This window comes from Nyctereutes procyonoides, unplaced genomic scaffold (genome assembly GCF_905146905.1).
Source record: "Nyctereutes procyonoides isolate TBG_1078 unplaced genomic scaffold, NYPRO_anot_genome, whole genome shotgun sequence".
NCBI classification, from domain to species: Eukaryota; Metazoa; Chordata; class Mammalia; order Carnivora; family Canidae; genus Nyctereutes; species Nyctereutes procyonoides.
In genome coordinates this window covers 12,542,553-12,686,731 of record NW_026575021.1, presented here as the reverse complement: position 1 = coordinate 12,686,731, position 144,179 = coordinate 12,542,553, and the positions used below count along the sequence as shown (strand labels likewise).

The following is a 144,179-nucleotide window of genomic DNA, read 5'->3' as shown; positions in this document are numbered from 1 at the left end:
AAACAGAGGTATGCAACGTACAACAGCAAAATAAAGAGATGATAATGAACACGATCCAAATAGGACTCTATTCTGATCATTCTAACAATTCAAACTTCTTTCATAATGAACCAGTGCTCTTAATGCTTTATGCCTTAAGCTGACAAACGTAACAGTTTTCAGTTTTTAAGCTTTAATTCTGAGCCAGGCATTGCATTGATGTATATAAAAATGTGACAGAAAAAAAAAAGAAAAAGAAAAAGAAAAAAATCCAACAAAACTAAGCCAAGGAGTTTTCCAAACCCACCTTGTTTATATTCACCACCCCACCTCACTTCCTAACAGACTTGATTATTTCCTTGTATTTGACCATGTAATCTCTTCTCCTAAAGCAGTGGATGGAGAGAATAAGGCAGGGGAGGCAAACGATGGTCCCTGAGTCAAACCTAGCTAGGGCCTATTTGGGTGTGGCCCACAGAGCTCAGAATGGTTTTTACACTTAAAAGATGATAAAAAGGGCAGCCCCAGTGGCCCAGGGGTTTGGCGCTGCCTTCAACCCGGGATGTGATCCTGGAGTCCTGGGATCGAGTCCCACATGGAGCTCCCTGCATGAAGCCTGCTTCTCCCTCTGCCTGTGTCTCTGCCAATCCCTCTCTCTGTGTCTGTCATGAATAAATGAATGAAATCTTTAAAAAAAATTTTTAAAAGATGATGAAAATAAACAAAAAGGAATATGAAACAGTGATTTTTGTGATCCACAGAGCCTGAAATATTTATTTTGTGGCACTTCACAAGAAAAAGTGTCAACCTCCAGAACAGTAACACACTGGATTCGTTTCCTAGGCCTATTGTAGCAAATTACAACAAACTGGGTAGTTTAAAACAACAAATTTATTCTCTCATGGTTCAGAAATCTGGAATCCAGATGTCAACAGGATCGGTTCCTTTGGAGGCTCTGAGGGAGAATCCAGATTCCATGCATCTCTCCTAGCTGCTGGTGGTTGCCAGCTATCCTTGTTCCCTGGATTTTAGATGCTTCACTCCAATCTCATACAGGGCATTCTTTCTCCCTCTGTTTTGAAGTCTCCTGTTTTCTCTTCTGATAAAGACACCTGTCATTGGATTAGGACCCACCCTAATCCAGTACGGCTTCCTGTTGACTAATAACTGAAGACTATTTCCCTAAAAGGTTCTGAGGTTCCAGGTGTACACGAATTTGAGGGAGACACTTCACTTCGATCATACCGTCATTTTTAATGTCTTCTAGGCTTGAGAATATAACACACATTCTCCACCAACAATCTAAGAAAATCAAAGAAGTGCTCTTCACTCTGACTTATCCAATAATAACTTCACCTTCATGTTCACTTCCACGGAGAGGCGTTCCTGACCACTGAGTGCAAAGTAGCTACAGGTTCCCTGAACAATGACGAGTAAGGCGGGTGACAATCTCTTGATTCAACTGTCGGTTCCTCTTAGCCCCGTGGACTTTTTTACACTGGTCATCCAATTAATTTGAAAATGGTAGATTGATTAGAAAGTGTGTTGTAGATTTACTTTAAAGATTCCAAAAGCAGGTACATAGTTAAAAATAGAGCCAAACAGATAAAGATTAAATCCGAACTCTGACATCTACTAGCTTTGTTAACTAGGAAGAGTTACTCAACGTCTCTCATCGGTTTCCTCATCAGTAAAAGGAGAACAATACTAGCTCTTTCAAAAAGGCTGCAGCGAGGATATGATGAGACAAATTATTTTAAAAAGTCTTATACAATAACTGGTACACTTAGGTTTTTTGCTAATGGCTATGTATTGTTTATGGCCATTTCCTATTGGGCAGAAAGGGCTTCTAGGACAACCCCCTAGGGACTGTTGATTTCCTCTTCTGTTAGATGCCTACAAGGGAGGACTATAGTTATGCATTCACGATGCAAATGACTCTATCGGATATTGGCATTATCAAGAAAGAAAATTTAAGAGAACTTTCTACTCCGTTTTACTTGAACAACGAGGTAAAATTTATCTATGTCATGGTGAATTCTGTACTTCACATTTTTAAGAGGACCGTGGGAAATTTCTCCTTATCTCCATCTAATTGCAGGCATTGTTATTAATCCCATCATAAAATAGTTGTTGTGGTTGGTATCCAAAGCGGCCTCCCGATGAACCATGTTTCTGATGACAATGCTTTGGTTTAGTCCCCTCTGGAGTTGAAGTTGGGCTGATCCCATGGAACAAATAGAATGTTTGATGGTAAGTTCTAAGACAAGGTCAGAAGAAGGCTTGCAGTGTCTACCTGGACATCTTGGAAAGCATATGGGTGAAGCTGGTGACCTTCTATGAAGTTGGACTATCGTGAACTGCCATCCTGTGGGAGAGCCAAAGCTAGTCGTGTGGAGAGACAATATGGAGAGAAAGAGATGCCAGCCAGTCTCCAGCCATTCCTGCTTAGGTGCCAGGCATGTGAGTGAAGAAGCCATCTGGACACCCAGCCCAGTTACACATTCAGATGACTAGTGCAAGCCTGTGATTTCTGACAAAAGCCACATTTGAACCCTGAATGAGAACGGCTTAGGTAAATCCAATCAACCTACAGACCTGTAAAAGATTGTCATATATCTTTAAGCCATTTTTTAAGGTGATCTATTATACAGCAATATGAATAGAAATCACTTTTTATACTTAATTTGAAAAACTGCATGAAAAAATTAACCTTTCTTGGTTACAATAGATGATTGTAATTTATAGATACTTTAGACTGACTTCTCAAAAAACACTTAAGAATATAACCAAACTTGACACAAGCTAAAATCAGTCAATCAATCAATCAATCAGTCAGTCAGTCAGTCAATCCACACATGGGTTAAACATCCTGCCCCCAGGACTTTGGATCTTATGACAGTGTTTGCACCGAAACATAGCTCTCCAAACGCATATGCTGAAGTGCTAATCCTCATGCCTCAGAATGTGAGGGCTTTTGAAAGAGATGACTAAGTTAAAATGAGGTCCTTTGGGTGGGTCCTAACCAAACCTGATTGGTATCTTCATCAAGAAGAGAGGTGGACCAAAAAAAGAGAGAGAGAGAGAGAGATGTGGACCAACAGAGGCACGGAGGAGAGACACGTGAGGGCAGAGCCAGAAGGTAGCCATCTGCAAGCCAAGAAGAAGTAGTCTTATGAGAAACCAACTCTCCTAATGGCATGATCTTGGACTTCCAGCCTCAGAAGAGTGAAAAAAATAAATTTCTGTTGTTTCAGTGCCCCAACCCAAGGCATTGTATTATAACAGTCTTCGCCGACTAATACAGATGTGAAATAATGATTGGGAGTCAGAGTATTTCCACAGCTGATTAGAGGGGTGGGTGCCCTTAGCTAAAGTATCCAGAGTTGGCTAGTGTCCTACGCCTGACCTGTATCTACCTATATGGTTATTGTGCCTTTCCTCTGGTGGTTCTGGTCTGACACTTTCTATCCATTCTGCAAACCTTTGCACATATTTTAAATAAATGCCTTTTACTATTTAAGTCAATATGATTTGGTTTCTGTAGTTTTCAACCAAGAAAAATAACCATGAAAGATCTCTGGTTGGATACTGATACTTAAATGAGTTACAGTAAACCATGTAGGGTAAGGGAGTTCTCCACGTAATGCCTGTGGGCGCCCTTAGAGCAAAAAATGCACACCGTTACCCAAATTCACTGTTGGAAGAAGAAAAGCATCACATTTAGTGAGAATACGAGGATTGAAATTTTGCTCAGTGAAATATGTAGATAGTGTTACAAAATAATAATCATAGCAATAATAACAATTATTATTATGTTAAGCAAGAAGGGGCTGCCAAATGCTTATGAATGGCTCCTTGAATAATAAACCACATGAGATCATGATTAGTTTATTGCTTTAGGAGCAAACCAGTGGGTCATGACATTTATAAGGGCTGCTTTTAGGGAAAAGCAATCTGTGTTTGAAATCTGACTACCCTATCTAATAGATTTGGCCTTTACTATGCTATTTGCCTCATCTCCAAAATAGGAATATATCTTTTATACACAATTACTCTAGATATTTATTTTTTTAAGATTTTATTTATTGATTTGAGAAAGAGAGAGAACATGAGCTGAGGGAAGAGCAGAGGAAGAAACACTCTTCTCATTGGGCAGGGAACCTGATGTGGGGCAGGATCCCAGGCAGGACCCCGAGATCATGACCTGAGCCTAAGGCAGACACTTAATTGACTGAGCCACCCAGGTCCTCCTACTCTAAAAGTTTTAAGGGGTAATTTATTTCAACATTAGTAATGGGATACAAGAGTCCATCTGTTTATTATTATTATTATTATTATTATTATTATTATTATTTTCAAGTCCATGTCCCTTTTAGAGGTGGGAAGAGAATGTAGTTACTTGCCAAGAAAACTGAATTTAGTCCTTCTAATGTAAGCAATCTCTTTCAATGTAAAATGATCTCTTTGGGGCAAATATTCAGTCAATTCAAGGTTAACTACGTAGCAGGGGATAATCGTCTCCGCTCAACTGATAACTTTTCTTCTATCCTTTTACCTAGAAAGACTCCTGGATGTCAGCAAGCACACAGGTGGCCTTAGGGCAGGAGGGATGGGGCAATTGGTTCTTGTGCTGGCCCTTGTGCTACCTGGCCTGCTGTCCTCAAACTTGGATTCCTCAAGAAATGTATCTTCCTCTGTGCAGTCGCTGAGCAAACTCACTACTGCTGCTCTTTGTAGAGAGTTTCCCCTTGATGGAACTGCAAAGAACAGTTCTCTGGGAACTCTCAGGGCCTTGTCATCTGCCCCCACATCACTGCTGGGACTCCCAGCACAGCAATCACTGGCGCTCTCTTGTGTACTCATAACATTCTTGGCTGGGCTCTCATCTTCCAGACATCCCCTTCCCTTCATTACAACTCTTCCAGCCCATTTTTCTGGTTCCTCTGCAAAGAGAATGAGATAAAACCCTACACCTTGTATTCCACAAGGAATCAAGGGGAAGGATCAGTAGAGCCAAGCCATGGTGGAGTGCCACGTAGACCCTCCTTGCAATTGGAGCATGTTCTCCTTCCTCCTCCATAATGGCCGTGATGGAGTGAAGGAACATTCAGAACTGGTCTACACATCTTGAGTTCAAAGTAGGTGAACTCAAGTAGGTTAAAAATTTTTCTTCTTTCGACTTTCTTTCACCTCCATCTTATCTGTGTTCTTTCCATTGTTCTTCATGAAGTTCAATCCCAAGTGGAGAGTAGAGGAAGAATCAAGGATTTGTCATCGGCCTTCCTATCCTCTCCTTTCTTTGTCTTTTCTTCTTTCTCTCAAGGTCTTGGAAGTGCTCATTCTTTTCCTTTAGTGGCTGAGAATTCTCCTTTGTCTCATTTTGAGACTTATATGGTCTTTAAAGGCCTGACATTTTTTATGTAAAATGGAATTTAGGGGCACCTGGGTGGTTCAGTCAGGTAAGCGGCCGACTCTTGATTTCAGCTCAGGTCATGATCTCAGGGTCCCAAAATGGAGCCCAAGTGGGTTCTGTGCTTAGCATGGAGTCTGTTTGGGATCCTCTCCCTTCACCCACCCCCCACCGCCCTACCCCCGCTTTCTCTCTCAGAAGCACTCAAGCTCTCTTTCTGAAATAAACAAATAAAAATAAATCTTTTAAAAAATTAAATTTGAAAAATCCTTTGTCTCTACACAAAGTCTGATTGTTGAGGTTATTATCTTGCTCTACACACAAATACACACATGCACACACACTATATGTTTTACAAGTTAACAGCTGATCACTCTTCTCCCCCTCTGTGCATTCTGACTATGACAATTCTAATTCTCCCTCAGGAATTGGGTGCCTCTGGTGAAATATAAACAAGATCCTTATGCAGAAAAATAGAAGAGGAAAGCATATTAATTTTTTTAAAATGCCATTCTGTTTAATGAATAGAAATATTTATAGTTGAAACTGTATCTTCCATTCAATCATTGAAAAATATGTATTGAGCGCCTACCAAATGCAGCCATTATGTTAGAAAGTTGGAGGATATAGTAAGAAACAAAATAGAAATAGTCTCTGGCCTGATGGGTAAGGCAATAATAGAACAGGTAATTAAAATTGTGATAAGGATCATATAAGGAGACATACAGGGTTCTATAGAATACCTTTTAAATAATTGAACATTTCTCTTAGGATTCTTTTGAAATGTAGACATTTTAATTTACTTATTTTATTAGCAGAGTCAATTATAAAAATGATACCAAGTGCACCTTTCCCCCCAAAACTAGCAAGTGTCTCTCTATTAATGAAAAATATTTCATAACCTGAAGAAAAATATAAAATAGAATATATATTTTTAAAATTCACCTGGATATAAATAAAGGACGTGAACATATTTAAGGAGTGACTCCTATGAATTAAACAAGAAACACATTAAAACAGCTTGAACAAGTTTGTTGAGGTGAATGTCTATATTTGCATTTTTATTAACACTGTCATTTAGAGCAGTGATAATTAGCCTATACCCATTAAGGAAAACCTGACTTACAGATTTATAACCCATAAACTGTACAATTTTTAATGTTTAGACAAAAACCAAAACAAAAACCTGGTTGCATGGCAAAAGTGTTTTCTAAAGACAAAAAGAAGTTGAAAATGAAAGAGCCAACGAATCTTTCACCATCCGGAACAAACACGCACTTGCGTTCCAGGCTGTCCTTTGTCTAGCACTACACAAATGGAACAAGTGTGCAATGATGAGACAGATTATAAGACCATAATCTGCCATGTTTCATCACCTCTACCTGACTGAGAAGGCAGCAGCACAATAAATAATATCAAAGGATAGAAATAATTTTATGCACCATTGCTTTGATTTAGGATTCTGAGTCCCAAAGATGCCATACCTCTCCAACATACAGAAGGCATTCCTGTTCAACTTTGACATAATATTTAAAATATATGGGGCTTTAGTCGTATCAAAAGTCATTTCCATCAAGGTGAAATATGTACACCTTTCTCTAGAAGAAGAAAGACACCAGCTGCCATTTACCAAGTGCTTACGCTACGCCAGGCTTTATGCTAAGAATATTATATACATTACGTCATGGAAACATCATAAACATCCTTTGAGGAATAATTATCCTCATTTTTCTAATGAGGAAAGCGAGTTTTAAACGGTTAAAGAAATTGCTGACTGGCACAGATAAGTCAATAAGCAGCAGAATCTGATTTCCAAGTACATGCACTTAACTACTAATTTTCCTACACACTTTATTATGGCCATACTTGATGGGAAATGCAATTTGTTTTTTTTTTTTCAGATATCAATAATGTTCACCATCTTATTGAATTTCCATAGAAATCAGGTGAGCGTAGAAAAACAGATATTTTACTCCCATTTTATAAATGAGAAACTTCAGCATAAAAAAACTGCATATATTTTGTTATGTTTATATCTATACAACTTATTAAGTGGTAGTAGCTAGACTGGTCTTTGGTCTCAAACTCACTTTTTGTTTGTTCATTGATATGACTTTGCCTCACACATGTTTTCTCTGGTTAGAGGAGAGAACTTCCCCAGTCGAAAGGCAGTCCCTGAGACAGAGGAGTTCCAAATTCTGAGCCAGGGGACATGGGCTCTCATATTCTGAACAAATTCAAAGGAGGGTAATAAACACAAACACATGTAAATGGGAGAGAAAAAATAACTTTTCACATTCATACTCCCTATCTGAACATCTTCTACTCTCCTTTCCCCCAAATGATAACCCTATTTCTTGATGCGTGATCTAAATTTTCTCAAATACTTGGAATTTAAACATTATTGAGAGCTTATATCATTGATATTTTTATAGGTAACAATGCCACAGATTTCCCTCTTTTCTTCTTCTTTGGTAGGATAGGCCTCTTAACTATTCCCAATGTATGTTAAGCTCTTGAGATATACTAAAAAAGGTGGGGGGCATTTTAAAGGAGTTATAGAAACTCCTTGCATTGGCCTGCAGGAGCCTCTACAGAACTTTGGCTACATAGGATATAGGCACAGCGGTGAGATGGGAGGACCTACTTGCCTTTATCTGAACAAAAAGGGTCTGTGGGTCTGTGGGTAGGTGAGATCTCTGACTGCAGCATTCAAAAAATAATCTAAGATCTTCTGAGCACCAGGACACACCTAGTTCTTCACAGTTTCTGGCACAGAGCAGGAGCTTGACTGAGTGACAAGCAGCAAAATTGGTAACAGCGCTGAGACCAGGATGAGGAGCAAACTTGAGTGAGTTCAGTCCATCGTAAGATGGCTAAGCACTGAAGCTTCACACTGGTGGTCATCGTCAAGAGGTCTTCTCCACTCAACAGGTTTACCGAGCATGTCACACCCACCCCACCCCCACAGCCCATGATTTTCTTTTTGCTCAAAAATCCCTGGAAGGAATTTTCAGGAACCTTAATACCAGAATAAGGGAAGATGCTCCTGACTCGGGGAACACACTCTCACTTTTTAGCTAGAGCTATTTATTGGAATAAGAATATCAGGTTGTGTGGAAACAAATGGCCTAAGATCTTTCACCACTTAATATTGGCTGAACGAGGTCTTAACCTCCCTCTTCCAGGAAGGAGCAACGAGAGTGAGAAACGCCCATAAAGTTTGGATGAGTGAGGACCCTATTCTGGATAAATATGAAGATAGACAAACAGACACCACACAAGCTACACCAGTTAATGAAGTCCTGAGGAGGTCTTAGTGGGGCTGCTAAATCGTTGATATTGAAAAGGTTTCAGGGATGCGAGGAACATCTATTACTTTTACTCCAAGTGGAGTAAGCCAGCCATTCTCTTTAGCAGACGGATGATGATGGTGATGGTGACAACAACGATGATAATAATAGAAAAAAATTAAAATCTCCTTACTGTTAATCTTTCCTATTAATATTTTGCTCTTTCATTTCTAGATCAAATATGAGCGTTACAACTGCCCGTGGATACCTGTATCACACCAATACTGTCAGCGGTCACAGCGCAATATTGTGATTTCGCCCCAATTACGCACCCAATTTTATTTCAGTGGCCAAACATAAAATGTGTAAGTGTGTCGAATTTTCCTTCTTAATTTAAAATTGTTTACACTTACAATAAAAGCAAATGAATAAAGGGTTAACATTTAGTAAGTTGGCTTTCAACCTTGTTTGTGAAATACTAGCTGTCACTTTTGGTAAATCTTTAAACTATAAATATATATTTAATGTAAAAGTCTGAAACAAAGAGTAAAATTTGGCATCTCTTGACTAAAGAGAGTTTTCATTCCCACTGGAATGGTTCTGTATGTGTGAGCTGTCACGGAGAGACCAAGCTCTGCAGTTACCAACTGGCTCACACCATTTTTGACTAAAATATATTGAGTTTGACCAAATATAGCTTTGTTGATCTATAGTAGCCATAAATATAGCCTTGTCAATCTATAGTAGCCATAAAAGCAAAAACTGATTCAATTAAACCCAAACCTCACATTCACATCCTGTGTTCAAATATGACTTCATTTTAAATTACGTGGTACACCTACCGATCCCATTTATGTTACTCAAATCAGCGAGATGCCACGGGCTTCAATGCAGTTGGTGAAATGTTTGCTTTTATTTTAATGCTATGAATGATTTATCAGGAATTACAGTCTGCTTTCTGTAACAGGCTTGTGTAATGTTTTAAAAATTCCTGTTTGTTTTCTGGTTATGATCACACACACACACACATACACACACAAGATATTTAACTTGGCACTTCAACACACTTTTAAGTCTTTAAAACAGATATATTTAATTTGGGAAAAAACACAGGAGGTACGAATTTCCAGTTATAAACTAAATAAGCCCTGGGGTTGTAGAGTACAGGATAGTGACGTGGCTGGTGTTACTACGTTGTGTATTTGCAGGTTGTTGGAAGAGCAGATCCTGCAAGCTTTATCACGATAAAAAACCTCTGTGATTATGTGTTGTGATGAAAGTTAACAAGAGTCGCCGTGATCATTTCTCGGCCTATGCATTTATGGAATTACAGTGTTGTACACCTGACACCAATACAATGTTCACGTCAGTTATTTCACTTAAAATGTTTTTTAAAAGACTGTTAAAGAATTTAGCAAAATTTTGATTTATAGCTTCGAAGTTTTGACATCTGCTGATGTGAGCATCCAGGGGACATCAAGAGATAGACACTTATTTGTGAATAGATATACTGAAGAAATGTTCTCCTTTTCTGTTATTTAGGAGGGCGCTAGGCCAGCGTGAATGCGGGAAATTTATGAGAGTTGGATGTGGATGTGCATAAACAGAATCATCCGCTTTGGAAAAGCAAAAGAACGTCCCTTACTGTCTTAGCTGAAAATCAGTGCTGTTAAGAAAATATCCTCTGGAGCAAAAAGGCAAGGATTTGAATTTTGATTTTTCTTTTAATAGTTTTTTGTAGCGAAGAATATACTTACCCTTCCTATGCCCATTTCCTCATATGTAAAACAGAAATGCTTACCTTCTTTGACTGTTCTGAGAACTAAATGAACGAATATGAGACCAGGGAGAAGCAGATGTTGGATTTGGTTGAAATACATGAAACTGTTCATTTTTATAACTGAAAAAAAAGTGTATATCAGCAATTCCATACATCCTAACCTAACATTACTATTATTATCTGCCTACTATTCAGTATTTAGGATTCAGAGCAATGAGCACTTCCTCCTGGAGACTCTCTAACCCTTTACTCTCCTGTGACTAAATCCAGTTCCACGTCTCTGCTTTTTGCCACCAGGGTGCAGGGTGTAGGTCTCTATTAAACCTTAATTAACCACGTGTGTTCTCTTGTTTCTCAGTCTTGAAGCACCTATTTCAAGACCATGCTTTTTATTTCCGTAGCTCTAGCGCTTATCATATATTTCCCATGTTAACAATATGAAAATCATATTAGAAGTGACAGTAGCAATAGTTCTTCCTCCCAGCCCGTGAGCCCACCCAGAAATGAGCCCCTGGCCCAGTTCGCAGGCTGCTCTCGGAACAGCAGTCCCTGCCTGCCTAGCCACTTGGGATGCAGGGGCACGGCTGAGAGCAACACAGGGCACCTTTGCTGAGCGCAGAGAAAGGGACAATAAAAAGGAGATTGATCCCACTCTTAGAACTGGCGGCACGACCATCCTCCAGAATGAATTCGCTATTTTCAAAAAGTAATTTCCTGGATATGAAATTATGGCTACAGGGAGTCATGGGAGATCTCATGCAAGCAGAGGGAGCTCATGATTTCTCATACGGATTTATTGTCATACAGTGAAAGGCAAACCCAGCAATCCTGCAGACCTCTAATCTTGAATACAAGGTGCACCCCATGCTTAAAAGAAGGAAAAATGAAAGAAAGCTCAAAAGGACACAAGAATACAAGAAGGTGAAGGAAAGGGAGGAGAAGGAGGGAGAGAGGGGAGGGAAGGAAGGAAAGCAGGGGGAGAAGGAAAAGAAGAAGGAAGAGGGAAGAAATAATGTAAAATTAACAACAGAGAAAAGGATTTTATTCAAACCGTGCAAAGAATTTTATTTAAAGCGTGTGTGTAGGTCGGGCTCCCTGCAGGGAGCCTGCTTTTCTCCCTCTGCCTCTGTCTCTGTGTCTCTCATGAATAAATAAATAAAATCTTAAAAAATAAAAATAAAGATAAAAATAAAATAAAATAATATAAAATAATAAACCATGTGTGTATGTATCTCACCATGAACATGAAAAAGGTACCATGAACATAAATACCGATTAGGTTCTAGAAGCATTACGAACCTGGTTTGAATCTTGCCTTGGCCAGTTCCTGTCCGTGTGATTTTCGACCCGTATTCTCCTCCCCACACCTCCACACTATATATGATGATCATAACCAGAGTATCCACCTGAGAGCCTGTGAAGAGTAAGAAAGTCATGTGCATGAATCACTTCCCGCCATTCCTGGAATGCAGTTGGAGTTCAGTAGAAGTCCAGCGCTTCGTGGAAGAGGCAAAACAAGGTCAAAATTAGATATTTTAAAATATAGCAATCTTGCATTGGGAGTGTTTTCAGAGACTGTTATTCAAAGCAGATTTCAAAATGGTTTTTAAAAGCCCTGACAGTTATGATCTCATCATGTACAATTATAAGTCTTGAATAAGTCTCATTTTAGAAAAAAGAAGTGCACATAAGGGAATTGAAATTCATGTTCGGTGGAGGACTCTTGGGAGGGCGCGGACCTGTCTGTAAGGCCAGGGCAGGAGCTTCCAGGAGGCAGACGTCGACTTCTCTGTTCCCCAAGTATTTATCTAAGAACCAAGCCCATGGTGGAAGCTTGGGGCGCTGCAGACCTGCAGACTCTCTCAGCTTTGTGCTCGGCCCTTCCCAGGACAGGGCCTCTCCGGTACAGATGCACCCCGAATCCCAGAGGCCTACATGTAGCATATCAGCTGCAGAGGGATCTGCTCCAAAAAGTCACTCAGAGACACGGGCTGATGGCAGTTCCCCCTTCTGAGAGCACCAGCAGGTGGAGAAGGAGGCGTCCCTGGCCACCCTGGCAGACAAGAGCATGCCCATTGTCCCCGGGGTTAGTGAGAGGTCACTTGCACTCAGACTTTATTGAACGGAAGCAGTCATTTGCTCTGACCCGACTATATGGGCGTGGGATATGTTGGGAAGGCACAAAATGCTTTGTGAGCATTGCTACCTCCACTGTAATTGGATTTTCCAAAAGGGCCTGCCACCGTTCAGCCAGAGGCAAGACATAAAAAGGGAAGTGGAAGGTATTCTCGCCATTTCTTCAAGAACACGATGGAGAAGGTGAGCACCTACTTCTATCCCCAAGTCATGAGCCAAACGTAATGAGGTGGCTCTACCTACCTGCAAAGAAGACCACGGAATATGGTGTTGACTCTGATGACCATGCATCTTGCTAATATTTAAGGGTTGTCTTACTTTAAAAAAGGGAGAGAAGGTGTATTGAAATAAGAATTGCAGTCCCAGCCACCACACTTGTGGGCAAAATTACATAGTAAGTTCAGTTCATCGTTAGGAAATATTTTAATATCTAGATTTTATTAGAAATAAACATTCACAATAAGAAGCAGTCTTAGAGTACTTCTCATGTGTCACCAAAATAATTATTTTAAAATCAATAAGCAGCCTATCGATCTATTGAAATATCATCTTTCTTCCCTACTCCTAAGAAATTTCTTCTGAATCAACTAGGCAATGTGCAGGCTTCTAATGACAAGAAATCTTTTGGATGTCAGGGAACTAACATTGAATACCGATTAAAGAAAAATGAAACACAGATTTATGGTTCATGGTTTATCTTGCTTTGCAGTTACACAAGGAAAAACCAGTCATCCATAAACACTGCTCAGCGGAGTTTTGATGGCTTCTTTTCTCTCTCAAGTAAAGCTCAATTCTTTAAAAGACACACGTTTGACAGTTCCAAGAACTAATGTTCCAGTCCTGTAATTATATCAAAATCAATTTAAGAGAGACAGTTGCTGGTTGTTTTTTCTCTCTTTTTTTTTTTTTTTTGACATTTTTTAAAAGACGAGACAACCATTGCCAAAAGCCCTTTGTCTGGTTGAAATTCATCCATGGCATGGATATCATTTAGAAAAAAAAAAAAAACTATCATTGACCACCTAAGGACTGCATAAAAGCTAATCAGTGGAAATTTTATTCATATGCTTACCCTTACACCCTGAAAGAGTATTTCAGGTAGTGACTAATTCCTAAAGGAAATCCACCCGACTATCAAGGAGACCTGTTCTTTCCTACAGCTCTTCTTCCTACAGGTCTCTTTCTTTTCCTACAGATAATCTCCCTGCCTACTGATTTGCAGTGGACCGGCTTCCTCCAGAATGCCACCTGTCTTTAGAGAATGAATAGATTAGAAATGTGTTCTAGTTAACCCGAAAGTCATAATTCTAAGGCAATATATTGCTACCCTAAGAGTGAAACTCAGTTTATGTAACCCAGCCATGACTTTCTGCTCTATGCTTATGAGGAACCTCCAAGGTTGTCTGGAATTACCTTCATTCCGATAGGTCTAATAGTGGTGAGACCCGTGTCCTCTACCCGCTGGGTAGCTAGACCCTCAAGTGGTGGTGCTTGGTTCACCATGTTGTTCATTGACGTGAATGGACAGCATCTCACCACACACCTTTAGCGTCACCATTTGGTTTTGACCATGTGTTGTCCTATGAGTACCGTCGGAGACGGCCTCTGGGATCGGCTTCCCCGAGAGTTGCCCAGTAACACTGGATGACAAAACCCAGAACTCTAAGTATAAAGAACTCCATGGGGTAGACTTGGCCACTAGGAGGTAGGAAACAGAGGACCTCTGCACACGGTGGTTGTCTCAGAGCCCTCGCACTGAACGCCTGGCTGTGCTTGTTTCTGGCTGGATAGCCAGCTCAAAAATAAAGCCCCTCATGTGGGTCTTCTTACATACTCAGATCATTTTCTCTCACTCCAGTGTCCCCTCGATTTCACTCACCCAGGAAATGTTAGCATTTTCGTTTCCACTTTTTTTTTTTTTCAGGGAATCTAAACTGAGACACCCGTAACTTAAATATTCTTGATGGAATTAAGAACAACTAGATTTCCCTTTCTCCCATGTTCATACATCCCTTTTCTCCAATCTCCCTTCCTTCTTTCTCTGATTTTTATCTCTCATTTAAATTTTATAACTCATATTTAGGCTATTCTACAAACTTTAGAAAGAGCCTAAACAAGTTTACAAATCCTTGAGGAAATAGAAGTCATGCTGCTTTCTCCTTAAAATGGAATTAATATCTTAAAAAACCTCCAGATAAAGATACATATTGTTGCTCTCAATAGAAAAGGCAGCAAAATATCACTTAGGAGAGTTACTGTCAAGCTATGGAGCATTGCTTGTAAGAAAACTTGTTTATGTGGTCTCAGCAGACATGAGAATTTATAGTAAAAATAGTTGACACACTAATTTGTATTGATTTTTTTTGTATTTTTTGGTAGATTTATGGTTTTATGAACACAAATATGATGTGCACAGAAACTGTGTGTCTATTTATTTTCTTCGCTGCATAGCCCGGCATTGGGATTGGTGACTCTGATGGCCAGCGACTCTCTCCACAGTGGCTTTGCGGTCCTCGGAGGAGACACTGTGAGCAATCTCTGTCCAGTAAGGTCTGTTGCACATCAGCTGCACTTCAAGCTCCTCGACATTATGGACCGGGCACTAGTGGAAGCCCCTGGACAGCATGTGCTTTGTTTCCTTGTTGCTCCCGTAACCCATGCTGGGCATCAAGGTCTGGCCCTTGAATCTTCTGCACACCCTATTGTGAATAACTCTCGGTTCCCCCCAGTTGCAGCTCCTTTTGCCATATCAATCTGACTGGTGCTGGATTAATTTCTTGTTTATTTTTGGCCATAGGCATTTAGCAATAAATGTATAAAATGTCATATTAGGAGCTGAAAAGCCCTTTGCATTCGCCTAATCCTAACTGCAATTACTATATAAGGCAATTGTATGACTTCTGAAGACCTATAGCACCCCAAGTTCAGATTTAACTGAGACCCAGGTCTTCTGAATCACAGACCAAAGCTCAGAAGTCACTTGTAGTCGTTTTGCTACATGCCTCAGCTTTAATGTTCTCTATACTCTGAATTCTTGAAACTAGAACTAGAAGAGGGAAATGAAAAAAATAAAACGATAACAAAACTGAGGAACTGAACGTGAGACTTTGAAAATCTTGTTCGAGAGACAGATTTTATTTATTTCTCCCTCTAGAGAAATGGCCCATGAACTGTTTCTCAACTATGTACTGCAAAACAGAAGGTTGTGGATTCTAAATTATTTAAACTCATGTCTTTCCAGAAAGCGTGCTTTAAACCATAGAAAATAAGGCTATTGGCAGTACTTGAGGTTTTCTGACCCAGGCTCCTTTAGAATATTTGGGAAAGTGTTCTTTTTAACCCATCCTCATACAGTGAGAGATAGATGGCTTTCAGAAAAATCTGCCATGCAAAGATAATGAAGGACAGCACTTAGGGAAACGTAAGAAGTTTCTACTTCCCTATGCGTGTTCTCTAGCGATGATGAGCACGTGCAAGATTAGCCATGTTTTTTATTTTGCTTATTTTTTTCTTTATAAAACCAAATTTTGTTTTTTATTTGAAATGTGAAACCTAGTAATGATATGAAAAATCGACATGATTAAGATAAAAGGTTGAAGTGATACTAGCATCTTGCAGTCCAGGACTGGCCAATATTAAAATTTTGAAGTTCATTTTTCCAGATATTTTTCTATCCACATACATTATTCATTTCTATGAGATCTTTCTATAAATATAACTTTATCTTGATTCTTTGATTTAAAATATATAAAGTACATATTGACAGGTCTGACCATTCTTCCATAAATTCATGCTAAATGTCACAAAAATATTCCATTGTGTAGACTACATCAAAACAGAAAGGAAAATATATATATATATAATTTTTAAAAATTAGGAACTAAGCACTAGATTTTGAAAATTCTTATTCAACTGGTAGATTTTATTTCTTTCCATTCGCGTGGAGGAAAAAAAGCACAAAATTTTAACTGATTTTCTTTCTTTCATGATATGCCAGTCAAAAGATGTATATATTTATAAGACTTGTAATGCTTTTTTTTTTAAAAAGACTTTATTCATTTATTCATGAAAGACACAGAGAGAGAGAGAGAGGCAGAGACACAGGCAGAGGGAGAAGCAGGCTCCATGCGGGGAGCCCGATGCGGAACTCGATCCCAGGACCCCAGGATCAGGCCCTGGGCTGAAGGCAGGTGCTAAACCATTGAGCCACGCAGGGATCCCCACTTGTAATGTATCTATCTCTTATAAAAATAATGACAATAGGGATCCCTGGGTGGCGCAGCAGTTTAGCGCCTGCCTTTGGCCCAGGGCGCGATCCTGGAGACCCGGGATCGAATCCCACGTCGGGCTCCCAGTGCATGGAGCCTGCTTCTCCCTCTGCCTGTGTCTCTGCCTCTTTCTCTTTCTCTCTCTCTCTGTGACTATCATAAATAAATAAAAATTAAAAAAAATTAAAATAAAAAAATAATAATGACAATAAAAGTAGCTAATATCAATTTCATGCTTATTAAAGACTAGACCTATAACACTGATCAAAGCTACATATTTTTATTATCTTCACTTTACAGAAAAAAAGCAGAGACTCTTGAGTAGAAGTAACTTGCTACCTAGTACAAAGGTTCAGATGATTTTTTTTTAACCTTAAAAATTGTATCTAAAGTCAGGTTTAGTATACGTGTTTGTATATGCATCACAATAGCCCACTTCTTTCAAGTAGGTAGTTTGAGAGACTTTTTAGTAATGCACATGTCATGTAAACATTACCACATTAATACAGAGAGCATTTCCATCACCCCAACATGTTTCTCTGTCTCATTTTAAGGTGAATCCAAGCTCCAGGCAACAACTGATAGGCTGTCTCTATAGTTTTGCATTTTCAGATGCCATATAAATGGAACAATACACCATGTAGTTTTTGTGTCTGACTTCTTTACTCAGCATGATGCAACCGACATCAGCCATGTCGTTGCACAAATCGGTACCTCACCCCTTCCCATTACATAGCATTCCGCTGTATGGATGTCCCAGGCTTTACTTATCCACCTAACATTTGATGAAGAGTTTCTTTACAGCCTTTTGTGATTATTAATAGAGTAGCTTTTTTGTGTACCTAAAAAAAATTAATTACAAAAAGACGTATGTTGAAAACTCCAACTGTAATTGTGAAATTATTTCTTCTTTCAATTTTTGCTTTGTATGTTTTAAAGCTCTGTTATGTGATGCATTCATGTGAAAATTATTTTGTCTTCTGGATGAATTGACTCTTTTATTACTATATCTTTATCATTGGAATATTTTTTGTTCTAAAGTCAACTTTATCTGATAACACTAGAACTTTCTTTATTTTGCCTGGTATAAATTTTCTTTGATGTTTTCATTTAAGCTCCAATTAGTTAACTAGTAGTATGATGTCAGTTTCAGGAGTACAATATAGTGATTCAACACCTCCATACAACACCAGGTGCTCGTCACAAGTGCACACCTTAACCCCCATCACCTATTTTCTAAATAAATTTATTTTGTATTGGTGTTCAATTTGCCAACATACAGAATAATACCCTGTGCTTATCCCATCAAGTGACCCCCTCAGTGCTCATCACCCAGTCACCCCCACCCCCCTCCCTCCTCCCCTTCCACCACCCCTTGTTCGTTTCCCAGAGTTAGGAGTCTTCATGTTCTGTCTCCCTTTCTGATATTTCCTACCCATTTCTTCTCCCTTCCCCTCTACTCCCTTTCACTATTATTTATATTCCCCAAATGAATGAGAACATATAATGTTTGTCCTTCTCCAATTGACTTATTTCACTCAGCATAATACCCTCCAGTTCCAACCACATCGAAGCAAATGGTGGGTATTTAATCCATCCCCCACCTACCTCCCCTCTGGTAACCATCAGTTTGTTCTCTATAGTAAAAGTAAGGTACACTGTGTGTTGAGAAAGCAAGTCTTCTAACTTCCCTTTTTAAAGCAATGATTGTTCTTCGTTACAACCAAGAAAACCTTAAGCATTTTATTTTAAGCGAAATATTATAAATTCTAAAATAGTAACATATACATGAACTTTGAAAATTCATAGAAGTGTTTTGGAAAAATAAGAAAATATGACAAAGCAAGATAACAAAGTGTACTTACTTCATTATTATTTACATATATGCACAAGGAATTTTTTCGAATTTCAAAATAACAATGTATTGGACAATAAGGATATTTCAGAGTATACAGCAGATATAACCACAGATATCCTAGGAAGAACACAATAAAACAAACTGAGGTAATATTTAAATATGTACATATTTAATTATTTCCAAATGTGTTGACTGGAAATTCTGGAAAACACGACACACAGTGTTGATCATCAGTGATGATGTCATCACATACATATTCTCTAGAAAAACTCCACTCATGGGGACAAGTGTGAAGGTAAAATAAATCATACCTTGGTATTATTATATGTATTATAATATATATATATTTATATCTCATAGACCTCCTGAAACAGTCTTAGTGATCTTCAGGACCGTACTTTAATACCCACTGCCATAGAGTTCCATTTCTGCTTTTTTACAATTTTATGATTTTTAAAAACCAATTCCTGGTTATCATTTCTTATATTAAATTTTCTCAGCTAAAATAACCAGCAGGAATCTGCCTAATTTATACCAGTCCAGTGACTGCCTCCCAGGAGAGCACTGTGAAAGGTCAGAATGCTTTTTACCGTGCTTCCTGAGAATAAAGGCATTGTTTGGGGCTCTAGCCATTGTTTGGGGCTATCTAGCATATAGCTTAGATATACTATATATTAGGTTTGGTTGGATTTAAATAATGCAGAGATTCCCCTGCACTTGCTTGTCAAAAGTTTAATCACCAAATTTCCCTTCATCAGCTTTTCTCTTAGACCCCATGAGTAACTCAAAATGGCAAAATTTGTTCTGAAAAAAATGAGTTTTAGAGTCAAGTGGCAGACTCAGTATCTCAAGTCCATAGCTTCGTTCAATTTATTTTATTTCTATAAGCCACAGTTTATTATTTGTGCTGTGGGGATAGTATTACTACCTCTCAACCACTGGTATTTTATTATTTTATTTTATTTTATTATTATATTTTTTACAACACATATAATATGTGTGTGTTTTTTTTTAACAAATTTTATTTATTCATGAGAGACATAGAGACACAGAGAGAGAGAGGCAGAGACACAGGCAGAGGGAGAAGCAGGCTCCATGCAGGGAGCCGGACGTGGGACTCCATCCCGGGTCTCCAGGATCGCGCCCTGGGCCAAAGGCAGGAGCTAAACCGCTGAGCCACGCAGGGATCCCCAACCACTGGTATTTTAAGTTAAATGGCTGATATATTTAAAATTCATTATTTTCAAAACTGTAACACTTGAATGGTTAGTTACGATTTTTGCCCAATTTTATTATTATTAATGATTGCATATATTGATCAATAATGTAAAACCAATGAAAACATTCATTGAAAGTTAATTATACTTTCTGTTCAAATGTGTCATGTAAAAAAAAGCAAATGGTTCATTGGATAAAATAGAATTTTCATGCTTTTTTGATGTCACAAAAGGATAACTTGACAGTGAAGAGGCATTCATTAACTCAATAAACACTTCTTATGCACCTCCTAAAAGCTTATCACACATTTTCTCTTAATTTGACCTCTGTACATATGGCAAGGAGAACCTCTCCAGAGATATGAGATGAAGTAAAATATTTTACTTTCAGCTATGTGAGCTTTTAACTAAGTATGAAAATTTGTGTGTGTGAAAGAAAAATATTTTTATAAAAACTATATATAAGCAAATGTGAATAAATGATTTCCCCCACAGAAACAATGACAATTGCTAATTTTACATTTTTACTACATGGCCAACATTGTGCTACGAATTTGAACATCCATTATCTCCCTATTCTTCAGACAACTTGTATATATATATATAAACCATCATAATTCTCATTTTACAGTTAAGGCTATTCAGTCTCAGTATAGTTATGCTTCCTCAAAATTGAACAAGTGGATAGCGAGAAGTTGTCAGAATTTTCATACCATTCCAGAACCCATATAACTTCAGAACCTATATTCTCAGTTATGTATTGCTTCAGTAATAATAATAATAATAATAATAATAATAATAATAGCATCATCCTTTCTGGTGAGGATGTACTACCTTTGGAATTATTCAAACCACCCCCTTGTCTTTTAACATCTTAAATAGTAATTGCTAGAGTAATTCTTTAAAAAATTGTATATAAAGTATGTAAAGCCTTGGGTCAATTTAGTGAAAAATTACTAAAATCATTTGTACTGCATTAACTTTCCAACTGGTTTTACTGCCAAAGATGGAATTTTTATAGGCACAAAAACAATATTTCAGAGACAGACTTTTATTTTTCCTGGAAAACATTTGCACCTAATAGCTAAAAAAGACAGTGACCTGTTCCCTACCTCTTAAATATGTGGACCTAAAATTTGAGCATATAAAGAATAGTCTTGATATTTTTATTTTTTTTTATTTCCAAATAAAAGAGGAGTCAACACTATTTTATCTCAATTGGAAAAAAAAAACCGTACCTCAGTTTTTTCTATTAAGAAGGAGCTGGAATTTAAATAAAAACCTTTAAAAAATAAAGAGTATTTAGAACCTCTGCCTTAAAAAAAAATAAAAAAATGTTCTTTATTCTTCAGAGAATTTGTGCCAATCTGGCAGAAACAAAAAGGGAAATATTTTGGCTGATGTAACTGAGAAGTCCAGAGGTAGGGCTTCCTTCAGGCACAGCTTGATGTACTGGCATAAATGACATCCTTAAGCATCTGCTTTCTCCTCACCAGTTGGCTTAACTTGACTCTTCACGCTTTGGCTCTGCTCTCTAACAGGCTTAGAAAAACTAACGGTAGGAGGTCAAGGTTTTATATTCTTTCAGCTTCAATTTCCTTAGGAAGAGGCAGTGTTCTTTCCAATACAGTTACCAGGGAAATCTTACTGCATCTCATTGGTTTAAATTGGACACCAAAAATAAATTAAATAAAAAATAAAATAAATAAAATAAATAAAATAAAAAAAAAAAAATAAAATAAAAAAAAAAAATAAAATAAATAAAATAAAATAAAAATAAAATAAAATAAAATAAAATAAAAAAAAAAATAAAGAAGACACCAAGCCCTAAACACATCGTATGGCAGGAGAATATTAGTCACTGCTTGTCTTAGGGCCAGGTCACACGATGCTGTAGAAGCTGACCCTGAAGACAGGGATCCCTCTGTAGGTGATGAAGCCAATACCCCTATGAGAAATCAGAAAGAAGGATGAGGATGGGAATATACCAAGCAAGCGATTTTAGACAGAATTCAGAAAATGGGTGCGTTTCAGGGACTGTCCAGAAAGAGATGTTTTCAACCTTTCTTGCAACTGACTCCTACGCTCTTCAATTCTTGGACATAAATAAACATCAACTCCAGACCTCCAGGGTGTGTGACTGCAGCGCTGCCCGGGGTCCTGAGCTCAGTCTTGGAAAGAGAAGTCTTCAACTCAGGGAAACACAAAGGGAAGGGAGCAACAGTGTTTGCTACAAACCCAAAGTCAAGGAGCAGCTAGGGATTTCGCCCTCATGAAAACCGGAGGTGGCTACCAGACTATGGGTTAAAGGAGTGCCACGTGGTACAGAGCAAGACATGTACACTACATTCTCTAAATTAAATTTTAGAGACAAATCAAAATATCTCTTAGTAAAATGTTAGTTAATTGCCTAATTTTAGAAATCTTGGTTTTATATTTTTAAAGGGCAGTCTTTTGAAAATTAAGCAACTGTTGTAGAATGGAATGAGCATAAGCGAGGGAAAAGTTCTGGTTTTAGCCTCTCTTTGAGAGTGAGTGTAAATTTGAACAAATTAATTAACCTTTTCAAGCTTCAATTCCCTTACCTACAAAGTGAAAATTAAAAGAAGACCTCTATCACTAGTTACAATGAAGATCAAGTGAGATAATGAATGCAAAAGAGGTTTTGTCACAGTCGTATTGCTTGGAACATTAATGGATCCACCTTGCCTACTAGTGTGTAAATGTCTAAAAGCCAGGACCTCATCCTGCTCAACTGTTTTCAGTATTGAGCCCAATACTTTCACTTAATTTACCTTGGAGATTCGATAAGGTCACATATACCTGGCAGGCAAGATCTTTGCTTTGGTAGCTATACACTCATAGGCATGACTGTCTTATTTAAAAATTCACTTTAATAGAAATATAATAAACTATTACAGATTTCTTTGAACCCATTCTACATATACATTATATATATATATATATTTTATTATTTTATTATTTTATTATTTTTTTGAGAGAGAGAGAAAGAAAGAAAGAAAGCATGTGAGCAGGGAGGGACAGAAAGAGAAGGGGAGAGAGAACCTCAAGCAGGCTCCACACCCAGCATAGGGCCTGAGGCAAGGCTTGATTCCAGGACCCGGAGATCATGACCTGAGCTGAAATCACGAGCCCCATGCTTAACTGACTGAGCCACTCGGGTGCCCCATTGAAGCCATCCAATACACTTTTTTCAGGAGAAGAAACAAAGACTATGAGGCAAGCACCTTCTTAAGTCTTTATACATTTTTGTTTTATTGAGCAGGGATTAACAAGGCATACATTTCAAACTTTCAAAATAACCAGCGGTCATTTGCTAGCAGAGCAGTTGTCAGGTTCCTTCAGAAAATTAAGCTTGTGTGTGTCTAGAAGGAAACCATTAGCATTTTTCGCAGTGAAAATGTCATCAAAGTTGTCTTAAGGAAAGGTATAAGATATAAAGGGGTGGGGAGAGAAAGAGAAGATTATAGGTGAAAGAGAGTCTAGGATATTAGTTGGCTGGTTACCCTGACTTCAGAACCAGTCTAGCTGGAGTTATTATTTCAGCTTTGTGCCTCTACTTGCTCATCTATAAAAGGGCATAGTAATAGTATTGCTGTCCTACACGCAAAATGCTTATCAAAGCATTGGCCTTGTTTTACCCTAGTACCTTCATCATTAGGCTAAAATTACTGTTGGATGAAAGATACTCAGCACATTGTAGACTGTCTATGAGTATTAACTGTACAATACATCAGTTCCTGTAAAAGCAAATACGAATTAAAGATAAGAGGCTCAATTCTCCCCTTAAAAATAAGGGGAAATATTTCCCTTCCCTTCTACTCCCTTTTATTTTTTGATAATTTGCTCTAGAAAATCTGTGGTTCTAAATTCTTTCTCTCTCTCTTGAAAATGTCATTTTCAAAGCCAGAGAAATGTTCTGTTAGCCTTATGAATACTCAGAAATGCATTTCTCAAGGACCTGGGAATGTAAATATGCAAGGAAGATAGAATCCAGGTCTCCCAGCGGCTGTGGGAGGAGAGACAACTAATTTGAGCTGGCTTCAAGTTACAAAACTATCTTCGGGCACAAGGATATGAAAAGTTTACTTTTCTTTGAGTAAAGCCAACCTACCGGCATAGACGATCACCCCAGTTGCCAGATGATCACACTAAGTGTGATCTCAATGCTGTCAAGCCCCTTTACTTGAAGACTAGTTATTGATTATGTTGAGAACATGTATCTGCGTGGCTTCATGACTGAACAACAATTCTTTTTTTGTCTTTGCAACTCCAGCACATCACCTCTGAGGCACATCACATTCGACTGAATACTTACTCAACAATAAGCTGTTTGCTTTCTCTACTGTGTTCATAGACAGGTTTTCTGGATTGACAAAGATATTGCTTTAGTTATATTCTACCAAAATAACTCTCTCTTTCTATGTGGACTAAGAGATACTTGGGCACGTATAGCTCTAAAAAGAGACTGATGAAAAAATAAAATAAAATAAAATAAAATAAAATAAAATAAAATAAAATAATTAAATTAAATTAAATTAAATTAAAAAATAAAAAGAGACTGATGACAACTGGCAAAAAAGCTATGGATTTCTCCCTTCTTTATGCTTTGATAATTTTTTTCCCCTGTACGTAAAGCCATAGGGGGCAAAATCGGACAAATACAGGATTTAGATAGACAGTCTTTCTTAAGTGTTAGCAAAGAGCTAATCCATCAGAATCACTTGCTCTGTTGATAAAAAGGAAGATACAGGAGACACCGCATCATACTTTGCCCGAGTAATATTGGCCTTCAGTTACCAACCCTATGGATAAGAAACCAGAGTTTCCATTTGATCATCAAGGAAATGAGTATTTTTTTTTAAAAAGAAAGCATCTTTCATAGGTTTATTGGTCCATTACTTTAAGTTAATTGAGTAAAAGAAACCTTTTAAATTTACAAGCTAACAGTTTGTCAAGCAATACAAATTCTTTTGTTTACCTCAAAATGTAATACTAATTTCACAGTAAACAATGGACAGAATTCTTTAATACACAGATATACGGAAAAAAGTGGACAAAAACCTCGTGCCAGCATCAAAAATGCAACAAAAACTTTTTTTTTTTTTTTTTTTTTTTTTACAATTTCTGGATTCTGTAACAAAGAAAAAGAAAAAAGAAAAAGTGACATTCTTTTTTTTAAAGTTTGGTAGCTTCATGAAACAGAGACTTTGACCTGGAAATAAATCCCTTTTTTTTTTTATCTACACACATTCTTGAGCACATTTTAATTTTTTTTCACAGCTTTTAATTTGGCTTATTGGCAGCATGGAGAGAAGAGAACACATCTACACGGAGGACTAACAGCACCTACTTCCCTGAGTTGTTCTGCATGGTAAATAATCTGAGGCAGGATGCTAGCATGTTTCCACTGACACTGCGTTGTGGGTTTGTTGTCCTTGTCATTATTCTTTTTGTTTCAGTCATGATAACCTGTGATTATCACTGAATTTCTTGGTTCTAACTAAGGACATCTGTTTGCAATTTGTGATTGCTAACACCAAAAACTGCCAGGAAAAAACAAAACAAAACAAAACAAAAAAATCAAATGGAATTTAAAAGTCTTTAAAAGATTTCTACAGTAATGTAAAAAATGTCACGAAACTACTTCAAATCAACGAGAAAATGCAGCTAAACACAGTAGAACAAAGGATAAAAGACAGAATTAACTGGGATCCCTGGGTAGCTCGGTGGTTGAGCATCTGCCTTCGGCCCAGGGCATGACCCTGGGGTCCCAGGATCAAGTCCCACATCAGGCTTCCCACGGGGAACCTGCTTCTCCCTCTGCCTCTGTCTCTGCCTCTCTCTGTGTGTCTCTCATGAATAAATAAATAAAATCTTAAAAAAAAAGAACACAATTAATTTACAGAACAAAAAACCCAATAGCTAAAGCTATATGGAAAAACAACTCCTCTAGTAAAGAGAAATGGCAAAGTAAGCCCACACTATATACTTTCAAACTGACAAACTCTATGATAAGCATCAAGGACTGTGTATTAGGTAACAAGATAGTGATGTGGATGCTCTCCTCTTGGGGTGAAAGCTAGTGTGGCTATTTTGGAGAGTAACTTTAGTAGGACGTGGTGAAATTTAACATGCATACGTCCTATGACCCAGCGATCCCACTCCACATCCAAATATACAAACGGGCCTCAAAAGAGAGAATTTTGCAGAATGTTTGCAGTATTGTTCGTAGAAGCAGAGAGTTGGAATTAATCCGGATGTCTCTAACAAGAAGTTGAATAAAACGTAGTAAATACGTGCTCTAGAAGGGTATGCAGCAGTCGTGGTTGGAAGCCATGAATGACATTTTTACTCTCTTGTGGACAGATCATAAAAATGTGGTGTCAAGTGGAAAATCAAGATATGGAAAGTAGGTCTACAGCACAATGCAACATACACAGAGGCAGCATTCACGGAGGCAGGCTGAAACTTCCAGAGGCCGGAGCCACAGTACCGGGGTACAACTTCTTGTTAACTGTATGAGCCTGAGGAACTCTTGCTAGCTCTGTTCCTGTTTCCTTATCTGTAAATGATAGAAAAAAAATGATGATATTTACACAATAAAATCGTCGGAAGAATTGAATAAGTCAGTATATGAAAATGCCCTTCAAGAACTGAATAATTCTTAAAACTTTATTTTTAATTTTTTTTATAATTTTTTTTAATTTCTATTTATTTATGATAGTCACAGAGAGAGAGAGAGAGGCAGAGACACAGGCAGAGGGAGAAGCAGGCTCCATGCACCGGGAGCCCGATGTGGGATTCGATCCCGGGTCTCCAGGATCGCGCCCTGGGCCAAAGGCAGGCGCCAAACCGCTGCGCCACCCAGGGATCCCTATTTTTAAATTTTTTTTAAAGATTTTATATGTTTATTCATGAGAGAGACACAGAGAGAGGCAGACACAGGCAGAGGGAGAAGCAGGCTCCATGCGGGGAGCCAGACGTGGGACTCAATCCCAGGACCTTGGGGTCACGCCCTGAGCCCAAGGCAGACGCTCAACCACTGAGCCCCCCAGTCACCCCCTAAACCTTTATTATTTGCTTTAAAAGGTTTTTAAAACATGTATGTACACCCAACCATACTGCCTGCTTTTCAAAAGATCTATGCATTTCCCTGATGATATAGGAACATGAGACTCTAAGGGTAGGGTGATAATACAATAAAATGCAGCAAATAAATAAAATATAACATATAATATAAGAGACAACTTGTAAAGATGGATGATGATCGAGCCCCATGAATGGAAGGGCATGACGAACTAAACTATTCTTAACTGAGACCTAAATAGAACTACTCTGCTATTTTAATGACTTGGGCTGTATCCAGGCTTTTTCAGGACAACTTCTCACAGTTAGTTAGAGTACTATTTTGGCACAGGTCCTCAACGGAACGTACATTTGCTCATGTATCTGGAGACTGATACCCTAAAACCTAAAGGAAACCGGATAAAGACAATCAAAATCCGATGTTCCTCAGCCTTAGCACAGTGATCCATACATGCACAACTGCTGATTGTACGACAAGTTATTGCTTTTTGGCGTGTGGAAAGGGAAAGGGAAATGGAGTGTGCCCTGCAGGAGTGTAAGCAAGTAGTATTTTTGAATGGCTTTATTTAAGCTTTACTTAAGCCAGTACCTGGACACCTGACACTTAGATTGTCGGGCCTGTCGGTGGGACTCACGCACAGGGGTTCCCAGTGGGGCTCTCAGTGCTCTCGGGCTGGTGCAGTGCCCTCCTGCACGCATTTTGTCCTGGGCCATCACAACTTGCTAACACCCTCCTCGCCAGGTTCCCCACGGCTGAGAAGATGCTAGTCCCTATGATCTCGAGGAGACTTACCGCCCCGTTCGGACTTAGAGATGCCCAGGAGGCATGGGTGCACCTGCCACACCAGGAGCCCAGACACCTAGTGGGTGTCAATCAGACCAAAGTTCACCCATCCCGCGTCTCTTGGTGCCCTATTCTGGGGGCTTCTGTACTCAGGTCTCAAGTCTTGGCCATATCCACCCCAAGCCACTTCCCGCCTCCTCCTGCCTGATTCCCATGCCCACCTGTGACTGGGTGTCCACGGGGGAACGTGATCGGCTTCCTGGGTAAATGTGCTTGCTGTTTGCTTCTCGATTATCAAAGATTAGCAGCCCCAACAGAACTCAGTTAATTAAACCAGAACATATGACGATGAATATGTTTACCTCTTGAGTTGTAACTACCCTAAGCAGAGTACCCCCTCCCCTTCCCTGGTGAGAAGGATTCTTTGTGTTTGTTTGTTTGTTTTTTGTTTTATTTTTTTTATTTTTTTTATTGGAGTTCAATTTGCCAGTGCTCATCCCATCAAGTGCCCCCTCAGTGCCCGTCACCCAGTCAACCCCCCCACCTCCCCTTCCACCACCCCTTGTTCATTACCCAGAGTTAGGAGTCTCTCATGTTCTGTCTCCCTCTCTGATATTTCCCACTCATTTTCTCTCCTTTCCCCTTTTTCCCCTTTCGCTATTTTTTATATTCCCCAAATGAATGAGACCATATAATGTTTGTCCTGGTGAGGATTCTTGTCCTTAGTATTTGAAGGACATAAAACTTCAGATTCTTCCCTTTAAGTCACTTCAACAACAAACATATAATAAAATGTTTTGCACTGCATAAAATATGTCATCATTAACAGTACCTTTGTCTCCTCTTATTCTTCATATTTATTAAGAATTTAGAACAGGGTCTTGCAATTTCCTCCCTGCAGAGATCTGGTTTACTAATTACATTTATCAGATGTGCCCTCAATATGTTTCGATGACTAATTATGGAATGATAGTGATGATGAAAATAAATACAGCGGTGATTATGAGTTTTAAAGTTGAAATATTATGTTTTGAGATCAACAAAAAAGTGTTATGGGCCTGTCTTAATTTCTCTCCAAGTAGATATTAGTGTCGCCTATCACTGAGGATTGTTGTAGAGAATGAAATCTGGTCCCTACTGAGTGCTCAGTACATCTTATATGTGGTACCAATATATCCTATGGTGCCACCTGATATGTAAGAGAAAACAATCAGCGCGATTTCATATTAAAATATAACAGGGAAGCAAGTGCAATGTGTGCTGATTGTGTGCATTCAGGAATGACATTATTGACAATAGTAGAGAGAGGAACATTTACCATTTCCTGCGGGTTTTCCTTGAAGTTAGCCAATCTAAGCCCTTCATTCCATCTATGAAGACACTAACCAGGGCTTTGGAGATTGATTGATTGATTGATTGATTGATTTTAAGGGGCTTGGGGGAGGAGAGAAAGAGAGAGAGAGAGATTGAGAATCTCAAGCAGCCTCCCTGCTGAGTGAGGCCTGAACTCATGGGCTTGAACTCTGGATCCTGAGACTGTGACATGAGCCAAAGCTAAGAGTCAGTTGGTCACTTCCCTGACTGGGCCACCCAGGCGCCCCACTAACCAGGGCTTTAGGGCCTAAATCTCATAACAAAATCTCCTGACGTCCCCTGGACGTGGCCACTGGTCGTGAAACCCGATGCCCATCTCATCACACTCTGGAGAAAAATAACATGACAGATGCTTTCCCATATTGAATTGCTTAATGCAGCTTGTCCTTTTTTATTCAAAACCAAGGTCAGACTTTGCAGTGACCAGGAGGGATTTGTGGTTATTTTCCTTCTCAGTTAGAGAGCCGTAGGTAGTATCTCTTCTATTGACGTTAGTTATATAGCTTCTGTTTCATGTACAAAAATTCAAGCTGGAAGGTTTATTTTATGCACTCGCTTGTTTGTTTAATGTGCACTGTAAATTACTCTGCCACTATATTATCTAATAAATCAAATTGTTTGACGTGCACATAGTACTTGCTATCTCAAGATTGCAAATGATTTCTCAGGCAACTCATGGGAAGTCAGAGAAACTCTATGAAATAGTAAATCCAATATTTATGAATAATGATTTTTCCAAAAATAAATACATAGTTATTTTTGAATTCCACTCCTGAGAAAATAAAAGTCAAACAAGATTTCAGGAGGTCGTTTTGGGCAGGTACAGCTTCACTTTGCCAAAGCCAGAGCCGTATATCAAGTTGCAGTGCGTGGTGAATTTAGAAGAGGTTCCTTATTCCATGTTCCCCAAATCTGAAGAAAATTCTTGCTTTGCTACAGTCTTTTAAGTGATTGCAGGTATGTGAATTCTTAGCAATTTTATACGGACATCAGGTATGTTAATTCTTAGCAATTTTATGTGGACATCTGGGACTAGTAGAGTTCAGAATTTGGAATTTAAATATTATTTGTTACGAATCAACATGTAACAATCCAAACTGAAGGAACCACGTAGTTTAATACTAAGAAAAAAGAAAGAAAGAAAGAAAGAAAGAAAGAAAGAAAGAAAGAAAGAAAGAAAGAAAGAAAGAAAGAAAGAAAATTAACAGTTTTCAGACTAACATCAAGAATGGTAGCAAATTGTAAGATAAAAAGTCTCCCTTTTAATTTTTTTGCAAATAAATCACTTTTTTTTTTCTTGGATCTTGAGACAGGATGACCACCATCTCAGGGTCATAAAATGGAGCTCTGTGTCAGGCTCCATGCCCAGCATTCCAGGTAAGATTCTCTGTCGCCCCCTCCTTCTTCACATCCACCTCCTTCCGGCTCATGACCTCTTTTGCTCTTTAAAAAAAAAAAAAAAGCAACAGATTTCTGTAGGTTGATTTTGTATCCTGTGACTTGACTGCAATTGAGGTATGAGTTCTAGCAATTTTTTGGTGGAGTCTCTCAGATGTTTTATAGAGAGTATCCCGTCATCCGCTAATAGTGACAGTTTGACTTCTTTCTTGCAATTTAGATGCAATTTTATGCTTTTTGTTGTCTGGTTGCTGAGGCTGGGACTCCCAGGGCTATGCTAAACAACAGGGGCTAGAGTGGACGTCCACGTCCCGTTCCTGACCACACAGGAGAAGCTCTCAGTCTTTCCCCACTGAGAATGATATTAGCTGTGGGGTTTTCGAGTATGTCTTTTATTATGTTGAGGCATGTTCCCTCTAAACTTACTTTGTTGAGTTTTTTTGTTTGTTTGTTTGTTTTATCCTGGATAGATGTTGTACTTGATCAAATGCTCTTCCTGGTTCTATTGAAAGATTCATATGGTTTTTATTCTTCTTTTTTTATTCAAGTGGCGATTACATTGATCGATCTGCAAATATCAAACCACCCAGGAATATATCTCACTTGATTCTGGTGAATGATTCTTTGAAGACACTCTTAGATTCAATTTGCTAGTATTTTGTTGAGAATTTTTGCATCCATGTTCATCAGGGATATTGGCCAGTAGTTTTGTTGTTTAGTGGATTCTGGTTTTAGAATCAAGGTAATACTGACCTTATTGAGTGACTTTGGAAGTTTTCTTTCTATTCCTATTTTTTGGAATAGTTTGAGAAGAAGAGATATTAACTTTTCTTTAAATGTTTCATAGACTTCCTCTGAAACCATCTGGCCCAGGACTTTTGTTTGCTGGGATATTTTTGTTTGTTTGTTTGCTGAGACATTTTTTTGTTTGTTTATTTGTTTTCTGGGACATTTTTTTGTTACTGATTCAATTTCTTTGCTTGTTATCATTTTGTTCAAGTTTTCTATTTCTTCTTGTTTCAGTTTTGGTAGTTTATATGTTTCTATGAATTTTTTTTTCCAGATTGCCCAGCTTGTTAACATATAATCTTTCATATAATTTCTTATAATTTTCATACAATTTCTTATAATTATTTATATTTCTATGGAGTTAGCAGTTATTTCTCCTTTCTCATTTGTGATTTTATTTACTTTTTCTTTCCTTTTTGATAAGTCTGGCCAGAGGTTTACCCTTTTTATGAATTTTTTTCAAAGAACCAGTTCCTGGTTTCATTGACCTGTTTTACTGTTTTGTTTTGCTTTTTTGTTTTTTGTTTTATTTTCCATATCACTTATTTCTGCTCTAATCTTTATTATTTCCTTCTTCTGCTGGCTTTAGGTTTTTTGTTTTGTTTCTTGTTGTTGTTTTTAAAGATTTTACTTATTTATTCATGAGACACACACAGAGAGAGGCAGAGACATAGGCAGAGGGAGAAGCAGGCTCCTGGCAGGGGAGCCCAGCGCTGGACTCAAACCTAGGATCCCAGGATCATGCCTTGAGCTGAAGGCAGACACTCAACCACTGAGCCACCCAGGTGTCCCTAGGGTTTTTTTTGTTGTTCATTTTCTGGTTGCTTTAGTTGTATGGTTAGGTTGCCTATTTGAGATTTTTCTTGTTTCTTGAAGCAGATCTGTATTGCTGTATATTTCCCTCTTATGACCACTCTTTCTGTATCCCAAAGGTTTTGAGCCATTGTGTTTTCATTTCCATTTCTTTCCATGTATTTTTTAAATTTCTTCTTTAATTTTCTGGTTGACCCATTCATTATTTAGTAGGATGTTCTTTAACCTCCGTGTATTTGTGGTCTCTCCAAAGTTTTTCTTGTGATGACTACAAGTTTCATAGCGTTGTGATCAGAAAAGATGCATGGTATGATCTCAATCTTTTTGTACTTGTGGTGGCCTGATTTGTGACCTAGTATTTAATCTATTCTGGAGAATGTCCCATGTGCACTTGAAAAGAATCTGTATTCTGCTGCTTTATAATGAAATGTTCTGAATATATCTATTAAGTCCATCTGGTCCAGTGTGTCATTCAAAACCAGTGTTTCCTTGTTGATTTTCTGCTTAGATGATCTGACCACTGATGCAAGTGGGGTGGTGAAGTTTCCTACCATTATTGTATTATTCGATGAGTTCCTTTATGTTTTTTATTGTTTTACATATTTGGGTGCTCCCAAATTAGGGGCAAAAGTATTTATAGTTGTTAGATATTCTTGTTGGATAGAACCTTTTATTATGATATAGGGCCTGTCTTCATCTCTTGCTACAGTCTTTGGTTTAAAATCTAAAAAAAAAAAAATTAAAAAATAAAAATAAAAAAATAATAAAATAAATTTAAAAATCTAATTTGCTTGATATAAGGATTGCTACCCCAGCTTTCTTTTGAAGTCCGTTAACACGGTAAATACGCTCCATTTTCTCACTTTCAATCTACAAGTGTCTTTGTGTCTATAATGAGTCTCCTGTAGGCAGCATATAGATGGATCTTGTTTTATTTTATCCATTCTGGTACTGTCTGTCTTTTGATTGGAGCATTGAGCCCACTTACATTCAAAGCAATTATTGATAGGTATATATGTATTGATAGGTATGTATTACGTGTTTTGTCACTGTTTCTGAAGGTTTTCTCTGTCCTTTCTAGTCTTTGTCACTTTGGTCTTCCCTTCCCACCCAAAGGGTCCCATTTAATATTTCTTGCAGGGCTGGTTTAGTGGTCATGAACTCCCCAGTTTTTGTTTGTCTGAGAAACAACACAGGTTTCTATGGAGATATCTGCTGCTGGTCTCATGGGTCTTCTTCCGTAAGTTAGGGACTACTTTTGCTTTTAGGATTTTTTCCCTACCACTATATTTTCAAATTTAAGTACAATATGTCATGGTGTTGGCCTGCTTTTGCTGACTTTGATGGGAGTACTCTGTGCCTCCTGGGTATGAATGTCTGTTCCTTACCCAGATTAGGTAAAGTTTTTAGTTATTATTTCCTCAAATAAACCTTCTGCCCCCTTTTTTCTCTCATCTTCTTCTGGGACTCCTATGATAGGAATGGTATTACACTTCATGGAGTCACTGAGTTTCCTAAGTCTACTCTCAAGATCCACAATTTTTCTTTATTTCTTTTGTTCAACTTCATATTTTCCATAATTCTATCTTCTATATCACTTATTCATTCCTGGGCTGTTTCTATTTTTGTGGTCATTACGTCCAGCCAGTTTCAAATCTTAGTTATGGCATTTTTCATTTCTGACTGGTTGTTTTGTAGCTCTTTTATCTCTGAGGTAAGGGTCTTCCTGAAGTCTTCCATGCTTTTCTCAAGCCCAGTGAGTAACCTTATGATTATTTCTTTAAATTCTGCAACAGGCAGAATTTCTTATATCTTTTTCAATTAGATCCCTGGCCATGACCTTTTCTTGTTATTTCTTTTGAGATAAATTCCTCCATCTTGGCATTTTGTTTAGGTCTCTGTCTTCTTCTGTGTGCTAGGAAATCCTGTTACGGCTTTTGCTCCTGAGAGTAATGGCTTTATGAAGAAGAGGTCATGTAATGTTCAGGGCCTGGTGCTTCAGGAAATATCCTTGATGTGCTGTGTGCGCTCTGCTGCTGTGTTTTGGCTGCTCCGTGCCTCGGGTCAGTCCTCTGCAGACGTTCTCCTTCCTTGCAATGGGCAGTTTTGGACTTTGGCCAGAGTATGCAGAGTTCTAACTAGATGTGCTCTGGTTTGCTGGTTAAATGAGACCTGATTCTATTTCCACTAGAACTGAAGCTTTGCAGAACTCTATGGTCAGTAAACATGGTTCATACGGGTTTTCTGCTGGTCTACTGGGGAAGGAGCCCTTTGTCCTGGTCCTTAGCTACACTTGCCCAAGAGAAACAGGACCAGTAGAGCCTGGGGGAGGTGGGGGGAGGGGGAGCCGGGCTTGGTGTAAGGAGATTAGGTGCCCCTGTTGGTGCTATGCTCTTTACAAACTTGGTTTATGGTGGGGGTTGGGGAGAGAAATGGTGCCAGCAGCTCCTGTGTCCCTGGGCAGGGGAGTCTGTGCTTGCTGTCCTCAGGAAAGCTCTCCCAAAAAAGTAAATAATTTTTCCTCATGCCTCCTAGGCCTTTATCAGATCACTGCTTTCACTCTGTCTACCTCCAGGTTGCTTGCCTGCCTGGAGCAGCGCAGTGCACTTTGGGATCATGCCAGCCAAGCCAGCAGACTTTTAAAGCTTCAAACTTTGGGGACCTGTGCTGGTCCTCTGGGGAGGGTCTCATTGTGCTGGGACCGATGCAGGTTTGACCCCGAAGAGCCGTCACACCAGAGGGCAGAGCGTGGGACCTGGAGCAAAGCAGGCTAAGTAGCCAGGGTCCAGGTTAGCCACGTTCAGCAGGTGTCTGGGTGCCTATGCTGAGGGGTGGGGGAAGGAATGCCACCTCTCACAGATGTGCTTCAAGATCTGTGGGCCTTAGACAATCTTCACATCTCGCCATCTGCCCAGGCACTGCTCCCATGCCTTCTGTCCAGGGTAGGGCAGTGCCCTCAGCTCTCCATCCCAGTCAAACCCATGGACCTCTAAAACCCCAGTCTCTGGGGTTTACAAAAATTCATGAAAATCAGCCCCACTCATTTTCCCAGCCAGTAGCTTTAAGAAGGTGTCCTCCTGGTGCATATCCTCGTGTGCTGCACTCTTGCCTTTCTACACGACCAGGGCTCCCTCTCCTCTGCAGCATCCAGGATCTATTTCTCCCCCAAACCATGTCTCCACACTTCCTACCTTCCTTTCTGTGACTTCCTCTCTTCCTCTAGGTGTAAACTTTGTTCCAGCAGTCCTCAGGTCTGTTTCTTGAGTATTCAGAATGATGTGATAGATTTCCAGCTACATTCGAGGGACAAGGCAAACCTAGGGTCCTCCTACTACATACCATCTCAGTTTCTCCTTCCGATCTCATTTTTAATCTGTATGTTTCTAACAATAACATCAGAATATCATGTCACTGGTTAAACATTTCTTTCGTATTTTCATAATGGTCATTATAGATTCCCTATAAAGATCTTAATTTTGAACCTCATGTATTTATCTGATCATTTATTTTTAAGTCATTTTATTAATCATGAAGTTGAAATTCAGAAAAGTAAGATGAGTGGTCTCAGGTAACTGAGCATAAATGGTAAACCTGGAACCCTGGGGTATCCTTATAATAAATGTATATGTCTCGCTCTACTATGTGGGTGCTTCTCCTCTCTTATTTGTAAGAATTAAAGGGACAAAGAACAAGTAAAGTATTATACCACCTTTGTTATTTTTTTCCACCTTTGTTATTTATTCAACAAGTATTCAATGAGTGTATCTAGCATCAGATCATGTTATAAACATTGACATTAAAAAGTAAATCATAATCCAAAATACATAAACGTTGAAGGTTTTTTTTTTTTTTAGAGTGACAAGCATATAAAAAATATAGAAAATGTCATTGTGGAAGTATGTACCAGCTATGTGTAGGAAATACCACCATGGAAGTATGTGCCAACTGCAATGAAAGTATAGTGGATGCATAAGCATGTCAACCTGGGGAGTCAGGGAAGGGTTCATAGAAGTGGTGATCTATGAAGAAGATTTCACTAGATTGAAGAAGAAGAAGAGGAACAAAGTCACAAATCAGGTGGCACTGGAGAGGAATAGTAGGCAAGCCTCTAAGCAGCAACCACAGTGCTCTGAAGAGGTAATCCCTAAAGCTGGGACACAAGCTTATTGCGGAATTATAGGTGATTCAAATGAGATTAAAACATATGGAGTAGTGAAAAGAACATTAGACTGAAAAAGAGAAAACTTAGTTTCCAGTACTGACTTTCCTTTATAAGCAGTTATCATGAGTCTTTTCTGTGCTAGACCCTGTACTATTTGCAGAGCTTATGGTGATTAGCCGAGACAGATAAAAACCCGGCCCCAATGGAGCTCGTAGTCTAGCAGATAAAGATATGTCTTTAAAAATATTTTAAAAATAAAAATAAAAATATCCTAGTTGCTGCGTGGTGTCTGGGAAGGGGGTGGGCATGTGCAGGGACCTACGGCAGCAGGCGGGAGACTTCAGCGACATTCAAGTTCTGACCTCTAATCTGTAGGAGTCAGATTGAAGGGGAAGCTGGACGCCCCTTGAGAGCAGGAGGGCAGCACTTCCAAAGCCCAGAGGCGCGCAAGAGCATGCTGAGGTCAGAACAGGTGCATAATAGCCCTTGAGGAGAGATGAGAAGAGTTCAAGCAGAAAATCAGAAGGGTCAGATGAGTCACAGATTTGTAATGGGATTAAAGGTTATTTTAAGGCGATGGTAAAGCCTAGAGATTGGATGACATGACTGTGAAGAATGTATTTTGGAATGATCACTCATTTATCAGCGTGGAGAGTGGGTTGAAAAAGGCAAATCTAGAGACAATGATGCACTTCAACGGGTGTTGGAGTGGACAAGGGAAGCCATGGCGACAGTTTCAGGTCACTAGGGTCACAGAAGCAGAGAAGCCAATTTCATGTAAGCTCCCTGAGCCTCAGATTCACCCTCCAGCAAATAGAAATGTTGGAGTGGATGGGCTCCCGTTAGCTTTCCAATGGAAAAAAATCACCCCGGAGTGGTCAGCTCATGCACTGCAATGAAAGGAGGAGCATCTCACCCCCACCAGGGGCATTCAGGGAGCCGTGCGGGGGAAATTGGACTTCCCACCCAGTTGCGAGGGATGAGGCTGTGTTTGAAAGAAAGAGAAAAAGCAGCCACAAGAGAGAGGAAAGCTAATAAAGTGGGATGTCTGCTGGGAGCTGCTTCACACAGGCTCATTTGTGAAGATTCCTAGGGGAGATGGACAAACTAGAACAGTGTGAAGTTTTTATCAGGAAACCCCAAACCACATGAAACCCGCTTCTTCCAGTTCATGCACCAATCTCACACCCAAGTGCATTCATTCCGATTTGGGGAATGTCCTCCCCTTAGCCCAGGTAACCTTTCATCCAAGCAAAAAGAGGCCTGTTAGCCTGTCCTGAGAGGGTGCTCTCTCTCCAGGATGGTTGTCCAAGTCCCCACTCCGTGCACTTGCAGGCAACAAGAAGTGGACACATAATGCTTTTCTGTGTCCCCACATGGAAAATCAGAGCCAGCTTTAATAATTCCTGGAGGACTAACCAGGTTCTTGCCATTCATCGTAGGAATGAAGAACTGGGTGAGAGTCCTCGCCTAGCCTTCCCGTTCTTACCCAGTACCCCCCAGCTCTGTCGCTGACCTCCCCATAACTTAGGGCCTTTCCCACCAGGGGCCCCATACGCTTTTCTTTCCACCTGGTTGTCAGAATTACTTCAGTCTGGTCATCGCCTGGCCCACCTCTTGCTCTGAGGTGTCCCCTCTGCATTTTGCCCTAGTCCTCCTGAGCGGTGTTATGACCAGCTATGTAAAACCTTACCCTTCAAAGGCCCTTTAAGAATGGATAAGAAAGATGTGGTCTGTGTATACAATGGAATATTCCTCAGCCATTAGAAATGACAAATACCCACCATTTGCTTCGACATGGATGGAACTGGAGGGTATTAGGCTGAGTGAAATAAGTCAATCGGAGAAGGACAAGCATTATATGGTCTCATTCATTTGGGGAATATAAAAAATAGTGAAAGGGAATAAAGGGGAAAGGAGAAAAAATGAGTGGGGAATATCAGAAAGGGAGACAGAACATGGAAGACTCCTAACTCTGGGAAACGAACTAGGGGTGGTGGAAGGGGAGGTGGGCAGGGGGTTGGGGTGACTGGGTGACAGGCACTGAGGGGAGGCACTGGATGGGATGAGCACTGGGTGTTATTCTATATGTTGGCAAATTGAACACCAATAAAAAATAAATTTATAAAAAAATAAAAATAAAAATAGGTTACAGCTACCAAAAAAAAAAAAAAAAAGAATCGGATAATCCAACAGCTTCATCTTCTGCTCTACCAGATGCATTGGAAGGCCACGGCATCCTCTGCTTTCTAACCCTCTTCTGAACCAGGACTGAATACATAGAGAAAGGATGCTACGTGCTGAGTCATGCAGCTGAATGAGGCTCCTTCCTTCTGTTGCCACAGGGGCATCCTCTTTGCCATCATTCTGAATTTAATATAAGAAAATAAAATGGTATTTCTGTTCCTGGAATTTTCCAATTCACACATTAGTGTTTTTTCCTGAATGTTATTCTTGCCCCTATCTTCACAGAATTTTAGCCTGGTGGTTAAGGCGAAGTTCTTGATGAAAATTAATTCAGAAAACCATTAGTGTTTATAGATACTAGAGGTAGTATTGATCTATTTATTCCCTACATCCCATAAAGCTTCGTTCATTATATATTTTTCATTCATTATTTTTTTAGGGATCGTCTGTATCTCATTACATGCCTCTCTTCTTTTTATACTGTAAGCATCTTGATGGCAGAACCCATGTATTCTTCATTTTTGTATTCTAAACCTCTGCAATTGTATCCAGGAAATAGGGCTGAGTGAACATCTGCAGAGTGAATAAAAAATTTGATTTTGAACTGAAGAGCGAGTGTCACCTATATTAGATAAAGGCAGTATAAAAATCTTGCAAAAACACAGCCGTCAGTGAATTTCATTAAGATATCTTAACTTTAGGGCTTTGGTGCTTATTGAGGCTTGAGAGAAATTTGAAAAAATAATTTATGCATCTTTCGCAGGTTTCCAATTTCTTTATATAAAACCAGGAGAGAAAGAGCAAAAGAAGCTAGATCATCTACATTGTGAATTCTCTCATTTATTAAAATTGTTATGCAGTTTTAAGAAATAGTGGCTTGAACTGATGCATTATTTCTACCAAAAGAAATGACATGTCTATTTAGGGTGTGCAAAGAATTTCTTTGAGTTTTAATTCATATAAAATAACTGTGAGCATAGTCTTTAGCAAAAAATTGTATAACATAAATAAACTTCAATTTCTACAATTCCAACTACTCCATATTCATTCAAGGCTGACATAAATTTTTCAACACCAGGGGTAGATGTGCAGTGAATGGAGCTCTCATACCCAGGGTAACATTTCTCGTACTGTAATTGCAAGTCATTTTACTCTTAAATCATTGCTGTTACGTAAGAAAAGGCAAGTTCTGGAGGACTGAGGAGGCTCAATTTATCTGTTTCCTGGATTTGGTGTTAAAAAGAGGCCTCGTATTAATGATCATTAAGTCACTGACTAGGACAGCCTAACGCATTCTGAACCATCTCACCAATAAGCTGTAATCCAGCGGTGGTAAAGTGCCTCAGCAGCACACTCTGGATAAATTTGCCTTTGGGTCTTTCCCGAAAAATCTATCCTTGGATGTCTCCTTTCTCAAGGCAATACAGAATCCTTGTGAACTGATCGCACGTGTGAAAATAGTATGTTCCCTCTCGCTTTGTTACTGCCTAAGGACCCCCCATTGACAAACTGGGGAAACTCTTTCTGTAGAAGTGATCTAGAAGAGCGTTCTTAAAATGTTTTCTATATAATGCTCGTCTGATTAGATTTTCCATTTTCAAAAGGGGAAAAGGATTCTGTGATCAAATAGTTTAGGGAACCTGATTAGACAAGGTTCCTCTACTGATGGATTTCTTAGGAGTTTAAAATGCTGTTAGGCATTAGCCATCTCACGAAAGGAGATAGAGAACACAGTGTTTTCCAAACTTAATGACTATAAAATCTTTATTCAACTTTTAAGCATCTTGTGGGAATAGTGTTCTGTTCAAAACACTTGCGGAAGTTGAATTCGTGTCAATGGGAATGGAAATGAAAAGAACAGTCCATTAGTTGAGAAAACCGAAATGAGTTCAAAGCTAAAGGCTTCTTGAGAGAAATAAAATTCATTCAAGTGACAAAAAAAAAAAAACACATCACTTTATGCAATAATGCCAACCCAATAGAGTAAGATTTTTTTTCTTTCTCCGTTCTGTATTTGCCTTTTCTTCCATAGTAAGAATCTCAGCTCCCAACAATACCATCGTATTTGCTCTTTTGCTCAGTCCTGTAATAATACAACATGGTTTGATTCCTATTTTTATATTCTGAAAAGATATAGTAGCAATGGAAGTAGTCACAGTGAGCACACCTCCCAGCTTGTCTCGTAAATACCGTTCCTCATTGAAAGCAAAACAGGAGTCCTTAGAGTAATGGCTGATTACATGATGATTCCGGAATATCTTACTGATCCAGAGAGTATGCAATCACCCAAAAATGAGGGTTACAAATGACATAAGAACCAACTTGACAAATTTCCCACTGACCAAAGCCGGGAAAGTAAATTTTCAAAATAAATAGTGACTGCTATGGATTAAAATACAATGAGTATTTTTTTTAAGTATTGCAAAGTGCAGAGATGTACAGCAGGACAAGCTATATATACATTATATATATACATTATACATATATATATATATAAAATCCACACACATATAGTTGACCCTTGAACCTTTGAACTGGACAGTGCACTTATGCACAGATTTTTAAAAATATAAATATAGTACAGTACTTGTTTAGATAGCAAGCTCAGAGGCATGCTCACTGTGACTGTAATTCCATTGCTTCTGTATCCTTTCATAATACAGAAGTGGGACAGGATGCCTGGCTGGCTCAGTCTGTAGAGCATGTGACTCTTGATCTCAGGGTCATGAGTTCAAATCCCATGCTGGGCATGGAGCCTACTTTAGAAAAAAAAGAGAAGACGGAGTATAGAAATAAGAATTATGTCACGTGTATTGTAGGACTGAGCAAATGAGTAAAAACATTGTTATTGTTGGGAGCCAGAGTTCTCTGTATGCAAGAAAAGACAAATAAATACAGAATGGGGAAAAGAAAAACCTTATTACTATATTTCCTTGGCACTATGAGAATAAAGAAATAATTTTTGTCATTGTAATATATTTTCTCTTTGTATGATTTTCTTAATAATATTTTTCCCCAGCTTCCTTTCTTGTAGCAACACATATAACATACAGAAGATGGGTTAATTCAATTTGCTATTAGCAAAGCTTCAGGTCGACAGTAGGCTAGTAGTAAGTAAGGTTTTGGGGAGTCAAAAGTCTTATGCAAATTTTTTACTTCATGGGTGGACGGGTGGCTTGGCATCCCTAATTCCTGTGCTGCTAAGGGATCAGATATAACTCAAGTTACACAAGGAATATTTTCTTATAAAATTAAAAATAATTGAGAAGAATTCCATTTATATTATATACTGTATGCAAAATATTTTGAGTAAGTGACTCACTCCTTTATAGTTTTCTAAATGATTAGTTTGCCACTACCCAAGGATGCTGTGAAAATAAATGAGATTTGGTCAATGAAAACAAAGGCCACAACAAGCACAAAAGAATTCACGAATCACATATTAACACTAAAGACCTACCAAACAAATAAATTCAGGAAGAAGGGAAAGCTTTTTATAGTAGAATGCCGACTAATCATTGCCAAAAGAATGATGCAGTCAGAACAATCACTATTGTGCACCCAATATAGTAAGAATAAATTCACGGGGTGCCTGGGAGGCTTAGTCAGTTAAGTGTCTGACTCTGGATTTTGGGTCAGGTCATGATCCCAGGGTAGCAAGCTCCAGCTGGCATCAGGTCCCCTGATGGGCATGGAGCTTAAGATTCTCTCTCCCCTTCATCTCCCTCCCTGACTCATTCTCTCTCTCTCTCTCTCTCTCTCTCTCTCAAAAAGGGGAAAAAAATGCATTCAGGGCAGGACAGGATGATTTTTCATACAGTGTTTTTCTACATTACCTTTGGCTTAATTCTTTGCAAGTGAAAGCGATATGAGCGATGGTGGCCAAGTGTAGTCCACACAAATATAAAAGAACGAGGTCTTATGGAAAAGGTACATTAAAAGTCTGGATGCAATTCTGATGACTTTCTTTTTTTTTCCAAAACTATTCTGAATTTCATGGTGAAACTTAGAATTCTTAGCAATATTTTGACCAATTACCTAAATCAAATCGTTTACTCTACACGTCTGTCTCTAATCTTAAGAATCATTAACTCTTTTCTTGATGAATTCTGATATACTACATGTTCTTTCTCAATTTTTGTTTTTGATACAAATTTTTGTTTTTTTAATATTTACTAACAGTAAAGTATGAGATTGAGTATTTTACCTATAGATTCTATTTTTATTTCTCTATAGTTATTTTGTTTAGATATTTCCTTGCTAACCACCTGATGTATAGTACCTTTCCTCTACATTAAAAAAAATTGTTATATTTGTTAAGTTGGTAAAAATTAAGGAAACAGTAAGGAAGCAATAAGGAAACCTATCAGAAATAATATTAATCTTATAAGAAAAATTTTAACAGCTTTCTGAATTTATCGATCACTCTTCCCAAGTTGAACATATTTTTATAATACTAACTAAAAGCATCATAATAATTTTCACATTCTAAAGTAATTAATGACATGTCCTCTGACTTGATCATAATAACTAACAAAATTGTAAATTTTTATGATTAAGGGGCATTGTTTTATTCTTTTTTATATCTCCTGTTTCCTTCTTAGTTTCTGGGAAGGTGCAAATATGCACCATGGGCTTAGGAGATAATTTTCTGTTGTTGTTGTTCATTAATATTTTATTTATTTACTTGAGAGAGAAAGAATGAGCAGGGGGAACAGCAGAGAAAGAAAGAGGAGCAGGCGACTTCCTGAGCAGGGAGCTGGATGCAGGGCTTGATCCCAGGACCATGGGATCATGATCTGAGCTGAAGACAGACGCTTAACGATTGAGCCACCCGGGAGCCCCAAGGGCATAATTTTAACTTGAGATTAAAAGATAAAAGTTAGTTATAGAAACAGAAAGTCACTTGGTAATTTTTTTATATAATTCAAATGTTGGTGTAGGCAGGTATCCTGTCATAATGAACATCTGTTTCATCACTACTTAAAAATCTAATTTGAGATATCTTTCTATGCTACAGTCATAAACTGACAAGTAGGGAAAAAAAAACCCTTATTTCAGTATGGATAGTTTATTAAAATTGCTAGATCATTCTTTGATTTACTAGATCTTTTTCTTCCCTGGACTTGGGAAGTCAGACATCGAGGTATTTAAAAATAGATCTCTATAACTATAACTAGAACACGTGTTATAAAAAAAAAATCTAACCTAGATGTTCTAACATCTAACTTCATATTCTTGGATCATAATTCATTGGATCATAATAACCAATACCATGTGACAATCATTGGTAAAACTCATCACTGCTTTGAAGAATGGAAAATCTGGCTATTGTAGAAAACACAAACATTTTCTATTAGTATATGCATATTCAAAGTCAACTGGATATAAATTTAGTCCTCCTTGGGAAAAATAAATAAATAAGTGTAAGTAGCTCTGCTCTGTCCTTCATGATTTAAGAATTACAGCAGATACTGTATAAGTTTAGTTTCTTGAAATATGAATGTATCCATCTTGCAAAAGATGTAGGTAGAAGAAAATTATGTCAATTAGGTTGGCAAGAGATTGCAGGAACAAATTAGTCTTCTTTTAAATGGCCCCAAAGCAATTTCTTGCAAGGGAGACATAAATGTTAATATCAAATTTTCACTGATGTGGAATTAAGAAATGCTATCTGAATTGCTGAAGAATCAGAATCTTTGGAAAATTGGTTAAAGACAATCAACTTCTACAAAAATCATAAAATATGAAGTCATTCTAAATGGTGTTGACACAAAAGGATAGTTTATCAGGGCCTGCATTTTTGATTAGATCACAATTATGATTAGATTGAACATTTCACATTCTGAAAGAAGACAAGGGCAGGAGCTATGCTTTATTTTTCTTGGCATATAGGTGGCTAACCTAGATCCTGATATATCTAGAGGGAACAAAGTAAAAGTTTTCTGACTATATAAATGGTTAAATGAATGGCAAAATGAATGACAATGTTTGAGTTTGTTTCGATTGAACACAATATCTCACAAATTACTTTATCCCCTATAATAATTTTTTTTTTACATAATGGTAAACTCTAGCCCCATAGATTGACTTGTTAAGAATATTAGAAAGGGCTTCACCTTCATTAAAACGAGTACTGAAAGAACATACCTTTGAAAGGATTTGTGGAACACCCGTTCTGGTTTGTAACACAATAGTTTTGCCCATTAAAAATCCTATGTGTAAAAAAAAAAAAAAAAAAACATAGCCTTGGTAACACTTTAATAGAATATTTAGAGAAAACAATCAGAGAATTATCATTTGATTTACTCCACAGTTGTCACCAAAAGTCATGGAAAAAAGTCAAGCAGAGTGAGGCATAATCAACTGCAGTGGGGAGGGGAAAGAGAGGCTGTTATATGGGTTAGGGAAGACCTCTTTGATCAGGTGATATTTGAACAGAGACCTGAAGAACAGGAGGAGGCTAATCATGAAGATGTCAGAAGGGGGACTTTTTAGGCAGAAGAAACAAGTACGAAGTGTGGCCTGGAGTGTGGATGTTGTATTTGAGCAGATAGCAAGGGACCTAGTGCAGCTGAGCTGGGAAGAATGACGAAGGGAGTAGAAGTAGATAAAGTCTGGGAGGTATTACCAGGTCCATCCATGTAACCTCATAGCCCATTTTAGGAACTTTGGGTTCTTACCTGAAAGAGATTGGAAGCCATTAAAACATTTGAAGCAGAGACTACAATGATTTGATTTACTTATATTTCAAAGGGCTCACTCTGACTGTGGGGTGGAGAATAGTAGAGGAGGCAAACAAAGAGTATATTCAATCCAGGCAAGATATGATTGTGACTTGTCACCATGGAGAGAGCTTTGGAAGTACTAGAAGTAGCCATTAACTTGACAAGTCTTTAAGAAGAACCAACAAGATTTGCGCTCAAGTTAAAATCTGGTCAGGCACAAACCCAAGGTATTTAGCTTGAGCAACTAACCAGAAGGATGCAATTCTCTTTTATTAGCAATGAGAAGACTAAAGGAAGAGCACGTTTAAGGAGATGGAAATCAAGAACGTGGGGCAAGATTATGAGATCTGTTGGAGAGCCAAGCTTGAAAGATGATAATTTGATAGCTGAGTTCAAGGATGAGATATGAACTGGGGAGCCATCAGCGTTTAAGCAGTGTTTCCTGGATGAAATCCCTCAGGCAGTGAGTGACGTAGTAAGGAAAATAAGATCTAAGTACAAATTCCTATACTCAAAAAACAGAACATAAGATTAAAGTCCTTTCATCAGATCTACCAAGCCCCATACTTGCAACAATTGAAAAATAAAGATACGTCCTAAAAATAAAAGAATCATTTGTTGTTTGCACTCATTATGAATTGTCATTTATTTTATTTTATTTTTTTAGAATTAGAAAGAAATGGAATAAAAGAATCATTTGTTGTTTGCACTCATTATGAATTGTCATTTATTTATTATTTATTTATTTATTTATTTTTATTTATTTATTATTTACTTTAGAATTAGAAAGAAATGGAATATATCTTGCCTCCATAGAGAGAAAGAGAGAAATATGGGTGAGGAGTCTGGCTTCTGTGTCCAAACCTATGTGTAATGTTTCCAGGCCCAACTACAGGCAATTTCAAAGGCTTTATGTGGCAGGCCTTATGTGGAAAGCTGCTGTCCCTATACCAGATTTGGGGCACAGCCACCACATCGCAGCTTCTGGGGGGGAGTTGAAGTCAAGAGTTCAGGGCCCACTGGCTGGTCATGCTCATCTCATATTTGAATGCCTGTCTCTAGGACCTTCTTTCCTTGTCTATATCTTGAGGTCTTGGGCAGAGGCCCTCCAGTGCCTCTGCTGAGGCCTCCTTATAGGGGAAGGAGGAAGAAAACCTAGTAGCACTTTTACTCAGGCCAACCCACTACTTTTCCACTTCTAATCTCTCTCTTTGGTTTCCTCCCAACCCCAAAGCCCATAAAACTGCCCATGTCTTTTGTTCAGGGCTTCCTCAACAGTGAGCCAACCCAACCCCTACGTGTTTGTCCATTCACCTGACACTGGACTGGTGTGCTGTTTGGGGTACGGAAATGCAATGGGGGGTAACACTTTTTCCAGTTTCAGGCACTTGTTTAAATTATAGCAGTAAGTAATTAAAGGCTTAACATCTCTCTCTTTTTTTTTTTTTTTTTTTTGGTTTGTTGCTTGAAAGGACTACTCCAGCACTGGTGGCTCTATTCTCTTTCTCAGTTCAGCTGAGCTCTTGAGAGTGTCAATTATCCGTTTACATTATTTTATCAGAACAAATTCAACGTATTTTACTAACATTGTGTAGATTAAATTTATATCACGGTATTTTTCTACCTTTGAGATATATTATGATTTCAACATTTCTTGATGTTCAGGAAATTATTCCAGAAATCCTATAAGTGTTGTTTTTGTAGGCAAATACTACTCTGGCCTTATGTTAATGCTTTCATGTTCCCACTAATGCCTTGACAAAAAAATTAATAAAGAAATCATATTTTACTCACTAGGCTCTTTCAGCAGCATTGTTAGTCACACCTCCAGTGAATTAATGGGAACCCACCAACTTGGTTTTATACGAATTACTTGAGTGCAACTATAATTAATCAATTTTCTCAAACTTATTTTTATTTCTTGTTTAGTACTATAATTGATAGGCAAGATTTAATCTACATGAAAATCTGTCATATTGGAACATATCTTCTAAGGCTCTCTTAAAAAGACAAAATGCTAAAATTCAGTCAAAGCCAATTCCATTTTGATTCTAGATATGTGGCAAAAGATTACTTATCTATCACTATGAAAAGTGAAAGGTGTCTATTAATATTACTTAGTTTTTACTCAGTACTTCATGTTTCATAGGAATTATAATATTATTTAAATATTATTCTTAAATCTATTTTTATTGTTGTCATTAGGACTCAAAGGACCAAAATGTCTTTCACATGACAAGCACAGTTCACTGAAATATATATAGAGAAAACTAAATGGGGATGGTGCAAAAAGCTGCTTCTGTTTTCAACTCTGGAACTTGCTAGCTGATGAGTTCTATCAAAGTCACCAAACCTCTCTGAATTCCAATTTTCTTAGTTCTAAAATTAAATGTCAAAACATTACTTTATTTCAGGAATCAAATTAGTTGGTATAGTTTAAAATGACATGTATTGTGACTACTCAACCGCACAGTATTTTTATTACAATATTAGGTTTGTAGGATTTCGTGGTGAAATGTATTGGATCTTCTCTGTGGCAGTAGGTGGACCGCGCCTGGGGAAGTTTGCAGTCTTCCTTTTCCACTTCTCAATGCCTTCAGCTCTTCTCCATTTTGCTTCCTTGCTGCGCAGCGGGCAGAATGATCTCAGATGGTTCTTTATTCGAAGAATATTTGCTATTGGGGGCCCAGTCCCTTCTTCCAGACAGGACCCTCTGTCTCCTTTCTCGCATCCCATGGGGCTAGATTATCTGGGCTGGCCAAAGTACAGGGTCACTAATCAGAAGGGAATGGTGTTACAACAGAAAGAATTATGGAATAAGCCTTAAAATGGGCTCCAATCTTTGGCCTTAGTGACTACTTCTCTAACTTTCAGAAATAACTAGCTCTTGTTTTCTTAACTGTGCAGTAGGGCTAGTAATAGTCTTTAACTACTCTTAACATTTGAAGATCCAATGAAATAAAGTTCCCTGTAAGGTGCCTTATAAACAGTGCATCATGTGAAAAGCAAGTAGGTATTACAGTTCAGATAGACATATCCATGCCAGTGGAAGGGAGGTAGTGACGAGTCCCTGGAAACCTTCCACCATTCTGAAGAGGTATTTGAGTGTTTAACAGAGGACTTCCAGAGATAAGATCTCTCTCTGTTGTTGAATTGAAAGGAACAACATAAAACACTGCCTAGGGATGAGATGCATTTACTCAAGAAGGTGTTGTAGGTATCATTTACACATTAAAAAGTTGTTATCTTAAAAAAAAAAAAACAACCTGATAATTTAGATATAGAAATACGCCATTTAACTACATTACATTCAAGTCACATTTAAAAAAAATCATGCCAGGTAGAGATGGTAATGATAATTCCTTTGGCAATACCCCCAAATAAATCTCTCGCATACCTTACACCATCAGGGCTTTCTCCTTTTGGAGAACCCAACCATCCTACCATACATTTACATGTGCCACCCTACCGTGGCACACACATTATTTCAAAAAGGTCACATTAAGATAAAATATTCCTGTAGTTTGGAACCAGTAATAGGAATAAAAATTATGGACTGTCTGATGAGATGAGGTTGTCTCGTTATCCTCAATAACAACTGTATTTGAAATTGCTTGATGGTTCTTAAGTTCTAATGTTAGGTCTTATGACTCTAAGTGTTTCTACACTAATTCTCAAGATTAATAGATACCATGCTGTGTCTGGAAGAAATGAGTAACAGATGGTTTTTCATATATTGGAAGGGCTTTTGATTCCGTTGTTCAAGATAGGGTTCAAAACACTTGGACTGTATCTAATTGTTCTGAAACTGCTAAAGGGAACACTCAAGTGGCTTATTTAATGTGATTGGATAATTGTAGAAAGATAGTGGTCTGTTTGACTCTAATTGCACATTTTTGCCCAGTGTATATGAAAACCCTAGGTGTAATACATGCCAAATGACTATCATTAGAAATATAGTCAGAGTTTCACCCAACGAACAAACATAAGAGAAAACATTTTCAAACCTGGAAGTTGTCTATATACTCTTGGGTAAATGTCCATCGAAATTCAATGTTGAATATTTAGTGAAGAATTTCTATATTTAGTAGAATTGAAAATTAGAAGTGGTTCATGGAAAAGTTGTTGAAACCAGCAGAAGAAAGCTGAATCCAGGGTTTTTGTTTGTTTGTTTCTTTGATGTAGTTTGTGACCACTGAAAGCCATTGTGAAAGAAATCATATTTAGATTCCAATCAATTTGAATAGGCATTAAAACAATAACAAAGATCCCTCAAGCGCTTTGTGATTATCACAAACAGGCTGATTATTTCCATTTTTTGGTAATTTACTAGAAAAGTTTAAGTTTTTTACTTCTTATTTTTGTAGCTCTTAGAAGTCTTATTTCATTAATAGGTGCTCTAATCAATCCTGAGGGCAATTTGGCTTCACTTTATTACTTTCACTTTACTTTTATTACCTATTCATGTATTTTTGAAATGAGAATAGGTTTGTATTTGTGGTATTTCAGTAGCTTGGAAACAAAATATTGTTGTAAAACAATATCATTTGGCAAAATAATACATGATGTTTATTAATATTTCACATTGAGAGCCACCATTCCTAATGTTTCTGTGACATGATTGCTAACTGATTTTGCTTTCTATAGATGTAACCATACTTCTTTTATTTTTCTCTATATCAAACTGTGAAAGAAGGAAACCCACACTGTAATTAGGCTAAACTAACTTCAAGTCTTACTCTGCCATTTACCAACAACATGACTTGTTGTTATAATTAGATAATTATTATTATCTAATAATTCTAGTGTCAAAACCTTCACTATCTCATTTTCTTTATTTTTTTAGAGATTTTATTTATTTACTTTTTAGAGATTTTAATTTATTATTATATTATTACTTTTTAGAGATTTTATTTATTTATTTACTTACATATGAGAGAGAGAGAGAAAGAATCTCCCACAAACTCTCTACTAAGGGAGGAGCCTGATGCAGGGCTCGATCTCAGAACCCTTGAGATCATGACCTGAGCTGAAATCAAGAGTTGGATGCTTACCTGATTGTCCCATCCAGGTGTTTCTTCACAACCTCATTTTAAAAATAACATAGGGAAACTGTAGAAATTAAATGAAATTTAATATATGTATATAACATGTGCACACATATCTATAATAAGAATATATAAAAAATGTATCATAATATATTTAATCTATGTCTTCTAGTATTTCTGTATTGGTGACCACAACTTTCTTAGATTATCACTTCAGACTATCTTGGTGATATGTATCCAGTAATATTCTGTCCATCATGGAATTATGGTTGCTGAATTTCATTTGCTAGTAGTTTATATAAAATGTATTATCAATACCTATGCAACAGGACTATAGTTTTCTTAAAGTCTCTTCTCTTTTTCCAGATTTTAAATAAATTTTGCAGAAAATTCAAATTAAGAAATTAAAAAAATTTATTTCTAGTGTATTCCATGAAATGTAAAATAATTCCTTGTGATACTTCTCTGGCCTTTCCTCCTTGTTATTGTGATAGTTGATACCTCTATGCCAATCTTGGGGAGTTCTTGTTGCCTTGTTTCTATTCTGTAATTATACAAAGTATTCTAAGATGTCACAAGCCTTTCTCTCTCTGATGTTTTATCTTGCTTACATTTCCAACATTGATTACATGATTCATCTTTTTTTTTATTCTCACTTATCAGTGATTTTTCCTTCTTTACTTTTTAATTGCCTGCATGTGTTAATCCATTCAATTCAGGTCATGTTTATCAATTCATAATTTTGTCTGTTATTCTCCTCTTTTCTTTGTTTTTCTTGCATTTGTTATATTATTTGAATTTCCATTTTCTTTTTTTTCTAATTAATGATAGCATTAAATACTATCCATTTCTTGCATTTGTTATATTATTTGAATTTCCATTTTTTTCTACTTGATGATAGCATTAAATACTATCCATTTGCTTGATTGAATATGTCTTGCATTCTATATTTTTTAAAATAAATTTTCACATATTTGTTGTATTACAATTAGTGTATAATTATAGTTTCCTGTCTTTGAAACATTATTTCAATATCTTTTTTCAAATAATAGTTCTTCATTTCTTCTTACGTGGCAACTGTTTTGGCCCCTGACTTTTGAAAGTTTATGACACAGAAAATAGATAATTAATTAATCAATACATCAATATTTGTGTACATATATATAAAAGTTAACTGCTTATAATAAGTGCTTTAAAGTGAGTAAATGGGAGTCAGATCAGTCAGATACAGAAAACAGAGAATAATAGTGGGGTGCCACATTTATAGATTAGTCAGAGGATGCCTTCTTTAGATTACAATTAGGCTTAGATGTAAAATATAAGAAAGGGCCAACAAAGCAAATTGTATGGTAAAGAATAGTCTCAGCAGAAATAATAAATTATGCCAAAGTTCTTGGTTATTAACACCCCAAGATCTTTGAAATGATACTAGACAATCTTGTAGATCTTGGCAAGGCCGAATGTTATAGGGCTTTCTGGTAAATGAGTAACTGAATGAATTTGAATTAACAAACCAACCAACCAACCAACCAACCTCAAACTGTATGGAGATTAGATTACCATGAATAAGCGTGGAAGGGGAAGGGGAAATAAGAGTATGGAGCCAATTTAGGAGTTCAGGAGATATAATGAAGATCATGTTTATGAGCTCACGGTGGAGCAAGAGAGAAATAAATCGTGAAGGTAGAAACAATAGGTATGTAATGTGCAGTATGTAATAGGTACGTGTTTTCCCAGAATATTGAAACAAATGTCATTTAAACACCTTACTTAGGACATATGCTTTCCAGTTTGCTATTCTATCTACCAACACCAGTCTTGGTAGGCTGCTTCAGAAATTGTCTATGATAATCCACCTGGCCTAGAAGGCATTTGAATTAATTATATATAATTAATATATATTAAATATATATCCCTGCATTCATGAGGCTCACATTTATACAGAATCAACGAGATGATATAGAATAAATATATAGGTGACAGCGTTACTATCACTAAAGAATCCTAGGTTCCATCTCTCATAGCTCTTCATTTCTAAAGAAGAAACGCTGCAGTAGCTACTATTACTGCCTAAAATACCTCAAAACCTACTGCATGAAACGCTCCTGTTAATATCCTCTGTTTTTGTAGATTAAGAATTCAGATATGGCACAATGGGGATGATTTATCCTGACTCCACCAGGTCTGGGGCCTCAGGCAAGAAGATTAAATGGCTAGAGGCGATTCAATGCCGGAGGACAGGAATTCATCTGGGGACATCTTCACTCGACATGCTGAGCAGTTTTATCAAACCATCAGCTGGGACCTTTGTTGGTCTAATGGCTAAGAATACCTATATATCATCTCTCCCTGTGATTTCCCTGTGTGGGTTATTTTAGGCTTCCTCACAGCATACTAGCTACGTTGTAGGTCCAAGTATCCCAAGAGAACTGGGTAAAAGGGTTTTTTTTTTTTAATGATCTATAACATTGAAATGCTTGTATCATTACTTCCACTAGAGTTACAAGCCTCTCCAAATTATAAAGACATAACATAAGTCCTACCTCTTAATTGGAGGAAGGTCAGAATCACACTGTAAAAAGAACATGAGCATTGGGCAATGTCGTCGCAACCATTTCCGGAAAACACAATCTACTGAGCAACTGATACGGTAAATAATGGAACTCTGGAAGTATAATTTGCTTTATATAGTACTTGCAAAGAGCCAGCTACAACATTACTTCATTGCATGTTCCATCTTAGTTTAAATGTTATTTTAATTTTCATCCTGATAGTTTAAGGAAAGCAGGTCATGGTTGAAAACCACCCCATTTAAAGACCATTAGGAAACACATTTTTCAGAATAGTCAAAGAAGCATTTCAACTTATTAGCTTTCCTATGATGAATCACAAAATGAATCAGCTTTATACTAGGAAGTCAGCACGGCTCAATAAACTAATCAATGAAGTAAGGCTTCAGCATATGGTATACACACGCTACTCCCCCCAAGATATTTTAAGCTCATCAAAACAGTCTAAACCAGATGCACATCCAGTTTTTTTTTTGTAATGCAACAGCGAAATCCTAACCAAAAATGATTTTTTTTGCAAACCCTTTGAAAGTTCTTACAATATATTCACATGCATTCTTGAACGTCTACCTTCCTTACCATTCAGCTAATCAGTCAGGATGTATTGGACACCATCCCTGTAGAAAACCGTAGAAACCCACGATACAATTGGCCTTTTATAATTATGTATTTATTGGCAAAAGTTAAGAAAGTGATAAAAATATTGAATTATGGCTTCCATGGAGATTGATACTCATGCATTCTTCTGGAATATATTTTGCAGCATAGAATATGAAACAGAAGGGTCATGAGGTGCATATTCAATCCAGCACACGTCAATAATAACTTGCTGCAGGCAAGTCCTGTGTTAAGTGCTTTGCTTCTTTTTAATGCTTGCAACATGTCTGTACAGTGTCTTTAAAAGTGGAGGCCTATTTTTTTTAACTCATAGACTAGAAATCCTGGGACAAGCAGCATAAGGCTTACTCGGCAACTCAGCAGTGATCTTAACCCAGTTATTTCTAGACACCTCTTGGTCTGGTGTCTAAATTTGAGGGAGGCAGAAGGGAAAGGCCAAAAGCCAACAGATCTCAGGACCTAATGTACACGCCAGCCTCGTATAATTCTTAACAAAAAGGAAAGTTTGCTGGAAGACTGACTCAGGTACTTTCTTACATCTAATTAATGGGAATTGGGTCACACGGTCACCTTTAAATCATAAACAAAAAGTATGAAGAGACAAATACTTATTTTCTTCTTTTTGCCACTGGGGCCAGTAACCCAGTAACTAACAGAGCTGGGTTACAAACAGGGCATCTAAATTCCGAGTCACATTTTCAACTGTTGTACAACCCTGCTTCCTATCACCACCCTGGATCAAAAAGTCACTATTTCAAGAAATCAATCTCCCTTCCATAACTCTTCACCCTCAAATAGTCATCAGAGCAGATGTTAATAATTTTGGATCATCCGAAAGATCCCAAAAGTTTCTTTAAAAGTTATCTTTATGCAATCAGTTAAAACAAGACGGTAAGATTTACAAGTTTAAGAAATACGTCCACGATCACACAAACATACGGGAGGGCAAGGATTTGGCTCCAATTCTACATACTTTCAAAGCCATTTCGTGTTTATTGTTGCAACACAACAACGGTTGTAATTCTCCTAAATATAATGGTTCTTTCAGATGCCACGCATTTAGTTAGAAGATTTTAGAAATAATTTATCATCTACCAATCTATCATCTACCTATCTACTGTAGCTATATATTTAATTGTGGTAAAAAAAAACACACAGAATATAAAATTCATCAGTTTAAGCATTTTTAAAAATATTTTATTTATTTATTTGACAGAGAGAGAGCAAGAGAGCACAAGGGGTGGGCAGAGGGAGAGAGCAAAGCAGGCTCCCTGCCAAGCAGGGAGCCCCACATGGGGCTGGATCCCAGGACTCCGGGATCATGACCTGGGCTGACAGCAGACACTTAACCAACCTAGCCACCCAGGTGTCCCTGTTTAATAAGCATTTTAAGTGAAAAGTTCAGTTCTAATTATATTTAGAATTATTTTGCAATAGATGTCTGGGACTTTTCCAGGTTGCAAAACTGAAACTCTCTACCCATTGAACAGCTCCCCGTTTCCCCCATCCCATGACAACTTCCATTCAATTTTATGTTTATTGTGAATTTGACCACCTCAATGGAATCTACAGGGACATCTGGGTGGCTCAGTGGTTGGGCATCTGCCTTCAAACCAGGGTGTGATCCTGGAGTCCCAGGATCGAGTCTCATGTCCGGCTCCCTGCATGGAGCCTGCTTCTCCCTCTGCCTGTGTCTCTGCCTCTCTCTCTTTCTCTGTGTGTGTCTCTCATAAATAAATAAATAAATAAATAAATAAATAAATAAATAAATAATAAAATCTTTTAAAAATTAATGGAATCTACAGTTTAATCTTCTAGTGACTGGTTTATTTCACTTTGTCCTCAAGTTCCATCTACAATGCAGCATGTCACATAATTTACTTCTTTTTAAAAGAGGAATAATATTCCATTGTATGTATATACTACATTTTCTTCCTCCTCCTTCCTTCCCTCCATCTTTCTTTTTCTTTCTTTCTTTCTTTCTTTCTTTCTTTCTTTCTTTCTTTCTTTCTTTCTTTCTTTCTTTCTTTTCTTTCTTTCTTTCTTCTCTTTTTCTTTCCTTCTTTCTTTCCTGATCATTGGGTTACTTCCACTTTTTAGCTATTGTGAATAATGCTGAAATGAACACGAGTGTGCAGATAACCCATCCAAGATCCTGCTTTCAATTCTTTTGGATATAGATAGTGCTGCTAGATCATTATAGAAGTAATTTTAATTGATAAAATAATTCAAGACCTTAAATCTGTAGATTTCATTTGAGATTGCTCTTTTTATCTACCCCTACATCTTTGTAGTTTTACTTTAGAACAATTAACCTGTGGCCTTTGACTCCAGTTATATAGACCTATGCAAGTAATCTTGTTTCTTCATATTGTTAGACCCTTAATGAAATCTTCTGCTTTTAATCCTATCCCAGACATGTGTGTCCTGCTGATCCTATCCTTCAACATCAGTTACTACAGAAGAAATCCACTGATATTAATACTTGAGGATTTAGGCTGGGTGTGTGGAGCCGAAATGCCCAGAGAGGAAGTTTTGTAGTGTGATGTAGAGGATAGGCTCCAGGCTGGCATGCCTGGGTTTATTCCTAGTTGTAACATTCATTTGCACTGTGTTCTTGGGCAAGTATCTCAACTACCCTGTGCCTCAGCTTCCCTTTATATAAATTGGAGAAAATAATACTGGCTACTTCTTAGGATATTGTAAGTATTAGGCTAGTTATTTTTTTTTAAGATTTTATTTATTTATTCATGAGAGACACACAGAGGGAGGCAGAGACACAGGTAGAGGGAGAAACAGGCCCCATGCAGGGAACCCAATGTGGGACTCGATCCCAGGACCCCCAGATCATGACCTGTGCCAAAAGCAGACACTCAAACACTGATACCCCCCACAGGTGCCCCAATTACACTAGTTATTCTGAATAAAGCTCTCAGGACCATATCAAGTGAATAGTATGTGCTGGCTCTAATTACTTTTCTTATTGTTATATATCTTGTTATCATCACCCACTCGTATTTCATTCTCAGAAGCCATTCTGTCCACAAGTGCTCATAGAAAAACATGGTTCTTGGTCCCACCATAGTTATTCAGTGTGTCACCTGCAATCTCCTATATTAATTATTTGTCAAAGGCAGTTAAATTAGAATTGAACTATGATGTATTCATTTTGAATCATAAATGCCAATTCCAACACCAACAAATACTGATACATTTTAAAGTTGCACCCTCATTCACGGTTGAATTTTTGTAAATAATTCTGGATGCATGGTAAATGCTCGGTGTTCACTATTTTATTCTGCTTTATAACAATTCTCTAACTCAGAAAGTATGTCATATTCATTATAATGTTAGCAAGAAAGGAAGAGCTAAGTAGATTCTGACCTTGTTTTTCTTGGTCCAGCTTCTCTTCCTTTATTCAAACCGCCAAGAAAAAAGTTTGTACAATGAAGATAAAGAAAAAGAAAATCACTAATATTAACAGGAACTTTGGCAACAAGCGTCGATTTTTTTTAAAATCTAACAAAGTAAAAAAAAATCTAACAAAGTAGTCCTTGGCTCTTAGAGCAAATATATACTTAGAAATTTACTGCACCAATGTGCCAAAACTTCTACCTGCTAATATCGGGAAAAAATGGAGCTGGAGAGACAGAGAAGCTTCCTTGATGCATGAGTCAAGCTTGCCAAGGCGTCTTGGCCCAGTCTTGGCTATTGATCCTGCAGTGGGAAGTAAAGAACTCAGAATGGCCTGGGTTGCTTCTAACTCTTATTTTCCAGGTAGAGAGAAAATAAATATGATCATAAGGTGCATTAATTATAATTAATTCTGAATCTCCCAGTACAGTCCTCAAACTTTATCCTGGGTATGTTCCATTTCCCCTCCAAATCCCTCTAGCCTTCTGCCCTCTGTTCTGTGTTCCAGAAAACTGGCTGCAAGGATTAGATCAAAGTCCCCCCTGACCTCTGGCTTTCAGTAGGGGTTGCAAATGATGAGCACTAGCAGAAAATCAGAGGGAAGAAGGGAAGAGATGTCAGTGGGGTATTTATTCTACAGGCTCCCTCCAGCAGAGTTGCCAGGAGTTGCCAGTGTCCTTCAGCTGAAGGTCACAGTGCCAGTCAAATGTCCTTTAGCCTCCAGCTCTTTCTTTCTAGCTTCCTGCCTATTCTCTTCCCCTGGGTCCCTGAACACCCGCTACTCCTTCGGTAATTAGTTTCAGGATTCTAGAAGTTGCTTTGGGGGCTTTTCTAACTCCTATCCATACTTTCAGACAGTGTCCTTTTGTTGAACCCTTCTCAACACAATTTGAGAATTTGTGTTCTCAAATTACACAATTCAAATAGCCCATCATTCTTTTTCTGGGACCATGACTAAAAAACACATCAAAAACATTGAGGTGAAACTATATTTTCTTACAAAAAGGGAGACAGAGGTAGGGAAGGTGGGAGGGATTTTGCATACTGTACAAAGGGTTTGAATTGATTTATTATGTGCCTTAAAATCCAGAGTTTATATTACAAACACAGAATTCATAAGAAGACTTGAGCTTGATGTGTGATGTTCACTATGGTCTCCCACACTGTCTGGTTCACTGTTGTCTTGTTTGCCACATGGAGCACTTGCTATTGCTCCCTAATTTCCCAAAGACTTTGCTAATGGCCAGCTGAGACGGTTAATACAAAGATACTTGTGTAGTGAAACAATATGCTAATATTAATTATTTATATTAATGCAAAGTGAGGTTTCCAAAAATTTATTAAGTGTGTAATCTTTTAAAAAGACAAGTCGGGAAGAAGAATTGAAATATTAGCAGAATAATTTGAAGATTAGAAGCTAAAAATAATTAAAAATCTAAATCTTGGGACACCTGGGTGGCTCAGCAGTTGAGCATCTGCCTTCGGCTCAGGGCGTGATCCCGGAATCCGGGATCGAGTCCCACGTCGGGCTCCTTGCATGGAGCCTGCTTTTCCCTCTGCCTGTGTCTCTGTCTCTCTCTCTCTCTCTCTCTCTCATTGTCTGTCATGAATAAATAGATAAAATCTTAAAAAAATAAAAAAATAAAAATCTAAATCTTAGTTTGAATATAGAACATCTTAGTAGTATCAATATTGAATCAATATTCAGAAATTTGATTTATGCTAAATGTTGAGTATGTCATTACTAAAGTTACTTCCTATATAGTATTGTCCTACAAGAAGCTTTCCTCTGACTCAGAGTGTGCAATTTTTAACGAACTACTTTTGGTGACCATTTGAAATGTAAATTTTAATAATTGAAGTTCACATCCTGAAATGCAGAAGGAAAGCACATGAGTAATGTGCACAGTAAATTAAATATTTATTCCAGTGAAATTATTCAGAAAGGGCTGCTTAGATTTTAATACTGTGAAAAAAGTCAAAAGCAAGATTTTATTTTGACACAAACAATTTTAATGAGGAAACATACTTCATGTTGCAACTCTCCAGGGGGAAAATATTAAAATTAGTATTTGCATTTATCACTTTCTTTTACTTAAAGCATCTTGTGTCAATTTTAGTGGCAACAGCAATCTTCTCTCTAGATTAATCTACTTTATCTACTTCAAATAACATTGAAATAATTATGAAGAAGCATGTATTTGTATTATAAAACAGATTTACAATTTTTTTTTTACAAATTCTAAACAAGAGAACATAGCCTTGATTAATGTCTCTTTAAGAGGAGCTGAAACTGTAAAGTGCAGTGGAGAGCAATTAAGTTTATTAGTTCACATAAGACTCTTTTTAACTAAGACCTTTTTTTTTTTTAAATCAAAATAAAAAAGGGACGCCTGGGTGGCTCAGTCAGTTAAGCATATGTGTTTGGCTGAGGTCATGACCTTAGGGTCCTGGGATTGAGCCCCCGCATCCAGCTCCCACTCAGCGGGGAGTCTGTTTCTCCTTCTCCCTCTGTGCCTCTCCCCCCATGCTCCCTTGCTCTCTCTCTCTCTCTCTCAAATAAATAAATAAAATCCCTTAAAAAATTAAAATAAAAAAATAAGAAAATGAATTTTTAAAAATGTGGTACCTTTTTAAGTGCCACAGTAAAGTTATTTCAAAATATAGGTTGGAAAACCTTCTCTGTAAAGTACCAGGGAAAAATATTTAGGTTTTCTGGGCCACTTAATTCCCGTTGCATCTACCCAACGGTGTGATTGGAGTGGGAAAGAAACTGTAGACAATAGATACCTGAATGGGAATGGCTGTGTTCCAATCACTGGTGCTGTAGCCACAGTTTGCCAATTCCTTTTCTAGAAAGACAACAGTCTGTTATTATATTTGATTGGACAGCAGGAGAATTTTTCAGAATGCTTTTGGTATCTATTTAAAACATCTCAGGTGAACTGAAGTCCACTTTGGAAAAACAAATGAGCTGGTGAAGATCACGCTCTTACCAAATAATATTTTTGTGCTTTAAGCAGAACTGAGTTGGTTGTATTTTAGGTCTCAATGTCTGTTCTGTGAAGGAAACCTGTTCTAGTGGTAGGATGTGATCATTTTGTCAGGAGGATAGTTCCCTGTAATTGAAAGATAAAGGTCTCTAAATTTAATTTCAGATAACAGGCATATGAGCTTGGAAAATGAATCTAATATACTGAGCCTTGGTTTTCCTATCTGTTAAATAGAGCTCTTGGCTCTGAGCACTACTTTTTTAACATAGGATGCTTGAAGTCCCAGACAATGGCAGGTGCTCAGTAAACATTCAATCCTCCTCCATCTTCCTCAGTATTTCATAGAAACAGCATGGGACCTGAAGGAAAACCCATAAACCATTTTTTTTTAAAGTACCGTGCCATGGTGGCAGAGAACAGACAACTGCAAGGGTGAAGCAGAAAATGCCTTCTTTGCTGATTTTTTTGGCTTTTAATTTTCCATCACTATTTCCTCAAATGAATTAAGACATTTTTCATAACACAGAGTATTTGGAATGGCCCAGGTGCCAATCCAGGCAAATATCTTGTGCTCTCATTGGCTCACTTGGGAAAGGGTACCTGGTGCTTCATATTAGGATGAAATCACAGGTCGTTAGGATAATCCAGAAATTCACAAACTTTGTAGTGAAAGTCTTGCATAATGATGAACTATCCTTACCTACCTTTTTATGGTTCAGTTCATTTTCAGATCTATCAGAGAGAAACCCTTACGTTTATTTTCTTACTTGGAAAAATGAGGGATAATATTGATCAGAAATTAACTTCAGTGCTAAAGTCATGATTATATACCATAAAACAACAAATGATTTTTAAAAACACATTTTAAGAGAACGTAACACCCTTTTTTCATGACAAGTTACTGACTTTATTTTGCACTCAGAATCATGAAAGTACAGAACACTTTGAAAAGTTGAATACTTTTGCCACAGGCTCACAAAATGCTCTCCAAAATAAGGCAGAAGCAGACATCAGACGTCGTCACAATCACAAGCCATGAAACTTTATTATACGACATGACCGGATACACTTAATGGATGCAAATAGCTGTTATTATTACAGTGATTTATCGAGACCCAAACCATTTCCATTTAGGTCAGCCATGTCTTTAAAGTCTGTTATTTACTCCTTTGTGCTCAACTGCATTACAGTTATCACGGGCTTATCTTATCCATTCACAGAGTCCAACTATTCACGGCCCATATACACTTCATTGTCCAACAATAAAAATCTACGTATTTATTTTGAGACAAATATTTCAGAAAGTGAGAATACAAATCCTTGGATTTATCTCGTCCCATCTCAGCCTCTTCTATTGCCAGTTTACCTCCTTTCTTTGTTCAAATACATGTTTTTCCCTCAGAAAGAAAGAGAAGTATTTGAAGAGAAAACCCTTACAATGGGAAATAGATTTAAATAATAATAATATTAATAATGCTAATAATCTAGACAGAATCTTTTATGATTTGTATTTCAGGAGATTATTCTTGCCCTCATCCCTAATGTGGGAGAAACACAGATCAACATAAAAAAAAATAAGCATTTGATTAAAATGTTCAGAGTAACAGCAAGCCAGGCTGTAATGCATCCACAACTTCCTTACACTGGGTTAGAGTCTATTTGCACACACGTCTGTACCGTTCAGTACAGGAGCCCTGGTGCCCCGTGCACACCAACCATGTCACTCAGTTAATGCTGTCTGTCCATCTCAGCTTCATCTCCATTTTCCCTTCTAGTTCAGGTGGCTGGCTCTCACTGTCCCCCACTCAACTATCACTGCAGTTCAACCTTCCTCCTCCCTCACCTCCTGTTGTACAGTTGCTTCCTAACAGGCTTAGACTTTTCTTACTCTGAACAGCACACACCAATACAAGGAACTTTCCACAGTATCAATAATGGCTCTTTTCTACTTAAGTATCTTTGTGAACTCTCCATGGATTTAGAGTATCACCCAGTCCCCTGAGGTTTGTGTTCTTGCCTCTTTGCCACAGGACTGGACCTATCTTTGTCTCATCTTTAATTATCTCTATATGCATCTCAATTTTCAAATAAAATGGAACTTTTATTTGTGCCCATGCTTCTGTTTCTTCATGCAAGCTGTTTACTCAACCGGAAGTGTGATCCCTAGTTAACCTCACGTAGCGACATATACTGAATTCTCAAGATCCCAGCTATAGAACCTTTGCCAGAGTTATCCTCCCTCCCTTAAATTGTATAACTGATGCTCAGACTATCATTTCTTGAGAGTTCATCTTTGTATATTCCCTCTTGCATCTTATCTATGGAAAGTGCTGCATGAATATTTTGCACTAGATCATGTCACTTCCAAAATGCAAAGACAAAAAAGGCGGAACTGACCTTATCTTTCCTAGAGCAGTATGGTTGATAATGTTTGGAGACTCCATTTGAACCTTTTATTTTTTAAGATTTCTTTATCCACTTTTAGAGAGAAGCAGAGGGAGACAGAGAGAATTCCAAGCAGACTCCACCCTGAGCATGAATGCCCATGCAGGGCTTGATCACATGACTCTAAGATCCCAACCTGTGCTGAAACCAAGAGTAGGCTGCTTAACCAACTGTGCCACCCAGGCGTCTCTATCTGGAATGTTTTTGACAATGATTTGGTAATGGCTTCTATGACTTTACAGTGGCATGTCAAGGAATTTGTAACAGTGAAAAACAATGATGACCAACAGAAACATGAGACCAAGTACTTCTGGACTTCATATGGCAAGACACTGAGAAGTAAAGTGAATTTGATGGTGTAAAGAAAAAGTAGCTGATTTTCAAAAATGTTTGTGGAGGGATAAATGTTAAGTCATTAAATCTTCCATTGAATCACTTCAATTCCAGTGCTAAGTAAGATCAATAAAATAATTGAGAATCTGGTATCTTGCTACAGGAAATTTTACAAGTGAAAATGGGCCCTGGTATAGAAGTTTGATAATCCTACATATGTACTTATTCATTTATTAGGTGCTTATTCCCTTATTGGTTATTAACCTAAATTTTACTTGAGCAAGTGATCCTATCTAAATCTCCTCTTGTGTAAACAAAGTACAAGATGCATTTTGTTACAGCATATTAACTTGGAATACAATTTCACATTTTACAATTATGGTCCCTTGATGTCAGACTACTATAAATCATTCTTTTTGATGCTCAATCATTGGCAAGCATGCAGCCCTCAATATTGGCCTTGCTATTTAAGCAAAACTAGCATATTCTATGACTGTATATTGATGAAAGATATGGGAATATGCTAAAGGAAAAAACAACCTGGTGATTGTCTATATTATTACACACATTTACTGTGTTTTGACTTATAGATGATCCGTTTTGACAACTCCTTAATGAAATCTATGTCTTTAACTTTAAAAAAATCAAATAAATTTTCTGATTTCTATTTACATTAAAACTTTAGATTTACTGACAAATTTTGCCCTTTCCTTACCAAATTCTCAGGGAGTCTAAGTTCTTTTCTTTCTTCCTTCCCTCTTTCTTCCCTCCTTTCTTTTTTTCCCCCCAGAAACTACTTGGCATTTCAGGAATTAATTTCAAGTGAGTGTAAGTTTTCCTATGCAATTCAAGAATAAAACATTATCATGCAATTGTAAATTCAAGAGAATAAAATTGTACTAATCACAATTTTCCTTGTCAGAACTTGTCACATATTCAGAGAGTGGGTTTATATAAACTAATGTTTTCCAAATGATTCTAAATCCTTCTGCTCCATTTATCCTTTCTATCCTCTATATCCACTTCTTTGATCTATGTTAGTGTTAAAATCATTTAAAGCAGCTAGGAAGTGCAAATTCCAGTGACCCCAATAAATTCAGACGTAACTCTGCAAGAAGAGAAGGATTTCTCAGAAAATTGTTTCTAAAGATGGTAAAACTTCTTGAAAGAAGAAGGGGTCAGGAATTAGACTGCATTTCCTTTGAAAATAAGTTTGACTTGTTTTCTTGTAAACAGAATCTAACTGCATCTTTACCTTTTTGTTCTCATTTTTAGAAATATTATGATTTGTACACCTCTCTTTTGCTACATATTTAAACAAAACTGCTGAAAATGCCACTGGCTTTGAAAACAAGGTGCTTGTTTCCATGATCTATACAATGAGTGTATATAGTAAAGTGTCTTTGACATTTTTATTAATTTTATTTCCACTTGTTAATATTGCCAACATTTAAAGCCAAGTTAATGGGACACCAACGAGAAAAATCAAAGCTATTTATATTAAGCATTTTAAAGTATTTTAAAATACAGTCATGCTCTGATAGAGTTGAAGAATTCCAGAATTAAAATTGCCTTCATGAAATTGACAGGTTATAGCTTAGAACATGGAAATAGCCATAATACATTTTAGTGGTGTTTATTCTTCATGGAACTTCATTTTCCATTTACCCATAAATGAGTGTTCACATTAAGAATATCCATCAGTAACTCAGCTATAAAAAGTGAATGCATGAATAATTTGTAAGTGAATATATACACAGCCAAAGTTTAATTTGGCTCTCCATTCAAAAAAGGTAGCGTCGGTGGATATTTGGGCATTATCGCTTAATTCATGCTTACATTTTTTTCAGAGGTTTAGAATCAAAATTTAAAAAAAAAATCTGATTTAGCTGAGGAATACACGAAGAAATGTACTTAGATTAAAAAAAAAACCCTAGTTATTCTAAAGCAATAACTATAACCATGCCAGAGCCCCACTCATATATTCACTAACCATGTGGGGGAATTACTGTGTTAAAAACTAGGGTCAAATGCACAGGCGCTAGTTCCCTCCACATATCATAGGATATAAGCTTTGATCACAAAACTCTGTATCCTCATACTTTCTCTGGCAATGAAAACAGTTTTTAAAGGTTATCTCCAACATCACTTTGGGGATCTTCCAAAAAAATTAGGTGGTAGTGAATGAATGTGGAGTTCTTATAAACAATGGAGATGCCAAACTATTTACAGGAATGTAGTGATTAAAGCCTGGAGTTAACTCTACTCTTAACGAAAGAAGCATTTGGGAAACTGTTAACCAGCAGGCCTTATACTACAGTGAGGCTTTCTCTGCTCCTATCTCTAAGACTTTAGAAGGCTCCAGCAATCATGTTCCGTAGAGGTGCCTCTAACAGAATTCCACTTTTAACATGATTTTTGAGCCTGCTCTCATTTTTTGTAAAAGAGAACATCATAACAATTTATAACAAAGATGTAAACCTGACAAGAGTCCAAATGTAGGAGCCAGAAAAGATAATATATGACACACACCTAAAACTATATTTCTAGGATATTTTTAGTCTGGCAATTATTGGTAGTACATATTTAAGACCGTGTCCCTAATATGAACTGTTAATCAATTTGTTAGATAATTCTTTATCCACAATGAGTAAATACGAGCACTGTTGTTCTTCAATGTTTTTGAAAATTTAGGGAACGTAATACTTTTGTAGAACATAAAAAAATCAATTCTTTCTGTATTTAATTTCAGTGTTAGTAGATCTAAACATTTCAGTGTGAACTTCTTCATACTTCATAAATGCTGTGAGGCAGAGAATAAAATGGTTAAATGTAACTTTATTTTTTCACCTTGAATTTAAAAGAAATGACTATGGTGGTTTCCATCCGAGTTTGTAAATCGTCAAAACTAAATGTAACTACAGCTCTATTTAATATTGGTGTCAGGAAATAGTGTTGATTCAAATACAGATAAAAACTGGCCTTTTAATAAGGTGAAAATTGGCCTTTTCTTCTAATTTAATTTGTTCTTGAGAGTGAAAGCATCTGGATATAAATGCCAGGAAATCATGGCTTCATGGTTTTAACTAGCTCTATTCCAAACAGAGCATACAGATAAAGTGTCAGAAAAAGAAAATCAAAATAATTATATTTTCTAAGCAAAAACTTACTACATAAACATTAGGCATGAGATTAGGCTACCGTTACAAACAATGATATTATATCTAAATAAAATATTATTAGAGTTATTAAAGTATTCCATCTTTCAAATATGAACCACGGAACTTATGAATTCAAAATCTCAATGGGATACTAGTAAAATAAATAAGATTCAAGTAAAAATATATGTACTATTTTACTCTATTGAATTTTGCATCTAATCCCTTTGACATACATGTAAGTAAATTAACATGAAAGCTGCTGCTGTATTTACCTATGAAGCCATAGAACAGTTACAGTGGTTTTACATTTTAACCAGTGGTTTCTCTGCATTTTGAATTTAAACTTCACGTTACTGAAGTGCAAGAGATTATATTGGATTTAGTTAAACTTCTTACAATTTTGGCCTGGCACATAGAATTTACAAGTAAAGATAGCCAACCCAATACACCAGATTGAACAGGGCAAAAGCTGTTGGGAAAAATATTCGAGAATAGGAGTCAATTTTAGCAATGCGGATGTGTATCCTCCCTTCCCTCCATGATCCTGTTCTGCAGTCTTCAAAACAACAGAAGAAGCTGGCGCAATCCTTGCCCTCCAAACACTGATACCCATAATCCTCTTCTCCATGTGGCAGAGAAATGCTATTCATTGGAATCAGAGTGGATCCAGGATGGAGTCCAGGGGACATCTGAGTAAAATAATAAATGAGTTTTTGAGAAAAAAAAATATTGAAAAGCAATATCAATTTGTCCCTTAAGGCAAACTCTAAAAGACTGATAGGCAATAAAAATAATCTTAGTTTACAGAAATCAAAGTGGTGTTCAATCCTAATGCATTTTTAGATTATAATTTACTTCATACAACATATTATTTTACATTCCAAAGACCATGCAGAAAAAAACCCCTCCAATATGCAATATATTTTATAGCTTTAGAAAATCGGCCCACCAAAATATTCTTAACCATGCATCTAATTCTAAAATAAAAATAAACCCTGTATTTCTCTATTTTACACTAAAACATTTACAATGCTATCAGTATCTGTTTGCTATTATTATATCATATAATTTATTTATTTTAGTGATAATGAGAACAAATAGCAAACAAGACAATTTGAGAATGCAGAAAAGCTTTCAGGAGCTGTGAATGAATTAAAAAAGGCATGGGTTGGGTTTCTAGCAGTGGCAAAGGCATCCTGTTTGGGAGAGAAAATATGCAGGAGTTAAAAGTCAGGTTTGAAAACAGCCGTGTCCAAAATTTGACTCATTCTACTAATATAGCTATCTTCATAGAAGGAATTAATAATTTTTGTGATGGCTGTGTTGAGTAAATTTCATGGATTATTTAAATGATGAGTGCTCCATCTTGCCCATTTATAAAAGTTACTATTACCAGGAATATTTTGGTGACATATCAAATTAACTTTTTATGATACCAGGTTCTGAATAATATTATATAATAAAAATATTTTTAAAAAATATTTAAAAATCAAGCAAATCTAGGATACCATGAAACACTAAAGCAATCACTTTGGAGTCAGACAGGCCTGGACAGAAATTCCAGCTCTGCCCAGGAGAGTTAGGTCACCTGGAACAGGAAATGTTAGTGCTCGTGTTTCTATCTCTGTGTCTCCTGCTAGAAAAGTCACAATAATACATAGATTCATTTAGTAATTAAATGAGATGATGCATATAAAGCACAAAGCAAAACATTTGAAACATAGCAAGTGTTCGACAAAGGTAATCTTATTGTTGTTGGTTTTGTGATTGTCATTGCTAGTGTCGATGCCTGAAGAAGAAATACCACACTTTAGTATAAAATACATGCTAAAACAAGCAGTAATAACAACAATCTGGGCCTCATAAAAATGTGCTACTGGAAAAAAGAACATTAATGAACTCGAATAAAATGGCAATTAAAACATTAATGAGGACTGAAGTTTTATTAACTCTTCCTTCACAATTCCTGCATATTTTAGGGGTTATCTTAAAATGTGAATTTTACAGCTTGTTATACTTGGTGGCTTTATCATACAAACACTAAATATAATGCTGAGATTATAAAAATTATTTTAACCTGATCGTAAATTCTTCCTAATGAAATTGTTTGCAACAGTTTTTCATCCTACATCTTGAAATAGATACATTTCAAAGCTATGAAAGTTAAATATTGTATGGAAAAGATTTTAAAAATTAAACACAAAAGAGAATTTTTTAAAAAATTTGGACATATATTCAAATCCATTTTATTTTGAAGGAAATGTAGAGTCTAAACCACTACATATTAAAATTCAGTAGATGTAAAAAGTAGCAAATAATCATATTTAGTGATATTTTAAAAAGATAAATGCATCACACAAGTCATAACATTAGAAACAAAATGTGCAGCCTGAAGATAAGGAGCAATGCCCTAAACACAAATAAATTCATGACTCCACTTGCCTGGATGTATCATAAAAAGCAGAAGCAGTATATTATTAAATGTTAATGACATATCTTTTGAGCTTGACACTTGGGGATACTTGACTAGACTCTGAAATTTTAGTGGAGCAGTAAAATTATGTACAAAATGAGGCAAATTGGTATTCATTTCCTTGTCACTTAATACTTAAATAGCACATGTTCAAATGCTAATCAGAGTGAAAAGTGAGTAAAATACAAGTTTGCTAGTTGGCAATTTCAAGGTTATATGGCACAAAATGGGATCCATATATCACTGAGCTCTGACATAAATAGGAAGACGGTATGTTTGTTGGAAGATATCAATTGTGCATGAGAGGGATGATTAAATATTAAAGTGCCCAAAAGTGAGAAAAACTGCAAGTGGTTCATTTTAAAACTGGACTTATCCCTGGTGGTCAGAATCATGGAGAGCTTCTATCACAGTGATCCTTTAAATTGACAATGTTCCAGTTTCTCGCTGCCCCCTTCAAAACACCACAAGTCCGTAAAGTGAAAGAAGCTACACTCTAATGAATGATGGATGTGAATAGAAATAGACTTTATAGGTGCTGAGAAAAATATGCCAAGAGTTGACATGGTAGCAATAAAATAAAATATTTTGACACATAGAGAGTGACCTGGAAACCACTAAAAGATTAATCAGAAGAATATACACATTCCAAACCTTATTTACCTGAAGTGCAACTATGTTACTCATCTTATAATTCCTCAAGAAAAACTCCCATGGCCCTCAAAAATAGCAAACATTGAAAAAAATCAGTCTAATAGAAAAAGAAACTACACAACTGAATAGAATTTTCTTTTACTTTAAATGATATCATTTTGAGAATACAACGTTTTGTCATTATTTGAAAAAGTCATTGAGAATACAGCTGAACTTAACAATATGAGAAATTGATCCCGTTCTCATTATTAATGACACATCTGTCTGGTTATACATTATTTACATATTAAAAGTTTATTTATTTAGTATTTGGTGGGGTAGGCACCAAGGGAGACAGAGAGAAAATCTCAAGCAGACTCCCTACCCAGTATGGAGCCCATCATGGGGCTCAGTCTCATGACCCTAAGATCATGACTTGAACAGAAACCAAGAGTCCGATGCTCGACCAACGGAGCCACTCAGGTTCCCCTACATTATTTATATACTAATAATACAATTAAGTATACAAAATGTATTTCAAGGGGTAGCCCTGGTGGCTCAGCGGTTTAGCACTTCCTTCAGCCTGGGGTGTGATCCTGGAGACCCAGGTTCAAGTCCCACGTCAGGCTCCCTCCACGGAGCTTGCTTCTCCCTCTGCCTGTGTCTGTGCCTCTCTCTCTCTCTGTCTCTGATGAATAAATAAATAAAATCTTAAAAACAAAAACAAAATATATTTCAATATACACTATATTTCAATACACTAATGCCAAATAAATATTAAGTAGTAAATAAAACATTTCTGTACAAATTATATTTAGGGGTGACATTATGATTATTATTTGTATCATATACTAATATCACTAATGTTATTAAATATTAGTAATGTGAATACCAAGCATCATTAGGTCATGTTATTGATATTTACGAAATACCGACGAATATTACTGTTATTAACTTCCCATTTAAAACTTTGCATTTGAGAATACAAGCCTGAGCACAGGTTTTCTCCACTCCACCCTCATAAAATCCCATTTAAGTATAAGTCAGGATTTCAAAAACTACAAGCACATCAGTGTTAAAGCAGACATGAGGTGGATCTTGGTGATGCTGAGCAGCCAATCAGCATGTCAGAATCTGAGCTAAGTTTTTGAAAGATGAAAAACAGGTGAAAAGGGGCCAAAAGATAAAGTAGACCAAAGGAAGCCACATTTCAGAAGAGGCTCAGAAAATGGAAACGAGAGAGTGGGAACCATCATTCCCACCCAAGACACTTCAGGAGCACTCTAGTGGAGGACAAATGGGAAAGATAAGCAGGATGGAAGACATGGCATTACTTAAATGTCCATCTCCAGAGTAGCTACAGCTCCCTAAATCACTGCTCCTCTGTGCTTGTTAGAGAAGTAGAGGAGCACAGGCTGGTGTCTGCTCCGGTTCAGAACTCTGTAACTGCTAAAAAAATAAATAAAATAAATAAAATAAAAAAAATAAATAGATAAACTCATGCTACTCCGGGAGGCTAGGGCTCCCGAAGGTGATATTGGAAGGTCCTAGTGATACCTTCATCATCACTTAGAGTGTATGTGTGTATGTTTAGAAGCAATAAGATGTCATCCTCCCCGTCCGCACACATAAAAGTGAAACCCAACGGTTGCACACTCTACAGTTACAGGCCAAGCTTGCAGGGCCTACTGGAGAAAAATCACCAAGAACTATCAAAGTAAACTAACAGTACAAAAGAAAAACATGAAGGTGGCCAGCTGGAATTACTGATTCTAATCATTCTGGAAAAATAAAGGAATATTAAACTTTTGAATTGGTTCACTTGGAAATACAAAAAGATTTCCTGACAAAGAAATAATAATCAGATTGGCTTTGTAATTAGTGATAATAATGATTTTAAAGTAGATATCTAAGTGTATTACTTAACATTAAAAATTAGCCAATATTTATTAAAGGTAAGATAAAATATTGGAGGAAAGAATAAGGAGACAGTGAGAAAGCTGTATTTTCCCCCTTTATACTAAAGAGCTATAACTATATTGAAATTTGGTGCTTTAAGAATCAGAAATATAACGGAAATGATCATCAGAGGAAAAGATGAGAAAAAATGGTTAAAATGTGGCTAATTCTGAAGACTGTGAGCCAAGGGTTCAGGGCAAAGAATTTATTCTTTTACATTTTGCATTGCATGATTTGCTCATGTGTTTCAACCGTGTATATATATTACTATTAAAATTAACTTTCTGAATGAGATTTTTTTTGTGATTAATCTGGTCCTTTTCAGCTGTACCCACCTATGATGGTTTTAGTAGGAAGAGAAATATCAAGGAGTGTTATTTGGAAATCAAGGTCAAAAAAAAAAAAACAAAAAACAAAGAGCCCTTGTTGGCGGTACTTATCCCCCTCTAGAGGAGCAGTGATGACCACTGTCACACGTGAAATTAAGTGGCTATTCTCTCTGTTGAAAACATCGCATATCCACTGACTCTTTACAGTTATTTAAATAACCTTGTATTTCATATCCCATCGACACCAAATGAGCCCTCCTGGAAGCTTTCCCAAAAACCATTACAGGAAAGAAGAATTATAATTTGTGAAACTGCGTATTGATACAGATTTTCATTATTTCAGGATCCTGAAAGCTAGACAAGTGTTTATCCATATAGATATGAACTAATTGAAAGCAAGATCCTTTCTTTGCAGAGAAGGGGCTGCAGGTTGGGGACCGTGGGCAAAACAAAATACCCTGGTTCCTGCTCTCAGCAATATATTACTTCTTGAACTATTCCAGTGTTTTCCAAATTTATCTCCCTGTCCTTTTTGCCAGTCAAATGTATATTCTGTGCTGCTTCTAATTATTCTTTAGAAACATACAAATGAATATGTGACCTTGCTTTTACAAACGTGGCTTAACATTGCAGACAGTACACAATGTACTTTTTTTTTTTTTAATCATAGTAGTGGAGACTCTACAACTTGGCCAGAAACCACTTTTCTAACCTCAACCCAGGTTATTTTCTTTCCTAAAATTCTTATGTTCCGGATCAGCACTGTCCAATCCAACTTTCTGTGGTGATAAAGACGTTCTATCTCTGCGCAGTCCAATACGGAAGTCACTAGTCACATGCAGCTATTGAGAGCTTGACATGTGACTAATGGTACTAAGACACTGAATTTTAAATTTTAATTCATTTTAATTAATGAAAATCAACCCAGCCATATATGGTTAATGGCTACTGCATTGGGCAATACAGCTTGGAACACAAAACAACCTACATTTTACTCTCATAGGTAAAGAACTCAATTTGGCCTCACCTGGTTCTTTCTCTTAAACGCCTTTCTAATTTGTTCTCCTGAAATTTGCAACTTATTCCTCAAAGAAGTAGTTCAGTGATTTTTCCCTGTCAAATCCCCTTGGGAAGAATAAGTTTCCAGCTTTTTGAATGAATTATCTACACTTGAAACGAAAGGAAGCCACCCTCACTCCACTGTGGCTCACAAGGACATAGCCTCTTCTTGGTGTTTTGTGCGTAAGTCAATGTTTCACAGACTGAACCACGTAGTGTCTTAGGACGTCCTCAGTGCAAAGATCAGGCTTTGTGGTACCTATCTCTATTTCAATACAAATATCTCCTTTAAAAATGTTTTTTATTGGGGCATCTGGGTGGTTCAGGAGGTTAAGCAACCAACTCTTGGTTTCTGCTCAGGTCATGATCTCAGGGTCCTGAGTTTGAGCCCCACGTTGGGCTCCGCACTCAGCAGGGAGTCTGCTTGAGGATTCTCTCCCCTGCCCGTCCCCCACTGTGCTTTCTCTCTCTCTCTCTTTCTCAGATAAATAAATCTTTTTTAAAAAAGAAAAAAGAAAAAATGTTTTTTAGAAATTCATATTTATTATAGAAAATATTCTGCTTCAGAAAAAGTATTTGAAACTGGTCATTTACTTGAGCTAATTCTCCTATAGTGTCTTTGTTTAGTTTTGATTTTTAATCTATATTGTTCTTTATGTATAGTATATATTTTTTATAACTAGATTTAAAGATAATGAAAGCAAAGAACACATTCTATTGTTTTTTTCTCTCCAAAGTGCCTTGTCTATGTTTGGTGAAATAAACTTCCAACATTGTACATTTTAACCAGATTATGAAGAAGTTAGTTTGTCCTCAAATGGGTAAGACAGGACCCTGATGTAGGTATGTATAACATGGTTTTCTGAGATTCCTAATCATCTATCAGAGGAATATTCTCGTTTCAACGTGAACTGCTCTTTAGTTAATAATAAGTGGCTTACCACAGTTACATTTCTATGACCTTTATCTGTCTCATAGAGTCTTGATTCCATACAACATTCTTAACTTCTTTGATTTTTTAAAAAATATTGACATAAACATACCCCGAATCATATTTTTGATGAGTATAAATAAAAACACAGTAATATGTATGAGATGGGATGGAAATACGGGCCAAATTAAAATGTCATTGATATTCACAATAAAAAATAAAGGAGGAAAGATATGGAAAAGAAAGATGAAAGGAAAGGAGGATTGAAGGAAGAAAGGAAGGGAGGAGACAGAGAGAGTGAGAGGGAGAGAAAGGGCCTAATATATCACATGTAAAGTAAGAAGCATTTTTATTAACTTATATTTTTTAAGATGATTCAGTAAAGCAAGCTAAAAGTCTACTGTGTCCAAACATGATCTCTTCTTAAAATAAACTGGAATACTCTGGGATATTAGTTAAGCAGTCAAACCTAAAGAAGGGGATTTGGGTTTTGCTTTATAACAGATGTGTGGATCTTTGAGTGACTCTAGTTAAGGTCTTTGGTTCTGACCCGACTATTATCCTAAGTAGCCTAGAGAACCAAAGGAAGAAACGCTAGATTTTAAACTACTCAGAATTGCGAGCTTATGGGAGAAAGTGTGGATATGGAAGGAAGAGAAAAGGAGAAGGAGAAGGAGGAGAAGAGGAAGAAGAAAGAGGCGTGGAGGGAAGGAAAGTGAGGGAAGAAAGAGGAGGAAGAGGAAGAAGAACAATAACAATAAGAAAACATTTGAAAAGGTGTAAAGACAAAGACCCTGCAAGATTTCTGGGTCTAGGGCACCTGGGTGGCTCAGGGGTTGAGCATCTGTCTTTGGCTCAGGTCGTGTCATGACCCCGGGGTCCCGGGATCGAGTCCCACATCGGGCTCCCTGCAGGGAGCCTGCTTCTTCCTCTGCCTGTGTCTCTGCCTCTTTCTGTGTCTCTCGTGAATAAATAAATAAAATCTTCAAAAAAAAAAAAAAAACCAAGATTTCTGGGTCTAGGTTGTGCGATTGATCGTGTTGGCTGGTAGAAGAAAAAGCAGACTCCACCAAACCATTAAATATTAAGTAGAGCGCTTGAGGCAACAAGCAGAGCTGTTCATTCTTCATAAAAGTCCATTCTGATTCACTTGATTAGCAAGACCAGATGGCTGAACACTGAACCAAGCGGGGAGTCAGATTTGATTACTGATCCCAGTTTTTCAATCAAAATGTCATTTAGTATTAAAAGAGCTCATACATCACATAACTGAACAGAAAGGAAAGACTATAAGACTTAATTTGGGCCTGAAAGAAAATATTTTATGTGCCCAGGTAGTCAGTTATCTATACCAATTTACCTTTCAAAGTTTAGTGTTTCAAAGATCTTAGTTGATTTTTATTCCATATTTTTGTTAATTTTTATTATTTTGCTTCCTGGGCTTGATAAATATTTTAAATAGCCTATATATATTTATTTTTTTCTTAAATAGCTATTCTAGAACGTTGCCTAGGACATGAGTGTCCCTAAATATTTAGTGAATGAAAGATTCAAAAACATCATGATTTTAAAGTTTGCACTCCAATGCTTAAGCTTCCTGAGTAAATGTGGCAGCCAAACTGATTAGCTATAGTCCCAGAGTAGCCACTTGGTTGAGTGTCTTTGATAATATAATAATAGTACATACATCATACATTCTTAGAATGAAATTAGAGAATCTATGTGAGATTGTACATTTCCTGATTATATTCACAATTTCCAGAAGTAGAATTTTCAAAGTAATAATTGAACATGGCTGTGGATGAGTAAATAATGAAGTGGGAAATCCGGAGAGGATACATGGATTTGATTCAAGGAAAATTAGTCGCAAACCTGCATTCTTCTTTACCTAAAAATTTAGCAAATGGATATTAATGTTGACATCATTGACCTCTGATGGTTTCTCCGTTCAGAGGCTACACTGTGTCCTACACATAAGCTAAAATAAGTCAAATTGAGAAAGTCACAGGCTAACTCTGTGATGTGAGTTATCCAATGTGTACTGCCAGCAATGAGCTCTGCTCTCTTGGAATACTGTGGGAAGGCAAATACACGTAGGGTTTGGTCCTTGGAATATAACATGAAAAGTAAAATATAATTTAAAAATATGTCAAAGTTGTAGAAAGAAATTAATGAAAGGTGGGAGGAGGGAAGAAAAGCACTGCATCCTAGAACTTAAGTTAGGAGCTAATATGGGAAACTTCACTCCCCATTCTATACCCTCTATGGTAGGCTTACAAGCTTGCCACTCAAGCAGAGCTACTGTACACAGTTCTCATTTATTTAGATATTTGGGAACAAATCTGCTTTGAAAATCTTTACTGGAAACAGCAATAAAGTGCCCTTTGGGTCAATATTGGAGAAACACATGTTTGCTTTTCTGAGTCCTATGAGAACAGGAAATATAAAGGAAGGATTACAAGCTTCAGCTCTGGCATATAAAAAGGCCTGGATATGAGTCTTGGATTTTTCACTTCCTATGGCTGTCCTTGTGCACATTCCTGAACTTGTTCGCATAGGAGTATAAATGAAATCATGCATGTCAAATACTTGGCATACTCAGTGACTTTTGGATATTCTTTACGGTTGTTATAATTGCCATTATGATAAGAGGTTATAATTGTCCAACACTTAAGTATCTTAGAATTAACAGAACCAGTTCTAATATATGAATTTAATGTTCCATATGTTGAGGTAGATATATGAGAAGGATGGGGGGAGTGAGAGCACACAAATATACACAAACCCAAAACACTCGACAGCTATGACTTTCAAACACGGCTGAACACTAACATTAAAGAGGCTTCTTCATCTCTAAAAACGAAGTGATTTTGTGGGCCACCTGTTGTGAAAGCCCAAATCCTAACCACCCCCCAAAAATAGAATCAAGGAGATATCTTAAATAATTTTTTAGGCACAAAGAATCTACCACTTGAGGAAAATTCCCAGCATAAGAAACCACTCTTTACAAGGGGGAGCCAAGGGTCTTTTCTAAGGGGAACTATTAACCTCCTTTTCCTGGTGGGCAAAGACCTCACAGTCACTGAAACCTCCGGTTTCACCTTCATGTGATTTAGGCTTTGTTAGAGAGCTTCAAGACTCTCTGTCCGTCTAAGCAGGCATAACATGAGTATTCAAAACAGTATCTCTAATAGTGAGTTGCTGTTTATAAAAATAGAGATTTTTAACATACCGAGCTTTTATTCTTTAGCTTTCTGTTTCTGGTGGTCTTTCCCTTTTTGTTGCTGGTAAAGTAATGCAAGGTGCCATATTCCATCAAGGCTGCAAAGACAAAAATGAAACAGACGGACACAAAGAGATCCATCGCAGTCACGTAGGAGACCTTAGGTAACGACTTCCTGGCGATTGTACTCAGGGTGGTCATGGTCAGAACTGTAGTGATACCTGTGGGGAGAGAGGGGAAAACATATATAAAAAAAAATAGCATCCCATTTTTATTATTTCACCTGGTTTGGCAAGGTTGGGAGCAGGAAGAAATAGTGGAAACAAAAGGATATGATTAGTCATGATTTACAGGAAAAAAGAAAAAAAAATGACTGGTAACCATAGCTACATTCTGTTCAATGGGCTCTTTGTGTCCATAATGAGTTCTAATCGTCTAAATCTGTGAGCTACAAATAGCTGACTCCCCACGCCCATCCTTCCATTCCTCCAGCCACAGACCTTCCGATTTTAGCTGGCGTGACACTGCGTGAGGAACTTGGCCACCTTCTCTCAGCTACGTGTGGACTGGACACAGGCTGAGATCTAGCCAAGGAGAAGTAAGTCACAGGTGGAAACCAGGTCCAACAAATGGCAGTAAAAATGCAAAAAGGGAGTCCAAAGTTTCAAATTCCAGGGGGTGCCTGGGTGTCTCAGTTGGTTAAGCCTTGGCCTTAGGATTGGGTCATGATCCCAGCCCCAAGGCTGGCTCTTTGCTCAGCCAGGAGCCTGCTTCTCCCTCTCCCTCTGCCTCCTGCCTCACCTGCTCTCTCTCTCTCTCTCTCTCTCTCTCTCTCTCTCTCTATCTCTCTCTGTCAAATAAAAAATCTTTTAAAAGGTTTCAAATTTCCAATTGTAAAATCAACAACTCATGAGGATGTAATGCAAAAAGCATGGTGATTATGGTCATGAAGACTGTGCTGTATATTTAAGTCACTGAGAGTAGATCTTCCAAGTTCTCATCACAAGAAAATAAATTCCATGACGATGTTTATTAACTCGACTGAACGGTGGTGAACATTTTACAAGATACACAAATATTGAATCATTATGCTCTACTCCTAGAACTAAGATAGTGTCAAGTGTATCTCAATAAAAATAAGAGATGGCATCAGAGAGACAGAAAATGCCCATCTTTCCCTCTTCCTCGTAGCTTTCTGTTGGAATCCAATGGCCGGAGCACCAAGAGCCACCTTAGCACCTTAGATAATCGTGAGGATCAAGGTCATCCACCACACAGCAGGAAACTAGAGGGAACCCAAGCCCCTCAGACTGCAACCCCTGGGCTTCTCACATGAAGAGCAAATACTCTCCTACCTAATTGAAGCTACAGTGATTTTCGGTGTGTTTTATGCCACACACGGTTAAAGTGGATCCAAACTAGTACAAGTGTTTTTCTTATATAATAACTTGAATTCAAGCTAATTTTTTTTTCATCTCAAAGTTTAAGCAAAAAATTATGGGCAACAATATAATATGCCCATGGAATACTTAGGCACAGAGAAAACCTTCATATTTTAAAGAATTCAGCATATAAAATTGGATATTTTCATTATTTATTTATTTTTTCTCCCTGGGCCTCAGGCGCGTGTCTCTTTCTCTTTAGTCTTGGCTTTGTTGTGGTTCTTACCACTGCTGAACCCCGAACTCACCGCTATACATGCCATATCCCTCCTTACATACGCTGCTATAATTCTCATTCTGTGTCCACCAGATATGGCCCCATGAGTGGAACTGCATACTCTCCAAAGAGTGCTTACTATAATGCCAAATTCTTTTTAATTTGGCCAATTACTTATATAGTGGCAACATCTGTGATGAAAAAAATAGGGTCTCTTTGAAATAGTAAGAAATATTTCTTGGGCAGCCTGGGTGGCTCAGGGGGGTTTAGTGTCGCCTTTGGCCCAGAGCGTGACCCTGGAGTCCCAGGATCGAATCCCATGTCAGGTTCCCTACATGGAGCCTGCGTCTCCCTCTGCCTGTGTCTCTCATGAATAAATAAATAAAATCTTTAAAAAAAAAAGAAATATTTCTTTTGACACATGCCCTGATAATTCCTCTTAAACACCCATCTTTTTTACTTTTATCATCACTTAGGATTGAAAAAAAAAAAGTAAAGATGACAGAAGTATGATGGATTAGGAGTCATGATGGCAAATTTAAGTTCAAATTCTGACTCTTTTGTTTGCTCTGTGACCTTCAGGAGTTTCTTAACTCCTCTGTGCCTTTCAACTAAAAAACTGACACAGTAATATCTTTCTTAGTACTTATAATAAATTTATACATAAGGTATTTATTTCTTAGCTCTTAAGGTAGGTACTTGAAACATTTATCTCCTTCTTTCTAATAGTAGCATCATAAAGCTCTAATTTCCCCTCTAAGCAATGCTTTAGTTGCATCTCATAAATATTTATATGTTAAATTCTAATTAAAATTCAGTTTGAAATATTTTCTAATTTCCATTTTTGACCCAAGGGTTATCTAAAAGGTCATTTTAAAATTTCCAAATAGGTGAAGATATTATTACCTATATTATTTATATTAATTCTTTAAAAAAATTTTTTTAGAAAGGGAGAGGGAGAGAGAGAGAGAGACTGAGAGAGAGGCAGAGAGAAAGTCCCGAGCAGGCCCCTTGTGGAGCCCGGTATGGGGCTGGGCCCCACAGTCCTGAGATTATGACCTGAGCCAAAAATCAAGAGTTAGACATTTACCCGACTGAGCCACCCAGGTGCCCCTATTTCTATTTATTCATAATTCATTTCCATTTTGGTCAGAAAATATACTCTAGAAAATTTTGGCCTTTTGAATTTTATTGAGATCTGTGTTAATGCTCCATATGTACTTGAAAATACAGCACATCCTGTAGTTAGGTGTAGTCCCCTAAAATAGCAATCAAGCCAAGTAGTTGATAATTTCATTTGGATTTTCTAGATCTTCATTGGTTTTCTTTCATGCACTTGTACTGTCAATGAGTGAGAAATGACATTAAAATATCCAAAGATGGGGGATCCCTGGGTGGCTCAGCAGTTTAGCGCCTGCCTTTGTCCCAGGGCGCTATCCTGGAGTCCCACGTCGGGCAACCGGCATGGAGCCTGCTTCTCCCTCCTCTTGTGTCTCTGCCTCTCTCTCTCTCTCTATGTCTATCATAAATAAATAAATAAATCTTAAAAAAAAAATAAAATAAAATATCCAAAGATGATGACAGATTTCTTTTTTTCTCCTATTATCCCTGACAGTTTTTTGCTCAGGAATTATTTTTAAGCCAAATTACTTTTGGCTTACAATTACAACTATTTTTAAGCCAAAACTGTAAAGGCTAGGTGTATGGCAAGTGCTAAATGATTTCCATGAATAAACAGATCTTTCATCTTCCTCACTTTACACATTTCCCCCCCTGGTAACTTATTAAATTCCAACATTACTGTACTCAGGGAAAGGGAAATTTCCGAACATAATCCTGGCTTCCATACTTATATCCCAATTGACAAAAAAAGACCATGTGTGTTTTGAGTTCAATATCAATGGCTGCAGTAAAATCTTCTACATCACATGAAGAATAAAATCCAAAGCCCATAAAATGACTCACCAAAACCTACATGATCTGACTACTAGCTACATCTCCAATCTCATTTTCCATCACTTCTCAGTCAGTTCTAGCCATAATAAAGGCCTTTTTCTGACCCTCAAGCATGATGGAGAGGAAGATCCCCCCCCCCTTAGGATCTGGTGGTTCTCCATGCCTGGCCTGCCTTTCTACCAGATATCCACTAGCCTAGCTCCCATGCTTCACTGGGTCTCTGCTACCCCTCTTAGAGGCGAAGCCCGAGTCCACAGGATAAAATACCAAACATCCTATCTACCCACACCCTCTGTCATTCTCTTATCATTTCTTTTGCTCTCTCTTCATAGCCTTTATTTCTCACCTACATTATATATTCTTTATATTTGTACATTACCTGTACACTACACCCGACCAAAACATAAATGCCAGGAACATAAGGATTTTATAGCTACACCGAAGCACTTTTTAACACCGAAGCACTTAGAACACTGCTTAGTTCATAAAAAAACATTTAGTAGATGTTTGCTAGAACACAATGTGGAATAAATAAGCTCAGGAAATTGCCCTTCAATGACATATATGGATGGATGGATGGATGCATGTGGGTTTTTTTGAAAATGAAATAATTTATTTGAATTGTGTTTTAGGTTCCAAATTTATTCTTCACTGCATTTTCATTTTATTTTAGGTTTGAAAGCTTAGTTATAAAATATTTTATTTGTATATTAGCATTCTTTATGCTTTCAATGCTTATTGCATTCCCTACCCTAATATCCTAATCCCATTGCATGTCAGCTCTCAAATGGTTAGTTTTATATTCTTTTAGGGACTGTAAATTTGAGAGCCATATAAGGAGCTGCTTATGTTCTTATCTAATGTATATATATATATATATATATATATGTGCATGTGTGTGTATTTATGTGCATATACTTGTTTAAAAAATATCTTGAGCTCCAAATATATATGGCCCACAATTAATATAAAAGATATTCTTCAAGTTAGATATGGCTATGGCTTATCTTTATAGTTGGTATGCTAATATTAAAAAATATGAATTCATGTAACAACACAATTCCACAATTGGCTATATCCTTTCATGACACTACAGCATGGCTTTTGGCTTCATACAAATAGAATGGGAGAAATAATCCACTCAGATTTTCTTTGGGAAGAAATATGAGAATAATGTTTAAAAACAGAATAGAATATTTAAGTAATACTCATGGTAGGATACAAAGAATCTGAAATAATTTATTTACTTCAGATCATAAAATAACTTGAAATAATAATAGTAGTTTAAATAGGAAACAAAACTCAGGTGTTAGTACATTTTATTCACTGGCTATATCTACGCTTCTCTTTATACTCCCATGGGGACTGCAGTTTCAAGTACAGCGCGGGGTGCCTCAGGCTTTATCTTGCCACTTTTATGTGATTTGCATTTTGCCGCATTTATTACATGGAATTATTCACCAGCTATCATAGAAACCACATGAAAACTTCATTGTTGAAAACAGATTGTGCCTACTTTTTATTTTTTAAGACACAATTATCAGTAGTGTGCTTCATATCTTGCACTGCTCTTGGGAATGGAATTGATCAATAAGTTCTCTTTGTATATCAATACATAAATGGACATTATTTTCTTTTAAACAAATGTACAGTAATTAGACATATGTTCTTATATGATTTTGACTATTGCAATTGATTGCTAAAGAAAGAAACCAAAAGTCTATTTTTTCAAGTATGAATTACAAATTGCCCTTTTAATCAGTGCTATTGTACAGGCAACTCTCAAAATATTCAGACTAATTACACATTCTATAGATTACAGAAGCCCAGAAGTTTCTTGTCCCTTTCAGTGACTTGCCCTTCTGAAAAGTTCACTGTTGATTAGCACCATTGTAAGAACAGGGGCTTTCAAAGCCTTCTAAACACACATCGGTCAATAAAAGCTGGCTATCAGTGATTCAGCTAAAAAATAATATAAAACCTTGATGAGAAGTGATTAAAAATATAGACCAAATTGAGATTCAGGTATTATGTGTGTTTTTGCTTATGAGTATTTATGTTTTTTCTCTTTGAAATCCATTAGCAGGAAATATTCTTAAAAAATTCTGAAGTTTTAAATTCTTTGTGATTCTATTTCTTACTTGTTTTTCATATACTCATTTCAAATATTGCACTAGAATATTTTTTAAATTTTACTTGATCTAATGTAAAGGAGTATTCTAATATGTTCAACTCTAAACTTTCTTCACATTATTTCAACAGTCTCATGATATTATAGCATAATATTCATATCATACCAAGTGATGTTCTTGCAGGTACAGCATCTTTATTGATCCAAAAAGACACCCAAGAAAGTACAACTGTCAAAATACATGGGATGTAGGTTTGAATAGTGAAATATCCCATTCGTCTGCTCAGGTCAAAAAAAATTGTCATGATAATATAATCTCCTGGAAGAAAAAAAAAGTTTTATTTTTGCTATTAAATATATAAAAGTACAGATTCCAACTTATAAATTTAAATACAAAGTCATCCGGTGCTAGCATCATTCACTGATTGGTGTTTGTTTCCTTCTTACCAGAGATTGTGTGAGAAATTTCAGTCGAGTTCCGTAACCCTACAAATGCAAACTGATATAATCTCCAGTATTTAGGATCAGCCACTTCAACAGAAGGTTTTTTCCACTTATACTCAATTTCATTTTTAGGGTACCCATCTAGGTAAAAGTTAAAATAAAAATATATAGATTAGCAAGATCTAAATCTGTTACTGTTTCAATACCAACATTATTCAAAGACAAGTTCTTTGAAATGCATTGTTGTGTTATAGGATATATCGAACACAAGAAATATAACATAAAATATGTGTATACACTATATAAAATGCATAGTTTAAAGTCAATCCCATAGTGATTAAATAATGATAATCCATGAAACTGCACTTAAATAAAAAAATAAAATCATGCTGGTGTCCACTCCAATCTAGTAAACACTCTCATAACCAGAGGTAACCATTAACTTGATTTCTACGATAATCTTCTGTTTTTGTTATAGATTTTCTGATATGCATTTCTGAAACATATAGCAAAATTTAGGTTCTTTTTGAATTTTACTTGATTGCTGCCATACTAGGTACATTACTAATATCTTATTATATACTATATATTATATTAATAATATAATTTGTAATGTAATATACATTATAAAATAAAATATTTTACTTCTTTCGCTATGACATTTGCAATAGTCATTCATGTTAATGTATGTAGCTTTAGTAAATTCGTTCCATTGTAAAGACGTGCTGAAATCTATCCATTTCACTGTTGTAGACACCTATAACATTTCTTGTCAGCTATCATAACATTGCTACTAGTAACATGACAATACGTGCCTCACAAAATACATACATGCAGGTTTCTCTGGGATATATACCTAGGTATGGGGTAGCTGAGGTCACGGATTGCATGTAATTTCTACTTTATGAGACAGGGCCAATCTTCTCTCATAAAGAGTATACCAATAAATTCAAAGTATACCAATAAACTCTCTTGCCAGCCAGAGTGTGAAAGTATACTTGGATCCATATTCTCATTTAACTTGATGTGGACAGTCTATTTTTACTGGTATGTAAGTGTATTTTATTTCACATATTCCTGATTACAAATGAAACATAGTAACTTTTTCATAAATTTATTAGATTCTTAGATTTCTCCTTTGGAAAAGTGCTTTGTTCATCACCTATTCTTTAATTGGATTCCCTCCCTCTCTCCCTTTCTCTCTCTTTCTCTCTCTCTCTCTCACTCTTTTGGTCTGAATAGTTATATATTCTGAATACTATCTTTTTTAGTTATTTGTGTTGAAAATGTTTTTTTTTTTTTTTTCATCTTGGAAGTTACTTAGGATGGAGCAAGGGCTTTTCAGAGTAATCAAGTGAAGGAAATTCAAGCTGCAAATTCATGTGAAGGTAGGGGTGTAATTATATCCTCTCAAGGAGTTATTTCATCCTGGTATGCTGATTGCAGAGGCAACTTTTCTTTTAGACTTTAGTGGTTGTGTGTGTGTGTGTGTGTGTGTGTGTGTATGTGCATGTATGGGCGTGGGGGGTGCTTCTTCATCTTATCCTAAGCGTCCAGCCTTTGTAACCCAGCTGTATGTGGAAATTATGTTCTATTAGAACATAATCCACAAAGCTGTCAAAGTCAAAGCTCAAATTTACCTTGTTTGGCAAATGTCCTCCGGTTAAAACAGATTATAAACCTCCTTTCTGACTTCATTTTTTATGCTTCACTTCCTTCCTAGTGATTTCACTCACATGTTTATGAGAAGATTTTTAATAACATGATGTCTTAAGTTATTTTCAATGGAAGAATTGGTCTACCACGTTATAGGAACAGAATTTACCAATAACTTTTAAAATTTCCAAAACATATCATTTTGTACCAGGATGTCCTCATCAGCCATTCAATGAAATAGCTGCCATCTCTCCACTAACCTATTTAAGCATCTCTTCTCTCTTTTTTTTTCATGTCTCCTTTCCTCTTCTATAGGGCTCTAATCATCCTACTTTTCCATATTTTGTATTTTTTAAATTATTATCAATGCAATATAATCATAGTACATAGGAGTGTGGGCACAAATAAAAATAGTGAGCTTATTACTTAACTACTCTAAATTTCATGATATTGACTTTTAAAAAGGGGATATATTGAAATCTTTTGAATATATTTGTTGTGAAATATCAGGTATAGAAATCTTAATTCCCTGCTGGATCCATGTAAATACCTTTAAAAAGTTACCTATGATTATTATGTTTATGTCAGTAATAACCAATTGCTTTCACAGGGATAGATTATCAATTTATACCAAGGACAATCAAAGCCAAAGAGATAAATTCTCTTAATTCTCACACAAAGAATTAAGTCAGTGTCTAGAAGCAAGTACAATAATTGCTACATTTTCAAGTATTTGCATATCAACTATTCATTGAGTGCTTGGATTAATCAAGTCTTTGTTATGATTTGGGTGTTTTATTCATTGAAAAGTTAATGTTAGAAAATTAAAGCAGGAGATAAATTATAAATTTGAAAGGACATTTTAATGAGATAAAAATCAGTAAGAAAATCATCAATAAAAGCAACAAGAGATATTTGGGGATTTTGTAAGTGAAGAAGCAGGATACTTGTGAATACATAAAATTTACAGTGAATAGACTTTAGAATTTGATATCTAAAATACTCAAATTTCAATAGAAAGAAAATAGCATTAGACAATTTGTGAATATAGGCAAAAACATTTTTAAAACTCATTTTACATGTTAAGACTTGCTCAATTATCTGTTATCTAGAAAAACATTTTTATAAAAATCTATGTGAACATGTTAGTAAATATGAATTAAATTGATATTCATATAGAAAGGTAAAAATTATTTTCTTGAAACAAAATACTTTTTATATTCAAAATATTTAGCTTTAATCATTTCTCTGTGTTTCAGTCTTTCTTTTGAATAAAATAAGCTTATTTCTACCTTGGTTTTTCCAACTCATTAAAGTCTTCTCAAAGATTTGCTATTCATGTAGTAAATATTATTCACCAAACCAATCTTTGAAACATATTTTAAAACCCAATGTAATAAAGTTAAACCTTGCCTCAGGGAGATGAACAAAATTTGAAGCAATATTTTATTCATGGCACTGTTAAAACATTTGAACAGAAGCCTATCTTCAGGACTACTTTACTTAATCAAAATAGGAAAAAGGCACTTGGATTAAGCCAAAATTTGTAAGGAATGATATAATTAAAAATATACATTTACTATATGCATTTATTGTCAATTTTAATTTAAAAGCAAGAAACAAATACATCACTTGTAATTATTTTATCTGAGAGATAAACATAATCCACACTTATTAAAATTATATAAATCATATTTTATCTCATTTTACTTTACATTTTTAAATAAACAGAGTCTGAGGCTAAAATTCTATGAAATTATCACATATTTTGTTACTTACAGCTTGAAAATTCCAGTGGACAGGAATGTTCATCCATAGGAAAGTTATGAAGCTGAAGATAACATTCCGCATTAATTGTCAATCTGTTTAAATGAAAAAATAAATATTAAATAATAAGATATAATTTCAATCATTAAAAATCCCTTGTCTAATTTTCAGGAATGATTTTGGCCTACCATAATGGACTGTGATCTACTAGAAAATAATAATAATTGCAACCTCTCAAAGTTTTAAAAGTGGTAATATAATAATATTTACTATATTGTAATATTATAATAGAATATTGTAATATTCTAATATTCTCCTCTCCAGCCAATTAAGCTACCATCCTGTACATTTCAGTTTAATTTCTTTTCAAGGTAAGAAATTTATAGTTCAAGACCACAACAGACATTGCACACGCATAGAATTAACAATATACACAGTTAAGCACGGTGATTGTTTTCTCTTAAATTTTCATGAACTTCTTTCCATGAAGGATGATTCTTAATAAGATATGTTAAGATTTAATGTTCAAGACAATGAATTAAATAAACTTGAATATCATATACATCAACCTTTGTTTAATGCTTACTTGATGATGTTTTACTACATTATTGAAAATTTTAGAGCAGGACAGGCTCCTAGAGAAAATCTTAGTCAACCATTTGCATCATAGGTTTATAGGTTAGAAAACATAATGCTCACACCACATCCTCTTATGTTTCAGAGGAGGGAGCTATCAAGAGGTTTTTCTTCTTTGCATTTAGTCCCTTTCATACACTAGTTACTCTGAGCTTAAAAAAAAAAAAAGCTTCCAAAATATTCCACCATTTAAGATTTTAGTGGATGAAAGGAACTTCATATTTCTGCCTTTGTAAAACTGAAAAAAAGAAAATTTGTAAGTTGATCAAGCATTAGTGTGGAAAATAAATTAGAGCAACTACCTTTTAAAAAATAGTATTACCTTAGAGTATATAGAACTCGTCCATCATTCCAAATTCGAAGCAGACGGTTAGGAGTTGTTATCCAATGTGCATCAGATTTTCTTGAGTTTCGGAAGAAAGTGTCAGGAATCCAAATTTTTCCTACCATATTACTGTTAAGCATAAGCACTTTCATGGTACTGTTGAATTTTAAACGACTGTCAAACCAGGTTTGGGCAAAAATTATATCTATTGTGTATTCCTGAAAAATAAAAAGAAGGGTAACAACCTATAATAGTAAAGTCACTATTTTAGATGTTTTCTTCAGATGTTTAAATTTTTACATTATAAAGTTTCTGTAAGTAAATAGCACCAAACTCGGTCTTCTCAAATTAAAAAGAGTATGCCATTATCTTAAGCTTCTTCTTTAAATGGTTACCTATGTCATACAAAATAAAACCCAAAATTTCTAGTAATAACTGCTTCCCAGTGTGGCTTTATAATTGTTCTTTATATTTTACTTGAGATTTTATAATACATAGGATATAGTCATTCAATATAAAAGCAAAGTATCTTAATGTTAACAATTAATTTTTGTGATATTTATACAGAGCTGAAGTTAAAAAAAATCACAAGCACAAAATCAAGATGCAAATACTCATCAAGTTATCTGAAGAGCCTTATATTATGTCTTTTGTCCAAAAAATTAATTACAATTACTTAGCTCCACTGTTTTCAAATGTTTTGAAGCAATCACACACATGCACATCCCCCATGAAGTGCATATAACATGCCAAGCACTATGTTGAGTTTTGCATGTATCCTGTCATTAAATCCTTACTGCAACCCTGTGAAATATTACTGCTACAATCTTTATTTTTAAGTCACATGTCCTAAGCAGTGCAGAAGTAAAATAATTCTCCCCCATCACAGAGGCAATTAGGCAGTTGATAAGGAGACTGAGCCACCATAGGCTGAATCCCAAATCCACATCCACAACCACCTCATATAATGGTGGTCCTAGTGGAGCCCGATGGGTGCAAATATGAAAGCACAGGCTGGGCCCATTATCAGCAAGTGACTGCATACAGGAAATTGCATGGTTGAGAGAGAACCCTTAAGGAAGTGATTGTATCCTGAAAAAAATGCCTGCCATAGTATAGGCATTAAGACTGATTTAATAAAAATTAATGAAGAAGAATGCAGTAATTGTCAATGCTATTGAGGAAGGTGATCATAGGCACATGTGTGTAAAACCTTCATATTAAAAGAAAAAGAAAAGAGTAAATTTAAAAATATGCAGTATTATGTGAGTTACTTGTGGTGGGAAATATTGGTTGCTCACGCCTGATAGAGTGCCAGCAATTGGCCAATTTACCTGGATGGACATATTAGTTTAAGAAACAGAAGTGTAATTGTGAGTTTGAGAAATGAATGAAGATCTGAAAAAAAAGGTAAGGAGAATAATAAATAAACAGACTAAAGTCAACTTGTTCATAAGAATAATAAATAAACAGACTAAAATTAACTTGTTCATAGGAAAGTTGTATCAAATCCTAGTTTCAAGGCTAGTATATAGAGGAAATAGAGAAGGAATATGGATTAGGCAGGAAAGCCTTCTTTTAGGTATTTTGTATTTTTTTTACCTTTTATTTATTGAATAAATTATGTAATTTTAAGTTGTACGGCATACAACATACATAAAGTTACTTTGATACATTTATAAACCATAATATGATTGGCACTGTAGCAATATTTATATTACATAAATGATGGTACATGGTTGTCTATACTCATTATACCGTACATTGATTTCTATGGCTTATTTGCTGTTTACAAGTAGAAAATACTTATTACAAGTTTGTACCCTTTAACACCATCATCTTACCTATTTGGGGTGAACAGTGTTGCAATTCGGGAAAAGCACAAACATATTAGCAATTATTTAAAATCCAACAAGGGCCTAGACATTATGCAGTTGCATATGACATGTGCTTTATAAAGGGGTTAAGAAATATAGATAAGTCACTATGAATAATTTGTCCATATTGTAATATGTGATCATTCAATAATCTATCAATATATTTAGCATCTACTGTGTGTTTTGCATGGATGTGAAGACATGAAGTCCTTAAGCACAAAAACACTTGCACCACCATGATCCTCTCCTGACATAGTCTTGACTGCCATGAGGTTGCCAAGATTGAGAGAGAGAGAGAGAGATGACTAAAATTTATTTTTTCCAACTTAGCATGGAATGGTACGGAATCAAACTGTGCCATGGAACATAGGCTGAAGGTACTTTTGCAACCAGGTAAGCTCTATACATTCGATAGCTACAAACTTGCTGACGTACTGTTTGTTCATAACTCAAGTTGAGCCATAATGCAAAACACATGTCATAATACATAATATTGAAGTGTATTTGTTCTGTAGATGCTTCATCATCTTATTAAGTGATATTAATGGAGTGGACATGCATTTAGGTGGGGCCAGTGGGCCCTCATGTAAAATACCACTTTCTCCCTGAATCTTGTGGAAAATCCTCAGACAGCTTTTATAATAGTTATCTTTAACCCCTATTCTGACCTCCAACTTCTCAGTCTTTTCTTTGTAATAAATTATGATTTATCTAAACAACCTCTTCAACCAACACAAATAACTAAACATTCAGAGTCTAACAGTGCAACCGGTGTTAATGACATGGTTTCTGGTTTTAAAAGTAAATGCAAATAGAAGGAAGGCTCATACTCCTTCTACAGTGGATCCTAAAGAGAGTATTTATTTAATAACATTATGTGGCAAAATTGCTCTGTACCTCTGTATGGCCTCAAACTGTAGAAACTGCTTACGATAAAGGATAAGGATTTCCTAACTAATAGGGTAACAAAGGGAGCCCTTGAGAGACAACTAACACATATGGGGATGGGATGTAGCCAGCAGCTGTGAATCCTGCTTAGCAGCTGACCGGATCTTCTCTGGAATACCTGTTGATACAATCGCTAATCTCCATTGAAAGAATCATGATTTCTAAAGAGTAAACTCTCTAGGCAGAGTCTTGGGGGGAAATGGGAACATTTTCTACTCACAATTATTCCCTCAATCTAGGACCAAGAAGAGAAAGATACATAGCATGTGTCTTGATAATCCGATCTTCCTAAATGTTTTGCAGATGTTAATACTCCCATGCTCTTTTAAATTGCTAATCCTTAATAAGTGCTTCACTGAGATAAGAGGGTCATTAAAGTTTGTGCTATTTTATATGTAATCGAAAAATCCAATTTCATTTACTCATGTTGTTAGTATAACTTCCAGAAAATGATCAAACTGTGTTATCGTTCTTCATGTTCTTATTTAGAGGTTAGCATTATGTGCATGAAAAACAAGCAAAAGAAACATGAGAAGGAATGTCCATTCACTCAGGACAACAAGTACAATAGCTTTTAGAATAAGCATTTTGAAATAAGGAACGGTGCATTTAACATTTGAGGTTCAGTGTTCATCTTGACACTCACTTTGTTTTCTTGCAAGTTGGCTGAGAAAAGAGCATTAGTGAATGAAGGTGAAGAAGTGAGTCATCTTGATTTCTAACTCAATCAAATCAAAATGTAGCTGATGGAAGTGTGCGTCCCACAGTCTTTTTACTACATGGTCAGACAAGCAATGATGGACTGTGTCTCACGCTTAAAAGAACTAGTTAATTCAATATTATCCTCTTTCTGCTAATGGAAGAAACTTCACCCAAAATGCAGACCTGACTAAGTAATTAATGTAGGTGCGTAATTTCATCATGAACTTTGATCCAGTTCAGGCCCTCACACCCTGCATTAATCTCTCCCTAAACTAGCTATTCCCATGGCCAACTAGCTATTCTCATGGCCAACTAGCATGCTGGGCCACAGAATGCTTGACAGGACATGAGATACTAAGGTTATGGTCGTGCAGAGAAAGGGTAAAGGCACAGCTAACCCTCACTACAGATAGCTCTCATGGTAGAAGTTCAGAGGTGGCTGCTCCACCTTGCACAGTTATTATAAAAGCACCCATTCTTGATACTATCATGATAGGGTTAAGTAAAAACTTGGTGTTATTCTATTTGAAAAATAGAAAAAGAGATAAGGAACAGAGAGGATATGTCAGGATAAATCATTGAAGTCATCCAGAAATACACTAAGAGATATTTAAGAAGTAGACATTAATCTTGGGTTCAGTTACCAAACTTTTGGCCTCTTACTTTTAGGTCTGTAAACGTGCACGCATCATTTAACTTTTTAACAAATATTTTTCAGTGTTTAAGTTACTTCTATGTTGTTCTGGGTTGATGAAGATGAAGATTTACTAGTCCTTTCAAACACCAAATATGCTCCAGAACATATAGATTACCATTTTTTTCCCATACCGATATCCCCTTGTTAAGAAGCTTTTGGATTCAATTTTGGTATTGCATAAAGGTAATCAAATTTGTAATTCTATTTTTCAACTGGAGGACTTCCAAAGAAAGTCATATGCTTATTTGCAAAGTAAATTCCAAAATATTACCTGCCTTATGATTACTGCATGAGATCAAACATACAGTATTGCCTATTTCCTGTACCATTCATAGGGGAATAAGAGGTGTAGACCATCCTCTTCCTGGATGTCTACTGCTAGGATGAGAAAAGTCTTAGACATCGCAGTATCTCTATCAGTCTACCATGAGAAATTCATTACTTCAGAACTTGAAATTTTAACAGTAAGGTCCTCTAAACATTTATAAAGTTGTGAATTTAACCTTACACAGTTATGCATGTCCTGAGACGTTTCACCAAGATCATGATCAACTGATCCTAAATATCACACGGAAGGACAATTTCTTGAAAAAATTCTAGGAAATTTCCCATTTTACAGGCATCCAAAGGATATTTACTGTCGCCCCACTTTTCTGAGGTGGATATAAAAGAGGAACAGATATGCACATGGAGTGTGTGGCACCTGCAACACAGGGAGCTGACGTGAGAAACAAAAGCAATCTGGAAGGCAAAAGAAAGGCATTCCAGAGTCACTACAGCACTGCATCAAGCACAAATATGGGAGAAAAAGCAGCCAAGTGAGGCTCCTGACATATAGTCAAGAGAAACCCAAGTTCTTTCCAGGATGGAGAGTTGGACTCCCTGAGTCCATGAGGTGCGACTGCACTTAGAGGGGGGTCAGTTTAGTGTAGTAACTGGAGATGAATACTACCACTGGGAAGACTTCGGGGCCTTGAATTCTGAATATAACAATTTTCAGTTGGCCTTCAGTAAATTTCCCACCTCTTTATGCCTCACTTCCTCCTCTTGAATCTACATAATACAGAGTCTAGTACATAAGGCTCTTGCTAATATTTAATGTAATTACTTCAAACAATGATTTTACACATAGTAAGTATTCTGTATTATTATGGTCATAATAATGAAGGAAAGACACCATATCATTTTAAAAAGGGGGTAACAGGGCCTTTGCAAACATACCAATTTACAGAGATTATAAGACACAGCCATGCAATGCCTCTTCTGGAAGATATGAACATTTTATAGACATGGTTTTATTTTTTGAGGGAGTTTCTTCATGTATAGAGACAGCCAGTTCCAATACCAAGATTCTAAGTCATAAAAATTCTCTAGCTTCTGGAAAGCTATAAATATTCATATTAGCTCATTTGCAGAATTTGAGTCAGTTAATCAGTTTTTGTTCATGAAACATTTGACCCACTCAAATCTGGGGACACTGGTTGAGTCTTGTTTTTCTCCCACCTCAGCGGCCACTCCTTGCGGTCCCCTTTGCTAGCTCCCCTGCATCTTTCATATCCCTAAGTAAAGCAGGGCTCCAGTTTGATAACACTCAGTTCCCTTCTCTTCACCTCCAAGATGATCTCATCCAATCTAATAACTAAGTATCATGTATATAGCCGGAAGAATGCAAAAGCTATATTCCAAGTGCAAACACTTCTCCTGCAATCCCAACATGCATGTGTAATTCCCTCCTTACTGTTTTCATTTGGATAGCTAACACCTCAACCTTACAATTTCAAATAGAACTCTTGAACTTCAATATACTTCAAAAAAATATATCTCTTCTACATCTCATTAAATGACAATTTTATCATTCCAAGTTTCCGGTGAAAAAAATCTCAGAGTCATTCTTGATTCCTCTTTTTCTCTAAAACTTCACATCTGGTCTTCAAAAGACCTTGGCATCACCATTTTCAAATTATTTACAGAATCTGATAAATTCTCATTTTTTTTCATCATCAACTTTTTCCCTGATTATTGCAATTACTTATAACTAGTTTCCCTGCTTCCACAATTGACCTCCTACAGTTTGTTCTTCACTCAGAAGGATAATGGTCTCACTGAAAATATGCAGTTATATCATACCACTCCTCTGATCCCATATTCATTCAGACAAAAAAACAAACATAAAAAACATAACAAAACAGTATCCTTTCAGCATATTAAGGACTCCAGATGATCCAAACCCTAATTACACCAACTTTTCTTACCTTTTCTAACTCTACTTAATTTTACTACAAACACTACTATTCTCCTTGCTGTTCCAGGCACATTCTGATCTAGGAAACTTCTGCTATTCCTTCTGGTAAAACACTCCCTAGGTACCTGCATGACTTTCTCCTTTACCACTGTTGATTTCTACTCAAATGTCACCTAATAAGTGATGCTTCCTTTGGCTACTACATGCACTAAAACCTCACCACCATCCTGACCCTTCCTATCAAGTGCTTTGCCTCACTTCTCTTTATTTCATTATTACCACTTCATATGTTATATGTTTACTTATTTTATAGTGCCTCTCAACCTATGTGTAAGCTCCATGAGGGCCAGGGGAATTTGATTACTCAATCCTATAACCAGAACTCTTTTTCTTTTTAGCATGCATTCTTCTTTTATATTTTATTTTTTATTTGAGTATAATTGACACACATGTTACATTAGTTTCAAGCATATAACATAGTGATTCAACAACTCTATGTCTTACACTCTGCTCACCACAAGCGTAGCTAACTTCTGTCACCATTCAATACTATTACAATACCATTGACAATATTCCCTGAACTGTACCTTTTATTCCCATGTCTTATTGATTGCACAACTGGAAGACAATATCTCCCACTCCCCTTTACCCATTTTTCCCAATCTCTAGATCCCTCCTGTCTGGCAAGCCTTATGCACTATTGGTGGGAATGTAAATTGGTATAGCCATTATAGAAATAGTATAGAGCTTTCTCAAAAAACTAAAAATAGAATTACAGCACGATCCAATAATTTCACTACTGGGTATTTATCAAAAAAAAAAAAGAAAGAAAGAAACCAAAACAATAATTTGAAAAGATATATGCACCCCTATGTTTATTACAGCATTATTTACAATAGCAAAGCAGCTCAAGTATCCACTGATCCACTGATAGATGAATGGATAAAGAGTGTGTGAGATACACACACACACACACACACACACACACACACACTATGGAATGTTACTCAGCCATAAATAAGATGAAATCTTGCCATTTGTGACAATATGGATGGACATAGAAGGTACTCTAAGTGAAACAAGCCAGACAGAAAAAGCCAAATACCATATGATTTCCTTTATATGTGGAATCTAAAAAGAAGAAAGAGAAAGAAAGAAAGAAAGAAAGAAAGAAAGAAAGAAAGAAAGAAAGAAAGAAAGAAAATGAATAAAACAAAAAGCAAAAGCAGACTTGTAACCTCAACTCTTAAAAATAACATCTGGCATATAAAAGACAATACAGAGCTGTTTATGGAATAAATGGACTATACATATATTTTAGTCCCTGATGCTTTTTTTTTTTTATGATAGTCACACACACACAGAGAGAGAGAGAGAGGCAGAGACACAGGCAGAGGGAGAAGCAGGCTCCATGCACCGGGAGCCCGACGTGGGATTCGATCCCGGGTCTCCAGGATCGCGCCCTGGGCCAAAGGCAGGCGCCAAACCACTGCGCCACCCAGGGATCCCCAGTCCCTGATGTTTATAATGCATTTGAATTAATCTTCAAGACTTAGGCCAAAATCTCACAAATTCATGGCTTAGTTCACAGTTACATAGGTCTATGATCTAAACTAGGCTGATGGTTACAGGTCTATAATCTAGAGTCATATAAAGAGAGGTCAAATACGGCTACCTCTGCAATGTGTGAGAGGTTATACTCTAAATGGGGAATCTATAAATACACAGCATGACATGTGGAAAGAAATAACCTTCAGGCTACTATCAAAATCAAGGTAAGGAATTCTCTGCAACAGATGATTGCTATTGAAGTGAGGGCTCTGCTTCCTGGAGAAGCCCTATCACCAAAGAACCATCCGTGTTCCATGTGCATGTGCAACATTTGCCATTGATTGGTTCAGTGCTAGATAGCCACAGTCTTTACTCCGTGGTCTGAACGTGACAAGTATTCCTGCATCTGTAGCTGCACTGTATTAAAAATATATTCCTCACTTTTTGTACACTTGAAATTTGTTTAGAGGATAGACCCTAAATGCTCTCACCACAAACACATACCCAGAAAAAGAAAACAAAGGTAACTATGTGAGGTGATGGATATGTTAGGTAGCTCAATTATGGTGATCATTCACAAGGTGTATGTATATCAAAACACCAGTATTACACAATATATGCAATTTTTATTTGTCAAATGTACCTCAATGAAGCTGAAAAAAGATATTTCTTGCTATTAGAATTAGTCTTCCAATCTAAGCAAGATGGAACACATATTTGGAAGGGATATATTTAGAGAGAATCCGCATGTCTCATGTTTTAAATTGTTTATATTAATTACTGCTTTATAGACTCTTTCCATTGTCCATATTCTTAATGCAGAAAATGAATTTTCTGACACTGACAGTATGCTGCTAGAATGGCATTGTTTGTACTGCTTTAGAAGCACAGACTTCCAGTGTTTACCTCAGGAGTTTGCATATAATTGTGCATATTGCTAAGCTGAGTGTTCTTATGAGAAAATCCAAGGCTTAGCACACAATTTGCAGAATTTCCATTATAGAAATTTGTCATAATTTCCATAATAGCAAAACATCAAATGTCACATTTTAATTAAATCGCAGAGCAATTGATGTGAGTTCAGATTCACTGTCAATCTAAGATCTAAAACTTTAGTATTTCATTAAAATCCTTTCCACTAAAAATATATATAAAAATAACACACTGAATAAGGGATAAGGCATTGTCTTTTAATTATATGCACAATTTTAAATACATGTCAGATAATCAACAAAATGAATACTGATACATCAAAAGAGTGTATTGTAGTGAGAAGTCGTGATGTAGTATAAAGAACACTGGTTGGATAGAATCAGGAAATCATACCATAGTTCCAGATCTGTGACTTTCCAGAATATAATGCTGACCAACTCATTTATTCTCTCTCACTGGAAAAATGAGGACACCAGGCAAGATCATTATTATGATCATCCTGAGCTCTAAAGCCCGGTGATCATGAGAACATCGTTGATCATGAGAATGTTATAAAATGTTAGAAAGTAAAACATTTAAAAGTATTTTAAACATAAACAAGGAGGGGATCCCTGGGTGGCACAGCGGTTTGGCGCCTGCCTTTGGCCCAGGGCGCGATCCTGGAGACCCAGGATCGAATCCCACATCGGGCTCCCGGTGCATGGAGCCTGCTTCTCCCTCTGCCTGTGTCTCTGCCTCCCTCTCTCTCTCTGTGACTATCCTAAGTAAATAAAAATTAAAAAAAAAAAAACATAAACAAGGATAACGACTAAAATGTAGATGGTGTCTTTCAATGACCTTCCCTCATAAAAATACTTCTGAGCTACAGGTGTTCTTGTTACATTCATTGAATCCCACTTAATTTCTGCTAAATTGATGGTTGAAAGTGGCTTCAGGAAATGGCTGCCAAACTCGGTTGACTAGAAGTCTCTGAAGAGCGTTTTAAAATTCTGATTCCAGGTCCCTGTCATGGATTACTGAATCAGAATCTCCTAGAGTGATAGCTAAAAATTTGGATTTTTCCAAAAATGTTACTTTCTGATATGTAGTTTTGGTTATAAAGGCTTGGAAATTTTCCACAACAGTCTATCCCTTCCTCGATGCAAGCATATCCTATATACTCTAGTTTTCTGCATAGCAAAAAAAACAAAAAAACAGGAAAAGAAAATAAGAAAACAAAAGAAAGAATACAACCTCCCTTTATTAATTAGCATATGAGAACTTGCGCGTATGTGTGTACTTAAGAGAAGTCTGGTTTTTAATGTCTTTTTTTTAATTTTTATTTATTTATGATAGTCACAGAGAGAGAGAGAGAGAGGCAGAGACACAGGCAGAGGGAGAAGCAGGCTCCATGCACCGGGAGCCCGACGTGGGATTCGATCCCGGGTCTCCAGGATTGCGCCCTGGGCCAAAGGCAGGCGCCAAACTGCTGCGCCACCCAGGGATCCCGAGAAGTCTGGTTTTTAACATTCAACTAAAATATGTACCTCTACAAGATTTTCCAATGTATTCTTCTAAAATGATGAAGTATTAACCCCTTGAAGTTACCTTGGGCCATGTGGAAATACCACCACGTGTGCAAAACTGCATTTTGTTGGACATGTATTGTTTTGTTACATTTTTATATTATTAGCAAAGCATTAACACTCTCCACTTTCCTCCTATAAATTTATATTGAGATGCAGAACAATTAAAGTAGTTGCCTATTAACTATGGGTTCAGGATTGAACACCCTTGGGAGGTACCATATAAGCCAGGTAATTTAATTTCAAACAAAGGGGTAAAAAGGAGGAATCAAGAGGTATGTTTGAATCAATTTCAACAAATTGGAGTGACTTGGAGCCCCTGGGAAGAAAGCAAAGCTAAAACCAGCTTTTAATCACATGTATGGAAGTCAAGAGTGGAAACAAACCATCTAGACCCTTATTTGGCCACGCCTTTCCTTCTAAGCCTACCCTGAGGCCAGAACTGCCAAGCCACATGGGCCCATTCTACAACATTCTACATTTACTAATTCATAAGGACTCAAACTGTAACTAACCCAGGGCTCCCAACCTTGAGGCCTATCATTAGAAAGGAATTCAAAATAGACACCTCCAAAATCTGACCAAGATATATCAGAGATCTCAGAGGTACTTATTTATCCTCATATCCTAAGGAAATAATTATTCATGGCAAAAGGATTTTGATAACATAATGTTTCATCAGAACAAATTTGAAACGTTCCAATTGTTAAGTAATGAATTGTTAATACATCATGGTGCAAATACGTCCCCTGATATCATGTGACATTTAATGATATTTTTAAAAAGTAATTAAGTGTAATAACAGTCATGATATAATAAGTAGAAAGATACAAAGTTATAAAACAATATGTATAATATTATAGCATTTGGTAAAACTACATACACACAAAGATATTAAAATGATAGTAACAGTGGTGACCACTAGATAATGGTAATCTAAATTTTTTTCCTTTGGCCTAAATGGAATTTCTAATTTTCCCATATCTGACATGTATTTCTTTCCTAAGAAGAAAAATCCATATTTTTATGATTTTCTTTAAGGATAAAAAGCAGAGGGTCACCATTTATAACCTAAAATATGTATGAGTTCATACATGGCAATCTTCCTGGCACTTCCCCTTCTGTTTTAGTCTGATTTGCAATTTTTTAGCCATCCTCCCCATTAGGTTTCATGCTTCTCTGAAGAAAGAAGGTCATATCTTTTATAACTTAGCAGCCAATGCACCAACTGTCACAATACAGGCTGTAAATAAATATAAGACAAACAAAACCACAAAATAAAAATTAAAGTGTATTTGTTTACATCAAGAAATAATAAAATTATTTTAATAAGTTTGGGAGATTTAGAAGTTAATTTAATTTCCCAATCTTAGAGCTTTACCTTCCTATTTATGGGGCAAATGGGCATACAGGATCAAAGAAGCATAGAGATGAAAATAACACTCATTTAATTTTATCTCTGCTAGTGTTGAGTCAAAAAGTACCTAAATTTTATGTTGCTTTAAAGATGAAGCTTGTGAAAAGAAATAGATTTTAGAGAATCTAATGCCAAAAAAATTAACATAGTATGCAGAAATTTAAAAAATTAAATCCATGGAAACAAGCCTTAAAATATTGTACAAACCAAACAAGTAAACTTAAAATTGTTAAGTATAAATGCATGTCTTAAAGTACTTTAATTAGTCACAGCCAAGAAAACAAAAACCCTTTGTCTTTCCCTCCATTAGCATATTCAGGTCAATTATCCAGATACAAAAGTATATAAGTATATATATCTCCCTTGTTTCCATGATTTTGCTGTTTCGTAATTCCTCAACTTAATGTACTTGGCAAGAAGTGACTAATTCTTGTTAATATAGTAAAAGGAATAAATTAGGTTTCTTTGATATGTACAAGCTATGCCTAGGGCATTGCCTCCTTGAATCTAGAAGCGGCAGGGACAAAAAATGAAAGAGAATGACAGAGAGAGAGAAACCAGTTGAACATTTGCACCAATTGCATGAAATACTGAAGAAATGTGTTCCTTGCAGTGTTAAGAAATTCTTGAAGAAAAATCTCTGTATGGGCACCAGCTTTCTCAATATATTTAGAATATTTAAACACATATGTCTGGGGAGTTTATTATCAAAAATGAGTCTGATAAGATAAAAGTATAAAAAGACTTAAAAGTCAGCTCTCACCATTTTCATGCAGACTATTAACTACGCTCCCACCACCCCCACCCCACCCCACCCCCACCCTTCCGCCATATTTGATACCTGGCCGGTCCACTTAAATGAGTGGAACAAAATTTGATTGCTGGGAAAATCTCTACTTTTCATTCCATAATGAATCGTGTTTATGACTCCTGTAGCCCCACATATACTTTTGTTTAAAAGAGTTTTGTCTTGTTTTACCTGTGTAGGGAACATTTGGATTTTCCTTTTCTGGTGAAAGGAGTCTGAAAGGGGGCAGTATCTTTAAAGAATGCAGCCTGGTTTTTGCCAAGTTTACTTAATGGTTTGTGTCCCGCTGACCCCCTTGAAGTCATCCCCAGCCAGTAGTCATTTTGGAGTCCAGCCCAGCTGGTGCCCCAGGTACTTTCTGAGTTGTGTTCCTCCTAACTGGCGTCCTGATTCCTCTGTTCTGTCTCCATCACCAAGACCAATCACAACTGAATACAGGAAGAATTATTCAGCTTCGGCTCTCTACTCTAGGACGGTGTGATGTGTTACTCTGGCAGCTAGAAGGATATAAAGTTAAGTTCATACAGACGCGAACTGGGACCTCATTCTTCTTTTTTAAGTTTCTAGTTAAATTCCAGTTAGTTAACACACAGCAGAATATTCGTTGCAAGTGTACAATGAGTGATTCAGCCTGGTGCCCATCACCTGCGTCACCCATCCTTCCTCGCCTGCCCCTCTGGTAACCAGCAGTTGCTTCTCTCTAGCTAAAGGTCTGTTTTTTGGTTTGCCTGTCTCTCTCTTTTTCCCTTCTGCTCATTTGTTTTGTTTCTTAAATTCCACATATAAGTGAAATCATGTGGTATTTATCTTTCTCTGAGTGACTTACTTTGCTTAGCATAACACCCTTTAGATCCACCCATGTCACTGAGTTTGTTCTCTCTCTCTGGGCTCCTAACGGTGCTCCTAACGGTGATCTCTTAATATTGGACTGTACGATACCAGTTTCTATAAGTAAACTCATGTCCAAATCATACCTGTAATTTTCTTTCTCTTCTTTTTGTTACCAGAAATATTCAGAAAGGTATTTTTGGCGAAAGTTTCATTTAAATGTTTTCCGTTCCCTTTTAACCAACCCCAAAAAGAGAAAAATAATTTTTGCCCTTGCAAACAAATAGAAGTGTCACTTTAGGGAGGAGTGGGTATGCATGTTGGGCACTGGGCAGTGTCTGGCTCTCCAGTCTGGGGCTGGAAGGCCAGTCCAAGGAGTTCACTTCTTGGGAGCCCTGGGCGGTGTTGGAATGAGTGAGTGAGCAGACTCCCATCTTGCAGGGGAGGACTTGTTCTCCTCTGCAGGTAAGCACATGAGCGAAAGCTGCCGAGCTGGCCAAACCACAGTGGTCATGGTTGGCACTACTGTAGGCCACGTAAGCCATCACATGGGAGACTGTAGTTCTGCTCTGGATACCATGCAGCAGGTGTGCCATGGGACCCTTGGCAAAAACTGCTACGTCTGCCCTGTCAGGGGTCTCATGGTACAGGGGCACAGGAGACTGCATCTAGCAATTGTTGTGAGCATAGTCCACCATGGAGACATTCTCTTCCTCATGGCCTACCACCCTGTAGCCAGGCCCATTGCCATACAAGATGGCCGTGACGGGCTTCAGGTCTATATTGCTCACCATGGGGGCCAGGCCAAAGATAAAGTTGCCAGGGGGCTGCACTTGCCAAAGATGAAGACATAGGAGTTGCCAGGGGGCTGCACTTGCCAAAGATGAAGACACAGGAGGGATCTGTGGTAATGAAGGTCAGTGCCTCTTCCAGGGAGATCATAGTGCGTACCTACCCAATTGCCCAAACCATTTCCACCACCTCATGCAGTGCCTGCTTGGTCTTTCCCTCCAAGTTACACCAGGAATTTTCACTATCATTGTTTCTATACCTACTCCCCTTGTGTGTGTTTTATATATAAGGATTTTTGTTTATTTATTTGAGAGAGGGAGGGATGGAAGGAGAGAGTAAGCACCAGTGGGAGTGGGGGAAAGGGCAGAGGGAGAGGGGCAAGCAGACTTCCTGCTTAGCAGGGAGATGCCCTTGCGGCTCCATCCCAAGACCCCAAGATTATGACCAGAGCAGAAGCCAGACTCTTAACCAATTGAGCCACATAGGTGCCCCCTCATCGCCCTTGTGTTTAGTCTCCTGTTCCCCATAATATCATCTTGGATTCCCTCAAACTCCTATTGATTTTGACTTGATTTGGAGAATTGCAATGCCCTTTGAATGTTGTATTAGCTCGTCAGAGGGGTAAGCTGCTACTGTTTTATTATCCTAAGACATTTACCCAAAAGAGGAGAATCATGTAATTTCTCTAATGGTATTTTTTGTTCTTTTATATTTAAGATTGTTTTTTATTATTAACTTTTTAAAAATTTTAATTTGAAAAAAAAATTTAATTTGAGTATGGTTAAGATACAGTGTTTTTTTTGATACAGTGTTATATTAGTTTCAGGTGTACAATATAATGATTCAGTGATTCTATACATTGCTCAGTGTCATACATCACTCAGAATTTCCATCAGTTGAACAGCTTTCATCCAGGTTTTATTCTTATTCAGTTTTCATTAGTGTATCTGTTACTCATTTTGAATTTAAATTCTCAAAATGTAAACTATGGAATTTATTTATTGACTAAATTGTTCATGCATTCAATGTTCAATTATTGAATATCCTATTTTTTGCTAGTGACACCAAGATTGAAGTCATTAACCTAACCCTGAAAATAAGTAAGGAAAAACATATCTCATCATAGAATAGTGCTGTATTGGGTCTTATCAGCAACCTAAAGAAATATTATCTTATGAAGCCAATTTTAAAAAGAAATAACAATTTTGCATGAAATAAAATTTTAGCTAATTAAAAAAAATAAAACCATTAAACTAATAAGTTAATTTTGTTTCTTACCAGTAACTTGAATTGTATGAATAGTTGGGGGTGGGGGGAATTTATCCTCTTGGTTGCTTAATTACATTCAAGTCTGCTTGCTTGATTACACTCATATTCAAAGCAATTCTGTTCATTTTATGAAAACAGAATTCTAATTTGCCTGCATTGTTTAGTTAAAATAGTCTTTTATGTAAACTGTTTTTTATTAATCCTCACTATGACAATGATTCTCTTTTAATAAACATTATCAAATATTCTATGTTTTTTTTTCTTCTATGTGCTTTAGTATTACCAGTTTTAATAGCAATTTCATCCCATTAGCTTTAAAAAAAAAAAAACTATTACTGTCCGAGGTTATGAGTGTGTAGTTTGCCCTACTGGGAAAACTAAGTCTTTAATACCATGAAACTTTTATGCAGGGAGATGATCATAGAAGTCTCTCAGTAGCCATTCTCGTCAAAGTATCTCTGGAATACTAATACAGCCTTGAATCCTAGTTCTCTTTATTTTAATGACCACATTTTTTTTAATGAATTCATTCAAATTAAAAACAAGAGCCCAAGACAAAATATACAATTCAGAAAATGTAGACATCCATAAGCTCTAATGGGCTTATCTTCTTTAAGCATTGGTTAATTAGAAACTAAACATTGTAAGATTCTCCTAAGGAGTAAATTAGCATTTTAGTAATATATTACTTTATAGAGTCTCATATTTGCATAATGGTAAATTAATACCCACAGGTAGATAGAATGCTTTATCTTTACAGAAATCAGCTATTTGTTTAGGAATTCAATTAGGGCCGAGCCAATACTCAAAAATGTGTTGGAACTTTTTCCTTGGTTTCTTTGCTACTATTTAGCCTCCATTTTCTTACCAACCTTGCTGATTCTTTTACTACTTCAGCATCATCTTTCAGATCCTTAAATGTATGTGTTCCTTAAGGTCTGATATTTACTCTTTTTTTCTTCTCTTCATTTTAAGATTGTTGTACCCATCTCTAAGAAGTTTAGCTAATTTCTGACAAATATCTGCTGCAGCTCTATCTCCTGAGAGCTCCTCATTTCAGATTCTCTAGTTCAACTTATTTCCAGGGCCAATTCATATTCATTTGTAATAAGGAGATAAAGATGTCAGTTATGGTGTGGCCAAAAAGCTGTCAGTACAGTAGTCAATGCAGGCAGCTGTGAAAGTTAATGACAATCATGTGAACATCATATCAAGTAAGAGAGAGGCTGAGGCTGACAGTTATACTGCCGGAATCAGCAGACACAGGCAATTGTTAGGCATGAGGGCTATTCAGATAAAAAAAAAAAAAATGCTTAAGGTCTATAATAAAGGGTGATCTGACTGTTGTGCTAATGAATAAATGAAGAGAGAAAAAATCAGCAAAGTTCTGGAACTTATCTTTAGATGGTGTTATGGGCTGAATAGTGTCCCCCTAAAATTCCTATGTTGAAGCCCTAAACCCTAGTACCTCAGAATATGAATTCTGGATCACCTCAGAATAGAAGACCTATTGCTCAGACTACAGCAACCTCTTAACTGGTGTTTCTAACCCTCTTCACTGGTCTTGTCCATCTTCTACACTGTTGGAAGAGTGATCTATTAAAAATATACATCCACCTATGGTGCCCTCCTAATGAAAAGCTTCCAGTCATTTATTTCTCTGATCCAAGGGGATGCAATCCGTACAACACACAGCTTCCTATTATGGCTGAGAATAAGGACCGTAACCTTTCTGTCAGCCTCACTTCCTTACTTGCACTTTATGTGCCAGTGTTATCAAACTATGGGAAGTTCCCCGGATCTTTTCAGGTTGTTGTGTTCTCCATGACCGTACATGCCCCCAGCCCTGCCCACCCCACCAATAAGTCCATTTTTCTTCTCGATTTTCTCCTCAGTCCTTCTGGTGATCTCTTTCCAGATTTCTCCAGGGATCTACTCTCGATGGATCCAGTGATAATTTTTCATCCCCTAGCATAGTTCCCACCAAGCACAGCACATTGGAATAAGAGGCTACACATTCTTAGATATGAGATATTATTTAGTTCTAGGGCCTGAAGCTGGCACACAGTCATTTCACAGTTGCCCTGAACTCTCTCTCAGGATGAGCTATCAGAATTCATCACATATCCATTTTATTATTGAGAGATATACTCAAGAACCCTATGGCACTCAATTATTTTTAATATTCTTTACTCACCATATTTATGGGATCAACTGGTCCAATGCTGTTTACGTAAACATCAGTTTCAATTACCGTGGGCCTCACTATAAAATACCAACACAAAGAATGGTCAAAGATCAGATCAGAGGTTGTGTTAAATCAGTCTTAGCTTTAAATAAATCTTCATAAATAATAACATTTAGCATCTAAAGAATAAAATATTTCTCATTAGGAAATGAAAAAGCACCGATAACAAAAACACATCTTTCCAGTTTATAAATCAATTATATTTGTAAAAATTAACATTTTTAACTGAAACATTTTTTTAAGATTTTTTAATTTTCTTTTATTTTAGAGGGAGAGAGAGCATAAGGAGGGGGAAGGGCAGAGGGAGAAGGAGAAGCAGACTCTGCACTGAGCATGGAGCCTGACACAGGGCTCAATCCCAGGATCCTGAGATCATGACCTGAGTCAGATGCTTAACCAACTGAGTCACCCAGACACTCCTATAAACATTTTAATGTACAACCTAAAAATGTTACAAACATCTAAATCTTTCATTAAAATTAAGAAGTTAATTCAATAAAAATTGCTAGATAATTTGCTCTCTGAATTTTGATAGAATTTGAATGGATATTAGAACCTAAATATTAAGCAATCCTACTTAATGTGTATCAGTAGTTTGCTAGTAACTGTTAAACAGCCTTGTTCCCATGGTTGGGGGTGGGGAAAGCCCTGATTTGTAGCTTTTGCTGATATCCATCGGTAAATATCCCCACATTGGCTGATTTCAGGATTCAGATGTGAAGTCACTGAATGTAGAGTTGGGATGGTATTTAATAAGCAGCTACTCTGTTCCAGCAGAAAATGGGGCTTGAAGCATGATTGTGAGGATTAAAGGAGATAGTATCTGTAAAGCGTCTACATTCAGGTCTGATTCTTACGAGGAGCCTCATAAATATTTGTTCTTACCTCTTTCTCCCTTGTTAACAGCATCCCTTTAGGTTGTACATGTTGGCTCCAGAGTTAGGTGTATTTTTATCTCAATTTCACAGAGTATATTATATAGATTTCACTATGAATTTCATCTACTGTGTTTTGTACACGACCAGTTTTGTCTTCCCAGTTAGTTTTAAATGATATATACTGTGTATCAGTATTTTATAGTCCATCAAAAGGTACGGTGCAGGTCAGCCTTTTAAATGTTTATCCAGTGACATGATTAACAAATACCAGCAATACTTCCATATTGGATTACGATTTTTTGTTTGCTATGAAAAATATTTTCACGTAGTTTCTTTCATTCCCCCCATCTCACCAAATATAATATAAAAGGGCTAATTTATTGATTTAGCAAATACTTGTTGAGGAGTGAACGTAAAGGGTTCACAAAATAGACAAAAAGAAAATCAAGAAGAAAACCTATCATATATCTCACGAGATTGATATAGAGATAGATGGAGCAAACAAAATAAAGCAGAAAAACCGCCTTGTGGATTAGAAGTTTCTTTTTTTTTTATAAATTAATTTTTATTGGTGTTCAATTTACCAACATACAGAATAACACCCAGTGCTCATCCCGTCAAGTGTACCCCTCAGTGCCCGTCACCCATTCACCCCCACCCCCCACCCTCCTCCCCTTCCACCACCCCTAGTTCATTTCCCAGAGTTAGAAGTCTTTATGTTCTGTCTCCCTTTCTGATATTTCTCACACATTTCTTCTCCCTTCCCTTATATTCCCTTTCGCTATTATTCATATTCCCCAAATGAATGAGAACATACACTGTTTGTCCTTCTCCGGTTACTGTGGCCAAGTTCAAAAAGGGTGTTGCCTGAGTTCTCCTCTGGGATTTTGATGGAATCTTGTCTCACATTTAGATCTTTCATCTATTTTGAGTTTATCTTTGTGTATGGTGCAAGAGAGTGGTCCAGTTTCATTCTTCTGCATGTGGATGTCCAATTTTCCCAGCACCATTTATTGAAGAGACTGTCTTTCTTCCAGTGGATCGTCTTTCCTCCTTTATCGTATATTAGTTGAGCATAAAGTTCAGGGTCCACTTCTGGGTTCTCTGTTCTGTTCCATTGATCTATATGTCTGTTTTTGTGCCAGTACCACACTGTCTTGATGAACACAGCTTTGTAGTACAACCTGAAATCTGGCATTGTGATGCCCCCAGATATGGTTTTCTTTTTTTAAAATTCCCCTGGCTGTTTGGGGTCTTTTCTGATTCCACACAAATCTTAAAATAATTTGTTCTAAGTCTCTGAAGAAAGTCCATGGTATTTTGATAGGGATTGCATTATACGTGTAAATTGCCCTGGGTAACATTGACATTTTCACAATATTAATTCTGCCAATCCATGAGCATGGAATATTTTTCCATCTCTTTGTGTCTTCCTCAATTTCTTTCAGAAGTGTTCTGTAGTTTTTAGGGTATATTTTGAGAACCATTTGAATGGTAAATGGTTCTCCAACCTTTTATTTTCAGGTTGTAGGTGTCCTTCTGTCTAAAATGAGTCTCTTGTAGACAGCAAATAGATGGGTCCTATTTTTTTATCCAGTCTGAAACTCTGCGCCTTTTGATGGGGTCATTAAGCCCATTCACGTTCAGAGTTACTTGAACTTCTTCTTAAAGGGGAGTTTTAAGAGTCCCCCTTAAAATTTCTTGCAGAGCTGGTTTGGAGGTCACATATTCTTTCAGTTCCTGCCTGTCTTGGAAGCTCTTTATCTCTCCTTCCATTTTGAATGAGAGCCTTGCTGGATAAAGTATTCTTGGTTGCATGTTCTTCTCATTTAGGACCCTGAATATATCCTGCCAGCCCTTTCTGGCCTGCCAGGTCTCTGTGGAGAGGTCTGCTGTTACCCTAATATTCCTCCCCATGAAAGTCAGGGACTTCTTGTCTCTTGCTGCTTTAAGGATCTTCTCTTTATCTTTGGAATTTGCAAGCTTCACTATTAGATGTCGAGGTGTTGAACGGTTTTTATTGATTTTAGGGGGGGATCTCTCTATTTCCTGGATCTGAATGCCTGTTTCCCTTCCCAGATTGGGAAAGTTTTCAGCTAGGATTTGTTCAAATACATATTCTAGCCCTCTGTCCCTTTCGGCGCCCTCGGGAACCCCAATTAAACGTAGGTTTTTCTTCCTCAGACTGTCATTTATTTGCCTTAATCTGTCTTCATGGTCCCTTAATTGATTGTCTCTTTTTTCCTCAGTTTCCCTCTTTGCCATTAACTTGTCTTCTATGTCACTCACTCGTTCTTCCACCTCGTTAACCCTCGTCATTAGGACTTCTAGTTTGGATTGCATCTCATTCAATTGATTTTTAATTTCTGCCTGATTGGATCTAAATTCTGCAGTCATGAAGTCTCGTGAGGCCTTAATGCTTTTTTCTAGAGCCACCAGTAGCTGTAGAATAGTGCTTCTGAATTGGCTTTCTGACATTGAAGTGTAATCCAGATTTTGTAGCTCTGTGGGAGAGAGGGCTGTTTCTGATTCTTTCTTTTGAGGTGAGGTTTTCCTTCTAGTCATTTTGCTCAGTGCAGAGTGGCCAAAAACAAGTTGTATTGGAACACGGGGGAGTATCACTGGTCCCTCTAGCTGGTCTTCTGGGGGAGGGGCCTGCTGTGCTGATTTTCAGGTGTTAGCACTTGGGGGAGCTGCTCTGCCCCTGCCTGCTGCAGGGCTCAGCGGGGGTTGTTTACCCCGTCGGGCCCCAGGAGGAACAGTCGCAGTTGCTATGGCAACTCTGGAAGCCTGGATTCAGCCTCCGCAAGAACTACGGGGCTGGGGGTCTCGGCTCTCCGTCCGCAGGGCCTGGAGGCTCCGGGGCGGGGCCGCTGATCTGCTCAGCTCGGGGCAGGAGCGTCCTCGCTGTCCTGGGCCCTCCCGGCCTCTGCCTGTCCCGGGGGAGGCCGGATCCTGGGCTGTGTCCCGGCGCCCTGTGCTCCGGGGCCTGCGCTGTGGGATTCGCGCTCCCGCCCCGCAGCTCCCTCCGCGGAGCCGCCGCCCGAGCCCCTCCGAGCTGCTCCGGCCCCGCCGTGCGCGCTGCAGCCCTTAGGGAGCTCGGCGCAGTCCCCCGGGGCGCAGGTGTCTGTTAGTGTCCCCGGGAGCCCGAGGGCATCCCCGCCCTCCTGGGTCCTGTTCCACCTCCCTGCGAGCCCCTTTCCACCCGGGAAGGTTGGTGCAGCTCCTGCTCCTCCGGGAGGGGACGGGGCTCTCCTGTCCTGGGGACACTCGCCCCGGCCTCAGCCCGGCTCCTCGCGGGGCCCCTCCCCCTCCGAGGCCTTTTGTTCCTTTATTTCTTTTTCCCCCGTCTTCCTACCTTGATAGAAGCACGAACTCTTCTCACTGTAGCCTTCCAGCTGGTCTCTCTTTACATCTCAGGCCGAATTCGTAAATTTTCAGGATGGTTTGAAGGTTATCTAGGTCATTTGGTGGGGACAGGCGATTTGGGGACCCTGCTCTTCCGCCATCCTGCCCCTCCCCTGGATTAGAAGTTTCAATACTAAAGTGGTATGTTTTGTAATATTTACCCAGGTCTCCTTTTAAAATTTTATCTAATTTCCCATTTCTGGCCTAATATTTATCATTGTTAAAATTCAGACACAATGTTTGACTAGCAGGACACATCTCCCTCTCTCACCATAGCTGAGCTTGGCTGTCAGTCTCTATCCAGTCCCAAGTCCCCTGTCCTGAAACCATCCAACCTGGCAGATTGCCCATGCTAGCAAGACTTCAATGGAAAACTGGAGGCATTTTGAAAAATAGTGCTTATATAATTTCAAAACAATATTTAATTTTTCCCTTTGCAATTAAAAAACAAACTACACTTAGGAAAACATGGTAACATTTACATAGTTTGGTTTTCCTCAAGTAAAGATTTTATTACATGGTATATATAGTTTCTTAGCTAGAAAAATACATGAGATTTGTCAAAAATAGTTTAGTATGCAGAAGTTCTGGTCTCTAGACCTAAACAATACATGACAATGTAATTCAATCTGCTAGCCAACAATTAGATTTCTTAAATAAAAGCAAGTCATATGATTTATAGAAGGCTTTATAATGTAACTTAGGCTGATGACTTCGGAGATGATTTGGTTTGAGTGTTTGCCATTTATTTCTGACTATGAATTGAAGCCAATAAATATCATATAATTAAGCTAGTTTTTGCTAGATTTATAGAATGGATTTTATGAAAGCCAATTAATAAAAAAACATTAGGTTTCTTAGTTCCATTTGTAAGTATATTTATTGCTAGTTATAAGCAATTAAGTGGAACGTACTAGACTTATTTAATTAGATTTTTTTTCAGTTCATCTGATAAATCAACAAACACTGAACATCTTTATTGCATGATAGTAAGGGTGAAAAATGATTCTTGGGGGCATTTTTTAATAGGACATACTTTTCACATTTATGCTATAGAAAGTTGTAGATATGAGTGATCTCTCCTGGTTTCTTTTTTTAATATTTTATTTATTTATTCATGAGAGATGCAGAGAGGCAGAGACACAGGAAGAAGGACAAGCAGACTCCCTGCGGGGAGCTCTATGAAGGACTCCATCCCAGGACCCCGGGGTCACGCCCTAAGCCGAAGGCAGACGTTCAACCACTGAGCCACCCAGACGTCCCTCTCCTGGTTTCTTGATATTAATACTTCCTTAACCAATCATGAAACAATTATATACTAGAAAAATATTAACTCTCAATATAAGGTTGTGAGCCACACTGAACTATTTCGTGAGCAACAGAAACCAAGTTCATTTGAGATAGGCCAAAAGAATCACATTAGTGAGTCCAGTGTAGAACATGGCTATTGATAAAAATATCTAATAAATAACTTCATAAATATATATTTGCAAACCATGAGCATTTTCTTAGTTATTATATTCCCTATTTTATAACTTTAGGCTGCTGCTATTTCATCTAGTTCTTTAAACTTCAGCCCCAAAACATGAGGAAAAATAATTCTGAAAGTGAACAAAAATATTTCAGATTAATTTTAAGACTCCAGCTAGAGATTATATGCTTCAAAATAGACTGTAAAGAGGAATACAACAGAAAACTGTCATCATTCTTTAATAAAAGACTCATTGCCACTTTTACTGATTCATACTCTGAACAATACTTGTGTGTGAAATCACTTATAATATAGGCTTCTTGGTAGAGTAAGTATACTTTCTTAGCTCTATGATTTTCTCAGCATAAAGTTTGTTCAATTGCAAGATTTTAGTGATATTTTAAAAAAGAAAACATCAGATTTCCATTCAAAAATTAAAAAGGAAACCAGAAGCAAATTGTTGTTCCAGTCTCATTAAGTGACCTTCAGAAGTGGGCACAGATTATGTTTAATTCTTCAACATACTTGGAGATGAAAGATCACCTTTTTTTATAGACAGTGTAACAATGATGGAAAAAATGTACTACCAGAGCAAATTACATCTTTGATAGATGAAATGCAGGTGGAGAAGATACTGGATTATTTCTGCAAGGCCTCTTTCTGCACTGTGATTCTAAATACTTTGCTTTAAGTATCTCAGCAGAATATAAGATAAAACTCTCAGTGGGAGTGTATATAAGAAAGAATGGACATTCCAAGCAACCTAAAGAAAACGAAGAGAAGAGTAAGAAGAAGCAAAAAAAAAAAAAAAAAGAATTTAAAAAGAAGAAAGCAGTGAGATCAATGAAGTTTCCACACTCAGCTTCCACGTTGCTATGGCAAAACTGAAGGCAGTCAACTGTAGAAATGGGTAATCAGTTTTTAATCAGAAGATATAAAATAAAACACATTTAAAAAACATTTTCTTCCTAATTGTTTTCAACCATGCTCTCTTAGATGACATTCAAATTACTCTAAGATATCTTTCGCAGTTTATGTAGCTTCTGAGTCACTTTTGTATATTAATTCAGATTAATTAGTTAATTAAGTTTAATTAAAAATTAACTCAGGTTGGGATGCCTAAGTGGCTCAGTTAAGTGTCTGCATTTGGCCCACACTTGGGATCACATCTCGGAATCCCAAAACAGCTCATGTCCTGGGATTGACCTTCACCTGGCTCGCTGCTCAGCAGGGGGTCTGCTTCTCCCTCTCCTTCTGCCTGCCACTCCACCTGCCTGTGCTCTCTCTCACTCTCTCTGTGTCAAATAAGTAAATAAAATATTTTTTTTAAAAAAATAACTCAGGCCATTTAAAATGTTTAATCCCAGAACATAAATTTAATAGTCTTTTCTGTTGTAATAAAATAGGCATTAAAAAAATAGCTCCACTGACTTAGATGTTACCATTATAATACACAGACCTTGAAGGAACCATAACTAATAGGTTTTTCTTGCCCTAGAATGGATAGGAGGGGTTCTTAACCCAAAGATATCACATTTGGATCCAAATTCTTCTTCCCAGGCTTTCCTAACAAAGAAATGTCAACTAACAATCACCATCTCCTTCTGCAGGTTTACATATGGATATGTAGATATTTGGATAAATACGGATGAAAAAGTACCTATGGATAAATAAGTTCTTAAGTACAGTCTAATACTTTAGCCAATAGATACCAACACAGAAGCCAGAAACGATACTAACACAAACTTTGGATAGAAAAAAAATGCCTACAAAAAGCACTTCAACAATTAAGTCATTTATTACATATGCTCTGAGACGAACAGACAAAATGCTACTATGCATGATACATATGCCTACTTAAATTTAAATAAAAATTAATTTAATTAAAATAAAAATGTATTCTCTTAGCCATACTAACTATATTTCAAGTATTCAGTAGCCAATAACCAATTTCAAGAACTCAATACACATATATATGACATTTTAATGTATATTTAATTATTTATTTTAATATAATATAACTTAAGTTATACATATATTTATTAAGTATATATATTTTTAAGCATTTCAAATGTCTTCTTAGGAAAATGGAAGATGGGGCTCTCGTTCTATAGTTAAACATCTCTTTAGGCAGATTTAGCAACCTGTTCCTGTTCCTATATCTGATCTGGCGGGGGGGCGGGGAGAGCTAGAAGAAAATGATAGAATCTAAAGAAAGAGAAGCAGTGGAGCATCTGCCTACCTACTCTTTCGTAGTATGTCTTGAATATTTTAATTTCTTGTAGGTATAATTCATATCAAAATAAATTGACAGGCTAGAAGGATCTCACTAGTTTTTTTTTGTTGTTTTTTTGTTTGTTTGTTTGTTTGTTTGTTTAACCTAAGAAAGTGTTGCACTGGCAGCATGTATCTTGTTGATGAAAGGAGCTAAGATGGGTGGAAGATAGAACCATCTAGATTTTCCATGTCAAGTAAGTAAACAGTATAAAATGCTGCCTAGGAACAAACAACAAAAACCAATCCTACCCTCCTACCCATAAAAATTGTTATTTATACAACTGCCTCTCAAAGTACATCAAGGGCCAGTTGATGTCTGTTGGAAATGAAGTGAAAACTAGTAAGACAAAGGTTTCAAAGGCACCTAATTAAATGAACACAAAGACCATCCCTCTTCGTATCTCCTGCATGTTCCTATCATGAGGAACCTAGAAGAGTTAAATAGATGGAATAGAAGAGCAGATCACACCTCCCTTCCTCACCCCACCAAGTCCCTCTATAGTGGAACTTGTCTACTCCATGTCCTAGGAGAGTGATAGCATTAATTCTGTTCAGATATTAATTTTTTTATAAATTTATTTTTATTGGTGTTCAATTTGCCAACATATAGAATAACACCCAGTGCTCATCCCATCAAGTGCCCCCCTCAGTGCCCATCACCCAGTCACCCCCACCCCCCACCCACCTCCCCTTCTACCACCCCTAGTTGGTTCAGATATTAATTCTTATATTAGATCAAGCTATTTGAATCACTAAAACTGCCTGGAAAGCCATAGACTCTACCCGAAAAGATGTTAAGAAATGAAAAAAGAAGATTCAATGTAGAGTAATTGAGAAAGTTTCTCAATTCTTGAAAACTTTGTAGAATTATGCAACCGTTTAATGTTAATTTGCCAGTAAGTTTAGAAGTCCTCAGTAAGTTGATTGTGTGGAAGTTTTCATAGCATCAGTGAAGAGTGAAGACACTAATGAAATTTTGGACAGAAAGGAATGTCTGCAAAGATCACCTCAGCAAGTAAGACATTGATTATGCATACTCTGAGGTGTCAGATAAAATGCTAATATGCGTGGTATGATTATCATGGTTCTTAGGGCATATTTAATTTACATTATTAAACAAAGTGATGATGAGATGTCACAGGTGTACATGGATTTTGAAAGTCCATATCTTGCTCTGAAATAATGTACATTAAATGCTAAATTGATGAAGTAGAACCTACACATAGAATAAAAAAGATTATACACACTGGCTTTCATTCAGCAAATATTCATTCAGCAAACAGTAAATGAAATCTTAAGTTTTTGCTTCAGGCATTGTTTTAGGGATATGGTGATATCTACTTTCAGGGAACTTATTTATAAGAAGAAAACTGAGTATCAACTAATGTGAAGTATGATGAGTAAAATGGAAGTACAGATTTCTGCTTCTTATGATAAGTAATGGTAACAAATTACCCATCTCAATAAACATGACTGTATGATTTATATAATTTTTTTATTTTTTTTGTTTTTTTTTATAATTTTTTTAAATTATTGAAAGAATCACACAGCAGCTAGCAAAATCAAGATTGGATGCAACAATTTCCTGGAAAGAATGTAAATGGAGTATTGTAAGCTCTGCGTTATTCTGGCCACTTTTCCCCTTTGGTGCATTTGCTGTTTTACTGCATACAAATGGTGATTGAAAAGGGACAGTGTTTTAGAATTTGTATCTGTCTCATTGGGCAAAACTGGAGTTAAGGGCTGTCAAGACAGTCAAGACTTCCCTGCATTAAAATGAACAACAGAGTATTTAATCAGACATTCTACATGTAATTTCCCCTCAAGGTATTTATTAATTCCTAAATTGTACATGTGTACAGTGTGATGCTAAGAAACCAAGTATAAATCAGCTGCTAACCATCTGAAGGATTTCAGCTATTTCCACCATCTCTGGGGCCATGAAGGAAAGGGATCCCTAGTATAAACCTCAGGCTATCAGTTGAGAGACTTCAAATAGTTATGCCCTGAAAAAACAAAGTTTCACAAAAAGAAATATACCAGTTTGGGCCAAATGAAGGAGATTTTCCTTACTTGACTACCAAAACTGAATTAAAATCCTCTCTGGAAAGAAATAACATCATCTAAATCTCCATTATTTTTAATATACTCTACCAGCATTCAATAAAAAAAATTAACATACAATAAATGAAACAGAAACAAATCACCTTAAACTAAGAGATAAAATGAAAAAGAAATTTTGGGGGTGCCTGGGTGGCTCAGTCGGTTTAGCATCTTCCTTCATCTCAGCTCATGATCCCAGGGTCCTGGGATCGAACCCCATATCAGGCTTCCTGCTCAGCGGGGAATCTGCTTCTCCCTCTGCCCTTCACCTCCCTCATGCTTTCTCTGCTTCTCTCTCAAATAAATAAATAAAATCTTTTTTTAAAAAAATAAAATTTTTAAAAAGTCACCCAAGTGATCAAGATAGTGTGATTATCAGGCTTTAAAATAATTACAGTTAATAAGTATAAGAAAATAGATGAAAATAATGCAAATTTGATAAAATTCTTAAAATACATTAAAAGTCAGATGCAAATACTACAAGTAAAAATTATTAAGAATTCTTACTACTAGTAAGAATTATAATTATAAAAGGTATCAATAATAAAAAAGAGAATGAAACACAGAAAGAAACAATGAAAATTGTATAAAAGTGTATAGATATGAGACATACTGGATGTAGAGAAAATGGCAAACATCGGCAATTGGAGTCACAGAGAAATTAAGATAGAAGAAATATTGGCCAAGAACTTTCCAAAAACAATCAAAGATTCCAACAAATAGATTCAAGAAGTCCTGCCAACTCTCCGAAATACCAAAAACACCTTATATAAAACTGCAGAAAACCAAAGACAAAGAAAACCTAGAGAGACCCAAAAAAAAAAAAAAAGTTTATTTTTAAAACAGGAACATTGTTGTTGAAAAGTGTTTTTCAACAGGAATAGTATAATCAAGAAGAAAATGGAGTGAAGGCTTATAAAGTTTGGAAAGGAAACAGCAACTATCCTGGATTTAACATTCATTGAAAATATCATTCCAATGAAGGTAAAACAAAACTATTTTCAATAAAAACTGAAATAATTTTTTGCTTTGAGACTTACACCAAGAGAAATACTGCAAGGAGTATTTTCCTAAATGAAAGCAAATATGAAGAAAGGAAGAAGACCATATGGAGTCATTTCTTGGTAAACGTTAATTGCTTTTGAACACTTTAATTTCGGAATTTCATGAGGTGCTTGAGTGGCTCCCTTGGTTAAGCATCTGCCTTCAGCTCAGGTCATGAGCCCCGTGGGAAGCCTGCTTCTTCCTCTCCCTCTCCCTCTTCTTCTGCAGCACCCCCCCCCATTGTGCTCTCTCGCTCAAAATAAGTAATTAAATAACTTCAAAATAAAATAATTTTGGTATTTCAAAATACAGAATAAAAATACATGGATATAATATCAATAAAGTACTAGAGTTTCTGTGGTAAATGGCCTGAAATGTCCTTGAATTGTGATAAAGTTATTGGCTTATAAATAAATCCAATAAAGTAAGAATATATATTTTAATCACTAAAAATGATAAATAATTTTATACGTAGTAAGATAAGATAAAGAGAAAATAAAACTATAACTATGTGATGAATCCAAATGAGGGAAAGAATAGAGGAAAAATAAAATCTGTGTAGAGCAGATTAAGCAGATTAGAAAAACAAAACAAATATACAAGCAGTAGATTTAAAATAATATATACAATAATTATCTTAAATTTATCTGCACTAACCACTTTACTTTAAAAAAAAGATTGTCATACTTAATAATAAAGGAAATGAAATCCAAATATAAAACTTCTGTTCAATAAAATGTCATAAAAACCCTAAATTTGTATATACCTAAAATAATTTCATTATGCATAAAGCAAAAACGGAGTGAACTTAAGAGAAATACAAAAATTAATGGTTTCAGTTAGATAGTTTTTAATACAAAAACAATTTTAAAAACCCACAAAAAAAGTGATATATAGATTATTTGAGCAACAAGAATAATAAACTTGATGAGAATAGTTCTTGGAGAAAATCGCTTCTCGGCCTTTTGGCTAAGATCAAGTGTTCTTGGAGAAAAATGGAATTAAGTTAGGTAATAGTAACAAAAATATATCCAGAACACAATTCAGTTTTTTAAACTAAGCATTATTCACTTAAACTAGGTGATGTGTTCAAGAAGTAATTATAAAGGAATAAACTGAAAGGCTAAAGCAAGGTTTAGAGAAAATTTGTATAAATCTCTTATGTCTTCATATTCTAATATTTCCTCCAAAAATAAATAGAGCAACAAAAAGGGAAAATACAAGTGCACAAAAACTGTGGCCTCAGCATAACTTGAAGACAAAGAATGCTCAAATTCTAAAACAACTGTAAAAGAAAAAACCAAAAACCACCAAGTCCTGGTTAAAAAAAAAAAAAAATCTCTCAAGCTCTTTCCCATCTCTGTTCTAATGCAATAATTTGTGGTAAGGAAAACAGACTAAGATAAACAGGAGAAGAGAGTAACTTACCAAAAGTAGATATAAAAAGACAACTAGAGAGAATAAGGGTGCAATAAATCTCAAATATTTTAAAATGTGTCCAATGACAGGAACAAGAACCAATAGGAAAGGGATCTACCAGTATATGTGATGTGAAAGAGCAGTCTCCAAAATAAGTAGTTTTGGGCTGGGGAAAAAATGTCAAGAAAGGAAAAAAGAAGCAGGCTTTAAAAATTGAGTGGTGAGCAGGAAGAGAAGCAAAGGGGGGAATTTCATGTTCCTACAAAAAAGAGAACTAATGAATTGTAAATCATATAATCCCTCCCCTAGCATTAAACAAATATGCACCACCTACAACGCAAATTCATTTAAATTATTTAGCTTTGCTATAAGGACATAAAGGAACATCAATTAATTAGGAATCTTAACACAAACTAGAAACATAGTAGGAAAAAAAGGAAGAGATCCATACAAACCTGTTGCAGAAATAAGAAATCAAAACCTAGGACAAATTAATAGGGAAAATCTCTTCAAAAAATACTAACCAAAAGAAAAAAAAAGTTGTAAGACAATAAACAGTCAAATGTATTCAAGCAACCATCTAAAGATAAGCAAAAAACTCTTGAATCAGAAATTCAGAAAATAAGTAAAGAACTGTCTTCCCCTCATCACATGCATGAAAAGAACAAGCAGGAAGAAATGACCAAAGAATTGATTGAACTTAAAAAAGAAATAGAAGGGAAAGACAAAATTATGAGGTGATCAAGAATTATTACACTAAAAAAATAATAGGCAGGGGAAAAAATCAAGAAAATATAAGTGAGATAAAGAGAATTCAGAGAAAAAGTGGCAATTAGAAGGCAGGCAGAGGATGATTGATTAGCATAGGTGTAACTGAAACCCATGGGAAAGAAACCTAAAACAATGGAGAGAACCAATATTCAATACTAGAGTGGGAAGAAAGAGAAAGAAAGAAAGAAAGAAAGAAAGAAAGAAAGAAAGAAAGAAAGAAAGAAAGAAAGAAAGAAAGAAAGAAAGAAGAAAGAAAGAAAGAAAGAAAGAAAGAAAGAAAGAAAGAAAGAAAGAAAGAAAAAGAAAGAAAGAGAAAGAAGAAATTTTTCTAGAGATGAAAGAAATTGTATTTTTAAAGGACATCGGTTATCTAGAAGGAAAGTTACTCAAAAGGAACAACTGTAAGATAATTCCTAGTATGAGCATTCAACTGAAAGAAAGAAAAATTCAAAAGGCTTCCAGGAGAAAAAAAAAAGATGAAATAAATTATGAGGGCAAAAGAATTGGTTCGGCATCAGATTTCTCTGAAATGATACACAAAGCTAGCAACTTGGAAATAGCCTGATAAATAGAAAACAGTGAAAGAAAGCCTAAGCCATATGCAGTCAATCTGTTTAAGCATCAAGTCAATGGAAAAAAGTTTTCAACATATAAAAACTTGAAAAAGCTACTAGTGTAAGACAGGACAGGACTGGTAAAACTTCAGAAAAAATACTGATGGTAAGTATTTTACCATGTGTCAAGACAGATTAAACACTAACGACTGAAACAAGAGCCTGAAACCAATTTAAAACTTATAATTCTTGCAAAGCAAAAAATAGGTGGACTAAAAATCATAGAGCAAAGGAGAGGAAAACAGAAAAAGCTCACTGTTCTATGCATAGTAGGTGAGATTTCAAGGATACCAGTGACAGCTGATAATCAAGAGCAAAAGGTTAAAAAAAAAAAAGGGGACTAATGCTATGAGGGAAGTTAAAAATACAAAGGCGAACCAGAACAAAAACATAAAATTTCCAAAATACTAAACCAAAAATATTATCAGTTAAAGTGCAAATAACCCACATCTCACACAGAAGCATGGCAAATATAACTAAAATATTACGGAAGTGTTGAGAACAAACCCATCAGTCATACGCACAAATGAAGCGGAATTAATTTGCTATTAAAAGAAAAAGATCTTTTCATTTTAGCTCACAAAGCAAGACCTAATGATATGCTGCATACAGGAGGCCAGCTAAAATGAAGTGATTCACAAAGGCAAAAATTAATGGGGAAGGCAAAAAGATACCAGACAAATGTAAATAATAGAAGCAACAGGAAATCATACTTTCGGTAAAGCACAATTTAAGCCAAAAAGCTTTACTTTTTTTTTTGAGATTGTATTTATTTATTCATGAGAGACACACAGAATGGGGCAGAGACACAGGCAGAGGGAGGAGCAGGCTCCCTGTAGGAAGAGCCCAATGTGGGACTGATCCTGGGACCCTGGGGTCATGACCTAAGCCAAAGGCAGATGCTCAACCACTGAGCCCCGCAGTGGCCCCTAAATGTGACAAATAAGGTCTCTTTTTTAATTTTTAAAGCCACAAGTCATTATGAAGATATTACACAAAATACTTATAAACCAAATAACAAAGCAGCTACTTTTATAAGGCAAAATCTACAAAAGAAGCAAGGAAATATGGCCAGTAACAGGCCAAAAACTTAGAGTAAAAAGAAATCATTAAATTCCCAGCTCAAAAACTAGCAATACAAGAAAAAGTAAAATGAAATTAAATACAATGAAGGCTGTAATAAAGACAAGGTAGAAATTTTGAGGAAATTAATACAAAAACTATAGAACTCATGGATCCTGGGCTTTGGCGGACATTAGCAAATTAGAGGAAAACACTATTTCAATTTTCTTGTCCAAAAAAGGGGGGTAATTATATAAAATATAAAGTAAGAAATTACAAAAGCAGAAGTAAAGTTTGAAACGGGAGACATTTTTTTTAATCCTAAGAGACTACTTTGAAAACTTCTTTGCAAATAAACTTGAAAACAAAGATAAAAGGACATTTTTTTTCTTAAAGAAACACAGAACACCAAAATTGATCCTGACAGAGTATAAAGTATGAAAAGACCAATTTCCATAGGAAAACAAGGTGATTATTCCCAAAACGGGAGACCTGGATGGTTTTACAATGGAATTCAATCAAATCTCCAAAAGCCAGTTGTCACTAAAGCTCTATAAATTGCTAGATCTTTGAGAATAAAGGAAAGCTTCCTATCACGAAACAAATATAAAAAGGATATCTAAAAAAGATGAAGACACGTCTCAACTATAAGGTGAAACATGAATATCATTCATGAATACGAATGCAAAATACTAAATAGTCCACTAGCAAACAGAATCCAACATCTCACTAAGTATATACTATATCATGGCCAAGGGGGCTTCATTTCAGGGTGCAAATGGTTTCAATTAATATTATACACCATATTAATAGGTCTATAGAGGAAAAAATTCATAATTCCAGAAATTCTAAGAAAGCCTTTGACAAATTTCAATTCCAATTCCTGATTCAACAATAAAATCAAGAAAATTGAGGGATAATTTCTTTTTTCCCCCCGAGGGATAATTTCTTAATGTGAATCTTTATATGCCAAAATATTAGTCATTTCTAACAAGATCTAGAAAAAGGCAAAGTTATAATTTCTACTATTGCTCACTATTACACTAGAGATATTAGTGAATGCTATTAGATAAGAGATATCAATTAGTTGCATGTGAATTGGTAAAGAAAAAATTAGGTTTGTATATATGATAGGATAGTATATATTGAAAAGTCAGATAATGCTTAACCCTAAAAAAAAAAGTCAGTAAGGCAGCAGGAGGGTAGGAGGATATAATATAAGCATTCATAAATCATTAACATTGACACACAAACCCGATAACCAGTCGAGGACATTATAGTTGAAAAAATACCCTTTAAAACTGGGAAAAAATTAAATACTTAGGACTCAATTTTAAAAATGCGAAAAATCTGTATGAGGAAATCTTTAAAATATTTCTGAAAACTATAAAATAAATATGAAGAGGGATGCCCAGGTGGCTCAGCGTTGAGCACCTGCCTTCGGCCCAGGGTGTGATCCTGGAGTCCTGGGATCGAGTCCCACATGGGGCTCCCTGCAGTGAGCCTGCTTCTCTCTCTGCCTGTGTGCCTGCCTCTCTTTCTGTGTGTCCCTCATGAATAAATAAAATAAAATCTTTAAAAAATAAAAATAATAATAAATATAAAGAATAGGAAAGATAGCCGATGCTCCCGTATTAGATGACACAGTGTTATGAAGATGTTAGTTCTCCCAAAGTTAATTTACAAATTTAACATAATCCCAATAAACACACAAACAAGTTTTGCAGGGTTTTTTTACAGGGCTAAATTTATTGATAATAAAGCCCATATACTGTATTTTAAAATGCAAAAATAGGGCACCTGGATGGCTCAGTTGGTTAAGCATCCAGCTCTTGATTTTGGCTCAGGTCATGATCTCAGGGTCTTGAGATGGAGCTCCACCTGGAGCTTGGCCCTAGGTGGGAAACCTGCTTAAGATTCTCTCTCTCCCTCTGTCTACCCCTCTGTCTACCCCTCTGATTCCCTCTCTCCCTCTCAAAATACAAAACAAAAACAAAACAAAACAAAAAGAAAGAAGCAGCAAAAATAGCCAGAAAAACTGAAAGGAAAAACAAAACAAAATGAAAATATAAGGTGGAACTCACCTTACAAGACATTAACACAAAATGTTTCAGCCTCAATGTACTATTTATTGAATCTCTACTCTTACTATAGTGTGGTGACAAATAAATAAAAAACAGATAACAGAATGGAACAGAAAGATCAGAAATAACCAAAGTTCACAAGAAAATGTAATATATGAGAAAGTGGGTGTCTCAAATAACAGAAGCAAAGATTGATTTCTTTCAGAAATGATGATGAGCCAACAGAAAAGCCATTTGGTAAAGAGAAAAATGAGATTCATACTTCATACTATACAATAGACTCCAAGTGGTCTAAGGAATCAAATATAAACAAATAAAACAATGCAAATACTAAAAGCAGACATGGATGATTCCACTCAAAGTTGAATATAATCAGTAATACTTGAGGCAAACAGTATTAAAATAAATAAAATAGCCATTGAAGAGAATAGGAAAGATAAGTAACTAAGTAACTTTGTTGATATTATTTGAATTATATTCTGTAAGGCTAAAGATAAAGATAACTGTACTTTGGTATTTTATTCTAGTTAATTTGTTTTCATAGACAAATGATGTTAAAGTTTTAGAACTACATTTTGTATTTGCTGCAATTTTTTAAAAAATAAGAAAACATACTATGGGTGAATCAGAGTCAGGTACCTGACTGTTAGAAAAAAGAAATGACAAATAAGGAAGGAGGAAACAGAACAAACTACATTGTGTTTAGTTCGGAAGCAGAACTATCAGTATGAACTCATGGTTTATGATACATTTAAAAAGGGATATTAAACTCTAGATGCCTGTGTGTTTATATAACGTATGTTTTCTACTTCTGCTCACTGAAATGGTTAAGAAGCAATAACACCCAATATTAATGAATATACCCAGTGCCCCCATCTTTGAAGTCTAAATACCTTGGAGAAATGGTGAATTTTATTGCTTCGGATCAAGAAGAGTCTGGAATATATTACTTTTTGTAAGGGTGTGATCAGAAAATGATGGGGACGTAGAGAAGGACCCAGAAGCCAAAATATAGGAAGCCCCAGTGCCAAATTTATTTTGAACAACAAAATAAATAATGATAGTAATGGGTTATAAGTTACAAAATAAACATATGTGTAAGTCTGCACTGAGGATAAATGAGTAGATAAATAAATGGAGGATAAGTTATTGCTCTTCCTTAGAGCAGGATTACAATTAATATGTGTCAAAAGAGTCACCGTTTGGCAAACAGCACAGGAATGCTGCTACAGAGAAGAATTGCTGGATGCTAGCTTAACAAACAAACATGTGCTAAGAAATGTTTGCATAATTTGTCGCCCTGACAGTATCTCCTCACAACACGTGTATTAATCCAGGAGGGGAAAAATAATAACTTTACAGTGGAGAAACCTAAAAGAAACCACACTAAACCAAGTGATTAAAATTAACAGCACCAGCAAAGAGATATACTAACATCATGTTCCTCCTCATAAAACGCACGGAAAGGGCACAACATCCCTACTGTGTTATCCTTCGCAAAAATGTGTGAACTCAGTGGAATAATGAAAATACCAGACAAACAGACAGGCATTCCACTGCCCGGTACTCTTTAAAGTTGTCAAGTTGATAGAACAAACAGAAAAATAGAAATTACGTTGGATTGGAGGAAAATAAGGAGACATGCGAACAAAATGCAATGTATGATCTTGGTTGGAGTTCTGAAACAGATGGAAAGAATTTAGTGAGGCACCGGCCATGATTTGAATAAGGTTTGTAGATTTGTTACTAGCATTCTATCACTATTATTTTCTTGATTTAGATAAGGTTTTCTATGGTTATATAAAATGTTAACATTAAGGTTAAAGGGTTTATGGAAATTCCACATATGGATACTATTTTATGAAGTCTCAGTTTTACCCTAAAATTAAATAATTAAAACAGTCTTAAAAAACACCAAATTGCATATGAGGAAATCAGATTAACATAATAAACCAAATGTTGTAAAACGATTAAATTTAAGAAGATTTAGGGGGCCCTGTGGGCAAGCTCAGTTAGTTAGTGGCTGGCCAACTCTTGGTTTCCACTCAGGTCATGATCTCAGGGTACTGGGATTGAACCCCACCACCCGCACTTTGCCCTGGCTCCCATGCTCAGTGGTAGGCTGCTTGTGGATTCTCTCTCTCTCCCTCCCTTTGCCCCTCCCCTTGTGCACTTGCTCTTTCTGTCTCTCTCTCTCAAATAAATAAAAATCTTCAAAAAAATTAAAAAGAAGAAAATTTTCAACCAAGAAAATTGACAAAGCCAAATTGATAAATTTCACAAGGCTTCTGTAGGCAAAATAAATATGTAAAGTAACTATTCCTTCTGTATACTGCTAATATAAATTTAGAAAATAAATTTTTAAAAATCCATTTACATTGGCAACAAAAATTCCAAATATATAAAATTAAATTGAGCAAAACATATTCAACTCTTCTTCACAGAAAACAATAAAAATATATATAAATAGAGAAATACATGATGTTCATGAATTTAGTATAGCAAAAATTCAATATGGCAATGATTTCAATTTCCCCATATTGACCATAGACTTAAAGCAATCTCAGTGAAAATGTTGACTGGAAAAAAATAATGTTGACTGGTTATAATTTTTGTTTCTTTTTAATAAGTCATGGGGGGGTGACTTAGAAGTTAATTATTATAAAACTTATACATAAATACAGAAGTTAATTATTATTAAACTTATACATAAATACAAAGGACCGAGAAAAACAAGTAGAATTACCTCTACTATAACCGGCTTATAATTAATTAAAACAGTGCTGCGCTGGCACAAAATTAGAACCCTACTTAGCTTTCAAATATTCTCTTTTACAGAATATCTCTCAGCTTTTCAAGCAATTTTACAAAACTTTACTGTTGTATCATTTATTGTAACAGCTATAAAATAATTACATCAAAATATATATAAAGTATTTATATGATATGCCTTTCCTCCCACATCAGACTATGACCAGTGCCAATTTAACAACAAGGGCCAATTTAACTAATAATCATCAAAACTAGCTGTCTCTGACATACATCAGACACTCAAGGAATATGAGCTATATGATTAAGATGACATTAGTAAATAAGATTTTCATAGTCACCGAAACCCCAAAGAGATAACTCAAACTTACCTCCTATATCTGGGCGAAGTTTGTTGTCATAGCCTTGAAGCAAAGAGTTGAGAATTTGTGTTATATCTCCTTCATGAATCTTTGGTGCTAAGACCCAAGTTTTGTTCACTGTTAAATCCTCATCATCTTCGTCATCCACTTTATCAACACTAAATAATTCAAAAAAAAATTTGAATGATATAAAGTTCAACCAAATTCTGTATTGAAAAACACAGTTGAAATTTATCGTAATTCTTATCATTTTGTTGGGAAGTAGTAAGAGGGGAAAAAGCATTAATGACATTTTACATTCAGTAAGGCTCATGCTTTCTTCACATGAATCATCTTGATATAATAATACTCAAAAATTAGGAATGCAGTACAGCAAATGTAACACATAATACTGAAGAAATAAATTGAATCTTGGCCACCACAGTTGTCCTTAAAGGCTATTGAAATTAGGCACCAAAAATGTGAATGGAGGTCGAGATGTGTGCAGTACACGATCTGCACAACTATATGGGGTGACTCTAAACCACCACACCCAAAAACACAAAATTAAAAGGTAAATAAATACAGGAAAAGTTGTAAGAACTAGTGAGATATTTAAAAATGCATGTGTAGACAAGAAGAATAAAGGAAAAAGTATTGAACACATCTACGCTTCTTCCTTCCAATTCAGAAGAACCCAGGCATCATATTCCAAGAACTTTGTCAGAGATTGTCTTGTCATCAAATCATGAATGGGTTGCTTAACTCATATGTGGAATATAAGAAATAGTGAAAGGGATTATAAGGGAAAGGAGGGGAACAGAATGGGGAAAATTAGAGATGGAGACAAACCATGAGAGCCTCCTGACTCTGGGAAACAAACAAAGGGTTGCAGAAGTGGAGGTGAAGGGGGATGGGGTAACTGGGTGATGGGCACTGAGGACGGCACGTGATGGGATGAGCACTGGGGGCTATACTATATGGTGGCAAATTAAATTTAAATTTAAAAAAATTAAAAAGCGAATGGGTTGCTTACCTGCCACATATACAGAGAGGGGCATGACTATCAAGTTTTATGAATAGAAGTGAGACTTTAAAAATCAAGTAACACCATCACCTCTATTTTGCAAATGAGAAAACTTGGAGACGGTAGGGAATTAGCCAATGCACAAACTCACTTATTAGCAAAACTGAAAATCAAGTCCTAACTCTCCACTTAATGCTTCTCATTATACCCCCGGGTTTAGCAAGTATATGGATTCAGCTTAACTCTGCACTGTGGTAGAAAATGCAGCAAAATAGATGTTCACCTACAGTTCATCAAAAGTAACAAACTTCTCCTTGTTACTCTTAAAGAAGGCCATCGGCAAATGAGTGTGAACATCCTGGACTAACATCCAGGTGTTACTCTACTCAGTCCTCCAGTGAAAAAGGGTCCAAAAACTAAAACACTTACGTTGGTGAAATCAGGCAAATCCAAAAGTACATCAGTTATTTCCATATGTTTCAGAGACAGGCTTCCCTCTAGCAGTAAATATGCAAATGTAATTCAATATCTTTAGTTGACATTTCTACACTATCCATTTAGATCTCTTTTGCTTTGGGCCTAAAACATCTTAGCTACTGCAGCCCTCACCTTTTTATCCCTTTTAAAATATTTTTTTTAGGGGCCCCTGGGTGTCTCAGTCAGTTAAGCAGCCAACTCTTGATTTTGGCTCAGCTCATGATCTCCGGGTCCTGAGATAGAGCCCTGCATCACGCTCCTGGCTCTGCGGGGGAGTCTGCTTATGGATTTTCTTCCTCTCCCTCTGCCCCTCCCTCCACTTGCATGCAGTCATGTGCTCTCTCTTTCTCTCTCTCTCAAATAAATGAATCAATCTGTAAAAAATTTTCCAGTTTGAGATATAATTGACATATTATAGCATAAATGTAAGGTGTACAACAGAATGATTTGAGATATATATATATATAGCAAAATTATTACCATAGCTTAGTCAACATCCACCCTCTTTATCCTTAATGAGTACAAATTAGCATTATAAATTAAAACATCACCTTTAAAATACCTTCTACCTCATTTCTTCTCAGTAGCAATTCTATTGATAGTTATTATCAACAGATAATGGTCTGGGCTTTTATTCTCAATATTTCTTCTCTCCTTCTTGTCAGAATTATACTTTTCACTCCATTGATGTCTAATTTGGTCACATGACCCGAAATGCTCCTTCCTTGCAGGAGCATGATGGGTCCCTGTTCTACTGAACTTGGATGTGGCCTTGTGTGATTCCTGTGATTCGCTTTGGCTAATGGAGCAGATGTGACACGCATCACCACCGAGAAGAAGATCTCATGTCAGTGTACAGTTCACCGTATCTCTCTTGTCCTTCTGCCCAAAGACCAGCCAAACCCAGGGGCTACACCATTACTTCACTCTCAGAGTGAAGACAACACGGACAGGGCCAAACTGGCCCATAATGGACATGTAGCCTGACAGAGAAAGAAACATTTGGTCTTGTAAGTCATTGAGATTTGGGGGTAGCTCACTACACAGTATACAACTTAAATTCTCATGTGAACCCCTATGGTACATTTAGTTAACAGGTCTTTAATGAAGAGCTTATTTGTATTAATCATGTTGCCGTGTTTAACTTCAAAAAGTATATACTACTGAAGCACTGAAGTACGGTCATATGATTTCTTTAAGATAATTTCTTATTTCCTCTCAATAAAATATACACATACACACCCATTCATTCATAAACTAAGGCGCCGAAAATACTGAAGTATTAAGAATCCCTGCTGGCATGTCCTCCAGGAAAGTTAGCTTATCTAATTAGAATTGCTAACCCATAGGCAACAACCCAGATTTTAGAGCGTCCATTTAGCTTTATATTCCAGTTTTATAGAATGAAACATCTGGTGGTTAGAGGCAGGCCACTGCACATATAAGCAGTAGATCTTTCTTTGAAACATGATTATAGTCAAATGGAAGTTTCCAGAAAAAAAAAATAAAAAGCTTTTTTTTTTCCTATTTTTTTAACAGTAGCAACATCCTGATAATCCAAAAGCACATGCTCATAGTGAAGTCCCCCTTTTCCCAGCTAGCTCAGAGGTAATGTGAGAATCTCAGCGCCACCACAAACCTAACTGTCCTCATTTTTGGCAATAATAGAAAGGAAATTTCATTATAATTAATTTTTCTACATCTTCCCTCCAAGCTTTCTAAATTACTTTCAGAATATTCATTAATTATATTAAGATCTTAGTGGTTATTATTTTGGTGATTAAAAAGTACTTGTCACAATTTTAAAAATAGTTCATATAGTTTATCTGATGTCTCCATATCCTTCAGAGGGTGAATGATTTTTGTGCTGTTTATATACATTGAGTGACCATTCATTTTGGGGGAAAGAAGTATGATTTTCTCAGGGAACACGGAGACTTTCTTGACTCTGGCTCAGCACTTCTTTGAAATAAGTTGAATAAGTATAGTTTTATAACTAATGGAAATATATTTAGACCCCTGACTATAAACTTTTAGTAGCTGTTATTTTAAAGATTAATGTTTTTATTGTTATTATCAACCACTGAGTGCCTATAGTGCACCATTAAGTTCTCACCATGTTTCAGGAATTCTGTGCTAGGTTCTTTCCACATTTTATGTCATTTGATCCAGAGTAATCCTGTGAAATAAATATTAATATTCCTGCTTTACAGATGAGAAAAAAATAGATTTATAGAATTTCCAGGATGCACCCTATTAAATAATAGAACCAGGAAGATTAACTTAATTCGAAGATTGTTTTCTCTCTTTTTTAAAATTTTTTTAGAAGTTTCCATTGTATCATCTCATTTTATCTTTATTCAAAAATCCAGGGTGGTTGGGCTGTGAGTTTTCTAATTCCTAAGAATGTGGCAACAGTTATGGTAGGCAATTAGTCCCTTTGGACTGTGCATGGATAGGATGCTAGGCTCCATCCTTGAATTCCAAAAGGCTAGAATAATCATTTCCGGGAATCACACACACATTCTTTGATAAAAAAGACTTTCTAACATGTGCTAAACTTCCCTGTCCAATGCTTTAATTTTTTATAGAGGAAATATCAGGTACTACCGTCTGAAAATACAAAGTTGTATTTCTAATCTAGATGATCTATTTTTCTTTTTTTTTTTTCTAAAGATTTCTTTATTTATTTGAGAGAGAGAAAGAGAACAACAGAACATACAAGCTGGGGAAGAGACAGAAGAAGAGGGAGAAGCAGACTCCCCGCTGGGCAGGGAGCCTGATGTGGGACTTGATCCCAGGTCCTGGGATCATGACCTGAGCTGAAGGCAGACGCTTCACCAACTGAGTCACCCAGGTGCCCCTCTCTTTGTTTTCTAATAAAGGAGATAACTACTTAAACAAATGGTACAGAAAACCATCATATCCAAAGATGTTTATCACACTATTATCTATGACAGCACAAATCTTAAACACTAAGAGTGTAAGTAATTAATTATATAACCCTATGATGTTAACGGATGTAGCCATTTGATTGATTTTGTGAATAGTCTATTAAAAAATAGAAAATCATCATCATATTTTAATGTTATATGAAAAATAACATATAACAATTTGTTTTTATCAAGACCTATGTATCAAAATGGCTGAAGATTTCATGGGAAGGCGGCATTATGAGTACACTAAGTATGCAACCCTCGTGGAGCTGTAGAAAATTAAATTTTGTTTGTTTATTAGCAGTCTGCTACAGTCTTTCTGTAGAATTTTGTAATTTTAAATACATTGAAAAGGAGGTAATTTGTCATTAATGCCTACCTAAAAATGAACCGGCTTTTCCTATAAATCAGATAGTGTTTTGAAATAAATTTCTGATCATAAAATTAAATCATTAAACAGAGCCAATTGTAGAGAGAAGCAGAACTTTGTGCTCTGCCAAGAAAACACCAGTGGCAGCCCTGAAAATTTGCTACTCAGTTCTTCCCTGGGAAGAACGTAGTTGACTGACCCCAGCTGCCAGAGCCCCCACCCCCCACCCCCGGACCAGACCTGCATTTGCACCAGACCCACACTTTCACGTGGGCAACTTTCAGCAATAACTGAACACAGTGGCAATCCTGGTACAGACCCATTCCTGCAGGATTGGGGGCTCCTCTAAAGGGCAGCTCTCACCGACCCGGTCAAAACTTTATTAAAAATTTTGTTAGTAGTACAGTCTGAGACTCTTCTGACGCAAACTTCTCCCCTCAAACCCCCCACCGACTTTCACAAGTGTCGGACCTCTATTATTATCTGAGGCCCCTCCCAGCCTACTTCTACTTCTTCCCATTATCTCACGCAGGCATTTCTCTCAAAAATCTCTTACATGTCTAATCTCATCTCAGCATCTGCTTCTCCATGGCTCTGTTGCTCACATTTTTTAATTGACAGAGCTAATTATTTACTAAAGAAAATTTTTGAGTCACCTACATCAGCATTGGTTTGTCTCTTTTTATCTAGGCTATTTTGATATATTATACAAATAAATCTCTTTATATAATAAGTGATTGTATGTGAAAAAGTACTTTGATGAGTGTAATTTCTGTTCTTAATAAACGAGTAAAAGTTTTGAACTAATAATAACTAAGACAGGCTAGGTAAAACAAGGTATGCTATACCATACAATTATAAAGAGAATTCATTTTTGTAGCTGGAGAAAAATAATATAGGGCTATAGCAAGTCAGTCAATTAATATAAACTGTCTTTCATAAAAAGGCTAAATATTCATCAGGGTTTGTCTAGGATGGCTTCAGTTTACACCCGTTGGCCTAGAATAATAATAAGCATCCTCCTTCACTCACAAAATGGCCTAATTTGGATGATAAATTATATAGTCACCATGTATATAGTTCATATAAAGGTGACTGCAAATGTCCTGGTTCTGACACTTGGGGAAAACTCTTCCATTAATCTGTTTTGATGATGGAGATACAACTCCAAAGCCAGGCCTTATCTGTGATCTGCTGCTCAAGACAGGTTAGTGTTTCCTTATAAACATCAGATATGTTTGTAGAGCCTAAGTCGAGGGACATGTTCCAGGAAAGAAACATACCCATTCTAATGTTTGAGTAGAAGATGTCCTAACGCCAAAACCTACAGGAGCTAGCTTTTAAAGAGTAGATACAGCTATTGATTTTAGATCTGAAATCAAGAGAAAAAGAAAAAGTAAAAGATAAAAAAGCAAATTCTCCTGCTTTCCTATTTTCCTTTATATTCTAGCTGCTAAATTCTCTTGTGCAGAGCTCCTTTCTACAATTGTAGCTCTGAGTCATCTTTATTATTCGTAAAAGTTAGTAGGGAAGGAAAAGAAATAAAAGCATGACAGGGTTATAGATCTGAACTTTCAGCATTTTAGAGAAGTGAAATGATAGCCCACTCAATTCTATGATTATTTATTTTTTTAGCACAATGGAATATGGGCTCTATCACTTAACACACAGAGAAGAATACTTAGGAAATACGAGGAAAGAGAAAGGAGCTTAGCCTGGAATACTAAGTATGTGTGTTCTACTATGTGTTTCCAAAATGTCCAGGGCTTAACTCCCCCTTAAAATAGATCACATTGCATCTTAATTAACTACCTTATTTATTTACGACCTCTCTAAGCTCCTTGAAAGCAAAAGTTAAGGTTTTTAATGTGGTATCGTTGGCACATAGCTCAATGCCTAACACCTAGTAGGTGTCCAATAAAAATATTCGGTGAACAAATGGAAAGAATATTAGAGCTATATTGGAAGTCATCTTGTTATTTGCATATAGAATTACGGTGAATCAAGAAAATAAACAACTAAAAACTAGAGCTATTGGCTTTAATAGGAAAATTTATTATTGTAGCTAGCCTAATGTAAAATTAATTTAAAAAACCAAACAAAAAAAAACACAAACAAAACAAAACAAAAAAACAAAGTAGCTTTCTGATACCTGCACTAGCCTCTCATAAATAAAAATGAATAGAATATTTTTTCACAACGGTATGACTCATAAAATTATTAAGAAGAAATGTAATAGGGAAGGTATGAGTCTTATGTGAAAAAACAAAAAAAAAATACTGAATAATATAAAAACACAAAAAAAGTAAAGGCAAAGTAAGCATTTTGGCTGTAAAACAACATTTTTAACATATTATCCCCAAATTAGCTTATAAATTTAATGAAATTTTAATCAGAATCCCATAGTTCAGATGTAAGAGGTTAAATTCATCATAACTAAATAGAAGAATCAATATGGGAGTTGATACCCAATTATGCAGAGAACTGTTAGATGAAATTTTTCCTGCCAGAATAAAAAGAAAACATTTTTTAGAGGAGGGAAAATAAACCATACTTTTCATCAAGTCTATTAAAAAATAACCATTGAGTTGAAAGTATATTAAAATAAACACCAAATTCCCTATTGTTCCAATTTTTATATATAGATCTTGACAATATAAATCAGTCCTTCAGAAACAATATAATTCTTCATGACGTTCACATTCTCTAAGACTTTGATGCTCTGATGCATCAGATAAGTTCTATTAAGTCTGCTAAGAATTTTACAAAGTGGAGGCTTATTAAATAAGAAAACATATTTAAAGATCCTACAATTGAATGGAAAAAAGAACTGGCAATTAGTTCTTCTGAATGCAGAAAATAATATCTTTTTTTCCTAAGTCCTGGGATCACAAAATGAGAGATTAAAATAGTTCCATTGACATAAGGATCCCCTCAGACCCATTCACTTAAAAAGGAGAGACTACCAATGCATAGAACAGAAACAGCAAGGCTAGCTTTCTAGTCATTCCAGGTGTGACAGCTTACACATTTTTCAGAAAGAACTGTTACTAAGGAAATGACAGACACAAACATACACTCATAAACCACCTGCACGGAGCCACAAATTAGTTTACAGAACATACAGGTCTGAGTAACACTTAAATTTAATCTAGCCAATATGGTTACTTTGTTCTAGTCAATATGGGGATTTTGTGAAAAAAGATGATCTTTACTCAAAACACACTTTCTCACGTGTTGGAAGATTATTGTGATAATTATATTTATATGTAGAGTGACTGAGAGGTGAGAGGTGTCCCTGTATTTAAGCAATTGACAAATTATGCGACCACAAGTAAGTCCTAGAGATCTACTCAAATATCAAATAACTTGTCCAGAACCCTTGATTCTAGCAGTCTTGAAACTACTTGGAAAGCCAAATCACACCCCGATCACACCAATAGTAAACTATTTTTATTAAGCTAACTATATTCTAAAGCACAGACTTTCTGATATGCCCGTGTAGCTGCAGGTTAGGGTGGAGGGTGGGGGGCAACTTTACTTCTCTGTCCTTCATGCCTAGCAACAATCTTCACTCCTGGGTAACTCAATGCATTTGTTCTCCATGCATCTGTCTAAAAAGAAGGAGAAATTTTAAATCTCCAAGTACACTGTATCCGGGGGAAAAGGATTCCTGCAGTTCAGAAGTCCACTCTTCAACTGAATGATACAGGTTATAACAGGATGTTTCTATTTTAATGCCCCACGTTAGATGACCAAAGGAAAGGATCTCCCAGAAGGCACGGGAATCCATTTTTCAATTACAACAGGCCTACTAAACTCTGACACCCTACCACGGGCCACCGACTAGTAATGTTATCTCTCCCTCTCTCTTCTTCACTAATACTGACCCAAATTTATACCCACGACAGCTGAGAACGTTGTTGCAACTGATGCCAGCTTCCTTGATGTCCACATCATAGGTCATCTAGAGTTCTGAATAACAAATATAGCATTTTATGATCAACATAAACTATTAGAGTTCGGGGTCACAGAGGACAGGGACTCTGGCCTCTGGGCATCTAGCCTATATTCTGTTACATACATACCCTACATACAGGATTGAAGCACTATTAGGGCAAAGATTCCGTCTGAACACTGCATCTCCAGTTGCTAGAACTTCTGCTTAACACACAGTAGGCACCGAGTAAATATTTGTTGAATGAATGCTAATGTTCAATAAATGTTTACTGAGTGAATTAATAGCTAAGACTATTTCCTGAAACATGAGGCTTCAGTTGGTTAAACTATTTCAGGGCAGATAGAATTAGATTCTGAGATATTTAAAAATAGAAAGAGACATAAATTTCATCTGCCTCCCACAGAGTACAAGAACTCTAACAAGCTTCTGCTTGAAGAAGTCTAGTGATAAGGCATCCATTATTTTGTTAGAGGCCTTTTGTGTGGAAAAATAATCTCCCTTCACGCAGCTTTCACTACTCGGTTATGATTTGCCTGCTATACCTACGTGTAATACATTCAGCCATGATTTTATATAGCATCCTTAAAAATAAGTTGCTATCTGAGTCCTCCAAAAAAAAAAAAAGTATTTCAATTCCAGATTCTTGCTTTTAACTCTTTATCCTATGGTGGTTTTTTTTTTCCAGATCAAGGGCTCTACTTTGTTTAAGTTTTTCCTAAAATAATTAATCTAGCGCTCCACAGAATATTCCAGATTATGTGATAGGTACCCAGTAGATTTTTATACCTGCTGTGCTTCTATCAGTTGCATTGTCTGCCCTTTCTTTTCCTCATTGCTTCCATCCCTCTTTTTCTTTTTTCCCCATTCATCCATAGTCATGTTCATTGTTTTGACTTATATTGCATTTGTAATCTGAGAAGTGCGGTGGTTAGGAAGGCAGGCTCCGGGCCTAGAACACATGGGCTTCAGTCTTGGATCCAGCACTTACCAGCAAGATGTTTATTAGCGAGTTCCTAAAAATGGCTGTGCCCCAGTGTTCCCATCTGCAAAATGGGGAGAAGAACAATATCTAACCATTATTCTCTCTTCATACTTGATTGGTGATTTGGCTAAGTATAACATTCTAGGCTGAATGTTTGTCATTAGAATTTTGGAGACATTTCCCCCATGGTCTTCTGGTTATTGCTGATGGGAAATCTCACAGCTCTCTAATTCTCCTGCCTTGATTGAGATCTCTTCCAACAGCAGACTCTTCTGTTCATCCTTGGAGTTCTAAATGTATGTTTCCTTATTGTGACTACAAGATATTTTGATTCGATTAATACCATAAATCTAGGCCTTAGCATGGAGTATAAACTGCATGCAGGTAGTAGTACTCTTGTCTAGACTACTCGCCACTGTAAACCCAGCGTGTTGCACTCTGTATAGCACATGAACAGGCATTCAGGAGTATTTGTTGGATAAAAGAATGAATGATCCCTCCGGAATCCAAAACAAACCTAATAATGCATAAGGGTTCAAGGATTTTACTGCACTTGAGACAACTTCCCCCGGCATAAATAATACTAGAATCACTGTAATTCTCCGTATATCTATTGTTATATCTTCTCAGTTAAAATTTTAAGTTCTATGTACTTTGCACAAATTTTCTCTCTTGGTCTTGAAACAAGCTGGAAAGGAGAATGTCATTTCCATTTTCACAAATGAGGACTCTCTGCTTCAAAGATTTTCCTGAAATCACCCTAGTGGGAAATGGTGGAGCTAAAGCTAGAATTTACATTCTAATGGCCAAGTCCAGGATTCTCAATTGGTACCATGTGTATATGTGAATTATTCTCCTGAGGCCCATACATTTAATTTATGCCCACCTTTCCTCTTTCCCTTGTGGCAGTTATTTATCATATTTTGATACTATCTCAAGAGCTTCCCCACCCCCCACTCTCCCTTGTCTCTTCTCTTTTGGAACTCTGCCTTCATTAATATTTTCTTAGATAAAATTTAATCACCTTCATATAACTATAAAGTATCAGATTAGCCTATTTAATGATTGAATGAAAAGTCAGACATTTCCTTTTGTTGCTTAGGCAAAAGCATGTCTCATAATATAAAATGGAACAAAACAGAAGGAGGATATGCCTAAAAGACTATATACAGGGGATTTATCTATTACAGTATTTGCATGGTAGCTTCAAAAGCATTTTGTCTCTCAGCCCCTTCTTTGAATATTTTATCATCATGGAACATCATTACTCAGTAATTTTGTCCTCAAGTTTGCATCCGTATTGTATTAGAAAATTAAGTCAAAAATCTAAATGCCTAAAGAAAAATCATTTACTACCACCTCCACAAAATACATTACTGAAATTACTTGGAAATAATATACTCTATAAAGCAAATGTGTTTGAATATTTTCAATTGGACAACCTACTGCTAAATTGTATGATTACTGACTCATGAAATTGTTTGAAAAAAACAAAACAAGTTATTTTCCTTGGGCTCTGTCAAAATGTAACTTCTTAGTCAAAGCGTATCACAAATTACTTTTTAGAACAACTAATATCTCCAAGCACTTTTTCAACTCTACTTAAAAATCTGATTATAATTAGATTTTTTTTCCACATTATAAATAAGTCAAATCGAGCTTAAGGGATTTTAACCAACTTGTCAAGATGCCATAGAGCCTCACAGAGAACGAAACACAGGAACCATGACTACAGCTTCTAGTTACAATAGGATAGGCTAAAAAAAAAAAAAAAAAAAAAGACAATAGGATAGGCTTTCATAGTTCAGCAATATAAAAATCAATAGTGTCTCTACTGTATGAATTTGATGGAAACTAATGAGGAAACAGAAATTGTCTTTGGCTAAATATAAGAAATAACAACTTCCAGTTCGGTAAATTCCCAAAGAGATGACTTTGAGGATTTATTTTAGAAACCAGCAGAAGACAACTAAATTCTTATAAACAGAACCAGTTGTGACTAGTTTCAAAAGAAAGGTCCCTCAAAAGAAGGAGAGAGGGAGAAGGAAATATGAATGTAAAAGGTTTATACATGTTGATACCAATTATCTCCGACTGAATAGTAAGAGGGTGAAAACTTCACCACAACTGTAGCTAGTTCCAAGTGAAGACATAAACTCTTATTATGGAGGCCCTGACAGCTAATTATAATGGCAACATACAGCTTTATTTTTTAATCTTATTTTATTGATTGGCCGGAATAATCCACATTATCTATACTATTACAATAAAACGAATTATTTATCTATTTTAAATGCATAACATTTCCCTCTCACTCACTCTTAAATATGATAAAAAAAAAAAGTACAGGGAATTCCAATTAGAATTTCACTCTTGAAAACTGCAAAGAAAAGCCAATAGTGCAACTATTTAGCTGTTTTATGTTTGGTTCAAATATTAAACATATGGAATGTGAAAACTGTGGAAATAAATGATCTCCTACTACCGTCCATTCCTTAGATGAAGAAACTGTTCAATGAAGCTGAGGACTCTTGACACAGATCTCCAGACTTCCAGAACCCATCTCTGTCAACTATACTACATAACTCTTTAACTCTGAGCAGCTTGAAGAGAGTGCTGGAGCCAATTATTATGATAATAATGTAAATATACTCAAATACAAAAGATATGCATTAAAACTAAACAACGATTTTATTTATTTATTTATTTATTTGGGGGGGGGGATATTTCAGTAATCAGCTTGCCTATTAGTTTCCAAGGGAAACTTGCACTTAGATTGGCAAAGGAGCATACAGGTTGTTATTTCTGAAAACCACTGGGTAAATCTGTTTTTACTTATGAGAACAGATTCACTTGTAATATTATAAAGATGCATGAAAACACTGATACATGGTCTCCCAAAATATCTTCTATGCTTTTACAATATATTCAAAGAAATAAAAACATTATGACACAACTTACATCTAAGAAATAGTCTATAGTATGCTTGTGCCCATGCAGAACAAATTTAAGTTTCTAAGGGGAAAGGGTATACAAACTAAAACTGTAATACTTAAAAAAAAATGCACTGTGTGTCAAACATTTCCTGGCAAGTCCGATATTGCTTAGTGGAGCTTAATCCATTCTCTGTTTTTGTGTTTTTGGAGAGAAAGTATAGTTGTTGCTGTTTTTTGTTTTGTTTTGTTTTGTTTTTTAGTTGTTCTTATCTACTGGTAATGGACAAAGACATTCACTCTCATATAGTAAAATTAATCATCAAAATAATTTATTTTAGTCATGATGCAAATGGTTATAAAGTCATGTTTCCATCTGCACAGTGATTGCATTTTACTCTTGAGTCCTAAACAGGCTCACATAAGAATATAATGTTAAATGTGCATTATATGAAACACTGTTACATGATATGAATAGCGTGACCTTAAAAGTGTCTGTGTCTTAATATATTTTCACTCCATTCAGCCACTACTCCTATATGCAGGTGCAATAGCTGGGCTTTTTATTTTTCTGCCAGAATGATTTCAAAGTTTTATTGGAAGATATTACATCCCAAGGAGCCCAAATCTTATTCCTGTTGAGTTGGAGGCTTAAGGTTGCTAATGTCTCTCTCTTTGTCGCTCTATCTCTCTTTCTCTGTCTCTGTCTCTGTCTCTGTCTCTCTCTCTCTCACACACACACACACACACACACATTCATATCCATACAATGTTTTACTTCCCCATAGACAACCAATTAAAATAAAAATTATTCAGATAGCTCAATAAAACATACATGGTTATCTCTAACTTAAATATGGCACACTCTCAAACTTGATTTTTAAGCCATATTTATAATCTCTCTCCATATGTAACTTTGTTTTTTTCCAGAATAGCAGATGAAAAAAAAAAAAAAAGGATACGGGAAAAAGCAATATTAGTTTATAGGAAAGCATCATACCTATCATATTGTGTAACAAGTTTCTAAAATAACTTTCTCTTTAAAATGCAGAATTATCCAGAAAGTTCATCAATGACATTTATTCACTACATTTAGTAGCAAAATCATTCCTCATCCCCTCCCCCCACCCAGGAATTGAAGCTTTACTGGTTTCCAGTGTGTCAAGTCACACAAGACAAAACAAAATAAAACAAATCCCAAAGTGAGCGGGCCTGCTTGCTGTCGCCCACAGGCTCCTTCATTCTATCAGGAGATCAGAGGATGTGCCCCGAGCAAAGCAGAAGCCTTAACTTAGAAGGATTTTTTTGTTTTTTCAAAGAAAAAGAAACGAGGGGGCAAGGGGGCTGCTCGCAAAGCAGAGCTGTAAGGAACCCACTCACCAGTTGCCCAGATGCAGGGTCAGGAGCAAGAAGAGCAGCCTCAGGACTCTACTCTGACTCCCCAGGAGGAAAGGGGAGCAGGGGGGAGCTTTCCAGGGACCCATCGGGGGCATCGTCCGCCGAGTTCTCCGCCGACCCGCCTCGCACCTGGGCAGCCGCGGGAGCAGCGGCGGCGGGAGGGGCCCCGGCCAGGTGCCCGCCAGTCAGCCCGCGGGGTGCGGCGGGTGCGGCGGGGCGGGGTGCGGCTCCTCCGGGCGGCTGCGGGCGGGGCGCGGACCGGCTCCTCCGGGCGGGTGCGGGCGGGTGCAGGCGGGCTCCCCCGGGAGGGTGCGGGAGGGTGCAAGCGGGGTGCGACTTCTCCGGGAGGGTGCGAGCGGGGTGCGGGCGGAGTGCAGGCGGAGTGCGGGCGGGTGCAAGTGGGCTCCTCTGGGAGGGTGCGGGCTCCCTCGGGGAGGGTGCGAGCGGGGTGCGGGCAGGTGCAAGAGGGCTCCTCCCGGCGGGTGCAGGAGGAGTGCGGGCCGGGTGCAGGTGGACTCCTCCGGGAGGATGCGGGAGGGGTGCGGGCTCCTCTGGGCGGGGTGCAGGCGGGGTGCGGGCTTCTCTGGGAGGGTGCGGGAGGGATGCGGACGGGCTCCTCCGGGTGGGTGCAGGCGGGTGCGGGCGGGCTCCTCCCGGCGGGTGCAGGCGGGGTGCAGGCGGGCTCCTCCGGGAGGATGCGGGAGGGGTGCAGGCGGGCGCAGGCGGGCTCCTCCGTGGGGTGCGGGCGGGGCGGCCCGGAGCGCAGGGGGGCGGGGCTTCTCCTAGTAGCGGCCCCGCCCCGCGAGGGAAGGGGCCCGGCGGCTCCGCAGGCAGACCAGCCCCGGGTGCCCGGCGGCGTCCTCGCGGCGGCGTGCGAGCGGCTCCCTCCCCCTCTCCCCTCCTCCCCCCTCTCCCCTCCCCTCCCCCCCCGCCGGCCCCCGCCTTCGGACTCCGGGTCCGCCTCCCCGGCCCGGCCCGCGGCGCGCTGACCGAGGTCCCCGGGCGCCCGAAGGTTCCGCTAATTTGCGTGAGCGGCGGCCTTCCCTCTCCGCGGTCCGCGCGCAGGGAGCCCGGGAGGCCGTCGGTGCGTCCGTCCGTGCGTCCGTCCGTCGGACTGGAGGAGCGAGAGAGTGAGCGCGGCCGGGGAGCCCCCCCCCCCGCGGGCGCCAGGTGATGCTCGGGAGCCTTCCAGGGCCACAGACAAGACTCCCGGGTTACGAGGGTCCTCGGGGCCGCGGGAGCCAGCGCCCCCCTCCCCGGGCATCCCCGCCCCCGCCGCCCCCCCTGCACCCGCCCCTAACTTGAGCGGCTCCGCGGCGGCGCGCAGTTGCCATGGCAACCAGAAGCCTCCCTCCGGCGGCGGGGACCGCGGCGGGGAGAGGGGATCGCCCCGGGGGGCGGGGGGGTCGCCCAGGCTCTGCTCCCCCAGGGCCACCTGGACTTGGGGGGCTTGGGCTGCCTCCGGGCTCCCCCCACACACACCCACCTGGACCGGAGCCGGATGGGGGGCGGGGCTGCCCCAGGTGCCCGTCTCCCCGCGAACCCGGGGGCGCCAGGGGCCGGGGCCTCCGACTGCTGCCGCCGCACCTTCTGGACCCCCCGCGGGGCCCGGCGGGGACACGGGGCGGGCTTGCCCGGGCCCCTGAGGCTTCTCCATCACCTCCTCCGCCTCCTCCGCAAACAGTCCTGACCTCCGTGCGTCTCTTCTCCCCCGGCCCCGGACCCTCTTCCACCAAGCGGAGCCCGGGGAGCTGCTGGCACTCGCCTCACAGGACCCAGGTGTCTCGGTGCCGGATTAGGAGGCAGACAAATGGAGCTGAAAGTGGATGTCAACATAAATCTGAATACCTTTCTTCTTTCTGCTTTTTTAATTGGAGATCAATTTGCCAACATATAGCATGACACCCAGTGCGCATCCCATCAAGTGCCCCCCAGTGCCCGTCACCCAGTCACCCCCACCCCCCCCCCAACTCCCTTTCCACCACCCCTAGTTCATTTACCAGAGTTAGGAGTCTCTCAGGTTCTGTCTCCCTCTCTGACATTTCCCACTCATTTTCTCTCCCTGCCCCTTTATTCCCTTTCACTATTTTTTATATATCCCGAATATAAAAATTCACTATTCACTATTTTATTCATTCCCCGAATGAATGAGACCATATGATGTTTGTCCTTCTCCAACTGACTTACTTCACTCAGCATAATCCCCTCCAGGTCCATCCACTTGGAAGCAAAGGGTGGGGATGGTCCTCTCTGATGGCTGAGGAATATTCCATTGTACACATAGACCACAGCTTCTCTATCCATCATCTGTCGGTGGACACCGAGGCCCCTTCCACAGTTTGGCTATTGTGGACATTGCTGCTATGAACATCGGGGTACAGGTGTCCCGGCGTTTCACTGCATCTGTATCTTTGGGGTAAATCCCCAGCAGTGCAATTGCTGGGTCTAGGGCAGCTCTATTTTGAACTCTTTGAGGACCCCCCCTCCACACACACACACAGTTTTCCAGGGTGGCTGCACCAGTTCACATTCCCACCAACTCAACACAGATGAAAGATCTCAATGTGAGGCAAGAATCCATCAAAGTCCTAGAGGAGAACACAGACAACACCCTTGCTGAACTTGGCCATAGCAACTTCTCTCAAGATACATCCTCTTTCTGCTTTAATTAAGAATGTGCTTTGGGAAGCTCTTTAACATTCCCTTGGGTGCCCACACTGATTCGCCGATCTGATTAGCCAGTGAACGAGGAATTAATTCACTCCACGTACGAAGTGAAGAGCAACTATCTGCCTGCTTACTCTGTGCATCCTGCTACGGTTAGGCGAGACTTCAGTATATGGGAATGGGAATATGATACCGCATAGAGTTATGCAATGGTAATCGACTGTTCTTCCATCAAAAATGCTTAACAAAGTTTCATCCTTATTGTTCTCATAAGTAAGTGAAAGATGCTGGAGAAGAGTTAAGAGAAACTGATGGAGAGGAAAGGTGAAGGATATGCCCTTGAGTAATTACATGTTGCCCCTTTACTCCAATGGAAGATAAAGGACTGGAGTCATTTCCAGCCTGGGGAATTTCCTGGATTTTCCAAACTCTAGATTTTTGACAATTTTTTTTTTGTTGAAATATTTCAAACTTAGCTCACTCTTTTCTTTCAAGCAATCTTATTACACTATTTTTTTTTTACTGTTTTTCTTTTTCATATTATATGTCTTCTGGAAAACTGCTCCTATTCTGCTGTCATAGTTAATTATGATTCCCTGTAAACTGAGTAAAGGGGATCTGAGCCCTCCGGAACCCGAAGAAAGGAATAATTATTTTGGATATCAGCCATGCAGCCAGGCCTTGACCCTGATAGTCTGTCTCATTTGATTTAATAAACCAGATTGGGACAGGGGGCGGGCGGTGGACACATATTGTGAGTCCTGGAAAAGGCCAAGTGGGTATACTCTACTCATCAAACAAACCACAGTGTCTCACAGAGTAACACTCAAGAGAAAACAGACCAGGTGTCATGCATGATTCCACATTAGCGGGCCTGAAATTGATGTAAGGGACTGGAGAAAGCTCTCTGTGGTCCACTGTGATGGTCGTTTCCAACTGGAGGCATTTGACCCCATGAGATAATTATCAGTATCCACGGATATTTTCAGTTGCCATGACTTTTTGGGGTGGGGGGCAAGGTATTGGCATCTAGGAGTGCAGTCCAGAGTTGCTGCTACTCATCCTAAAATTCAAAAGAAGGCTGTCCTACAACCAAGAAGTATAAAGTTCAAACTGTCACTAATCCTGAAGCTGAGAAGCCCTGTGATATGGATGGAACAGTTAGGGAACCACATCCCACCCCAGAGGACGATTTCCTTGCACTGCCCTGGAAGTCACCATTCCCCTCCTCCTTCCTCTGATAGGCTGAGCCACTACCCTCCACTCACCTTGTACCTAGCTACCATGACTATCAACTCATTGCGCGCAGCAAATTTCTGTTTTCCAGAATTTGTTCAGGTATCACCTTAGAATACAAGTTTTCAGATCCCTTTAAAATGTAGATTCCTGAGCTTCTCTCCAGACCTGATGAATTAAGACTTTTAGCAAGAACCTCTGGAAATAATCATGCATCAGAAAGCTTGAGAATCATTGTCCTGTGATCATCTCACAGTATAACCAGGGAGACAGTGCAACCCTGGTCCCAGCGAAGCCGGGTTTCGACATGATCCATCTGGCCATTATTAATTTATTCATTAAAAATATGTATTGAGGGACGCCTCGGTGGCTCAGTGGTTGAGCGTCTGCCTTGGTTCAGGGTGTGATCCCGGAGTCCCAGGATCAAGTCCCAAATCGGGCTCCCTGCACAGAGCCTGCTTCTCTCTCTGCTTATGTCTACCCCTCTCTCTGTGTCTTTCATGAATGAATAAATAAAATCTTGAAAAAACATAAAATCAATAAAAATAAAAATATGTATTGAGAAATTCTGATGTCGGACACTGTGCCTGGTATTAAGGTTACAACGGGGAACAAGACTTACAATTTTGTCCCTCTGTTTCTACACTTATAAAATGGAGAGGAGAATTCTATTTAGCTCATAGAGTTGTCTCAAAGGATTAAATGGATTATTAATACATGGAGATCACTTAAAACAGTACATGTGTATCAGAAATTACTCAAAAAATTCCATTACTGCTAATGCACTGAAACGAGGTTTCGGGGCACCTGGGGGGCTCAGTCGGTTAAGCTCCTTCCTTCAGCTCAGGTCATGATCCTGGGCTTCAGGACTCCCTCGTCCAGCTTCTCCCTCTCCCTCTGCTCCTCCCCCTTGCTTGCTCTCTCTCTCAAATCAAATAAAAGCTTTTTTTTTTAAGAAAGTAGATTTCAAATCTAATTTATTTACTCCAGCCCCGAGTATAGTACCTGGCACCAAGCAGTTC

At 37.1% G+C, this 144,179-nt stretch overlaps 1 protein-coding gene and 1 non-coding gene across 2 annotated transcripts; one reads left to right on the top strand and one right to left on the bottom strand.

Annotated features, from left to right (window-relative positions):
• Nucleotides 1-41,238: 41,238 nt before the first annotated feature.
• TRNAK-CUU (transfer RNA lysine (anticodon CUU)) lies at nucleotides 41,239-41,311 on the top strand. The gene has a single exon. It is a non-coding gene; the product is annotated as a tRNA-Lys (tRNA).
• Nucleotides 41,312-60,845: 19,534 nt separating this feature from the next.
• On the bottom strand, nucleotides 60,846-139,415 carry GABRG1 (gamma-aminobutyric acid type A receptor subunit gamma1). The gene is made up of 9 exons (XM_055339187.1): nucleotides 139,237-139,415; nucleotides 125,201-125,349; nucleotides 104,879-104,946; nucleotides 87,050-87,270; nucleotides 86,104-86,186; nucleotides 82,672-82,809; nucleotides 82,391-82,543; nucleotides 76,488-76,699; nucleotides 60,846-66,560 (listed from the first exon to the last, which is right to left on the bottom strand). The coding sequence occupies exons 1-9, from the start codon at nucleotides 139,347-139,349 to the stop codon at nucleotides 66,291-66,293; spliced, it is 1,407 nt and encodes a 468-aa protein (XP_055195162.1). The 5' UTR covers nucleotides 139,350-139,415; the 3' UTR covers nucleotides 60,846-66,290.
• Between the last annotated feature and the right edge of the window lie 4,764 nt (nucleotides 139,416-144,179).

Excerpts from the sequence above, each read along its gene's own strand:
- GABRG1 (XM_055339187.1), bottom strand. The coding sequence starts at position 139,349 with ATGCCCCCGATGGGTCCCTGGAAAGCTCCCCCCTGCTCCCCTTTCCTC. Across the intron at positions 104,947-125,200 it reads ACTTCGCCCAGATATAGGAG|TGAGGCCCACGGTAATTGAA; the intron begins GTAAGTTTGAGT and ends GGTATTTTATAG. Across the intron at positions 76,700-82,390 it reads ACCTGCAAGAACATCACTTG|GTATCACTACAGTTCTGACC; the intron begins GTATGATATGAA and ends CTCTCCCCACAG.